Source organism: Cydia strobilella, chromosome 2 (genome assembly GCF_947568885.1).
Source record: "Cydia strobilella chromosome 2, ilCydStro3.1, whole genome shotgun sequence".
Taxonomy (NCBI): domain Eukaryota; kingdom Metazoa; phylum Arthropoda; class Insecta; order Lepidoptera; family Tortricidae; genus Cydia; species Cydia strobilella.
Genome location: NC_086042.1, coordinates 9,675,133 through 9,798,799, shown reverse-complemented (window position 1 = coordinate 9,798,799; position 123,667 = coordinate 9,675,133). Strand labels below are relative to the sequence as shown.

At 37.9% G+C, this 123,667-nt stretch overlaps 5 protein-coding genes across 6 annotated transcripts; 2 read left to right on the top strand and 3 right to left on the bottom strand.

The window, feature by feature from the left end:
• The first annotated feature begins 5,691 nt into the window (after nt 1–5,691).
• LOC134750544 (protein YIPF7) lies at nt 5,692–7,583 on the top strand. Its single transcript, XM_063685748.1, has 2 exons — nt 5,692–5,886; nt 5,959–7,583. Exons 1-2 carry the CDS (start codon nt 5,778–5,780, stop codon nt 6,645–6,647), a joined length of 798 nt encoding a protein of 265 aa, XP_063541818.1. The 5' UTR covers nt 5,692–5,777; the 3' UTR covers nt 6,648–7,583.
• Nucleotides 7,584–7,623: 40 nt separating this feature from the next.
• Nucleotides 7,624–10,146, bottom strand: LOC134750553 (transmembrane emp24 domain-containing protein 3). Its single transcript, XM_063685760.1, has 4 exons — nt 9,929–10,146; nt 9,590–9,707; nt 8,784–8,911; nt 7,624–7,901 (listed from the first exon to the last, which is right to left on the bottom strand). The coding sequence occupies exons 1-4, from the start codon at nt 10,082–10,084 to the stop codon at nt 7,671–7,673; spliced, it is 633 nt and encodes a 210-aa protein (XP_063541830.1). The 5' UTR covers nt 10,085–10,146; the 3' UTR covers nt 7,624–7,670.
• A 7,278-nt stretch (nt 10,147–17,424) lies between these two features.
• Nucleotides 17,425–63,869, bottom strand: LOC134750530 (glutamate dehydrogenase, mitochondrial). 2 transcript variants are annotated; one of them, XM_063685735.1, is made up of 10 exons: nt 63,304–63,869; nt 41,714–41,914; nt 31,005–31,056; nt 30,784–30,871; nt 26,112–26,205; nt 24,121–24,278; nt 22,303–22,464; nt 21,182–21,386; nt 18,723–18,877; nt 17,425–17,915 (listed from the first exon to the last, which is right to left on the bottom strand). In XM_063685735.1, exons 1-10 carry the CDS (start codon nt 63,722–63,724, stop codon nt 17,799–17,801), a joined length of 1,653 nt encoding a protein of 550 aa, XP_063541805.1. In that variant the 5' UTR covers nt 63,725–63,869; the 3' UTR covers nt 17,425–17,798. The 2 variants fall into 2 exon arrangements, with proteins under 2 accessions (XP_063541805.1, XP_063541799.1); XM_063685729.1 differs by lacking the exon at nt 30,784–30,871 and having other exon boundaries at nt 30,917–31,056.
• A 1,686-nt stretch (nt 63,870–65,555) lies between these two features.
• On the top strand, nt 65,556–66,930 carry LOC134750522 (F-box/LRR-repeat protein 7-like). The gene is made up of 2 exons (XM_063685717.1): nt 65,556–65,758; nt 65,836–66,930. The coding sequence occupies exon 2, from the start codon at nt 65,860–65,862 to the stop codon at nt 66,895–66,897; it is 1,038 nt and encodes a 345-aa protein (XP_063541787.1). The 5' UTR covers nt 65,556–65,758; nt 65,836–65,859; the 3' UTR covers nt 66,898–66,930.
• Nucleotides 66,931–71,211: 4,281 nt separating this feature from the next.
• On the bottom strand, nt 71,212–83,341 carry LOC134750514 (transcription elongation factor B polypeptide 3). Its single transcript, XM_063685705.1, has 10 exons — nt 83,160–83,341; nt 82,716–82,914; nt 82,367–82,527; nt 80,644–81,724; nt 80,168–80,271; nt 76,980–77,155; nt 76,174–76,262; nt 74,851–75,050; nt 73,953–74,102; nt 71,212–72,735 (listed from the first exon to the last, which is right to left on the bottom strand). The coding sequence occupies exons 1-10, from the start codon at nt 83,229–83,231 to the stop codon at nt 72,535–72,537; spliced, it is 2,433 nt and encodes an 810-aa protein (XP_063541775.1). The 5' UTR covers nt 83,232–83,341; the 3' UTR covers nt 71,212–72,534.
• Nucleotides 83,342–123,667: the final 40,326 nt, after the last annotated feature.

Sequence of the window (123,667 nt, the reverse complement as noted above, 5' to 3'; positions counted from 1 at the left end):
TTGTTTCAGTCAATATCTTTGAACTAAATATGTTTACCTAGGTAACTCATTTAAATTGGTTTGATAATTATTTGCCAGCCCAATAAGTAATCAAATAATATACATATATACGAAGCAAGGAGAAAAACGATAAAAAACTATTTTTTCTAGTTTTGTAATCAAAATGTTGCCTTTAAAATCTTGAAATGTAAAAAGTCTCATCTCTTTAAGGACTCTCTTCTTCCTGCCCTTATCCCACGTTATGTGGGGTCGGCACAACAAGTTTTTCTCTTCCATTCTCCTCTATCTTTGGTCACCTCAGCACTCACTCCTTTCTTTCTCATATCCTCTTTCACACAATCCATCCATCGTTTTTTGGGTCTACCATCCGCTCTCCGTCCATCAGCATTTATCCCTAACATTGTTTTGCCTATGTGACATTCATCTTTCCTCATTACATGCCCATATCACGGCGCGAACCTATATACTACTCCTCATCTTCTCCGTTACCGGTGCTACTTTCAAACTTCCCCTTATATACTTATTCAACAGTCAAATATCAGATGACAGTCTTATAATGGACTGTCATTGGTTTTCTCCTGCATTGCTTTATTAAGTAAGTAATCACAGTGAAGTTAGGTCGTTTTCATGATTCAAGTTGTCAAAAAATGGGTGATAATTAGAGGCTCTGGTACTCGCCGATGCGCACAGGGAGAGGGTCAGGTGCAGGGCCCTAAATGAATTCCCTGCACCCGATGAACTGCCGAGGACGCGTCAACAAGGGCACGAACGGATGCAGCAAAGCTAGAAGGACGACCTGGAGGACTTTCGCTATGGATCTCATACCATAGAGGCACACTGCAGTCAAGAATGCAATCGTTGGGCCGTAGAGTGTCGCACCATGACGGCGGTTCTTGGATTAGGGAACGTTTCGCTGCGCAACGTATTAATGACTATGTTGGGCAGCGAAAGGAAATGGAACGCAGTTGCCTTCTTCTGCTACACCGTCATTTCAAGGAAGGAGGCCGCGGAAACGGAGCGTAAGAGTAGGAGCTGAAGACGCGCACTCGAACCGGCGCAGACGGCGGTGAAGAAGATGGGCACAATTTTCTGTCCGCCTAAACCCCTAGCAGGGCCAGCGGGCTGTGGGGGTCCGCACTACACGGCGCTACACGATTGGCAGTGGGTCAAGCGTCAATGGCTCTCCTTTCCAGCGGTGTGGGTACTCCGGAGTAAGATAAGCCAGGGCCGTTGGAAGGAGTAGAATCTCAGGCACCCCGCACCTCCTTTAAAACGGCCAGAAGGGTGAGCGCCGGAGTGGCTTTTAGTGGGTATATCTCCTTTTCTCCTCTTACTAGGAGAGGATGGTTGCAGGAGGGAGTCCCACATATCCAAATTGCTCCCCAAGCCGGAGGGCCTTTGTCAACAAAAAAAAAGGTTATTAAGGAATTTCAAAAAGTTGAGTTTTAAATAATTTCCGAAATAAACCTGCAATCAATTAAAAGTCGGGCTTTTGAAAATATAGGCAAAAAATATTAAGGTCAACTCTTCTTCCTCGCGTTATCCAGGCATTTTGCCGCGGTTCATGGGACCCTGGGGTCTGCTTGACAACAGAACTAATCCCTAGTTTTAACGAAAGCGACTGCCATCTGACCTTCCAACCCAGAGGGGAAACTAGGCCTTATTGGGATTAGTCCGGTTTCCTCACTATGTTTTCCTTCACCGAAAAGCGACTGGTAAATATCAAATGATATTTCGTACATAAGTTCCGAAAAACTCATTGGTACGAGCGTGGGTTTGAACCCGCGACCTCCGGATTGAAAGTCGCACGCTCTTACAGCTAGGCCACTAATAGCGCTTCACATGAAATAATCATGTTTAGTAGGGACCTGTATACAACTTGAGGGTAGATAATAGTTTAATATACGGTAGACTCGATTGTTATAAGAAAACCCCGCTATGTATAGTAAAACGCACAGTCTAGAAACATAACATCGACTGCAACTAGTATAAAAATATCGCTATGTGCGAGAAACTACATATCGGGAGCAAGCGCATCTAATCATTTTTAAATAAACTTGTAGAAAATATCGCTATGTGTCAAGCATCACATAGCGAGCACACGTCTGTAATTGCTGTTTAAATAAGCTAATGTAGTTATGTGATTTATTCCAGTTAGCGATTATAGGAAGAGCATTCATTGTATGGGCGTCACATACCTACATTTGATAAATCCTTAAATATTGAAATAAGCGCCACGCTGTTTTTGGAGCATATGCGTATAGAAATAAGGTTCAAAATGGCATTAAAACCGAAAAATCGTTAAAAATCACATAGCAACTTTTGTACGCGCAGCGACGATGTGATACCTCTTTGAGGGGAGGATAATAGGCTTGAATACGTACGCAAGAACGATAGAGGTGACGAAACGAAATTTCTACCCTTGCATTGACCTAGTCTAGTTTGACTTCTCTTCGGTCCAGGCATAATTAGAGTAACAGATATAGGTCAAGCAAATCTTGTCAGTAGAAAAAGGCGGCAAATTTAAAAAATGTAGGCGCGAGGGGCCCATTGAAAATTTGAATTCTACTGACCTGACCAGATTTGCTTGACCCACTATATATATGGATAACAAGGGCCTGACACTCTTTGATAGAGAAAGATAGTCTTATTGCGATTCCTATAAGAGGAAAGAGAAAATAGTGCCATGCTTTGTCCTTATCACAGAGAAATAGGATTATGCTGCCATACATGAATATGCCTGTCAATAAATGAATATGTCTTTCTCTTACCCCTGGTCGCTCGGTTTCATGTCTACTCAGAATAATGACTAAAGCATAGAAGTCGGGCAAAAATGCTTCGCAAATATGTATACCCGTACTTTACTTCCTTACGAATTAGATAATGTGCCGAAAAGAGATGCATATATGCTTGTTATTTCTCATTTACGTACGGTGTCATAAGTTTGATAATTTGCTAGGGATGTAACTGTGTCGACTTTTTATATCGATAAATTATGCATAAGTTTATGTGCCGTGTAAAAGAATAATCACGAAATTGGCAAATTGATAATAGTCTGGCTAATGAAAGTTGAACCTGAAAAAACGCGGCAATTTCAAGAAATCTGTAGCAGGCGGCTCGTTGAAATGAAATGAAATGCGTTGAATACAAGGATTGCATAACTTTTATACTTTTTATAATTTTCATATTCTAAAAATCATTAAAAAGTATAAAAATTATGCAATCCTTGGAATCAAAGAGCCGCCTGATATGAGGATTAATGCATGTACCTAATATAGCTTTTATCTCATTTGCAGTCTACCACTCAGAACCGTCTAACTATACCTCTCGTTTTTTTATCATTAGAAAGAAGGCGAGCGATCTTAACGTGTCGTTTTATCGAAAAACACTGAAAATAAGTCACAACAAATAATTATACGATCATTTACATACTTTTGCTTTCGAAAGTAAAATATTGCTATATTTATAAAAAAACTTGTCAATAAAAAGACACGTGGATATGATTTACCGTTTTTTCTAATGCTAAAAGCACAGAATAACTAATAGTACTACCGTACAGAAAATTCACTTCTTCACAAAAGCCAGATTTAGGTACAAAATTATACCTACACTCGCCGCCTGCAAGCAAAATTGAAACTTATAACCGCGCACGAACCGTGAATCTTCTTTGCGCGCCGCAGTTTTATGACCGAGCTGCGAGTGTCGGCACGGGGTTGTCACTTGACAAGTTTTTGTACCTATACCTACTGATTTATTATTTTTAAGATAAATATGTAGGAATTACAAACGTAAACATAGAATTTTTAGCCGGAGATAGTATGTCTGATTCTGACGGAAGGAGGTATGCCACAGAAGTACTTATTCCTTTGAAAACATGTCGGACAATTTAGTCCGGAATTTAAAAAAAAAAAAATTCTGCTACCTTGTTCTTCCGTTTATTCAGACATCCGTAAACAGAACATTATCTTTTATACAGATTAGATCGCGATTTAGGTTTCGAAGCCATTGCGTATTTTCAATTTTGCGCGAGCGGCAGCCCACTGCCATACACCTGCCCGGGCGGTGCGCCGGCCAAATATACCTAAACTGCGCAGTGACACCCCCCTGGTATAGTTTCTAGTCATGTACAGTCAGCTGCAGAGAAAAGGCACCCCCCCTGCATACAAAGTTCTGTAAATTAGTATGGACGTGGGGTACCTTTTCTCTGCAGCTGACTGTACCAAATAGGAAATGAAAAAAAAAAGTTCGTGTAATATTTTTTTTTTATTTAATAATAGGGAATATTACGCGAAACTCGGCGTAGGTGGCGCCACTATCACAATCTGAGGGTCTATCGCGAAACAAGAAAATCGAACTTTCGTTATCTAACATCTCTGTCACTCTTGCGTATTCGAGCGATAAAGAGGCAGCTAGATAACGAAATTTCGGATTCGAGTTTTCCGGTCGGTCCCCTGAAAACTTGTCAAAAACCTGTTAAAGGTACAGTATGAATAAGTTACTCTACGGTGCACTAAAAAAGCTAGTGCTGCACTCTGGTGGCAGAACATTGCAGTAATATCCCCTATTCCTCGTCCTTTGGAAATCTGAAATAAAAAGTTGAGTTTTGTGACCAACAATATTAATAAAAGGAACATTCATCAATGATCATTAATGTCTTTTTTATTAGGGTTCCGTACCCAAAGGGTAAAAACGGGACCCTATTACTAATACTTCGCTGTCCGTCTGTCTGTCACCAGGCTGTATCTCATGAACCGTGATAGCTAGACAGTTGAAATTTTCACAGATGATGTATTTCTGTTGCCGCTATAACAACAAATACTAAAAAGTACGGTCCCCTTGGTGCGCGCGTCCGACCCGCACTTGACCGGTTTTTAGTATTAAACTATAGTCTGCCAAACTCAATCTGTCAGTAAGTAAGAACAAAGAAAACTATAGGTACAGTCGAAGGCAAAAATATCGATCCAGACAAATGGCTTAAAAATATGTGAACACGATTTTATTGTCTGAACGTACACATATTTTTGAGACTTTGGGAATGTATATATATTTATGCCCTTGACTGTACTCATCAATTAAAATGAGACAGTCCTGGGGCCAAACTATAAGAAAGCTGTAAATGTCGATAGGTTATTGATCTGCATCAGAATACCGAAATTAATAAGAGTTAAAGAAAGAAAGGATTATGCTGCTGTATATGAAACTGTAAATACATGAATATGTCTTTCTCTTACCCCTGGTCGCTCGGTTTCATGTCTATAACTACTTGTATAGTTGGTCAAGCAAATCTTGTCAGTAGAAAAAGGCGCGAAATTCAAATTTTCTATGGGCCGATAACTCTTCGCGCCTACATTTTTTAGATTTGCTGCCATTTGCTACTGACAAGATTTGCTTGACCAACTATATATAATGTCTATGTCGTGCGCGCATACCCTAATAAGCAATAAATAGGCTAACTAGTTTGTCAAAGGACTGTCTTATTTGAAACATAGACAGAGAGAATCATACTATCTTTATCTTACACTAGCACTCGAAAGAAAAGGATGAGTATAGTTTTTTTGTTCTTATTTGGTTTGACCAACTATATCAAGATGGCGCTCGAACTGGGAAATGCGTCTAATAGCTTTCTTTGTACACTAGTGGTATGTCATGTTGACACTGACAAGAAATTGACAACTCATATTTAATTTTGTGCAACATTTGTGCATTTTTTTGCTGTTCTTTCACACCGATTATAAACAGTTTTGTACGTTTCATTACTTAATTTAATTTTGTGAGGTATGGCTAACTACAACAATCCAAATGATTACTCCTGGCAGGGCCATAATAACAGCCAGAATTACTCTTTCAATACCTCCAATGCTTTTGGCGATCAAGCTCAAACATTGGGTAAGTATAGGGCTAGATAAATTAATATGAGTATTGAATTGTGTTTAACAGCTAAAAATATGATATGTTTAGACTTTCAGAGTTTTCCAACGGACCACCAAGATTTCTCATTTGACCAAGCAGGACAGAATGCATATCCTCCAAACAACAACCAATACTACAACCCAAATATGTTCCAACCTGCACCAATACCCGGCGAGCCAGCAGCAGAAACCAGTGACTTTGATGAGCCACCTCTGCTTGACGAGCTAGAAATATATCCTGATAGAATATTAGAGAAAACTCTGGCGGTCATGAATCCATTCCATGGACAATCAAAAGCTGATGATGCAAATTTCTTGTTAAGAGACACGGATATCGCTGGGCCAATAACATTTTGTTTAGCATTGGCCGTGTGTCTATTTTTATCAGGAAATAAAGCTCACTTTGGTTATGTTTACGGTCTCTCTGTAATGTCTGTTATATTGATGTATTCTTTGCTTTCACTGATGAGCCGTTCTGAAGGTGTGTTTACATTACTAAGTGTTGCCAGTGTGCTGGGTTACTGTATGTTACCTATGGTTGTGCTGGCAGGGTTGGGTATATTCATTTCCTTAGAGGGAACAATAGGACTTAGCCTGTCAGCTGTGGCTGTAATTTGGTCTGCCTTATCTGCAAGCAGGTTGTTTGTGACCATGTCTGGAGATGCTGAGCAGAGGCCACTAATAGCATATCCTTGTGCTTTAGTCAATGGAGTATTTGCTTTATTAGTATTGTTTTAATTTACACATAAGTTTACTAGATACTTCATGTTTTTACTGACTTAATAGGAATATGTTATCTAAAGTTAATCCTTCTAACCGGTATTCCCAGACAGAATTGTAGTTTTGTTTGTACTAACCTATTTTTTGACCACTCTGACAGTATAACATGTGTATTGTGATGTTTTTGGGCAAAATGTTGGGGACTTTGTTGGTTGCTTATAAGAATTATTTTTAATTTCATCTTTATGGCAGTTTAGTAACACGGATCCCTTTGTTTGACATTATTATTGAAAGTTATAATATGATTGTCATCAGTAGTCATAATTCGGAAACTGTTAACATTTTTGAAATTTCGTAAGGTTATCCCATCGATAGGTTAGGTTTGTTTTATAGCAATCCTGAAAAGTTATGCGTTTCTGAGAAAAACCAAATTATAAGTAACGAAAATGCGGACAAACAATACATTATGACTTAAAACTTTATGGGAAACAACAGAGACCCTTATTAATGACTTATCTTTTGCTAAAAAACAAGATTTTTTGTTTTGGCATAAACCACACCCATACCCATAAAGCTAACCAGTTAATAAGTGAAGCAACAATATAACTATCTCCATCTCTTTTGCTATTACAATAATCAAGTGCCACTGACACTGCCAAAATTCAGTAAAAATGGCTTCACTACTCCACTCCAGTATTCAAATTCTAGGCTTATTTTCTAAATGCCAGGTGGTTACAAAAATTGGCAGTATGTTATGGCATTTCATAATTGATTAATGCAATCATTTTATGTCATTAGTGGTAGTAAACACAGATCATATTTTCTTTGTAAAATAATCATGATGGCTACCAGCATCTTATTTACTCTAAAGAGGCTGATGATTGCTATTGTTATTCAATATATTTGTAACAATATAAATTTGTACTTTGTAATGTAAATAAATTTCCTATATTATTTTTTGTTTTTAAATGATCTGAGTTCAAATGAAACAAAATTAATCAAATCACAATATATTAATAAATAAACTAGGTTTTACTAAATTTACAATCGGTTGTATAGAGTAGGTCTATCATTGAAGAAATTCTTCAGAATCACAACTTGACCAAATGTGACAATGACAATGGCCACAGTTTCAATCATAGACCAGTTAAACACCCTTTCATTAAGGTCCTCTGCTCTCTTCCGGCTCTGAGCCTCTCTTAGTCTGTGGTGAGTTTGGTGGTCAATAATTTTGTTCAGTCCAGAGTGAATTTCTTCAGCAGATGCTTCGAGCTGTAAGAATGAGACATTGTCAATTTCTTATTCCTAAAATCAATTGTCATGGATGGGGAAGAAAACTGCCTATGGTAACCAGTTGAATCACAATGTGTAACATGTGCAAGTTACGGAAAGTTTCCACAAATTTGGAAACGATAACGAAAATTTCGGAAAATATTACAAGAAACAAGAAAAACTTAAATTTCGGAAATGGAAAATTTTGATTCCTATTCCTATACAAAATTATGACAGGTTCAACATTTTCTAAGGGGAAATTTTACGATTTAGGAAAGTTTCTGATGGCACATCAGTAACCACAATACCTCTGTAGGACCATCACGACCATGGGTTGTTATTTGCCCTAAATTCTATAAATTGGAGAGATGATAGCTGTTGTATGACAATGCTAAGATAAAAATATTATAAATAAATTGTCATCTACAAGGGTGACGGTGGGGGAGGGTGGCGGGAGGGTGATCACCCTTGTAGATGACATAATTTATTTATAATATTTTTATTTTAGCATTGTCCTACACCAATATTTAATTTAGCATATGAGGTTTATTAATGAGGGCTATCGTTTTTTTGCTCACCAGTTGGCGCCTCTGTTGACGGTGGTCCAAAAGACTAAAGAACAGCTGTCAGTCATTGAAGTGACAAGGGACATTTCAAACTATGGAAAAGATCACCATCTACACTAGCGCCCCTAGCGGCGAAGTCATACACGTTAGCCCTCATTATATACTTAATTATCTCATATGCTAAATGAAATATTGGTGATTTTTACATTATTATACATATCCATATTATTTTTTGTTACATAATTATTATATTCTGCTAGTTGTCACACTTGTGCAAATATAATGCTGAACTATCAGCAGGTAAAAGTAATATTACCTGAGTGAGGACAGTAGCATGTTCGCCAATACCAGGCAGGGGCTGCTCGGGGCCAACATTCAGTTCCATGTACACAAGCTTGTGAGAGAACGTACTGAACTCATTGCTAAAGCACACCTTATATACACCTGAAATAATATAGGATATTTATTTCACACAATAATTAACTACAGTACATAAACACACATATTATGCAACACCCTAGTGATGCAAGGCTATTTGTAAACATTGGAGATGCTCCGAATATTCGACATATTTTTCAATGTTTGTATCACTGAATAAACAATTTTTTTTTAAGAGGGTCCGCTATAAATGCTATAATATAGCTGGCGCGGCGGGTGCACTTCGTGATCTTTCTCTTTTAAGTACTCCAATTATGGCGTAATTAGGGTAATAGAGAAAGATGACCGCTATTTGCGAATTTTGGTGTTCACGGTATGGCCCTCAGGAATGAGACCGGTTCCGTTTCTTTTTATAAAATTTTTGAGTCGGTCGGAAGGGGAAGGATCAAAAATACGTGATGAGTGCAGACCGCGGACCTGTACGAACTTGTTTTCTGCTTTTAGGCAGTTTTAGTCCAACTGAATATTCGATTCGGTATGAGCTGAACCAAAGTCCATATTTGGCCCATCTCTAGTAAACATTATACACAATAATATTATTATCAACAGAACACAACACAAATCCAACCAAAATAGTGGTCGATTTGATATGATACTTTCCCTGCAATCTTCTGCTGATATGAAATATTTAAATTTCCATTTTCCTACTATTTTGACTATTAATCAGATTAACTAAAAATATACCAGTTTGTGTAGCTGTAAAAGGATGCGAGTCATACTGCATCTTTTGCTGCTGATAAATTATTTGCTTATTGGGTCCTTCCACCTTGACATCCACATCGTACTGGCCACCTGTGATAACCTGAAAGATTATACTAAAGTGAGAACCGAAAAAATTATAACAGAGACAGGTCTTCTAATTACTCCATTAGTATTTAAAAACGTCAAGAATATAGAATGCCAATAAGTGTGTGAATGGCATGCGATTAAAATGATATTGTTAATTAACTTGTAACAAGCCTTTACAAATATCAAATTTAAAGAAAAAAATTGTACTGTAAGGCACAATTTGTAGCTTATTACCTGATACTCCAAGGATGCAGACGTATTGTTTTCTATATGCTCATAAAAACATTCTATGGCATTATCGGGTAATTCGAAAGTAAGCTCAACACTCTTGGAGTCGATTCCATTATATAATGTAGCTAAGATGCTAAGGAATATAAATTTACTTAACATTTTATGAATAATCGGTAAATTTCCTAAAGAGAAAACACTCAACTCTCAAGACGTCTGTGATGTACTTGCGTGACTGACAGTTCGTCTTCGTCCCTACACGTAATTGGCTGCGTTCCAAACATGTTCCAAATGTTATTAAAATTTCTATACCTAAAAGTCATAACACACTACCGCACCGCATCAAGGTTGCGGTTAGTTAGGCACAGACAAGACGGAATTTCGATTTGACGGAACTGGGCGAACTTCGATGAACTAAATGAAAGGGCCCTCCACATGTACTCGAATCACGGCGCGAAGCCACGAACGCGAATGTGGCGTCGATTTCGCAGATTGTTCACGCCTTCGCGCCTTGTTCCCAGTTTTTTGTCGGTCTTTTGGCCCGCGTTAAAGGAGGCGCGAAGCGCGAACTTGCAAAGTGCAACCCTCGCGGCCTGAGGGCCTAGCGTGAAAAATGATTATGCAATTTTAGACCTGTACCGCTGGCTATATTTTGACCCCTAGGTTATAAAAATATTAAAGTCAATTCTGTTTTCGCTTATGAATACTTTGTTAAGATGTAAATCTTACATTTTGTTTTGTGTCATATATATAATTTGCTTTTCTAGTAATTTGTTATTTTGTGGTAATTATTTTTTATTTTGAATTATCTTGGAGAAAAAAATATTCGAGAGAAAACATGTAACTGTGTTGCATTTAGGATAGTGTTTTTAGTGTGAAAACATAGTTTGTGTCAATTACGTCCACTGCAATCTGATACTATGTCATAATATTCTAAATGACACAAAAAAAAATTAGAGTTAAAAAAAAATACTTAGGTCGAATTTAATCGTTTAAATAGGTCCATTAAATGATTTTGTGTCTTATTAAGGCATAGCTTCATAAGATATTTGATGATTTTGTTGTAACAGGCTGTCACCGTTACAAAAGAATATTAAAGATATTAGAGTTTACATATTATTAATTTGAAATGCGGGATAAATAAGATGTATGAATTTGTGTCACTTGCATCCACTGCATAAACAAATATTACAAAAATATTATTTGCGTTCAAACGAAGCTAGCGGGCGGTCTGAATGGGCAACGGAGGCCGTGCAGGGTGGGGCCGCGGCGTGACCTTGCCGTACGCAACGCATGTTTACTTCGCCTGTGCGCCAAATTAACGCAACTTATTCAAAGAAGTTACGCAAACAACACAACAACAAGCAACAAGCAAGCAAAGAATGCGTCGAATTATCTTTTACCTATTTAAATCTCATAGATATTGTACAATGTCACCATTATGCAAAAGAACTGTAAGTACATGTTTGATTTGCGAGCGAGCTGGCAACATTGCGCAGGGAAATCTTAAAAATATCGCGTTTACGTGAACGCTACATACATTTGTGACAGTGATAGGGAAAAGGTACCACTAAAGTAAAATTTGGTTATAAATACCGTGACTTTCTTTCATTCTTTGATAAAAAAAATTGCTATTTATGCAACAAGTGCGGAAATCATCTTTACGCACGTGTATCATACAATGTTTTACTATGCATTGTGCGAGTAAATAAAAAAACATGTCATGGCAAATAAGTTTAATTATTAAAAGGAGTGTTTTAAATCGACACGAGTTGCGAATTACCTATTCGCACGTGTATCGTACGTTTTACAGTACATATGGCCCTTTAAACTTTCGACATATGCACGGTAAGTGCTCTTTTCCGCACTAGTGCGAGAAAGTAGCACCATATGTACTGTAAAAAAAAATTGAAAACAAAAAGCACTAGTGCGGAAAAGCAGTACTTTCCGCACGACATGGCTCCGCGTAGGAAACGCACTTTTCGAGCACATGCATTGTAAAAAAATATATAGGACTGTATCTCCTAAACCATGCGTCGTAGCGCAAAAATAATAAAATTTTCGTTCCCCTTTATGTAACCCAAAAGTAATACATGAAAAATACAATGAAAAAAAAAAGAAACAAAATCTTTATAGGGCTGTATTAGCTGTATCTCCTATATCGTGCATCGTAGCGCAAAAAAAATCAAATTTTCGCTTCCCTTTAAGAAGCCCCTAATTAAGATTTAAAAACGCAAAAAAGAAAAAAAAAGAGGAAAAAATCTTTATAGGGCTGCATCTCCTAAACCGTGCATCGTAGCACAAAAATAATCAAATTTTCGTTCCCCTTAAGAAATCCTTAATTAAAACTTAAAAAAAAACCAGGAAAAAAACTTTATAGAGCTATTATTGCTATATATATAGATATAATATCTCCTAAACCGTGCTTGGTGGCGCAAAAATAATAAAAATTTCGTTCCCCTTTATGAAGCCCCAAAGTAATATACTAAAAACACAATGAAAAAAAAGAAAAAAAATAACAAAAAAACTTTATAGGGCTGTATCTCCTACACCGTGCATCGTAGCGCAAAAATAATTAAAAAAAATCCCTTTAAGAAACCCCTAATTAAGATTGAAAAACGCAAAAAAGAAAGTGGAAAAAAAATCATTTTAGGGCTGTATCTCCTAAACCGTGCGTCGTAGCGCAAAAATAATAAAATTTTCGTTCCCCTTTACGGAACCCCAAAGTAATATACAAAAAAACACAATGAAAAAAAAAAACAAAATAAAAATAAAAATAATTTAAAAAACCCCTTTAAGAAACCCGTAATTAATACTTTAAAAAAAAAACAAAAAAAAACCAGGAAAAAAAACTTTATAGAGCTGTATCTCCTAAACCGTGCGTGGTACCGCAAAAACAATAAAATTTTCGTTCCCCTTTATGCAACCCATAATTTATATTTAAAAATACGCAAAATTTAAAAAAAAAATCTTTATAGGGCTGTATCTCCTAAACCATGCGTCGTAGCGCAAAAATAATAAAATTTTCGTTCCCCTTTATGAAGCCCCTAAATAATATACAAAAACACAAGAAAAAGAAAGAAAAAAATAATAACAAAAAAACTTTATAGGGCTGTATCTCCTAAACCGTGCATCGTAGCGCAAAAATAATCAATATCCGTTCCCCTTTAAGAAGCCCCTAATTAAGATTTAAAAACGCAAAAAAGAAAACGAGAAAAAAATCATTTTAGGGCTGTATCTCCTAAACCGTGCGTCGTAACGCAAAAATAATAAAATTTTCGTTCCCTTTTATGAAACCCCAAAGTAATAACAAAAAACGCAATGACAAAAAAAAGAAAAAAAAACAACAAAAAAAACTTTAGGGATGTATCTCCTAAACCGTGCATGGTAGCGAAAAATAATCAAATTTTCGTTCCCCTTAAGAAGCCCTTAATTAAGATTTAGAAACGTAAAAAAGAAAAAGAAAAAAATCTATATAGGGCTGTATCTCCTAAACCGTGCGTCGTAGCGCAAAAATAATCAACTTTTCGGTCCCCTTTATGTAACCATTAATTTATACAAAAAAAAACGCAAAAAAAAAAGAGTTTTTTTATAGGGCTTGATCTCCTAAACCATGCGTCGTAGCGCAAAAATAATTAAATTTTCGTTCCCCTTTATGAAACCCCAAAGTAATATACAAAAAACACAATGTAAAAAAGAAAAAAACAATAAAAAAACTTTATAGGGCTGTATCTCCTAAACCGTGCGTCGTAGCGCAAAAATAATCAAATTTTCTTTCCTCTTTATTCAACCCTTAATTTATATTTAAAAAAAACGCTTTCACTAAACTGCTGTAACTCGGAAACTTAGAATCCACAAAGGGGACTTTACTAAATTATGACACATATTAAAGCCTGACCAGTAATATATGATCATTGTCAAGAGGGCGCTGTTCATTCTCATGTATAGGGTGACAGTTCAGTATAGTATAAAAAAATATTGTATTTAATGAACATCATCATCAATGTAATTAATGTTGCTTGCCACGCTTAAACATAACAAAAATCACAATAAATTGCGTCTTAAAATAAACTTAAAAAGTCTACTAAAAATCGAAACAAAAGTAATTTTTAAGTCGCTGTTGTGACATTCTCAATCAAAAGGTAGGTACCACTTTGTCGTTTACCATAAAGACGAAATTTGATTATATCTTTATACAAATAACCTGTCAGAGAAAGTGGTACCTTTTCATTAGGAACGTCACAAATGTTGGTCAGTATGAGGAGTGCAGCCTACAGTTTATTTTTAATTATATTTATATACCTACTACGGTAAGATTGATAAGACAATGTAATTATGCCTCCGAATGAAATAAATACACTGTATCGCAAAACTAAGTGGCGAGACAGCTCATAATGCCATCTCTTGGTTGGTCTTAACAAGGGTAAAGGAGATAGTATTAAGATCTCAGTCGCCAGCTGATATTGCGGCAAGTATAATAAGCACCCCACCCGCGTAGGTACCCTTCCCCGCGCACGCCCTTCTTGTTCAATTGAGTTTTATTTTGCCAGATAGTAAAAAAACCGTGGATCAAAATGACCCAAATTATGAATGATGTCTCAATGTGGTATTATAATATTGTAGACGTAAACTTAATAACATGAATTTTTTTTTGTGGCAGATACAGGGTGTTAATTAGAAAAAAATTTTTTTTAAATAAAAGCGGTGGATGAATTTGACACAGATTTGTTTGAATAACATATAACAATGTTCTGTAAAGTACAACACTTCACTTACCGACTCTAATATTTTTTTAGGCGTTTTAGGATCAATATTAGGTATTTATTAAATGCCATTATACCCGTGGATGAAAATGACACAAAATGCGTGTGTACGTCGGAAGCCACTTTGCCTTTACAGGGAAACAAAGAATTTCGTCTCGAATATTTTTTTTACAGAATGCTGATTGAAAAAAGAAATACCTAAATTTCTACCTAAGCAAATACCTAGGATGACACAAAATATTATTTTTAGGTTTAGTATATGGTCTGGAAACTATATATAAAAAATAAGCAACATTAATATTCTTATAACCTCAGAAGTTATTGGTACAGGTCTAATTTAGACCATATCAAAAAGACGCGTTGGATATAAATTACTCATTTAACGGACAAACAATAGAATGTGTAGATACATTCACCCTCCTTGGTTTAAATATTGATACGCACATTAATTGGAAATCACATATCCAAAAATTAGCCAGTAAACTTTCGACATTCTTATATGCTCTAAGAGAATTAAAACGATCAACGAAGTACGAATGCGCTCTAGCGGCTTACTACGCATACGCCTTTTCGTGGTTTAGTTACGGGATAATCCTTTGGGGAAACAGTACAGATATAGAAGAAATATTCATATTACAAAAAAAATGCATACGAACACTAGCTAATATTACGGTACCTGACAGTTGAGACCCTATTTTGTTCAATATAAAATCCTGACATTAACATCAATCTACATATTCGAGATTTGTAAGTTCGTTAGGAAATATCCTCATTTTTTTCCAAAATTTGCCGACCGTCCTCGACGATACGAAAGTAGATACAAGCACAACCTGGCACCACCCGAACGTTCAAAACTACACCTACACAAAACAAGCCCAAAAATGATGGCTATTAAAATATATAACAAACTCGGCGACAATATTAAACTTCAGACATCAGATAAACATTTTAACAAACTGTTGAACAATTTATTAGTTAACAAATGCTACTATAAATTGAATGATTTCTTGGAAGATAAAAATGATCACGAATGTTACTAGTTTTAATTGAATTTAATGTTAATTATTACTCACATTATTATTTTTATTCCATTTATTTTTTACCAATTCTTTTTAAACACTGCATGCCATACAAACTCTTAATCTTGACATTCTTGACATAACTATTAAATAAACAAATATTATACATATACCCTACATTTTCAATGTTAAATTTAATTGTTAATAATATCTCAAGACATTAATAAATTTGTTGCAATATAATTTTAAATTACAATGTCTTAACCATTGTCATAAGACCTAGTTCATATAATGATTACATTAATATCAATACCTAGCTTACTTTAGATTTAAGACTATTGCTGTGCCCTACCAGGGTCCATGTGAAACCCACTATGTATGTACCACCAAATGTAAACCATGGATGCAATAAATAAATTATGAATTATGAAAATCGTAGTACATATCTTTATCCACCTCTATATCACTCGAATATGCAAGAGACAAGGACGCAGCTGTAGGTTAGAACGAGAAAGAGATAAGCGGACCGCATCAAAGTCGTGGTCGCCTACTAGATTTTTTTTATTTTTTATTTTATTTAAAAGGCACACTAAACATACAACATAGTTACAAAGAGTACATGAGTGGTAGGTATTGCATAAGAATGCCATCCAAAGCCAGCATGCACAGCAAGAAAGAAATATAAGGAGCAAAAACTATCCTAAAATTATAAAAAAAGTATCCTAAAACTACTGAAAATTTTATATTCAAGAAATAATTTATACAGAGTGCAGCACGGGATCTGGTAGGTGCCCTCACTGACCCAAAAAGAAAATGCGCTGGTGGCCTAGCGGTAAGAGCGTGCGACGTTCAAATCCCGGCTCGTACCAGTTTTTCGGAACTTATGTACGAAATAGAATTTGATATTTACCAGTTGCTTTTCGGTGAAGGAAAACATCGTGAGGAAACCGGACTAATCTCAATAAGGCCTAGTTTCCCCTCTGGGCTGGAAGTCAGATGGCAGTTGCTTTCGTAAAAACTAGTGCTACGTCAATGAGGTTGGCAACTGTCAAAGGTTTATAGAACAGCTCATTCAACAAAGGGCTTATAGAACAGCTTAATTATAAGATCTTTAGGCCCTCTGATCTGATCAGATGATGGGATCCATAAATATAAAGGATTTATTTTAAATTACGAAAATTTACTTAGGAATGGTGTCAATGTTGATACCATAAATGAATTCAGCACCCCCGATTTATACGAAAACGATCCCAAACCCGGCCTAGCAGCTTCACCGATGTAGATAATCAAGATAAAAATGAGAGCCCTAAATAAACCTTGAAGAGCGGATATCTCAAAAACTATTCAAGATACCGAAAAACTTGACTGAATAAAACTTGTAACAAATTAAATCTCTTTTCATTTTGTATAAGTGGCCAAGTCGCTCAGACGCATAGTTTCCGAGATATAATCGAAAAACCGAAAAATGGAACCTTCAAACCCCCCTCTCTCCCCCCCCCCCCCCCCGCAGCACCAGGGTTATGGCCAGGTACGTTTGATATGTTCATCTCCTAACTAGTCCAAACAAAGCTACGAAGTTAAAAATTGTGTTCCTTGCATTTCCCTCTATACCTTTTTTTGGGCATTTATTTCCTGGCCTACAATGACAATGAACAGTTTGAATCATCATTATTATGAGGGTTAGTAAATGCCTAAATAAAAATAAATTAAACAATGAGAGTAAACATAAAACAATATTTTATTTCGAAAATTCATGACAATACAATAAGAAAATTAGATTTTCACTTAAATGTTTAACAAAGATTCACTTAGATTAACGTAAAAAAATCCATGATGACTTCATCAACTCCTTGAACGCCACGCCGCCGCCTATCGCGCGCGGCGCCACATAGTACATCTTTGCGGAATGCACGCAGATTGATATAATGATATTGGTCTGTTGCCGCGAGTGTCAGTTGACGTCTTTAGCGGCCAAAGGGTTAATGAGAAAAATACTGTGAATATAATGTCTTAATAGTTATAGGTACACTTAAGTGCATAGGAGCTAAAGGAGGATCTAAAAATGCAGAAAATACTTGGTAATTGAGAGCGCGTTTAGAAAGCGAGGCCGGCGTCAGCGTAGGTGGTGGAGATCTTCTCGATAGAGTTGGCGTACGCGGCCGTCCGCAGGTCCAGGCCCAGGTTGAACTTCAAGGCCGTCTTCATGATAGCCTGCGCGAACATTAATGGTTAATACACATGTTAGCGTTTATACTCGTTCTCTCGCTCAGACTTTTTTTATTTTAGTTGTTATGACAGTTGTATTATTTTTGTGATTATTTCTATCTAAATGTATACATTATGAATTGTCCTAGTATATAAGCGACTTGGTTTCTGTTGACTGTAATGCTTATATATTTTGAAATAAATAAATAGAAATAGACCCACAATCAGATTTAACTCGGTTAAAACTTGAAATGTTTTTAGGCAATATTCAGAGAAAGTTGTCAGTTACCACTAATTACGAGCACTAATTGCAATGGATTTTTGAGGTAGTTATTTAATTTTCTTTCTAAAACAATTATGATCAATTGGATTCTTGTATTTGAATTAACAGTGAAAAATATAGTTTTTTTTACAAAGATTACCTTTAGGGTGGTATTCCACTTGTCAAGATCTTTGTCCAACGTGCATTGCGTCTCACTCTCTCATTAAGCAAAATGCTTACAAACCATGTTAACTTTTCACAAACTAGGCATTAATAATGCATACATATACCTATTATAGTATTTTTCAAACTCGATAGGTACGCTGACAGGTGTAATTACAATAGAATTTTGAGAGATTTGGCGTTTTTAGGTTATAAATTATTTGGAGATGACACCTATCCTTCTTCAAACTTGACATAGCACTTGGCATGATAACTTAGCGTGGTCCGACTCTATTCAATGCTAGTGTGCGAGCGCTACATATGTACTCGTACATCTAGCAGGGAAGGGAGGGAGGGAGGGAGGGAGGGGGGTACTGCACGGTATTTACCCTCGCGGAGCGCTCCATGGTGTAGTCGAGGCCGGAGTGCACGATGTCCTTCTCGGAGGCGCCGGCGATCTTCTTCTGGAAGGACTCGGACGGCGTCACGGGGATGCGCCCGCCCACGCGCCCGAAGCGCCTCTCCAGAGACTCTTGGACGGACTCTGAAATCATTCAATATTACGTTTCTTAATATTGCTAGGTGACACCAGGGAGTTATTGAAAACCAGGAGAGCCTTTGCCCGGCAGCTCAAATAGGCTAAAGAGAGAGAGAGAGAGAGAGAGACATCGCGAAAGCTAATAACAAGAAGAACTTGTTAATGTGAATTACAACTATACACTATAAAAAGTTCAACACGCGTACAGATGTAGTGCGTAATTGTTTGCCATCGTATTTTCTAGGAAACGTTCGTATTTGTCACGCTACTTCTGTCAATCTTGTACTGCTTGTACTGAGACCATGAATCTAGTATAACTGGATCGGTCATGAGGGGTGGGGAAAAATGACCGAACGGGATAGTCTTATGTATCTTTCAGTAGGAGTAGCAGAGAAAGCGCTGTTATTGTTTGTCCTTGTCATAGTTTCACTTTTCCACCGCTGCCACAACCGAGGTTGTGGCAAACAAATAAGTACGTGACATGTCATGTTTGTTCGTTGCTTGTTTAATTATCGTTGTTTGGTATGAAATTGTGCTTTCTCTTATGAAATATAGTGATGGTTAGCGTTTTGAATGCTTGAACTTTGTTAAAATACTGGTGAATTGTTCTGTAATCGGCTGTAATAGCCGCTCTGAGCAAAAATATGAGATCATAACCTTTCACACGTAAGTACGGTATTTTACACCTTCCTCTTAACGCAATATGTGAGAATAACATCGTAAAATTACGTTACACTCAAAGCAATGTAGAATCAAACGATTTCAATAAAAATATCACAATTATTTACGCAAATTAACAAAACATTACTTGTAAAATTATCCGCCCAAATTACGTAGGTAGGTAGGAGTCTGAGGTCAGCCATTTTTAAACTTCTTAATTTAGCTGCATAACAATCATGTTAGGGATACCAGATGAAAATATCATAATTTTATGGGTAATTTTGACCTCGAAGTTTTTTCGTACTTCTAATTCCAAAAAATAAATAAATAAATGTTGTGAAGATTAAATGTGGTGTACATTAATTGGTGTGATTGCGATTTGTGATTTCTTTAAATTAAAACCCATAATACATTTTATTTTACGTTTTATTTACTAAACATGTTTAGTTTTGTACCAGCTGCGCGAATTATAGGAGGTATTTCATTGTTTATACGCCTAAAAAGAACGGCGCATTGACATTTTATTTAACAATTTTTTAATACCGTCAAACAAGCTAACTTTGCCTCCAGGGTAATCGCCCCAACGTGATATCAAATATTGGGGTAATTTTTACCAATATGGTATCCACAAGTTTATGACATCATCTATCCCTTACGGGCGCACGCGTATAGCTGGTCTATGTAATGCTAGGTCTATGACTGAGACTGACTGAAACAGCACGTTCGTGTGTTTCCGTGAAAATATGATGGCAAACAATTATGCACTACATCTGCAGTTGACAAAAGTAAAACTGACTATGTTATTCTTTTAGTTCCTTAACCTATCTCACTAACCCGACACAACATTGTTACTTACTGGGGTCAATTATAGAAAATGGATTAATTGTTTTACACACACGAGCTGTAAATGTTTAAAGTATCTCTCTCTCTCTCTCTCTTTGCCTAGCCAAATCCCATCCCATCCCATTTCATTTGGGATCTCCTCGTCAATCTTCGCCATGCTCTTCACTTCTGGGTCGTTGTGTCATTGACTTGAGCTTTCTTTAGTTTATTGTCATTTGACAATGTTTAAAGTAACATTGATATAGATTATAGCCATGCCATCATATATACCATTGTGATTGGAGCTTCATGTCAAGATTTGACGCGCACTTATTACAGTCACTATAAAACCGATACTGATGGGAAAACTTTGATAAGTGGACGCGGTTCAGTACTTTTTTTTATACCACGTCGGCGGCAAACAAGCATACGGCCCGCCCGATGTTAAGCAGTCTCCATAGCCTATGCACGCCTGCAACTCCAGAGGAGCCACATGCGCGTTGCCGACCCTAACACTCCTCTCCCTCGAGCTCTGGCAACCCCACTCACCGGCAGGAACACAACACCACTAGTAGGGTCCAGTGTTATTTGGCTGCGGTTTTCTGTAAGGTGGAGGTACCTCCCCAGTTGGGCTCTGCTCTAGATCTGGAATGACATCCGCTGTCCTGTGCCCTACCACACAAAGCGAGATGTCATTCACAGTGCCCATACCTCTCTCTCTCTCTCAGTACTTGTTTACATTGAAGAAATCAAAAGTTTACAGCCTGTTGTTTTGCTACCACTTTCAGTATAAGTATAAAATAATGGGTGTAAAAGATATGAACTTACCCAACAGGTGGTAGTTGGACTCGCGCTCATACTTGAAGGTGAGACGGCCGTACGAGACGTGGTTGAGGTTCTTGAGCCACTCGAAGAAGGAGACGGTGACACCGCCGGCGTTGATGTACAGGTCGGGGATCACCAGGATGTTGCGGTCGATCAGGATCTTGTCGGCGGCGGGCGTCGTGGGACCGTTGGCGGCCTCGGCGATTATCTGCACAAACACAAATAAGGACAATTACGTTTATGCAGAGGCACTTTCGTTTGCCATATTACGGAAAGAGATGCAACACTAATTGTTTGAGTTGTTGGCATTTCAATAGCTATATCGTCGCTATACTTGCCTCATATCTGCAACAATCATTTGATGGAAATGTCGCTTTTCTTTCATTCAGAATACGGGTGTTTTTGTCATCAAATAAGTGTTGCAGATACGAGGTTGAGTAAGTATAGCGGCGATATAGAGTTAAACCAAGGAAAGTCTGCAGCGATTTTGATAGCACACGCAGTGCAAGTGTTATTTATACGTCATAATTTCATAGAAGTTTGACGTTTAAAATAACACTTGCACTGCGTATGCTATCAAAATCGCTGCAGACTTTTCTTTGTCTAACTCTAGCAATGTTCTAAGGAGATAATATAGATAGACAGTCAGACAGAATTATACAAAGTAAACAAATTGAAGACTATGTATATGTACATTGCCATTACTAGGTAGGTATGTTCTATATGTATTACTAAGTGATTTTGGTGTCTAAGGATGGTATTCCATCTGTCCAATATCTTGGTCTAATGTGTATTTGCGCCTCACATTTTGCTTAATTAATGAATGAAAATGAATAAAAATCTTTATTATCAGGCACCTATTGGCTCATAAATAAAACTAGCATACATATTATTATATAATATATCTTATAACTAAAAACATACAATTATGGCTGGAATACAGTTCGCAACCCCGCAGTGTCAGAGAGTGTTAAAGAGAGAGTGAAACGCAATGCACATTGGACAGGAAACAATTGATTGCAAGACCTGCGTGTAAGGAGAGACTGTGTTATGGTATTGTTGAGTGAGTTGCATTACAACAAGACAAGGTGTACAAGAGTGAGTAGTGAGTGTAGTGTGCGTACCTTGGCCTGGATCTTGTGCGCGTTCTCCTTGTGGATGACCTGCTCGACGGCGGCGGGCACCAGGATGTCGCACTTCTCGTACAGCAGCCCCTCGCCCTCGTACGGCTTGGCGCCGGGGAAGCCCACCACCGTGCCGTTGTCGATCCTGTAGTCCTCCAGGGCCTGCAATTGCCATATGTTTACCTCTTTGTGTCATGTTCATGTACTATTGTTTCAATACCAACGCCTACCTGTGTAGTTGAATTGATAGATTAATATGATTTCCAAATCTACACTACGATTTTTTTTTCCGGTTATATAGGTATAGGTTCAACTCATAATTCCACTGAATCACAGATGATACCGATTATCCGATTAACGGCAGCATTATATGCGAATATATACATTTTATTTTTCTCCTTCTTAGCTTGAAGATTACATAAATAGAAAAAAATATTTCGGTTGGGTGACAGCTCTAAGTATATTGATTTGCATGGTAGGTTTTAATTAATTGCACTGTTTAACATTAGTATTTATAAAATAAGTAGATTATTTTAAAATAAGTACCTAAGTAATAGCAAGTGCTGCAAGCAAAAACTGGGAGTACAGTCGCCATCAGATATATCAGAGCGGCTAAGGTGTTCGCAAATATCTGAACAAAACCCCTGTTATCAAGGCGTGAAAGTTTATGTTTAGATATTTTTGAGCACCATGGCCACTTCGATATATTGGATGGCGACTATGCAATTAATTATTAGACTAAATAATTAAAAGTTAACCTGTACAATTTTCTATAATATTGTCTTTGGTTACCGCGATAGTTACTCATGAAATAAAATTATGAAAACGAATTATATCGCGTATATTGAATTTATAATACATCCCGACGTTTCGAACCCTTTACAGCGTTCGTGGTCAACGGGTGACTGCAAAATTTTGCATGTACAACCAGCCTTAAAGTTTGTAGTTTATGATTGTTCATTATTATAGTATGTGGGTATTTTTGCACTTTGTAATTTTTCCTCAGTCACCCGTTGACCACGAACGCTGTAAAGGGTTCGAAACGTAGGGATGTATTATAAATTCAATATACGCGATATAATCCGTTTTCATAGTTTTATTTCCTGTACAATTTTCATTTTAATGCCTTTTACTTTTTGTTCGGCAACGCAATCCGTGCTATCTATTCGACCGTGATTATTAAAAACTCTGATAAGAATATCATCTGATACTTGTATAGCATATTGCTGTGATAACAAGGTGCTTTATCATTTCACAAACAAGTGAAAATTAAACAATTACGTAACATATACGAAGAACAATATGCAGTACATTCCTATCATATACTTGTTAAGCCTATGTACGAGTATGTACATAGCATGTTTAGCTAACATGCGTAGCAGTATAATATTCCGCCTTTTTCGAACCATACTAGCGCTCTCAAGGGTATATCATACTTAAAATATTTTGTGTAACTTTATAGATTATGACAAAGTAGGTATGCCCAGACAAAGTGATGTCAGTGCACGCTTTCGGATGAAAGGAGCACCCGGCGTCCGTTAGCTCGTATGGTGGACGAAATTCGAAAGATCTTGATCTTGGGGAACTTCTGCATGAGACTAGCTCAGGACCGGGATAAGTGGTGTACAGCGAGCTGCAAAAGCGCATGGCCACTTATGAATGAATTCTATTCATAAAGTGGCCATGCACCTTTGCAGCTGGATGTACACGTAGAGGCCTATGCCAATTGCCCATCAGTGGGCGACAAGAGGCTAAAATGAGGATAATGATGAGCTATGGCAGTGGCAGTAGCGAGTGGCAGGCCGGTTCGTATCGTACCTTGGGGTCGATGCCGTCGGGGTTGTAGATGGAGCCGTCGTGCTCGATGATGCCGATGCAGATGGCGCCGGCGCGCACCAGGTAGCGGCAGGTGTGCAGCCCCACGTTACCGAAGCCCTGCACGATGAACGTCTTGCCGCCCCAGCCGGGGGTCGTGCCTGCGACAAACACACTTTTAGCTCATGCTTGCTTAGGCGGTCTTCATAATGGATACGGATCCGTGAGCCGCTCTTGTCGCATCGCTTTATCCTTTTAAGTCACATCGATCTATCTTCCAAGTCCCAGAAGCTGAAGCTTAGGTTTTGTTTTTGAATTTGGAACCTTGTTTTATTTAGTAAAAGTTAAAATGGGACTCCGGAGGATATACGTGCACAACGCTGTCTCACCGCAGCGGCGCGGCGGGGGGATCGCATCATTGTTATAACCGCTTTTCTGTTAATACATTGGTTCTGATCAGTTTTAAGGGTTCCGTACCTCAAAAAGAAAAAAATGGAACCCTTATGGGACCACTTTGTTGTCCGTCCGTCTGTCTGTCAATATCCTTTACCTCGGAAACGCGTGGAGTTGAAATTAAAACCATATATATACTCAGGTCTACAGTCCCTAGAAGATGTAAAAAAAAAAACAATTTCTAAGAATGTAAAAAAAGATACGGTCGTTTATGCCGCAAAAAACGGTGCTACTTTCTCGCACTAGTGCGTAAAGAGCACTTTTCGTGCATATGTCGAGTTTAAAGGGCCATATGTACTGTAAAACGTTGTACGATACAAGTGCGAATAGGTAATTCGCAACTCGTGTCGATTTAAAACACTCCCTGCGGTCGTGTTTTAATTTATCGCCACTCGTTTCGAATTTCCTCTTTTTCGCACTTGTATCGTAAATAACTATTTTGATAGTGATTATTTTCGGAAAAAATCGCTCCTAAAGAAAAAAATATGTGACCCCCTCTAACTTTTGAACCATGGGTCCAAAAACTATGAAAAAAAAACCTTAATAAATACTTTCAATGAAAACTATAGCGAATATAACCGGTCCAGCCGTTTTTGAGTTATTGCAAGAATTTAAGTCTTCTCTTCTTAGCAAAAAGACGCTTCTCTTCTTACAAAGCGCTGCGAAAGTACCTATACTCCCTTTTGCTTGTGATGTAATAGCCCCCCTTTTGCCTATTCTGACAGAATGGTAACTAATACGGAACCCTCTTAAAAAAGGGTTATTCGTATTCCAGACGGAATATCTACTGCACATCTAATTTTAAACTAAGTACCTATGTAGTCGAGTATTTTTCGTAGGTAGTTAATTTATGAGTAACACATGTGAGATCGTAAGCAATGACGAACGAACAAACGAACTACAATCGCCCCGATTTGATGACGCGATAACATTCTGCCAATAATTAAGACATACCTGCTCCTGATTGCTAACTTATCGCCTTATAAACCCATATCAGCTAGATTGAACGGATATACATATTACCTACCAAAATATAATATACATATTATAATAAATTAGTACCTACGTTACGTGGCCGAATGAAAGTGATGGATTATAGCAAAAACCTTAAAATGTTCCCCTGCTGTTTTTCCTGGTTCTCCTAGAGGAACCAGGATGCCAAAAATAAGAGGTGGGCATTCGATTTTACGAAAGCTTCTGCTTGCGTCTACAAGAGAAAATGGGTCATGTTAGGATAATTCTTGTGACTATCTCATCATGTTTTCCTCTAGCAAAATGCTTCAAATTTCATGATTGAAAACCTTCACATGGCCAATAGGCATGTAGTTGTTATACCTCAATTTAATTTACTGTCAATTTTAATGCATTCAAAGAGAAGTTAGTTTTTTGGAGCTCAGAGTATGTAAGTCATAAAGTACAGAAGGTAGGATACCTGGAGCCCGTCTCACGAATCCTCGTGCCCTTGTATCGGTGTAATAAGAGGATGATTTGATGACAAGAAATGTTCAAGACTAGTGGTATGATAAAACACAGTATTTTACCGATCATGCTCATGTAGTTGGCCTCGTTGATGAAGTTCTCGAGTCCGTGGAACACGCCCCTGCCGGTGGCCGACACTCTGCCGTGGATACCTCCCTGTGCGATCAAAAATGGATATTTTAAAATTGAAAAACATAGTCAATATTCTTTTTACGTACATTCCTTATTTCTAGATATAACAAAAGAAAATTGTATATTGCCGTGTCCGCTTAATTATTTTATTTTATTAAATTGTTTTATTTCATGTAAAGATTTTTTAACAACTGATTGACAAACAAAACGATTATGTACCCAAATGTATTTGGGAAAAAAATTACATATTCAATGAAACAAGTTTATTCTGCGATATGTCAGTCGGTGATTTTATATTGTATCTCCTTATGGGGCGGTTTAGCTTAAACCATAGATTAGTATATGTTATTGGCTAAAACTACTCTTCTTAACCTAGAAAGAGCCCAGAGTGCTGTACTAAAGGTACTTTCCTTCCGTTTCTCTTCTTTACAAGTCCTTCGGGGTAGTGACTGTTAGACAATTATTTATTTAAAGCATTGTATTACAGCACTGAATATACTAACAAGAGACGCAAAGATATTGTTTGCCCACAAAACATTCATAGGAGATATGTTTTTTTATGAGATTCTTTATTGTTCTCTGGGTCCGTTTCTATACAACAGACTTAATGCATGTTTAGATTTATACACACTAGTGGCTCTGTGAGCTGTAGACCTCGCGAGCATAGCTTAAGATAAGATGGATGTGTCTAGGGCTGTCCTGCCGACTAACCACCAAAAGATCAGTAGATTCGTAATGTAAATAACCTAGAGGGTGCAGCGGATGGAATGTTTATTGTTAAAAAAGATAGGAAATTAAGTTTAAATTCTCGTTTGAGACTTTTACAAGGCATTGATATTTTCAGACATTAATTTGTGGTATTTTCTATAAAAAGGGACCTTATTGTCGAAGGCGCTTACGCCATTATAAACGATGCTCCGATATAAATACAATGCCGCGCGACGCTGTGCGGCGTAAGCGCCATCGACAATAAGGTCCCTTTTCATAGAATATGCCCCATTTTATTGTCATTTGCTCGTGGCATCCGTAACCTCTTGTTTAAAAAAAATATCAGTTAATAACTGAGATACCTACATGGTTCAAACCCCGACGGTGGCATTTTTTTTCTTTTTTTAAAGTTTAGCGTATGATATTCTTATTATCAATTGAGTGTCGCGAATTCTTCTACCGATAACTACAAAAACGCTCTATTGATAGTTTAGTACTGTTGGCGTGCGAGTCACATTTTTGAGTAGGTAACAAAATTTTATTCACATTTTTCTATCTCGCCAATCAGTCCTGTTACGTTTAAGAGGGTAGAATAGCTACAGACAATAGGAACTTTTTTCATACAATTTCCATTTCGGGAGAAAACGGTTTCCACTAACTAAATCTTAACAAATCACTTTGATTTTGATGTTGATCGCTTCAGCATGATATATTCTAGGTTTGTAAATCTCGCTTTAAAAATAATTGTGGCTTTTTAGTAGGTACATTACCATTAGTTGAACCCTATGAAACTATTGATACTGGATAGGAATGCAATCGGTTGGCATAAAAAATAGCATGTGAAAAATAAGTTTTCATTTTCATAAAAACTGTATGGGAAAAGTTTTCCTCAGTAGGCTGTATCAGGGATACAGCCGCAGTGGTTGATGTGAAACGTGGCGTGGAAGTTATTGCGAAGACCGCATAAGGCCGCTTAGGGACCTCATAGCGTAAAGCTGGCGCCCTGTATGTAAGACTTAAATGTTGGGCTCCTACCCTACAGTAAAAAGGTTGTAGGTAAGGGAAAAAGGCCCCGCAGGCGCCCTGTACGTAATCTTTACAGTGTAAAAGGCGCCGCAGGCGCCCTTTACGTAAGGCGCGCTTTTGAATGTCGGGCTTCGCTTGACCCTACAGTGTAAAGCCTGTGTGTAAAAGCGCGCTTCGCGCGCTTGAATGTCGGGCATCGCCCGGCTCTACAGTGTGAAGCCTGTGTGAAAGAGCGCGCTTCGCACGCTTGAACTTACAGTGTAAAGGGCGCCACAGGCGCCCTGTATGTAATCTTTACAATATAAAAGGCGCCCAGGAACCATGTATAAAAAGCGCGCTCGAATATCTGGCTTTACCCGACCCTATATTGTAAAGCCTGTAGGTAAGAGCGCATTTGAGCTTTTTATGCCTTAATTTTCGCACACGGTGGCCTCAAACAAACGCAGTCGTGAAATTCCTGTAAAAATGCCACATTTTAACTCTTTTCCAGCTTTTTATAATAACGCGTATTTTATTTTTATAATATTTTAAAAAGATCTATCAATTGTAACGAAATCGGTTAATGGACTGATGAGTAATTAATGTAATTATTAAATAAACACTGCAAATAGGGGTCATTTTAGCTCCGAATGCGTCGTTTCTAGCGCAGAATCAGCGCCATATAATATGTCAGCAGCACATACAGTTCCGAGTAATGGCTACTTTCGTTGATACACTGATATCGAAACCATTCATAATATACCGCCAACACTACCACATACCTTACTAACACTTTTTAGGGTTCCGTACCCAAAGGGTAAAAACGGGACCCTATTACTAAGACTGAAAGACAGGTCACCTGTGTTAAAGTGACATCTTTGTTAGTTATTATTAAACAACTTCACCATCTTGTTTGACATGGATAGTGTAAAGGTCACTCACACAAACAGGCGTTGAGTAATATTTCTCAATAAATTTATTGAATTTTTCAATAATACTATTGAATAATTGGCTCCATAAACCCGCTCAGACAAACGAATCTATACTACATAAACCTCAAAGTTTACGGTGCAACAAAATCTACGTATTTTAAAAGAAAAACTGTAAATAAAATTGTATGAAATTCGGAATAAGGAGAACCACTTAAAGCTAACTAATTGTATGCCTCCGCTGTTCAGAAAACTTTAGAAAATTAAAATAACAAAAATAAAACATATTTTTAGGGCCAGTTAAATAAAAGCTTGTAAAAATGAAACGAATACGCTTAGCCCGCGCTTGATCAATCAATTTGAAAATAGAAAAATAAATAAAAAAAACAATATGAAATTTAAGTGTAAAAAACAAAATACAAAAAGTTTTGTAGCAGCATACAATTACTGGGGATCGAACCAGGGACCACCCGGTGCAAACGAAAAAAAACGAATGTTTGCAAAACACACCATGATAGTGCTTACCTAAGCTGACGAAATTCAGCTACTCATTCTCGAGTAAAAACTAAATATCTAAATACCGCCAAAACCAGCTATACAAAATTTCTGAATTTTTCGACATTTAATCTGTAAACATATCTTAAAAAGAAAATACTATTATGATATCGAGACGACTATTTGTTTAGGCGCGAAACCGGATTGACAAAAAAATTCTATTTAGTCATAGAATTCGGTCACAAAATTTCACGAGAATCGGTTGAGAATTGTGACCTGTAGAGGAGAACATCCGGACATACAAAAGCAAAATGCGCCAGTCAAACCGTAGACCTTCGCTACGCTTCGGTCAATGAACAATGTTTGCCATATTTCTCGCCTGAAACACAGGGAATCCTAGTTCAGGCACATGTAAACCATCACTGTTATTTATTTCGTTGATTTATATGAATGTAACCATGCAATACGTGTTTTTAAATAAAGGCCCATTTACATTATACAACTTTCTTAAATAGAGGCTGACAGTCGGTTGAATGCAAGAATTGCCGCTCTACTTATCATTCAAAAGATGGATTCCGTAGTGCGTATCCAGTATAAACAAATCACATGCTATTGTCAAATTGTTATTCTAAGAAGTAGTAGGCCTCAAGGGCTCTTTTGAAAGTGAATACAACATTTACAGTGATATGAAAAATACATAGCAACATTTATAAATGCAACAGCCAATACCTGGGTAAAAATTACATTATAATATTAATTTAAACATTAAGTCAACAGTAACACTTAGAAAAAGACTTAGTATACAATTATACATTAGAATAAGTATAAAATACTAATTAACAAGACACCTAATACTTAATATTAACAATACTCTCAATATTATTAATATTCCACACAACGTAACTAAGGTAAGTTTTGAAAATATACTCCTCATTTCTATAAATTTTATCGAATCGGAAGAACCAAATTTAATTACGTTTTTGCTCGTTTTTACCACTCAGTCCATTCACATCGAACGTTCAATTATTGAATGAGAATCTGCGACTGCAAATACATACTATTATTGAAACAAAATAATTGCATACAATTATGGCCGATTCTTCTACAAGAAACTTGCATGTTTATTCATAGTTCTAGCACGTTCTGGGTCCCTAATGTCCCTATTTATTATCCCAAGACGGTGACAGAAGGAGCGCAGCTCACTTTGTATTAAAAGGCGATGTCACACCCGAACTGTGAATATTCAAGAAAGGAAAAGCAAGGAAGGAAAGGGGTGCAGTGCCTTCGTTCACAAAGCTAGCTGACTCTAAAAGAGTCGGGATGCGACAGAGATGGTTTCAAAAACGTGGAGAGGAGAAAGAAGCCAGCTTGTCAGAATCAGTGCGGTACCGCACCGACTGGACCCAACCATTTGCTGCGTCCTGCAACACCGACGACGACGCTGCTGCCGTCGAATGGTACCGACCTGGTTGATTGGGCTACCGATGACGCAGGCGTGCGCGTTGATATCCTGGTAGCCGATGGTCTTGGCGTACGTGTCGCCGATCCACGACCTCTCGCGCTCGGTGTTCGTGCCGGGACTGTCTAGTGGTACCGACCTGGTTGATGGGTTTGCCGGTGACACAGGCGTGCGCGTTGATGTCCTGAAAGCCGATGGTCTTAGCGTACGTGTCGGCGATCCACGACATCTCGCGCTCGCCAGTGCCCATGTCGGGGGCGGGCACGTCCACACCGGGCCCTGCGGGAGTCGACAATAATTGGAACAAATAAATAAATAGGTTTCGTCAAATATATGACACTTCGTATTTGCTTACAAACGACGTTAAATTGTTACTTTTGAAGTGACCTTGGGCATTTTTCTACTACAACTCGACTCTTAATAATAATTAGTGCGCCGCGTGACCGTAATTGTAGTAGGTGTTAAGTGTAAATAGAAACATGGTGAAATTGGTGAAGTCCTATATTGCCACAAAAACGAGAAATCATTAGATTACGTACTTATACATATTAACTTTACTTTGATTTTGTCTTTACTTAAAATGTAGAAATCGAAGTAAAGTTAATAATAATAACAATGTTTCATTTCACTGCCTTTGCTGTCAGTGAAACATCGTTATGTATTTGATAGGTAGGTTTAGTTACATAATATGAAATTTATTCAATTATAAAATTAAACTACTGATTGTCTGAAAGTTATCATCTTGGATGTTTTTCTCGTGTGTCAAAATTTGTAACATTTGATTTAACACTCATAATGCGAAAGGTTAATACATTTGCAGAAAAACAGAATCATTAAATATTAGTAATACGATACGGTACAGTAGGTACAACGTTCATTTCATCATGATCTATTTTCCAACTACATTTGGAACTGCATTCCATGTAGGGCCACTATAGAACCATGTCATAATGAATCAATTACGCAAACTTGGGAGACGCATTTAATAGAAGTTCTAGAACTCTCCCCTTCCCGAAGACCTACGAATACGGGCCCTCTCCAGCACGTACAACGCAGCCCGCGTCGGTTGATGTAGTGTCGACCAGTGAAATCCAAGGTTGGCTATCTACGACGATAGAACAATGTTTAAACGAAATATGCACCATTACAAATTAAGGAAAACTAAATTCGGACCAGAAGCTACGATTAAATAAAATAAGCAGGAATGTGGCAGGTGGAGGCCCAGCTGGCGGCGCAGTACCAGGCAGTCAAGCAGCAAATTTTAGTCAACAATGCTCATCTTAAAGCCTTATCCGAGCAGAAGAACATCCGAGAACAAATCAAAGAGCTCCAGCATAGTCTACAAGTTGCCCCTAAGATAAAGTCAAAAGTATCCTTTTTTTTTTTGACGCAGGGGTAAATGCATTTACGCATCTCACCCCCGGGCTGGGGAAGCCCATTGGGGGGTGATATGTGGGACTCGCTCCTCCCATAACTTCCTCTGCTAGCCAGAGGAAGAGGAGGAGAATACCCACTAACATCCCCTGCGGCGTTTCCGTCTATGCCGTTGAGGGGGGTGCAATGGGGTCGTGAGCATGTCGACCACGGCACCCTCCCGGCAGTCCTGGCCCGGTTGAACCGGGATTTCACACCAGGTTCGGGGAGAGTCAGCAAACGCATAACTAACCCTCACCCCTCCCGTGTAGGGCAATATTATGCGGGTCCCCTACCCGCTGCCCTACTGGGGTATGGCGCGGTTTACAGCGGCAAACCGCCTGCGCCTCCTTCCCATGCGCCTTCTTCGGATCGGAAGAGCGTTCGGGTCTTCCTCACGTTCTATCTCCTCGGTCTCCTTTTGCAAAATGACTGTGTCGCAAAAGGAGACCACCGCGTCCCAACATCTCTCGCCGCTCAACATGGCCGCCACTACGTTGTGCAGCGAGAGATCATTCGTCCCAATAACTATCTCCATCGCCCTACGCTCCACGGCCCAGCGATTGCACACCTCCAAAGTGTGCTGGGCCGTGTCGTCCGTCTCACCACACTGGTGGCAGGCTGTGGTAGGCTCACGACCTATCAGGTGCAGGTAGTGACCGAAGCACCCGTGTCCGGTCAACACCTGCACCAGTCTATACCCCAGCCTGCCGTGCGTTCGGTCAAGCCATCCGTCTAGGTACGGGAGAACCGCCCCTATGGTGCGGGTTCCATAGGGGGAGTTCTCCAGGTCCTCCTTCCATCTTTCACGGAGCCTTCTCACCGCAATTGTTCGGTCATTTCTGACTTCGTCAGGAGCAGGGAAATTACCCGTTTCCTTGCTCCTGATTCTCCGCCTATGCGCATCGGCGAGCACCCCAGCCTCCAACTCCCAAGGTGGGGTGCCCGCCAACACGCACGCTGCCGCCCATCCCGTGGTGATATAAGCCCTACATACGCGTATGGCTATCACACGTTGGGGCCTCCGCAGTAGGGCTTTGTTTTCCCCGTTCAATTTATCGGCCCAGATCGGGGCCCCGTAAAGGGCCATTGATCGTGCCACTCCCGCATAGAGCCGCCGGCAAGGGTGAGAGGGTCCTCCCACGTTTGGCAGCAGCCGACCCAGCTCTGAGGCTGCCGTCACTATTCGGGGGGCGATTTGGCGGAAATGCTCCCCGAAATTTAACCTCGCGTCGATCGTGAGGGCGAGGTATTTTATGTGGGGCCTCACCCTAACCTCATCCTCTCCTATTCTTAGGGAGGCACCCTCAGGCATCTTCCAACCTCTCCCCTGGAAGACTATCGCCTTAGTCTTCGGGAGGGAGACATTCAGCCCTAAGAGGCGAATTCTAAGTATGACGAGCTCTGCCGCCACTTCCGCCCTCCGCCATGCCTACCTAAGCTCCTCGCCCCGAACGGCAACCATTGTGTCATCAGCATAACACATGAGGGCCATCCGGGGGAGAAGCTCTGCACGGATGGCCCAGTCGAATCCGATATTCCATAACAGGGGTCCGAGCACCGACCCCTGAGGAACGCCGCAGGCCATCCGTCTCACCACCCATCCATTTGGAGTGTCGCAGACCACCACCCTGTCCGACAGATAGTGGTCAACGATCCGCCTCAGATATAGGGGCACTTCGTGGTACTTTAGGGATAGAGATCCACGCCGCAGCCAAAAAACCCGGCGGCGGCGCGCTGGGTTTTGAACCCGGCGCGGCGCGGCGTCGCCGGCGTGAGGACATTTTTTAGAAGGAATAATTTAAAAGAACATAACTATGCTAGGAATAAACATTTATTTCTTATCTCCAATCACTGACTAAAAATTGTTTACAGTACAGCTACAGTGGTTGTAATTATCGTGAATAAAAAATATTTTGTTCACCTTTGCCGGATTTAAGCGCGATCGCTTAGCAGTCAAAACCATCCCAGCTACAGAAAACACCCTTTCACTGGGTGTACTTGTAGCTGGAATGCTTAAAAGTGACCGCGCCAACCCTGCAAGCTAAGGAAACATTTTTTTTTGTTCCCAATACAATATCGCCTGCCCTGTTCCTTCTGCATATCAATGATATGTTATTTACTAACAATATTCATTGCTATGCGGATGACAGCACTGGTGATAGCTGTTATACAGGTCGCGCAAACGCCCCCCTGAGCAGGTGTCGAAGTGCAGGATGCGACTTGTGTCTGAGATCGAGACGTCCCTTGAATAGGTCTCCGAATGGGGTAGACGTAACCTCGTCCAGTTCAACCCTAGTAAGACACAAGTCTGCGCGTTTTCCGCCAAAAAAAAACCCATTTGTCACGGCGCCAAAGTTTCAGGGCATTCCCTTTACCACCGCTAAAAGTCGCGATACTTGGTACATTATACATTACGAACGAAGTCCAGTTTCGTAGTCATCTGAAACAAAAAGCCAAACTGGCCTCCAAAAAGCTTGGGGTGCTTAACAGAGCCAAACAGTACTTCACACCGGGTCACCGACTTTTGTTATATAAAGTGCAGGTTCGACCTCATATGGAGTACTGTTCTCATCTCTGGTCTGGCGCTCCACAATACCAGCTCCTTCCCCTTGACTCCATCCAACGGCGGGCAGTTCGTATTGTCGGCGATCCCGAACTTACTGACGGCTTAGAGCCTCTTTAGTCTTCGGAGAGACGTTGGCTCTCTTTGCATGTTCGTCTGTACAATGGGGAATGTTCTGAAGAACTTTTTGATCTGGTGCCATCGTCTCGTTTCTATCACCGCACCTCCCGCCAAAGGAGCAAAACTCATCCTCACTTCTTAGATACATGGCACACCAAGAATAAGCGGGCATCTCGCTCGTTTCTTCCCAGAACGTGCAGAATGTGGAATGAGTTGCCTCCTGAGGTATTTCCTTTGCGCTTCGACATGGGATTCTTCAAGAAGCGGGTATTTAGGGTTCTCAAGGGTCGGCAATGCTTAATGGCTCCTATGATGTTGCTTATGTCCATGGGCGATGATGACTGCTTCCCATCAGCCGGCTCGTCTGCTCGTTTGCTGACTATCACATAAAAAAACTAGTCAAGCCAAGCACTGCAATGAAGTGAGTGAGCCAGCGTTCGTTCGTTCACTTCACTCACGCGGCGTGATGGATAGATGATGCGGTGGGGATGGGAGTCAGTGGAGCGGGCGGGAGTGAATCGGAGTGATGCATGCAGCGACCAGTCGCTAGCGCACGGAATGGCGAAAGTGCATTGTTTGTTTTGGTCGGTTTGGTCATCATATCTATTCGAATTTCGAGGTCGGCGCGAAATTTTGAACGACCCGGCGGCGGCGGCGGCGCGCTGAGGTTGGTCGGCGGCGGCACGCCGGCGCGGCGTGGACCTCTAACGGGAGGGTACCAAATGCATTGGCGATGTCCAAGGACACCGCAATGGCTCCCTCCCCCTTCTTTTTGGCATCCTCGCAAAAGGCCCGAAGTGCCCCCAATGCGTCCATTGTCGAACTGCCATTTCGGAATCCGAATTGGCGATCGGAAAGGTTTGGACCCATCTGGTTTAGGTGCCGGTTGGTCCGGGAAGCAACTATGCGTTCGAGCATCTTCCCAGATTCATCCAGCAACACTAATGGTCTCCACCCAGATGGGGAGTCCGCCGGCCTAGCCTCCTTCCGGAGAAGGCACACAATTCCCTCCTTCCAGCACTTTAGGAACTGCCCAACCTTTAAGCACTGGTCAAAGATGGACTTGAGGCCGTCTCCGAGGTACTCCATTGCTATGAGTATTACTCTCCCGTGAACCCCGTCCGGACCAGGGGCTTTTCTGCAGGCCCTTATCCTGTGGGCCACATAGGCCATTTCGACCTCCGTCACTAGGGGCACCTCCTCCGGTTCCACTGGCTCCTCTTCCCTGGGGACCACCATTGCAGGGGGGTTGAATTGCGGAGCTGGAGGAAACAGTCCCTCTAGTATATTTTGCAGGGTCCCCATTTCTATTGCATCCATGGGAGCGGTCCGGCGAAGCTTTTTCCTCACAAGTTTGTAGGGCCGCCCCCATGGGTCCTCGTCTAGCGAGGCCAAGAAGGCCGTGTGCGCCACGTCCTTTGCCTTGGCAATGGCGAGATTCAAGGCCTTTTTGGCCTCATTCAGCTCTGCATGGCATGCGTCCAGCTCCAAGTCATCCGAGCAGAAGAACATCCGAGAACAAATTAAAGAGCTCCAGCATAGTCTACAAGTTGCCCCTAAGATAAAGTCAAAAGTATCCTTCGCCGACAAAGTGAGAACAGGTAACAAGTGTAACAACTCATGTATTAGTACCTATCAAGACAAACTCTATTGTAATATTTGTAATTTACCCTATGGAGAAGGATCAGTCAAACGAGGACACAAAAAACTTGTATAGGACCTGATAAAACCCGACGCCCTTAAACTACATGTTCGCGGAATGAGAAGGACGAAGAACAGAGGCGTTATTATAAATACCGACCGCAAGGACGATATAGAAAAGTTAAAAGCATCTCAGCAGCTTCAAAACTTAGGATTGCAATTGGAAGAAACCACCAAAAGGAGATCCAAAATTATCTTGTTAGGCGTTCTCTCGAATATCACAGAAAGTGAGGTATTTGAATGCATTTATGCACAAAATATTGTAGATCAGCATAGAAATATTTCCAGGGAAACTTTTATGAGCTCGATCAAACTAAGCCATAAATCTGGCAAAAAGGACCTAGCCACATGCCACATGTAATTATATATTAGAGTGCTCAGCCGAAGTAAGACAGATAACCATTCAGCAACAGCGCGTATTTATCAATCGGACTTCCTGCCCAACACGAGATTACACTCTCTCGAGTAGATGTTACAAATGCCAGCTCTACGGCCATTCTGCCAAGTACTGGGATGTGCAGGGAAGATACCACATGCAGTCACTGCGGATTATCAGGACACACCATGAAAGAATACCTACACTAAATTGTCTGAACCACAAAACAAAACCGACCACAAAACCGGATATCCTAGCAGTGCCCAGCGAAAAAAAAAACTACTTACATGGCATATAGTCGAGAAATTGGGACGGGTATAGGGACCGTGCGAGTTGGAGGTTCTGCCATCTTGTGGCCTGAATCAGAAACATAAACTATACATTGACAACTTCACGCCAAAGCAAGTGTTGCACTCTACTGTTCATATACGTTTTTCTCGTGTATTGTAGATTCTGCCACCTTGTGGGCTACATTGAAAGCATAAACTTGACATTTACACTTTGCGGCTATAAACTGGGGGCACCTGTGCTGCCCCCTACAGTTTATGCACGTTCCCTATCGCCGTGGCGAGGTGGCCTAGGGATTCATGGCGTTAGCCGCGATAGCTAAAGACGCCGGTTCGAATCCGACCTTCACCACTGGAGGGCTTCGTCACTTTTTCTTTAATATATGACATCTCTTACAGTTTATAAAAATAAACTAATTAACTAACTAAATAATTAGTTATTAATAGATAGGTAGGATTAATAGGTAGGTAGGTATAGATAGGTATAGTAATAAATGTCATATATCCCACATTTAAATAACATGTATGAGGGCGCCTAAAACGCCTCAATTACTTATCTCTAATAATCTTTATTGATTTTGCTCAATAAGCACCTAACTTACACTACATTGACCTACTAACACGTCACCTAAGATACAAGTAAGGTCAAGTTGGGTAAGCGAAACATACTTTATTTTCCTTGGGGCAAGAGAAACAGTATGAAGATTACATACAAGTGTTTACCTTGTCCCGGTGTTTTTCTTACCCCACCTGACCTTATTAAGTTACTTAATTTAGGTATCGATGTAAAATATTGTTTGAGCCTGTTTCAATTATTTTAACTTACAAGATTTTATGTCGATTTTTTAAACCATGTTTGTATATTTACAGTATTTAAGTACTATTTAAGCGTATTATGATTGACTTAATTTTTGGATATTCTTCAATGAAATAAATTGTATCTTATCTTAATTTGTTTATCTTCTACGACAATGTTTATCTACGATATATCTACGATATCTACGATAAGGTTGCATGGGAATCAAATTGGTTGACTGTACCTTGCATAGTTACGCAGTTATCATGCGCTCGCCAGAACGTTTATCAATTTATCATGGTCGTGGTGGTCTACGTGACAGCGCGTTAAAAAGTGACATCTGCTTTGTCACGCCGATAACAGTACCCGTACCATGAGTCACTGACAGTGTCAAAACTATACGCTAACGTCTACGTAATTTACTGTCTCTGTCTATACATCTCGCTCGCACTAATATGCGAGTACGAGCAAGATGCATAGAAAGTAAGTTACGTTCTCGATAGCGTTTATGTCAGTGCCAAACTGGTGGTAGTCACATAATAGGTTCCATCATACGGTAGAACAAATTGATAGCGCATATGTAAATTAACGGCTTTATCGTATTCTCGTTGGCATATATATTTCGCTTATTTTTATTTTTTATTATCTGATAGCAACCAAGCAAACACGTTAAGGTCGCGCGCTCGGTCAAGATAAATTTGTCAGTTTATCAAAGCTATTTAAATGATTATTTAGGCATTTTAACTGATAACTCATTTCCTTCAGTGGGAAGGAGTCAAGCAAGGTGCTAGTTATTCGTTATCATTTTTAAATACATATGAGCGCTTTATCACTGGTATAACAAATAAAAAACAATAAATCTGAAAAACATAAATCAGTGTTAAATAATTTAGTTATTTATTGTGTTGAACAGTTGACAGCATAGCACTAGGATACTGACTACATATTTTGCAAATATTTTGCCACTGAATGACATACTTGACTTGAGGCTAGTTATATTGGTACACCTAATAATAGGTACCTTATGAATGTATTATTCACGTCTCGCACATATTTACTTAACACTTAACATTGAAATAACCACATCTTAGCGAAGACGACTTCACAAAGCATTTAAGGTTTAATAAATCTATTTTTTTTTCAAGACATTTTCTGATGAGAACGACAGAGAAAGGTATATGTGACGTTCCACGGGTAAAGGTACCGTATGGGGGTTGACACTCACGTTGCGTAGCACCGCATTGGTATCGCTCGGAGCGTCATTAATAATAGCGTAAGCGCAAACCGCCTTATAAGGTACCTTTAGTCGAGGAACGTCACATATTATTATGTGGTTTCCCAGTCCCTCTTAGCAGCAAGACAGCAAAAGAGTCCGACGAGGATGTATGTATGTAATATGTAATAACGATTAACTAAATTACTATAACCATTATTAAGAACCATCACATTGCAGACCACACTTATGCTGGTTCTCCTCAATCATAATTATTAATTGTCTATGGATTTGTTTGTTTGTTTCTTGAATGTTTTTCTTTTTTTTTCTTGTATACTTGTTTTTTTATTTTTGTTTGTGCTCTTCATGTATTTATTTTTGGTTTGGTTAATATGTTTGTAATTAGGTATTCTTTGTGTGTATCTTTGTAATGTTTTAATATGTATATTTGTGTGTTATCTGTCGTGGCATCACCGAATGGGCCCTACGGAAGACCAGCGCTGGCTTTATAGCTAGCATTATGTTGAGTTGGGTCCATTTCGTGATGCACACTTGATGATCTCTTCTTTTCTTGCTGTTGTTGTCTGTACATGTTCGTACTTGTGTTGTGATCGTCACGAATAAATGTCTTTTATCGTATCTTATCTTATCTTATCAATGCTTGTAACAGCCCGGTAATAATAGGAACATCAGTCTGGATCTATTATGCAATTTGCTAGACTATTGACTCTCAACCTACGTAATCTAGGTCACTGCCTTAATCAAAAACCAGCTTAGCATTTGTTATGTCATCCAGCAATTACTTACATGAGTCGCGTGCAAAACAGTCTGTTCAAAATAAACCATGTAATATCTGATCTGCTATATGTATTAAATATTAATAAAACACTAGAATACGTCAGAAATTACGTAGTTCTATTCCCGCCCGCTTAATTATCTCTAAATACAATTTAGCAAATCACCGTATCTCATGTATTGCCAGATTTCCCCTAACGACCCCGTATGAATTGTTCACCCTGTATAATATTTGAATAAGATTTTTCTAAAAATAAATATCTAATTCAGAATACTAATCATTCAGAGTTCAGAAGAATCTGCAAAACGTGAGCTCGAGAGAAAAGTAGTTGTTTAAAAGTGTCTAAAGTTATAATCGATCATGGGTGGGAGCACACTTGGCTTGTTCCCAACAGTAGGTGTGCTGGTTATGCCGGCTTGACCTATTCCAATACATTGTTAAAATCTTGTCTGTTGGTATCTTCAGGGACCGGCCCGCTATCCCTTATCGGGGTTTTATAAGGGTATTGCATAAGGCTTAACTCACCATACCCTTTGCCAGACGAAACCCTTTGTTTTGCTTTTAAAAACCCTTATATAAAGCTACCACATTTGAGTAATCGGTAGCCCAAATACCCTTACAAAACCCTTATCATCCGCTCACCAACCTTGCATATTGCTTATATGGGTTAGCCTTATAAAGGGCTTCCCTTTTAGCATATAAGCGTGCTAATTTAAGTCGTCTACCTTGTTCATAAAGCACACATTACTTCGAATCCGAGCGATCGTCGGCGGCGACGGCGGCGTTCTTTGACTAGGCACGTATTTTTTTTCCTTTTCATACACTACCGTAGATATATACTAATCCTGTATCTTTCACGCAAAGGGAAACCTTTATAAAAAGCGCTTAAAGATAAGGGTAACCCTTATTAAGAGCTAGCCTTATTTTTGGTTAGCTTTTCGGTAAGGGTTAGTCAAAGGTAAGGGTATGAAACTATGAATGGGCTTGCAGTTCAAAAGGGAAAGTCTTTCAATGTGTTAGCCGTGTTTAAGTGTCGCCCATTGAAAGGGTTTTATCGCGGAAAGGCTTGTCCGGTCCCTGGTATCTATACAATTTATTGAATGTAATAGTAATCTGACAAAACCATAAATGAAGTTTGTTAAGAACAAATAAAAAAATATTATTTGTAACACAATTGTTAATTTTTAATATAACATTGTAGAGGCAAGCGCCGTAAGGGATGACCACCGTAAAGATATGCTGTACAGTGTTAAATTGAAGAAAAAAAAACAGACTTCAAAAAGGATAAAATAAAATATTATCCCTTTTATGTACGCTAGCAAAGCAACTGATAGGTTTGAAGTCGGTGCTAATCGAAACACTGTCGAACCGAATGCCGACCCCGGTGAGGCTCGAAAAGAAGGAAATAAAGCTGGCAATTAGTTGTTTGGGGGTGTTATTGACCAGTATTCTACAATGACTATTCAAACCCAGTGTCGTAAAAATGCGACTAACCTATAGGTCATTGCACTCCGTCCCGAACCTCATTATCAAATTTAATTGAAACTATCGTGCGTCATTCTGTCATACAACCAGTTCGCCTAATGCACCTAATGCGCGGCCGTGAAACATACGAAGGTCACGACGGACTCCAGAGAAGTCCGAAGTATGACGCTGAAGTGAACTCACCAATGAATCCCTTCTTGGCCAGCTCCAGCGTGAAGCGGCGGGTGATCTTCTCGAGCTCATGCTCGGAGTACTCCTTGGGGTTAATCTTGATGCCGGCCTTGGCGCCCCCGAAGGGCACGTCGACGCAGGCGCACTTGAAGGTCATGAGCGCGGACAGCGCCTTCACTTCGTCCCTGCTCACGTCCGTTGAGAATCGAATACCTGCGGGTGACAATATGTTTATACATAAGTAACGTTGTTTACTCGTTCTACACGTACCGGTGGAATACGCCAGAGCGACGCAACATCATTACGGTAAATATTCCTGTTTTTTTATGGATTGAAGTTAATTTTACTCCAGGGTTCTATATGTATAGAGTCTGTGCAGAAACAGAAGAGTCGTAGTCGTGGAATATTAGGGAACCTACATTTTACGACTCTTCTCTTTCCGCACAGTCTCTACTCCCTTTCATTTAATGAGCTCATATTGATGAAGTGTTTTCACTCCGCCAGCCTAAGCCGAAAAGTTCACTTGATTAGCTGTACTTTACTAATCCCAACAAAAACATAAATGTGAAATGGAAGCCAAGTTCAATATATAGAATATGTGTTGTTTGCCGACTTGTCGCTCGACTCGCCGATAAAAGAATTGATATCTATATGGGTGCCAAGTTCTGTGCTGTGTAGAAAATCCTGAAATTATAAAGGATTTGACTTGTCTAGTTTTTACCAACAAACCAAATTTTAGAAATGTAACAAACAAATTTAATAGCCTATTTATACGTAAAAACTAGCCAAGATAAATTCTTTATAATTTCAGGATTTTCTACACAGCACAGAACTTGGCACCTATATAGATCTCAATTCTTTTATCGCCGGAGTCAACAACGACACAACTTGGCTCCCATTTCACATTTATGTTTTTGTTGGGATATCATTACTTTTTGTACAGAATTTATTAGCATTTATCATGGATAAATGCTAAGGCCGAAGGCCGAGCTCCGCGTAGGGCCAAAGGCCCGAAGCATCCAGGTTGCTAGTGCTTAAAAACAGAATAATAGTACAAGTGTCTAAATGCGAAGGCCAAAGGCCGAGCTCCGCGTAGGGCCGAAGGCCCGAAGCGTCCAGGTTGATAGTGCTTAAACACAGAATAATAGTACAAGTGTCTAAACGTGAAGGCCGAAGGCCGAGCTCCGCGTAGGGCCGAAAGTCCAAAGCGTCCAGGAGATTAGTGCTTAAATACAGAACAATAACGCAAGTGTCTAAATGCGAAGGCCGAAGGCCTAGCTCCGCGTAAGGCCGAAGCGTCCAGGTTGTTAGTGCTTAAACACAGAACAATAAAATTGTACAAGTGTCTAAATTCGAAGGCTGAAGGCCGAGCTCCGCTTAGGGCCGAAGGCCCGAAGCATCCAGGATGTTAGTGCTCTAACACAGAATAATAGTACAAGTGTCCAAACGTGAAGGCCGAAGGCCGAGCTCCGCGTAGGGCCGAAAGTCCGAAGCGTCCAGGAGATTAGTGCTTAAATACAGAACAATAACGCAAGTGTCTAAATGCGAAGGCCGAAGGCCTAGCTCCGCGTAAGGCCGAAGGCCCGAAGCGTCCAGGATGTTAGTGCTCTAACACACAATAATACCGGGGTGTCCCAGAGGTGAAGAGATAAATTTATTTTCAAAATTTATTCGCAAAATTTCCAGTGTGGCTTCCCAGCCTTTTTGGCGTCCACTCATAGCACGTCTGGTCTCATAGGAAATATTTTAAGGGCTTTGCCCACAAACTGTGAGATTGCGGGCTTTGAGGACGCCAAAAATGCTTTTAAAATTGCTTGCCCGGGAAAACAATTTCCAGACAACCCAAATTCACAAAGGAGTTGGGATAATGTTTACTGTGATTTAACTTACAATATTCTCCTAAACAACTGTACAGGTCCAGACCGCGCGAGGCTTTTGGCGGTCGGAGCCCGGGAAGCGGGTTACTGGCTACATGCCCATCCTTCGCCTAATACTGGTACTTTCTTGGATCCGGCCTCCCTTAGACTGGCGACTGGTTTGCGACTCGGGGTTTCGGTGTGTACGCCACACATATGCTCTTGTGGCACGGACGTGGACCGACTGGGACACCATGGATTATCTTGTCAAAAAAGTGCCGGCCGTTTTTCAAGACATGCGTCGCTTAATGACATAATCCGTCGGTCTCTTGCCACCATCAATGTACCCGCTCTTCTTGAGCCGACTGGCATTATCAGAGATGATGGCAAGAGGCCCGATGGGATGTCCTTGGTTCCTTGGAGCTTGGGACGGATGTTGGTGTGGGATGCTACCTGCGTAGACACACTGGCACCGTCCCACCTCCAACGGACTAATGTAAAAGCGGGCGGAGCGGCGGAAAGCGCCGAAATTTTAAAACGTAATAAATATAAGAGCCTCGGTAGAGAGTATCATTTCGTTCCATTTGGAGTTGAAACTCTAGGTCCATGGGGTCCCAGCGCGCATAAGTTGTTTGCAGAAATCCCGAAGCGTCTGGTTGACGTAACTGGTGACCGAAGAGCTGGCGGCTTTCTCGCACAACGTATCAGCATTGCGATACAGCGGGGAAATGCCGCCAGCATCCTTGGTACAATGCCTCAAGGGCCTATTTTAGATTTAAGCTAGTTATTAATTTCGTTTACGTAGTACCACTGTATATATCTTGTATGTAAATAAATGTATTGAATATATTAGCTATTAAACTTTTCAAAATATATAATATAATTAAAAGTAAAAATGTTGGTGTGAAGTAGTCACAAAGTTAAGTCTGGGACACACTTAGAACATGTGTCTAAACGCGAAGGCCGAAGGCCCAGCTCCGCATAGGACCGAAGGCCCGAAGCATCCAGGATGATAGTGCTCTAACACAGAACAATAGTACAAGTGTCTAAATGCGACCTCCAGATGAGAACATCCGGAAAACAGTTTTGTTTTTAGATTTTTTTCTTAGTATACGCCTAATAGTCTACCTTTATGCCAAATATCAAGTTTCTGGGTCATCTAGAAGTGGGTTAGGTTTTTGGTCTGTAAGTATTTATCAATCTAATAAGTATTCATATATGTTTTTTTTTATCGAATTATCAATAATATTCAGGTTTCAGATTTTTTCCTGTATATTTATTTTATAGTCTACCTTGATGCCAAATATCAAGTTTCTAGGTTATCTGAAAGTGGGTTAGATTTTTGACCTATAATATTAGTCTTAATTTAATCTAATATTATCAATATATGATTTTCCCAATAGAATTATTGATCAATTTTTAATTTTCAGATTATTCCCTGTATACACACCTAATGGTCTAGCTTGTTGCCAAATGTCAAGTTTCTAGGTCATCTGAAAGTGGGTTAGGTTTTTGACCGATTAAGTCCTAAATGATCAATATATGGTTTTTTCCATCGAATTATCAATCAATTTTTAATTTTGAGATTTTTCCCTGTATGCACACCTAATAGTCTACCTTGTTGCCAAATATCAAGTTTCTAGGTCATCTGGGGTTAGGTTTTTGACCGATTAAATTTTAAATTATCAATATATGGTCTTTTCCATCGAATTATCGATCAATTTACAATTTTCTGATTTTTCCCTGTATAATTTACCTTGATGCCAAATTTGAAGTTTCTAGATCATCTGGAAGTGGGTTAGGTTTTTTTAGGTTTTTGATCTATAAGTCAGTCAGGCAGTCACAAAAATGCCGGTTTTTTAACGTGAATTTTTCAATAACTGTTTGAGCAACGTTGATGAAATTTTGTATTCTGGATAAGCTAAGGGGCTTGAATAAATATGCCAAATTTCATATGTGCAGGTTAAACAGGTTTCAAGTTGTGAAGGGGTCAAAAGTAGCTCGAAATCGTTCGTGGAATATTACACACGGTTGCTGCGTCGCCAGTTCTTTCTTTTTTTAACTTAGCTGGACACGCTGCCGCGTGTCTAGATTTTTTACGAAAACCTGCCTTAATCAGCAATAATTCAGTTAGTTATTATTTAAAGTCAGTTTACTCTACCTAATTCTGGGCATGAGTATAGTTTTAACAATCAAAGTTTATTGAACCTAGATCCTGCTAGGTTCTAGTGCGAAGGTTCTAGTAGGTAGAAGTGCTAATCCGTAATAAGCTAGATGACAAGATTTTTTTTAATGTCCATCCATCAATTTGAGGATCAAATGTCTACCTATATGGGACTCATTACATTAAGACTAAAGTGGAGGAGGACCCGCGCGCGAAATCGCCTTTTCATACAAACGTAGTCCTCATTATCCTCTCTGGATATTAACATTATTGAAAATATTTTGACACAATTTGTTGTATATCAAGCACAGCTATGCCTCTACCTTTGTTTTTTTTTTTTCAAATTTTTAATTATTATAAAATTTATAGGAGCATTTAAAAATTTGTATGAAATCAGTTTTTCGCTCCTAATTTTTAATAATCAATAAATCGAAATACATCAACTTATGTAAAAATATATTCTATAATGTCAATATCCAGAGAGGAAAATGGGGACTACGTTTGTATGGAGAAGCGGCCGTCCCCTTTCCTCTTAAAGCAATACAAAATTCATAAACGATAGTTAAAATCTGACAATCTTACACAACGTATAAAACGCTCCTTACTAAATCGAACGTGATCGTGACGTCACAATCACGGTCACGAACTCGCAAAGTATGGAAAACAAGATTAGATATATTTATTTCACAAGAAAATTGCTATTTATTTTCTTGTATTGAGATGTTATGTGCAATAGAGTATTGTATTGTATCAACAATTCTAAAGGCAGCGACACACATCCCACGTATACGCAAAGTATGCAATGCATTATGACAATCTGGACCTTGAAATTTGTATAAGTATGTTTCTAAGCATAAGGATAGGAATATCATTTGATATTTATACCAGTCGCTTTTCGGTGAAGGAAAACATCGTGAGGAAACCGGACTAATCCTAACAAGGCCTAGTTTCCCCCTATGGGTTGGAAGGTCAGATGGCAATCGCTTTCGTAAAAACTAGTGCCTACGCCAATTCTTAGGATTAGTTGTCAAGCGGACCCGAGGCTCCCATGAGCCGTGGCAAAATGCCGGGATAACGCGAGGAAGATGATGATGTTTCTAAGCATATAAATTTCAGGGTTCAGTCATAATGCATCGCATATGTTGCGTACGTGGGCTAAGTGTGTCCCTAGCTTAAAACAAACACTGTTAGACTAACTAAACCGCAGGTCATTGCTATTTAGATTGCTACTATTGTCACCGTGGCCTACTGCTACAACGTTTGGGTAATTACTCCAAATTACCAGCCAGCGTGAATAACAACAGGAAGAGCTTTGTTAAATAATTGTATTAAATACTGCATGTGAATTATATATGTAGTTTTGTGGAACTTGTTTTAAAATATATAACAACGCAGGACGTACCTGCGTAGGACTTGATACGTTACTAAATGTATTGGAATACAAATGGAAAAGAAATCTGGAATGTCGCTACGTTCAAATGGAATCATAAGCGTTTGCAATACAATATAACATTGCGTTGGCGAATACTATGCGTCCTAAATTTTACGAAAAACGTATGAAATATTAGTTTCACTAATTTCGTAGAAGATAAAAATATCTACTGCGTGGGTGGATGGATACCCACGTGCGTCGTGCAAACCTAGCGAGCGACAATAGGTACCTATCTACTTATTTACTCCCCGTCAGCACAACTAAGAAGTAGAGTGAAATATGTGGCTTTCCATACAAAAGGGTCCTTATGCTTCCAGTGCAATAATGCAGTTTCCATCTGAAATTTTTATTTATTTATTTATAAGGAGTTAAAGACCCTTAATCTAATGGAATTTAGCCACATATTTGCAATCCTTCCATGTATAGGTAGGTACCAACATTTGATTGATTGGTATGTACTAGGGATGTTGCGAATGCAGATTTTTTGACATCCGCGGACGCGGATGCGGATATTTAAAGGCTCACATCCGCTGACGCGGATGTCAAGATTAGGTACATAAAAACGTCAAATATTACGTTTAATAATTTTTGTCAAAAAACGCAACTTTTAGTATTTGAACAAGAATATATTAAGGTGCGCGCGTTATATTTAATAAACAGTAACTTGGCCGACTTTTCTGGATCTAGTCGATTTTCACCGCTGAACAAGTTGAACCAGGGATCGTTACCGGTATAACTTAAAATCAAAATATCACGTAGCATTTGAAATATTTCTTTGATATTGTAGAAAGGTATTTAGGTAAGGACAATGAGTTATCAGATCACCTAAAATCCTAAATGAAATGGAAAAATATACATAAACAACATACCGAAATTCAATATCTAAATTAATTTGTATGAAAAATATACCGGTATTCGATCCCTGAGTTGAACTGATCCGAGTGCATAGATTAATAGTGTTTTGTCCGTCATATTCTAAATTGCTCGATCAACGAATCACAAAAACGCAAAGAGATTCCTATTGGGCAAAGATAGATATAACTCCGTAATAGATGGATACAGTATAGTCTAAGGAAAAAACGTGCCTCGAAAATCACGAAAATTTGATTCTCGATCAGATGGCGCCACTACCTTTGGCCCACTCTCGTATAGAGGGCGTTGATGGTTTCGTTTGTTATTTAACAATTTTAACGCATATCAGTGAAACAGCTAGTTTTCCCTTAATAGGCGTCAATCCGTGGGATTTACAGGAGAAATTGCATTTCATTAACGTTTCAGCGTAACTAATGCAGCAAAAATTACGAAATAAATCAGTATAGCTTTATCTTATACATACTATTGTAATATTAAACAAGTAATTAATAATCGTGAATTTGTTTCTAGCCATTTCGATAAATACAGTGGTAGGGGCTAACAATAGTTATTTACGATACAAGTGCGGAAAAGAGGAAATTCGAAACGAGTGGCGATAAATTAAAACACGACCGCAGGGAGTTAAAACACGGGAGTTAAGACACGAGTTGCGAATTACCTATCCGCACGTGTATCGTACAACGTTTTACAGTACATATGGCCCTTTAAACTTTCGACATATGCACGAAAAGTGCTCTTTTACGCACTAGTGCGAGAAAGTAGCACCATATGTACTGTAAAAAATTAAACCATGTGTATTATGGATGCCTTTTTATCCACGTGATAAAATAAGTGTCACAATTTAGTAACAACACGTGATTGCTCTAAGAACAAATTAAATTACTTTCTTATGAAAATATTTTAAATTGTGTTTTTACAAGTAGTCACATTACTATTTAAACTATTAACGAAATAAATATCATATACAAAGGAAAAAATGACCAATTTTTTCCTTTGTATATGATATTGTGATTGACAACAGAACAGACAGACACGTCATTATCACGCTGTCACGTAGACAAATACGACCATATTATCCGTACTGCTATTAGTGCTATTAGGTTTTTTCTTGGTAAAAAAGGTTTTTCAATATTTCGCCGCTAAAAACTAAAATGCCTACCAATACGCTATTTTGGCAAAATTTGGGGGCCGTAATTTAAACGGATTTTAAATAAACTGGCGTTAATTGAAGATTCATGTTATTTCACACTGGCGTAACGGAGCTAAGGGAAAACTAGTTGCAAAATCATATAAAAATAATTAATGCAAATAAAAAAATCATTTATCCATATTTAAATACATTTTATCGTACTTTTAAAATCTTCATTTTTAGTTTTAAAGTGTGTCGATAGATGGCAGTGAATTCACTGTGGTTATAAAATTTACTATGACAGTACCGCTCTATCCTATTATATCCTCTTTGCTATTGGGTAATGACGAAATTACCTAACACTTACACCGCCGCTAAGACGTTCCTGTACCGACCTGTTCCGCATCGATTTATGCGGATGCGGATTTTGAAAATAATGCGGAAGTTCCGCGGTTGTGGATACATACATTGACGTATGAACTATTACATACATTGACATAGCTAACTAAGCTCATTGAGCACTTATACTAGTACCCAAGAGTTTCGGTAGATGTCACCTTTGCATATCATAGGACTGTGGTGCCACCTACAGACGATTGAGAGACTTAATCTATCTTGATTAGGTAAGTCGGTATTCAGGTATGCTAATACCTACTTATATGTTACTTGTTAAGATAGGTCTTAACATTTTGCCACCCCTTGAAATATTTAATGTTTTATGAGTAACATTAGGTATTTCAAAGGATAGGCTTTATACATTTTTACCTATTAGTAAGGATGGGCAGAGTTCTTTGTTACGAGTTATAGTTAGGTAGTATAGCATGGCGGTCTTTGGTGTCGGAGGCCAAGATCCACTTCGGGTCGTCGCGCCACAGCAGTAAGTAAGTAATTACTTATATTTTAATTAGAGCTGTGCCCATTCTCCACCACCACCAACCAACCTGGTGGACAGAGCGGTTTGTCGGTTGGTAATACACCGACTAATGGGCGGGAGTTTTCTTAAAGAAAGACCGTTGTCTGATTATTCAATCAGTCTGTTATATGGTTCATTTCTCACAGATTCCACGAGGTGCAGGGGAAGACGAGTGCTATGTCCCAGCCTAAAATTAGGTACCCAGTTTTACATAATAAAACAAATAGGTTTTGAAATCGGTAAATGGCAATAGATTCGTTGTAGTTTGCTTTTATTTAGTAAACAAGAAAACGCGAAAACAAATACTAAACCACAATAAAAATGTATCCAACTATCCAGCGAAAGGCGCAGATATTTCAGATATCCATCGTACGTAGGTATACCTATTACTTAATATGTTTATTATTTATCAATCAAATTATGATCTGAAAAAAATCTTCAAAATGTTGCCAACATTTCATGACTCCGATAATAGTGAAACGTGACCGCCCGGAGTAGTTAGGCGCCAACAGTACCTACTACATTACACAATTTCATAAACATGGGATCATGTTCAGTTTGCTCGAGTGATTATCTAGGCTAGGTCGCAACCTCCAAATTATATAAGTGTAATGACGTGAAATTGTATTTATTTTCTTGTTACATAAGGAGCACACGGCGTCGTAACGTAAGATAAGCGTATCGTAATGTAATACGCGCGTAGAACGAGAGCGCTACGAGCACCAACAAGCTCAAAGAAGTCCGCACACGAAGCGTCGTCGTAGTGATAGCGTATCAAGCGTATGAGATTTCTGTCGTCATTACGACTTTTGATGCAAACAGAACGATTACGCTTACGCGACGCTTTTACCATACACTTACGCGTCTCTTACGCTAACGCTCCGTGTGCTGAGGGCCAAAGTGTTTTCGGTTGACGCGTCAGAGCCAAGCCCCCATATGTCGCGGGCTTGGTAACGCGCACGCTGTCGAATTACTTATCATTATCACATATTATTATTAGCCTGCTGGAAACTACGTGTAGATACGTTCATACGTTATCCAGGTGATATGGTGATGTTCTGATTTTAGGTGGTGTCAATGTCAAGTAGATGTCGTCATTAATGGGGTTGGCAACTGTCAAAGGTTTGCATAGATGGCGCCATCATAGTTTTTCCCTGTCTCTAGTTTTGTTCTATGAGATTTGGCTTAAGAGCGTTCTTACAAGAAAAGTCGAAATAATGTAAAATTGATGATATTCCCGACAAGATTTAAGATTTTACGCTCATTATTAGAAATAAAGAGTACTTGTTCCAGTAAGAGCGTCTTCTTATCTTTAGGAATATCGTTGTACATTTTAGAAAAAGGACTTATTAAATTAGTAATGATTTTTTTTCTGATGGTCGTTTACGAAAAACCGCGTGAAGCACTGAATTGTGAGCTCTTATTTGTAAATTTTGAGAAGTTTACTCTGCTAAAGTTGGATATTTTGTATTACTAATATCCTGTACTTTAGGAATATCGAACGATATTCTTCCTACATGCTTTTAAGAAAGAGAAAATCAATGTTAAACGAATTGAATTTTCTCTTCGAAACAAGTGTAAATTCCTACGAAAATCTACTTAGTATCGAAGTCATTTTTATACACGAGCAATCAGCAACGTATGCTTATACTGTTGGTATACATTTCTGTTTATCAAATTCTACTTTAATTTTTTGGCAATTTTTTGAAAACTACTCTATATTGCCGATGACGCGCGCTGGCGATTTCAGTACCGCGGCAGAGCTTGAAGAGGTCGGACCTGTGTCGGTCGGCTCCGCACGTTTTCGACGGCGACAACGAGGTTTTTTATCGTTGTGTGCGGCAGGCGCCGTGTAAAACGCAATACTGTGTGCGTGTAAACTGCGACTGAGAAACTTTGATCCGAGTACTGTATTTGTTGTTATAGTATTATAATATAGTATAGTAACATAACAAACTTCCGAACAACAATAAAAATATTTGAAATTACCTGACATTTTATAGGTAGTAAATAAAATAAAAAACAGCCAAGTGCGAGTCGGACTCGCGCACAAAGGGTTCCGTACTACGCACAAAACGGTAAATAAATCACGTTCGTTGTATGGGAGCACCACTTAAATATCTATTTTATTCTGTTTTTAGGGTTCCGTACCCAAAGGGTAAAAACGGGACCCTATTACTAGGACTCCGCTGTCTGTCTGTCTGTCTGTCCGTCTGTCACCAGGCTGTATCTCATGAACCGTGATAGCTAGACAGTTGAAAGTTTCACAGATGTATTTCTGTTGCCGCTATAACAACAAATACTAAAAACAGAATAAAATGTGGTATTTCCTATAAAAGGGGACCTTATTGTCGATGGCGTTTACGCCATTATAAACGATGCTCCGATATAACTAAGACTGAACTTGTATAAGTTTTGAGTATGTATTACTCATCCTCCTTATGAACCCTGGCAGTACCTACTGGAACTTAGGTTTGGTGCAACATAGGCGCACACTGTTTTGATCATTCGACTCGTCTTGATGAGCAACTTGGGAGAGCAGTACTCATGATAGAGCTGATGCTGAACCGTGGCAGTACCTAGTGGAACTTAGGATTGGTGCAACATAGGCACACGCTGTTTTAGTCATCCGACTCGTCTTGATGAGCACTTAGGAGAGCAGTACCCATGATAGAGCTGATGCTGAACCCTGGCAGTACCTAATGGAACTAAGGTTTGGTTGACATATCAGTCAAATTTGACAGATTGACAGTTTTTGTCATTTTCAGGGAAAATTGTCTTTTTGGGATAGAATTTAGCACCAAGTAACATTGTTAAGTGTAGATTTATACTATCTGTCAAAATTGTCATTTTTGAGAGTTTTGGATCCCAGATCGAAACGGCTTGTCCAATTTTGATAGGACCTTCAACGTTAGTCATGGGATGGAAAATGTAGTTTGACACATCTGTCAAAACTGTCAAAATTGACAGTTTGACAGTTTTTGTCATTTTTAGTGAAAATTAACATGTTTTGTTAAAGTTTTGTACTAAGTGACATAGTTTAGTGTTGTTTGACATATCAGTCTGACAGATTGACAGTTTTTGTCATTTTCAGTGAAAATTATGTTTTTGGGATATAATTTAGCACCAAGTGACATTGTTAAGTGTAAATTTATACAATCTGTCAAAATTGTCATTTTGCGACATTTTGACATTTTTGGATCCCAAATCGAAACGGTTTGTCCGATTTTGATAGGACCTTCAACATTAGTCATGGGATGGAAAATGTAGTTTGACACATCTGTCAAAACTGTCGAAATTGACAGTTTGACAGTTTTTTGTCATTTTTAGTGAAAATTAATGTTTTGTTAAAGTTTGGTACTAAGTGACATAGTTTAGTGTTGTTTGACATATCAGTCAAATTTGACAGATTGACAGTTTTTGTCATTTTCAGTGAAAATTATCTATTTGGGATATAATTTAGCACCAAGTCACATTGTCAAGTGTAGAACTATACAATCTGTCAAAATTGACATTTTGTGACAGTTTGACATTTTTGGATCCCAAATCGAAACGGTTTGTCCGATTTTGATAGGACCTTCAACATTAGTTATGGGATGGAAAATGTAGTTTGACACATCTGTCAAAACTGTCAAAATTGACAGGTTGTCATTTTTAGTGAAAATTAACATGTTTTGTTAAAGTTTGGTACTAAGTGACATAGTTTAGTGTTGTTTGACATATCAGTCAAATTTGACAGATTGACAGTTTTTGTCATTTTCAGTGAAAATTATCTTTCTGGGATAGAATTTAGCACCCAGTGACATTGTTAAGTGTAGATTTATACTATCTGTCAAAATTGACATTTTGTGACATTTTGACAGTTTTGGATCCCTAAACGAAACGGCTTGTCCGACTTTGATAGGACCTTCATCATTAGTCATGGGATGGAAAATGTAGTTTGACATATCTGTCAAAACTGTCAAAATTGACAGTTTGGCAGTTTTTGTAATTTTTTGTGAAAATTAACGTTTTGTTAAAGTTTGGTACTAAGTGACATAGTTTAGTGTTGTTTGACATATCAGTCAAGTTTGACAGATTGACAGTTTTTGTCATTTTCAGTGAAAATTATCTTTTTGGGATATAATTTAGCAAACAAACCATGTTCATTTTCACTAAAAAAGACAAAAACTAATATTGTCTTCGGTTACCGCGATAGTTACTCATGAAATAAAACTATGAAAACGGATTATATCGCGTATATTGAATTTATAATACATCCCGACGTTTCGAACTCTTTACAGCGTTCGTGGTCAACGGGTGACTGAGGAAAAATTACAAAGTGCAAAAATACCCACATACTAAAATAATGAACAATCATAGACTACAAACTTTAAGGCTGGTTGTACATGCAAAATCGGTTCATAAGGCTAGTTATACACTATAATTATTTTTCAAGTAAAGATATATATATATATACGCGATAAAAACTATGCCGGCTCCAACCCTACACCACGGACCCGAGAAGATTTAATTCCCTCCTAAATTGTAGGAGGGTATCCTAATATGGGACCGGCAACAAACTCGGCGGGACACATCTTTTCAAAACATCAGAATGTCCAGCATCATCCAACACTAAGACAAAAACTGTCAATCTGTCAAATTTGACTGATATGTCAAACAACACTAAACAAAACTTTAACTTCAATGGCCATTAACGTCTCAAAAATTTAATTCGAATTAACTTTAATGCAATTGGTTAATGGCGGAACTAATGGTTAATGCAAGTGATCAATGGTTAATTAAAATTAACAATTACGGCCAACACTGCTACATATAGCTAAAATAGTTTCGCTACCCATGCGGTACGGTTACCCTGTACCTGTACCAAATGTAATGACGAAACATGTAAACAAGCGAGTATAATTTCTTTCTAGTATAAAATAATACTTTTATAATACAAAAGTAAGTACATTTGCACTGGATTTAGTATTTTCGTACCAAATAACAATAATTAGGATTTTAAAATTTAAGTACAGTTAGTGTCGTTATAATTGTTTTCAGTATGCTTCACGAAGGATCAAGATTATTTAATCCATCATTGTAGTGCGAGCGAGAGGGAAAACGTGGTAGAAGGGATCGGCATACTGAGCTCGCACAGCCCGCCGCAGCGCGTAAAATACCTAAACTCGCTCAACGCCGAAATGTAATAGCGCTCTTAAAGGGCATAAAATAGAAGAAAAAAAAAGCCAAGAATTTGACACAATTCCAGGGATTGACAGGGCAAGCCAAGCTGACGCCATCTGTAAAATACTTCGACCCACCAATCCCATTGATTGACTAATTTAGGTACCTATTTGCTAGTAATTAGTAAGGCATAGGTATTAGGTACCTCAATCTCTTTACAATAGAAGGGGGTCGCGACCCACATATTGAAAAACACTGCCTTAAAAGATCACTCGTGTCTTTGTGTCCGTTACAACCAATTTGCTCCGAAACTACTGGACTGATTTGAGTTTAAAGGTGCACAGTACACATAATAATAAGTATGTAGGTCAGTGACCCAAAGACGATCGTGTAACGAAAATGTAACGAAAATTAATACATTTTGAACATTGGGGGCACTTTAGTTTAGGGGGGTGTTGCGAGAATCTCGATGTATTCTTTTGTAGTTTCCTACTTTTTTTGCAGTGCGATTCGCATTGTATTTCATGTTTAATTTCATGTTAGAGTTAGACCAAGCTAAGTTGGCAGCGATTTTGATAGCCCAGACGGTGCAAGTGGTATTTTAAAACGTCAAAATTCTATGAGATTATATGACTTAACTAACTTAGCGGTTTCACTCACTAATTTTTTAGGCGAGTGACTAAAAATCGTTTATATCGAGTGCTATGGAATGGAATGCAGGGTAACGATATACAAAATTGACAATAAAAGTAAATTAGTCATGTTTTCGTGATTTTTTTCTATCGAGTCAACTTTAACCTTTTAAAGTTTTTCTTGGAGTCTGCCCTCGTAAAAATAGTGTCGTATAAAATCAAAATAAAAACTACAACAGCGGGAGCCCCCTCTTAACTTTTTCATCTGAGATCTCTTCCGCATTAGTTCTCCCACTGGCCCCGCTGCTTTTTCGCGAGCTAAGAGTAAGGAAAGAACTCTTGGAGTTTTTTGGGAGTTGTGTATAATGCTAGAATCTAAAGAGAGAAACGTAAGAGTGCTGGTAGCTTAGCGGTAAGAGCGTGCGACTTTCAATCCTGAGGTTGCGGGTCGTACAAATTAGTTTTTCGGAAGTTGTGTACTTTTCAGTGAAAGAAAACATTGAGAGAAAATGGACTAGGTTCTCCTCTGGGTCGGAAGAGGTCAGATGGCAGTCGCTTTCGTAAAAACTAGCCCCCACGCCAATTCTTGGATTCCCATGAGCCATAGAAAAAAGCCGAGACAACGATACCTAATAATGATTTTAGAAGGTGTTCTGCCTTTTCGCCAACCTTTTATTGTCCGAATTTCACTTGCCAACCAATTTTTCGCAGATGGATTTATACTTTGGCAACCAACATTCAGAAAACTTTCATCATGACAACGTAGAATTATTAAGTAGATTATTATTATGACATACAACATTTGGAATAGATACATTTCTTTCGCCAAATCATTCATTTGATTAAATATTTTTAATACAATAAAGTCTAGTCATTTGACAGATTCAAGATAGGTGCGACGACGGGCGAAGCGAGGAGGAGCGTGTTAATTGCGACCAAACAGCTAACGGAAGCCGCTCGACCCCAATTACAAAGAAAAACCGCAAATCGATGTACAGGTTAGCCGTTTGGCACACGCATACTAGAGGTCAAAATAAATTTTTTGACCTGCAGTTCCTAAAAAAATCCCGGGGGGGGGGAGTAAAACATTATTTTTTTGTATGGAAAACCTATCGTAACCTATCGTATTCATACGAAAGGGCTTTTTGAGGCGATTCTAAAAATATATCACATCATTATATTTCGGCCATATTTTTTTTAATAAAACAATAGTATTTTATACAATCGTGATATAATAGAGAGCTTTTCAGTCGAGTACCGTGTTTAAGCAACGAAGCTTACTGAGTTGCTTAAGTTAAGGTACGAGATTGAAAAGCTTGATTATATCACTATTGTATACAATACTTTTTCTACGAGACAAAAAAATAATACTTTCAACTAGTAGAATCATATAGGTAAACAAACCAAAAGTATACAGCTATACGCGAGCTGCCGCAGCCCGCGATACCTTCATACTCGTACGCGCCCCGGCCGCCGGGCCTAGCGCCCCCGGCGGGTTGGTCAACGACACCTCCTCGTAACTCATGAGGCCCTGGTACCTGCTCCTTGCTAAATTCAATTTTAAGACAGTTTTTTTCTCGATTTTGGCCACCGTAGCCTATGGAGACTAACAAGCAACGCTAAACGGTTTTCGTAGGGTATGAATGTTGCTATATGAAGGGTGTCACATGCGCGTTTCTGACTTATGAAGCAATTGTTTCTACTCCAACATAAAATAAAATGTTTCTGTTGGCCAACCAATCACAAAGCAGATGCGACGCAGCGTGTTTAAGTAGGCTAATTTGCATTGAATCAAGTCTCCTTAAACAAGAAATATTTTATCGAAATGTATAGTTCTATTTTCAAAATTTTTATACTTGACTAAACCGTATCGATAAAATTCTTATGCTTGAGTCGGAAGTGCCATAGACTATCCAACGTTGAAAAGAGTAAGGTTGTAGTGTTGCATATGAAGTTGTAATACACAGATTATACTCGACGAGTAGAAAAAAAGAATTTTCGAAACATATCAAGTCTGGGCTCCTTCAGACATATGGCTGATTTTTTTAATACAATATACCACAAATGGTACGTGATATCCTCATATCCAACCCCAAGAAAGCAATTTTGAAAATAATATCATTAACATTTTTTATTTATTTTACAAACTGACACAGTTCTACTTCAATACCTATTTTACGAGACTTATGGAACTGTACTGCAGATACGGTACATATTAATCATAAAATGATACGTAATATCCGTATATCGAACGGGAAATACCTCTTTAACCCTTTAACTGAGCCTTTTCATCAGTTGGTATAGTTTGTTTAGTTTTTGACACAAAATATCAAGGTTATAATATAATATATAATAAAGGATATAATAATAATAATAAACCATTTATTTCAGGCAAAGCCCATAAAAGTGTTAGTAATTAGGTACATGTACAAAACTTACAAGACTATTGTTAATAATTATTAAGTAATACAGAACAGAACTAAGTTACAAACACAGACACAACCGGATGAGCACAAAGATACTTAAATGTAAGGTTTTCTTTGGTTTGTTTTGATTTGATTAACACTGTCAATAAAATAATAAAACTACAATGGTAACAATAAAATTATAAAATTCAAAATTAAAATTATCATTGCAAAATTAGGTACGTCAGACGTAGGTAAAAATAAAATTAATTAGTTAGATCATGGATTAAAACATTAAAATAATAAAAATAAAAGTAAAAAACGATAATAATAAAACATGTCAATGCCAATTAAAATTTAAAGTTTATCAATTTAAATTTAAATTTACCAATTTAAATTTACAAACGTCGAGTGAAGGCCGATCCATCTTTTTTGCATGGGTGAATCCCACCTATCGGCATATACCTTATCGATTTTTCTTTGTACAATATACCACAAATGATACGTAATATCTTATTATCTAACCCCAAGAAAGCAATTTTGAAAATAATTTCTCCTTGGCAATTCAACGGGGCAACGCTGCCAGTGTCATGGGGACTTTTGGACCGGCTACGGTCCGAAGTGGGGACTTGGCCTAGTTTAATTTAGTGTTTAAGATTGACAAAGCCTGTTGCGGATTATATCATTTGTTAGTAGGTGACGAAGCCTGTAGCTGATTTATTGTTGTAAGCACTTGACGAAGCTTGCGTTGCTGATCATGAACTATGTGTTGTATATATAATATTTAAAGGGTCGGCAACGCGCGTGTAATATCTCCGGTGTTGCAGGCGTCCATAGGCTACGGTAACGCTTACCATCAGGCGGCCCGTATGCTTCATTGCCACCAACGTGGTATAAAAAAAAAACCTCTAAAATTTGCCATATAAATCAATGACTTCGTTTTGACAGAAAGTTGAAATTCTATTGACAGTTTTTTGTGGATTGGATCCTTTTCCCTAAATGGCGTCCTGTTTTCAATGGATACCTTAGTTATGATCCTAACTATTTCGGTTAACTATTAATAAGCTTTTCAAATCTTGTACCTGTTTTAAGCCACTATGTATATACATATATACAAGCTTCGTGGTACAATTACGAAATTGCTACGATTGTATAAAATTAATTAGTATACATTTAATAGTAATACCATTGGAGGTTTTAAGTGAGTTGTATTAGGTAAGCTTATAAATAAGTAAATATCCGTAATGCTAATTTAAATAATGTTTTGTGGCCCACTAATTTCTTGGTTTGTCAACACCACCATTATTGACAATTATTACTATTTATAACGCTTGTGTACAGAGAACAATAAGCTTCTCATATTTCGGGAGATTAGTCATTATGTCACTACCATTACGTTAGGTATGATAGTCTGAAAACCCAAAAACTTTCTTCTTAATTACAACTCTGATTACAACTTACGCTCTCTCTTTCGAGTGTGTAATTCAGTAGGTAATTACTTACACTTGCGGCGCAAATGTGGTTAGTGCGGTTTGTGTCATCTCATTCACAATACCTTCGTGGTCACGGTCACAGTGTCACAAAACCATGTAGGTAGTGGGAGTTTCATGAGTTATATGCGAGCGTGCCGTGGTAGCGGCCGGCGAGCGCCAGAACCGACTTCTTTTGCATCGAACGATGTTAAATTACAAAAATAAACTTTTTATGGTTCGTATTAGACTTGCTCGCTGAACTGATGGCCGGTGGGGCCGCAAGGTTCTGGAGTGGCGTCCGCGTACCGGAAGACGAACTGCCGGTAGGCCTCCAACGAGATGGAGCGACGACCTGGTGAAGGTCGCGGGAATTCGGTGGTTGCGAGCGGCACAGTATCGGTCGGAGTGGCGAGCCTTGGGGGAGGCCTATGTCCAGCAGTGGACGTCTATCGGCTGACATGATGATGATGATGATGATGATGTATTAGACTTACGAAGTCATTCTGCTACCTAAAACATTGAGTTTTGAAAAGCTTGTCTTTTTAATTTTTAAGTTTTTTTTTCAAACATAAGGTTGCCAACTGTTAGGTTGGGAAATAACACAAATTATTATGTTGTTGCTACTTGATCATTTGGCGAAATGAAATTATGCGAAAAATTGGTTGGGAAATATCATTCTGCAATGATTTAGAGAACCTTCTAAAATAGAATCTAGATTCTAGAGCAAGCAAACTGGTCCGCAACTAATGCCTTCTTAGGGCGTCGTCGCGAATTTCGCCGATTCCGGCCCGTTAGAAATATAATTAGTTTTCTAACTCTTAACCAAAGGGAACTTAGGTACCTAGGTACTTAAGAAATACACTCAACGGAAAATACCTATTTTGGGGACGTCCATGAATTACGTGAGGGAGTTTTGAGGATTTTATTGAAAGTGAGATTTGTATCGACTTCATTTTGAACATGTGAGTGCCTCAGATATAATAAAGGCGTTTAAATCAATTAATGTCAAAAAAACTAGTGACCTCTGGGGAGTATCTGTCCATGCTGTCAAATCCTTAATAGAAGTTGTAGCGCCTGACTTGGCAGTTATATTTAATAACAGTGTTGATTGCGGTGAGTTTCCTCATCTAATGAAACATAGTAAAGTCACTCCTTTATTTAAATCAGGTAGCACATCCGACCCCACTAACTTTAGACCGATATCAGTGTTACCGACATTCAGTAAAATTTTTGAAAAATTTGTATTGTCTCAGTTATTGAAGCATTTTAACATCAATAATTTAATGCATAACAAACAATTTGATTTTACACGGGGTCGCTCAACAACCGACGCTGGTGTTGAGCTAATTAAACAGATCTTCGATGCCTGGGAGGAGTCGCACGATGCTTTGGGTATCTTCTGTGATTTATCTAAGGCCTTCGATTGCGTCTGTCATGAAACATTGATCAGGAAACTGCACTTTTATGGAGTAAGAGGATCGGCACTGAATTTAATTAAGTCCTACTTACACGGTAGAATAAAATATATAAGACAAATGCTTTCGATCTCATGAACCGCCCAAGGGCAAATTCGTATCAGTCCACGAGCGAACGAAGCGAAGCGAGCGAAGAATAGCAACGAACGACAGACCCCCGGAAACACACCACAGTAGATCTAGCAACCAACATAAACTATCATTCCCCAAGACGAATAGCGGTCATCGTGGGGAATTATGACCGCAACACTCCAACGAAAGAACACTCTAACCAGTAATCCCAGCGAAACTAAACAACAAAAAACTACACAACAGAAACTTAAACAAAAAAACAATTTCAAAACAAATGAAGAACGCAGAAAAACACTACAAAATTTAAATTAAACTGCAGGGAAAGAAAAATGTCATTATGTCAATTTCCTTAAATTTATCTCTAAGTGAGTCTCTCTGGTTCATTTTATATATTGCTCGAATAGCCCTCTTCTGCAGAACAAAAATGGTATTTATCTCTGAAGCACCACCCCACAGTAAAATACCATATGACATAACGCTATAGAAGTAACTAAAATATACTAATCGAGCTGTTTTCACATCAGTTAACTGACGGATTTTGCCTAAAGCAAAGGGGGTGCAAAAAAAAGACTTAGATTTTTTTTTAGTAGGTACAATAACATGTCTGTTCTGGCGCTCGCCGGCCGCTACCGCGGCAGGGAATCTTTAAATGGCATATCAATAAGTACTAAATAATTTTACATCTATTCATGTATTTTAATATTTTTAGGGTTCCGTACCTCAAAAGGAAAAAACGGAACCCTTATAGGATCACCGCAAATTAAGTTTGGTATACATATGTAAGTTTGTGACCCAAAGACGGACATGTAACGTAAGTAAATGAATTTTAAACATGGGGGCCTCTTTCGGGGTAAATGAGAAAAAAAAAAAAAAGTTTTTCAAACTATTGTGCTACATAATATCAAATTAAAGAGCTCATTGTGAGAATCTCAAATATATTTTTTTATAATTTTAGGATAATCAGTTTAGAAGTTATTCAAGAAAATAGGCAAAAAATTACCATTCCACGAAACTACTGGGTCTAAAATTTGGAAAAAAATAATACACAAAATAGTTATTTACCTATAGATTACAGAAAACCTATTAGAAATGTGCAGTCAAGCGTGAGTTGGACTTAATTACTTAGTTTTTGATCCGAGCTCTACGGGTTTATTAAAGACATTTCACTCCCGTTTCACATAAAAAATACATTGTTTAAATTGTGTAATGTACGCGGAACATGGTCAGACTCGCACTTGGCGTCAGATTTTGGCATATTTAAGTTAAGAAAACATGTTTTACTTTAAATTAATCTGATTCTCTCATTTTTTACACTACATTTTGTCCGAAAAAAATTACGTGGTGTTAAACCCCTCCTCTGCCCCACGTGAGATTCGGCTAAACTCCCTGAAAATTGTTAGCGGAATAATAGGCTATTATATATTATTCCTTTCATTCTAGTTAAATTACCTATTGTTTGACACATGGCTAGGCTAGCTAGCAATAGAAACTAACCTATAATTTTTGGACGCAAAATTTAATATGTACTTAAGATGACTCTTTTGTTTTTTTATTTTTCAGTCTTATGTTGCAAACTGCATAATAGTAAATAAGAAAATTACGTTTAATAGTTGGATTAAACAACTGGCACATTGTGTTGCTGTTAAGTTGATATGATATACATATAGCATCTACCTACATACTTGTTTGTCAATCAATTTTCTAAAGCACCTATCTCTAATTTAGATGGATTTCTAACTTATTTAGATACATTTTACCAAATACATATAGTACAAATTATTGAAAAAAGTTTAGGTACTTAAGTAGGTAGGTAATAAGAATTTAATTCACTCCCAGTAAAATTTCGCTAGAAACCTACGTAACATTACGGCAGTCGGCAACATCACGTGTGTCTTGAGCTATAAATACAATTTCCCTATTATCGGATTTAACTAACTGCGGCACAATATAATTACTCTTATGATGTACATAAGCGATTTTAATAAAAAAGATATGTATGTTAGGGGCACTTACCTCCTTTAGTGGGTGTTCTGTGGGAGGAATGCTGAGCGCGGTAACCGAGGATCATTTCATAGTCTCCGGAGTCACGCCTCAGGGGGAACTGGACTTCCAAAATGTGGTCACAGGGTTGCATCAGTTTCAGGATACCAGACACTTTCTTCTTCTTCTCTTCAACGGGAACTCTTGATTTCATATCATCTACTAATTTGTCTTCTACCACCTGACAGGCCTTATGGAAGAAATACTCCACCATGTCAAAGAACTTCGGATTTGCACTTGTAGGAATATCCTTAAGCCTCTCAGGTATTTCATGGCTGGCGTAAGTTCGGCAGCAGAGAACGTTCGCAGCGGCAGGCGCGATTCTGACCATGTTGGCTGCTTCATTTTTTAAAGGCGGAGCTACGGATTTAGCAATATTTTTAAGGTGTAACATTTTGACTGATTTTATTAAGTACTAAAGTCGGGTTAGGTCGCCTTTTAAAATGTTATAACACACAAAAATATGATATGATGTTACTTGTTATAGTGACGACCCGCCCCGACGGATTCGACCACTGAAACTGAAATTCACCACAAATTCACCGAATAGAATTGAATGAACTTAGTCGCAGAAGATAAAAAAAACAAGGACCTGCCGGCTGCCGCAGGTAGTGAAGAGCTTTGATGCCATAGATGGTAGGATCCTATAGATGAGCTATACCGCTATACGCGTGCGCCCGTGAGGGACAGAACATACGCAATGCGACAAAATTAAAAACATTATAACATTCCTGTCAACATATAAAAACCAACCTACGTAATTTGGCCGGGTTATTTGTTACCAACATAGACATATACAAGTAGTTATAGACATGAATACGAGCGACCAGGGTAAGGGAAAGACATAGACATAGTATGGTATACAAGAAGTATAGACGCGCCACCGAGCGACCGGGGGTAAGAGAAATATTCATATAAAATTTGGGTAGCATAGGATTTTTTCTCTATCACTTATAAATTTCGATATTTCGCCATCGTCTCCTACCTATGATGTGATAAGGACAAAGCATGGCACTATTTTCTCTTTCCGAGCGACCGGGGGTAAGAGAAAGAATATTCATATAAAATTTGGGCAGCATAGGATTTTTTCTTTATCACTTATAAATTTCGATATTTCGCCATCGCCTCCTACCTATGATGTGATAAGGACAAAGCATGGCACTATTTTCTCTTTCCTTTTATAGGAATCGCAATAAGACTATCTTTCTATATCAAAGAGTGTCAGGTTTGGTGTCAGGCCCTTGGAGAAAGACATATTCATGTATTGACAGTTTCATGTATGGCAGCATAATCCTTTTTCTCTTTCACTCTTATAAATTTCGGTATTTCGCTATCGCCTCCTTGCTATGATGCCAAAACCCGACCATGAAAAAATGCCCAGTCGGTGATAAAGGCAAAGCATGGCACTATTTTCTCTTTCCTCTTATAGGAATCGCAATAAGACTATCTTACTCTATCAAAGAGTGTCAGGCCCTTGGTTACCAATCATAAACCATACTAAACGTACGGTAAGGAATTTTAAAAAATGTGACACCGTGATAAGGACAAACAATAATAGCGCTTTCTCTGCTACTCCTACTGAAGGTTCCATAAGTCCATCTTGTGCGGTCATCTGGCCCCTCCCCCATTTCATCGCTATATTATTAAACCTCCACGTTAGATGCGGATCTTTTGTCTTGCTTCAAATAACGATCGAAAAAGCGACAAAATGCGTTGGTCGTTGCGTAAGCATACGTCGTAGTGCAAAATATACATGTTTGAAAAAAAAAACGCTATAGCTTAAAGTCCCTCCACACTCATGCGCGAATCACGGCGCGAACGTAAGTGTGGAGTCGATTTCGCTGAATAGCGAACTAGACTCCACACTCCCGTTCGCGGCTTCGCGCCGTGATTCGCATGAGTGTGGAGGGCCCGTTAGATAAACTTACTGAATATATGAAACATGGCCTCATTGATCTCATTATCATTAATAAGTTATAATTAATTTAACGTAATAATTGAATGTGAATTAATTTAATCAATCATTTTAATAATAATAAAAAATTATGATGCGCTAACGTTCCATAAAGTACATTTCGGACCACTTCGTCAAGCGCCGCGTAATTTGCTACTTGTATTTGCATCCCTTGTTAATTAACGATAACCGTATAAGTTCATCTCTTTTACATACACTGACGTTTGAATGATAAAAAAAGTTATACATATTTATACTTGCTATTTTTTTGTTGACGTTTGATTTGAGTGAATCGTATTATTGAAGAATTTCTCAAAATAACTTAGAAATTAAAGTTCATACATGTATTCTACGCGTTTGGCAAAAATTAGACGAACAAATGACTTGTCTGTTTAAACAAAGAGATCGCACAACGCGCAAAAGATTTAAGATTTATTGTCTTGTGCTGTCTGTATCTACTTGAAATGATTTAATGTGAGAAAAAAGTTAATTTTTATTATTGTATTAGTCTTAAATATTGTGTTATCTTACTTACCTTTTACTTGTTTTAGTTAACATCGTTGGAACACATCAGGATGGTGTCTGGCGACGAAAACAACTATGACTTAATTAAGCATCTACCAGATGAAATTATAATATTAATCTTTAAAACCCTTCCACTGGAATCGATTTTGACCTGTGAGAATGTATGCAAGCGTTGGAGAAAATTATCTCGAGATGCATCATTGTGGAGACATGTTGTCATTGTTTATTCAGGGAAGCCCGGCCAAAGTGAAGTAAGTGAGCGCAATCTGGAAATCATATCAACGCACGGCAAGTATATATATTGCTTAAAATTACAGTATGTATACAGTTATGCTACTATAAAATCCATTACAGCAAACTGTGACTATATTACTTCACTGGAATTAGTGATGTGCCGAGTTACAAAAGAATTTGAAGAGGATATTTTGAGATGGCCAAATCTTAAAAAACTAAATTTAAGGAATTCTTTACTCATGACCAGCAAGGATGACTTAATAGTGAAATATGATTACTTTAAGGAGTTAAATTATTTAGCCCTATCAGATTTTGGATTAAACCCATTTAATTGTGATACTTTATTGAATTGTAATCATTTAAGTCATATATTGATAGAGAAAATTAAAGATCTGGATGTAGATTATATAAAAAAGTTAATAATATCTAAACAAAATATGTTGGTCACATTTCACATATATGGAGGTGACGCAGTGGACGATAAATGCCTCTCCCTACTGGCACAGTGTCCAGCTCTCAAGGACATGGCAATAATAAGGTGTGAGAACCTTACTGATGTTGGTTTGTTAGCACTTTCCAACCTGAGGACAATACAACATTTACAGATATGGAATAACACTAACTTTACTGAATTAGCACTACTGAAAACATTGGGCAGCAACATTTTTATAAAGCTGGAAAGTCTTAGTCTTTCTAGGATAAGAAATATTACACCAGTAATAGTGGATATCATTTCGGAATATTATAAAAATCTTAAATTTCTGGCTTTGTACCAATGTCCATATATTGTAATGACTGATTATGAAAAGCAGCTGAAATCCAAATTTAGGAATATAGATGTGGTTCTGTACTGACAAAAGCATACTATTGTAAGATATACTGTTTTTATGTAGGTTTTTCTTAATAATATTTTGTATGTTTTGCAATTATGGATCATTTGTATGTATGCTGTGGTGATAAAAATAATCCACATCTCATACCAGTTATGAGTCATGTTATGTTTTTTTATCGAATTTTAAAGCTTTGTCACACTGCAGCGGGGCGGTAGCATGACGCGTTGCGCGCGCATCGAGCTCTCGTTCTGCTTGCACTGTACAGGACAAAGGTGTGCGGCTGACTATAGGGCCAAGCGCCTTGCTAACGTGGCATCCGTGTGCCGAGCTATTATCGCGCTGCGCTACTGCCCTGCTGCACTGTGACGTAGCCTTTAGTGTCACTGTATTGTTGGCTACAGGAACCTTACATTCAAACTGGATGTTCCATCTAGGTAACTCTGTTGTTAAGAGAATAAGAGTGTGTCAAGGTAATTTTGAACACCTCACCTGCTTAGCAAGTTTAGCTGCTGACTGTACCTATGTGTCATATTGATACATACAAACAACCATGAAATAGCAGCTGCCGACCTAAAATAGTTGAGTTTTGTTTGTTATTGTGGCCATCGTTTTCATAAGAATGTAAGTTAGCCATAATTGTAGCCTTTTTCCCATCTGACATAATCACAATAGTTGAATAAGAACAGGTTTTGTTAAAAAAATATGTAGCTAAATTCTAGCTAAATGATGTGCAGAATAACAAGCGTAAAAAAATCCATAAATCGTTTTCCAGTACAAAATCGTTTTATCTTGTATGAACTAGTACATAAGGGTTTTTTAAATTGTTGCATAATTAAGTCAGAGGATATATAATCCATTGAAATGGTACCTTTTGCCTTGCATGAAATCGGGCAGTTCGTTTTTTTTTATGTTCTATGTGATGAAGTGGTTATGGCAAATCCGAGTTTTCGACCTCGGAAACCCAGCGGATCATTGTCAAATTTTTGAAAAACCTCTAAAGTTTCTGACTTTTTAGTTTCTGCCAATTTTTACCAACAAGGACTTATTTTACGGCAAATGTCACTATGAACACTTTAAAGAAGACTAAATTTTAAAGACCTGATAGTTCTTTAGATACAGCTGTTCCAAGTTGCTGAGGTGAGTAAACAAAATAATAGAAGGGTTGTACATTTTGCCTTGCATCAATCGGGTAGTTCTGATTTTTTTGTATGTTCTATGTGATAAAGTGGTTATGGCAAATCCAAGTTCATCACCTGGGAAACCCTCCGGTTATTGTCAAATTTTTGAAATTTTTGAAAAACTGCCCGATTTCATGCAAGGCAACCCCCCTTTTTGAGTACGATTTCAATGGGCTAATAATAGGATAGAGCGGTACTGTCATAGTAAATTTTGTAACCACAGTAAATTCACTGCCATCTATTGACACACTTTAAAACTAATAAATGAAGATTTAAAAAAATACGATAAAATGTATTTAAGTGGATAAATGATTTTTTTTATTTGCATTAATTATTTTATATGATTTTTGACACAAAAGAAATCGACAACGCCATCATCTTTGAATTTAATACAATTACTTTTTTTGCTGAAATGGATTAGTAAAAAAAAAGCATGGCATTCAAATTCATTTAGTATAATTAATTACCTTAATTTATAATGGCATTTTCATAAATCAATGGGATATGGTACATACAGTGCAGACAGTTTGTAATACGGAATATTATCAACAATTTTGCAACCAGCCTTGGTTCCAAAGTAGTTTTCGTATATGTCACTAAAAATATGAATCAGAATAATGGTATTTATTCATTCATAATTAAAAGTAAATAGATATGTTGAAGTATCTTTAACTGTTCGTAATTCAATTTAAGTTAAAAAGTATAAATGCAATAACCGCACGGTTCATGTAAGTACGTGTGCAATGAGCATTAGAAAAAAAGCCTGTTCTATAAAATTGAAAATGGTTTTCTTAAATATGTATAAAAGTAAGCAATTATTTTCAAAATATCATGTTAATTTTACTCAACATATTTTCCTAAAAAAGAACAAACGCAATGGGTCATATATAAAATATCAAGAGCTATTTTTTTAAACATTACTTTGCCCAACAGGTTTAGGTAACTGTGCTATTCCTAATTGTCACTATACACAAGTTCGCAATGAGATAAAATTATTTACAGAAATATTGAAATATTTACAGTAGACAGTTTTATGCTAGGCACATGCTTGATACAAATATGCAACATTCACAATGTTTAACATGACATTTATTGTCGTAACTGCTGTTGTAACTAGGTTAATAGATCACTAAGGCCCACTTGCACCATCCCACTAAGCCCGGGTTAAACGGTTAAACCGTTAACACAGTGTCAAATTGTACTGGTAACCATGGTAACTCCAGGTTTAACCGGTTAACCCCGGGTTAGAGGGACGGTGCAAGTGGGCCTAAGTAGTATTTAAATCAATTAGGATTTATAATAATTCAACAAATTAGAATTGTGATGACTTATGGTTGGGCTGACAGAAATTGTCTACGAGTTTTATTTTACTAATACCTTAAATACCTAGGTACTTACCTGCAACAAATGTTATGGGGTCTACAGATAAAACGACCTACCACTCATTATCACTACTGAGATTTTTTGCCGTATGATCCAACATAACGGTGATTAGATAGTTAGTTCTATATACCCCATGTGCAGCGTTGTTTATAAATCAAATATATGAACCTACATCACAACATTTTATGTTTTCTTGAAAACAAATCACAGCAACCCTATTTATTTGGTACCTATGTTTTAGATATTCCATTTGATTTTTATACAAAATACAGTAAAACCGTCCTAATAAAATAACACAATGTTATAATCTACTTAAAATCCTTAGAACTTATAGGTAATAAAGATGCTGGTTAAGTTTTCCATAAAGGGGCCCACTGATTATCAGTCCGCCGAACGATATCAGCCTGTCAGTTAGAACAAAAAGTTGACAGGCTGATATCGTCCGGCGAACTGATAATCAGTGGGCCCCTTTAGGCTTGCTTGTCATGACCTGAGACTACGAAATATTCAAAAGGGACACCCTCCATACCTCCCCGCGTGCTTTATCATTGTCATAGCTTTATCATTACAATATTTCCATTTTAGCATTATAATATAATATTTAGCCCCATCTACAACAATTATTTGAGGCTCATGGCAAACTGCATCCGATTCGCATGCGCCTAAGATTTTTGATGGGGTTGTCAGTTTGCCATAACCTTACGAACCTGTAGCTAAGATACACAAGATCTAGAACTAAAATGCATTATTTAATGAAATATTTTTATGCCAGATCTACTTAAGAGCCCGGTATCGATTTTAGTCTCAAAAAAATTTAAAATTGATAGATTTAGTCGGTGAAATTGTACAATTTTTGTTAAGTACTTAATAGAAATAACAGGTACTGATTTCTATTAGCACGTCTTCTCATCTTGCAGTTTTTTTTTTTTTAAACAAACTATATAAATTAGTTATGATTTTTTTCTGATGGATGTGTAGGTAAACGCGCGCGCACTGATTTTGTCGGTCTTATTTGTAAATTTCGTAAAGTTTGGACTGCTAAAAATGGTAGTAATTTTGTATTACACATATCCTGTACTCCACCTTTAATAGACTATATTTTTGTTATCATGACCTTGAAGTAGTGTAAATGAAAGTTAGATGAAATCAATTTTCTCCAGAAACTACTCCAAAACAAGTGAGAATTTATCTGAAAATCGACTTAATTTTAACGTAATTTTGATACTTAAACAATCTACAACATTTGCTTGCTGTTCTTATACATTTTGTATAATTTACCACCATAATTTTTTGATGAATTTTTAAAAATTGCCCTTCTCGTCATATATTACCGGTGATGTACGCTCGCGACCTCATTATTAAAAGGCATGATGAGAAGACGTGCTAATAGAAACCAATACTTGTTATTTAGATATTACGTAACAAAAGGTGTACAATTTCAATGACTAAATCTATCAATTTTACATTTTTGCTCTAAACCTAATCGTTACCGGGCTCTTAATTAATGGCGCTCATGGATGGAGAAACGCAAATCTTAAAATGAAGCTTACATTACATAATCGTTCGAAAGAAAATAAAACTAATAACAATTATCTAAATTTAAGGTAGGTACTTACTTGTTCAATTAAAAAAAACTTGTACGTACACTTGCTTATTTTTGGTTTCACTAAGGAACAATAATTCGACGCGTACAAGAAGACTCGAAACAGACTGACGGGGGCCAACGATTTCCTTTTTAATTTATATTATTTTAAACTCAAAAACTCGCGTTCTGTTCAGCAGTATATTCTGCAAAGGTGATGTCAGGGTAAGAGTTGCCAATAACAAAAAAATATATATTTTATGTTGCATTGGGTGTACAACAATCTGGCGGTGGCTCATCCAAAATGCAAGTATACTTAACCGTTTCGCCGCCAAGGAAATAAAAGCGATGTGGCACCCTCACGCCACGCAAGTTTTATGTCGTAAGCTTTCAACTGCGTATGCAGTTGCTGGCAGGTGGGTTGCAACATCGATGAACGAGAGTTCGAGTTGTTGGCGGCGAAAGGGTTAAAATGGGCAAAACTTGTATATACTAGCTATCATACATCTTTTATTTATTTTTTTGAATCGGGATGGTCGCCGTGGGCTAGTTTAAGAGTAGTTTTAGATTCGTAGGAAAATAGCATTCTACTATATTTGAGGTCATTTTTATTCACAGCAAAGAGAAAATCGATTGCAAAGTTTCATTGCTTGCATAAGTTGTGTAAAGTCTAAGAACAAATCATGCCCCAAATTTGACGGCTGAATAAGAGGCCATTGTACGGCGCCATATGTTTTGTGGTGCCTAATTGAATCGTTTACTATTGAAAATCATAGTTACTATACTTACCACACAGTGGCTAAAAAAAAGGTGCATTCCCGTTGCTAGGGAAGTTTTGGGATTATACTGAGCAACTTTTACTATTGGACCAACCACGAAATAGCCAAAAAAAAATTTACTCTCCCATAGAAAATGGACCAGCCAAAATGTATGAACCAGCCAAATTTTTTTTCGCGATTTCGGGGTTGGCCCCATAGTAAAAGGTGCTCAGTATAATCTCAAAACCTCCCTGGCAACGGGAATGCACTTATTATTTTAGTCACCGTGTAAAATGTACGGGGATGTATGTGCCATCTACATAAGTAGTAACATTCGAAGCGCGAAATGGTCTTAGACTTAGACCTTTATACATGCTATACAATAAATGACTCTTTGGTTCACAGCGATGCAAATGATTTTCACAAATGAATGCCGAAAGAAAAAATCCGAAACGTCGGAGAAAGTCCATAAATAATATGCTTGAAAAAATAACATCAATTCACACATAGTACAACCCGCTTAAAATGTGCGTTTTAAGCGGGAAAGAGTAAACATGTAATAAAACAAGTCACAGGGACCGGTCGAATTCGCTTATCACGAGGGTCAGTTTAAGCGGATTTTACTATATTTTGCCGAAGACGAACCCTACAAAATTACAGTTTTAAGAACGAACCGCGGCGAAGCGCCAAAAGAAAAGTCGATCGGCCCCCGGCCGGTAGCACAATCGAGCACGGAGTCCCCCGGGTCGGGGCGCGCTCATCGCTTGCGGCCGCGCATGAACTGCAGCGCCTTGGCCATGAGCGGCGCCTTCTTGGGCTTGAGCGCCGCGCCGCCGGCCGGCAGCACGGGCGCCGGCCCGGCGCGCGCGCCGCCGCGCAGCACGTTGGGCGCCGCCGCCAGCGCCGCCACGCGCGCCGCCGGGCTCGCCGACGCCAGCAGCGCCGTGCCGTGCTGCGCCTGCATCATGCACGATCTCATCTATACTACCAATACCCAATACCGAGCCAAGCCACATACATTGTGATACAAGTTGGTCATTACACACGAGGGGAGATGTGTAATAAAAGAAAGCCGATGTGCGTAATGACCAATGTACACGAGTTTCATACGATGTTTTTCAACACACTTGCGAGGAAAAAAATAAATTTCCATATTAATCAAATTTTAATTGTTAAAACAGTAAAAGTCTAAAATCTGTCATACTGCCCGCCGCGCCTATCGCCTGCCGCTGGCGCTGGCGGGCCGGCCGGGCCCCGGCACGCGTTGTTGTAAAATCTACTAGACTAATTTAAGAAAGCTCCTTTTCCATACATATTCATAAGTCAGTCGGATTATATCATTCATTACGTAACAAGTGCTATTAGGGTTCCGAAGTCAACAAGGAACCCTAACGTCCTGGCCACGACATTGGTCTTAGCGACGGGCGACGCGACGAAGTACCTAGAACGAAGCGACGAGCATGCCACGCAGGTGTAGGTACATCGCTGTAGCGTTGGCGGCATCGAGCGTATGTGACGTATTCAAGTGTTTAAAAATAATGTCTTTATCGAAAGTGGCTTTTCAGCTAGTGCCTCGAAAGCAGCTCATATTTAGAAAAAAAAAACCCGAAAAATTTTATGAGTAAGAATGAGTGTAGAAACATTAATATATTATTTTCATTACATTTGGACGTGTATTTACACAAACCTGTACGGTGTAATCGGATCAAAAAGAGTTTTGAGCAATCAATTAAGGCGAGCTGGCAGGATGACAGATGCAAGACTGCATACTAACTGTTTTAACAATTAAAATTTGATTAATATGAAAGTTTACTTGCAAGTGTGTTAAAAAACGTCGTATGTAACGCGTGTGCATTGGTTGCTTACAGCTCGCGCGCACAATACCGCCTCGTGTGTGATGACCAACATAGCGCACTTGTATCAGAATGTACTATTTCAATTCGACTTAACAATCTTTTATTGTTTACCTCCTCGACCTCGTTCTGTTAAAATCGGAATTATCTCTTAATTAAAGAAAGAACTAGCAGCAAACGAATTACAATTTTTATAAAGCTTAATCTGTAAAAGCATCATTTATTTCAGTAGGCTTAGCACAGGAGCGCCGCGACAGCATCTCGCCCGCGAGTCGAGAAGTTTATCTATTACTCTAAGCAACACATTAGATTTCAAATATACCTGTTTCCTGGCAATGTTGCGTGGCGGTTTCACTACAGAATCCACATACGCCATCTTGGTTTGCTTGATGGGCGCCTTCTTGGCTTCTTGAGTCATTCTGATATTGGCCGTTAGAGACTTGAGTTTATCTTCCTGCTCCTCTTGGCATCTCTGTAAACCAAATTGGACGTCAGTCAAAATAAGCGCAAGATGCAATTCATCATACTGTCTTTTTCTTATGCAATTATCCCAAAAAGAGAGATGAGTATAATTTTTTGTATTCTACTCTTATTGACCAAACTTATTTGCCAGGCTATATTACGATCAAATTCAAGTCACGATTTTTTTAGGCCATATACCTTTTCTGGCGAGTGTGCCTTGGACCAAATGGCGGAAAAGAGTGGGACACTTAAGCTAATATTAATAAAAAAAACCCGGCCAAGTGCGAGTCGCACTCGCGCACGAAGGGTTTCGTACCATTACGGAAAATAACAGCAAAAAAATCACGTTTGTTGTATGGGAGCCCCATTTAAATATTTATATTATTCTGTTTTTAGTATTTGTTGTTATAGCGGCAACAGAAATACATCATCTGTGAAAATTTTAACTGTCTAGCTATCACGGTTCATGAGATACAACCTGGTGACAGACAGACAGACGGACAACCTATTCTACTATTAGATAATAACTCTTTGCTAACATCGACAAAAGAATTGCGCAATTGGAGTGGGAATAGGCCGGCCATATCTGTCGCAGGGTTGACGACCAATAGGGCTGTAGTACATGTTCTGGAGATCTCGAATGAGAAGCCGAAATGTCGGTAAGCCAAGCCAGTACCGACCTGCCATGGAACCGCCGCAGTCGGAACAACATGGAAATGCATGAAAGCAAGAACAATTTCATGTTGTATCATACATACCATGTACATCTCTCTCCACGCTTCCATCTCTTGTCTTTTCTTGTTACGGAAGTGTTTCTCACAGAAAGCCTTCCACAAATGGTCGGTGTCCTCGGTGAGGTAGGGGTTGTGGTACTCCAGCATGAACAGCTGCTGCGGTGTGGCTTTGTCGACGATGGGCTTCAGTATCTCGTATGGCACGCCTCCGGTGAACTCGAGTGCTGGGAATAAACAGATAATAAATTGTCAAGTTACAACCAAAGCCCACTAATTACTAACATCAGTTAAGTTAAGAGCCACAAACTGTGGCCCACAGTCAACGGTACTAGTGCGAAAACAAGGTTGATTTAAATTATTTTTTCCTAAATAAAGTTCACCAGCTTATATATTTCCCACTGCTAGCAGACACAGGCCTCCTTTAGAGAGTTCGGGCCTAGTGATGGGAAATTGCCGAGAATATTTCCGATTGGGAGAATATTCTCGGTAATGTTACGGAAATATTCCCAAAACTGGCAATTTATCAAAAAGCGCGTGTTTTTTGTATAGAAACTAGATTTTTTCTAAAGATGAAATATTTTAGAAATACAAGGTTCCTTATCCTTACGTTAAAACCAGGATCATTCCACTTGAAATTTCATGAATTTTTCGTAAATTTCCATAATGTACCGTAAAATTCTCATAAATTGCAGGGAAATTTCCTTGCAATATATTTTAATATGAAAATATGGTCTATAAATAACATTTCTGTATGTTGTTTCTCGCAAAACTATGCTTAAAAAATGTTATTTGTATATAATGTTATTATATGTATTTAAGGTTAGTCTGCGGCAACTTTTTGTGGACGAGTGGATCTTTTTAGGGTTTAGCCATCACCAAAGATTGGTCAGTGTCGCAATCTGCACTGTGGTATGTTCGGACATTAAGAAAGTCTTTGAGACTTGACCTCTTAGCTATTATAAAGTCAATTTGGTGCCAGTCCCCTTAGCGTGGATGTCTCCATGAGACTTTGTGCACTAGTTTATGAAGGAAGTAGGTATTAGTGACACAAAGAGAGTATGGAGCACAAAAGTCCATGAGACGTTGACCGTTATAGTTCATGTATCCAATTCCATGTGCCCCCATTGATTCGGGCCAGTTCCGAGAGACATTACCAATTCTCGCGTTAAAGTCACCCAGGAGTAAAAGTTCGTCAGATCCTTTTTTTTCGTGTGTTCTTAAAAATAAACTATTGATTGGTCAGTTATTTTCGCATCTTCACGAGGACGTCTTTGTCGATCAGGTGATGCAACTAATTAAATAACTATTATCAAGTTTGTATGAATCATTCAACTGTGAATTACTCACCATCTATGTGCTCTTGGAGGACATGGACGCACAGCTCGTAAAGTGTGGGAATTTTTCCTATAACCTTGTTTCCGGAGTACACTTTCGTTCTGTAAATAAACATTAAGGTTAATACCCAAACGTACAGTGACTAATGACTACATGGTTTTGAAGAAATCTTGCTTTCCTCCGTCGCGATATCGGGTCGGCATGTCGGCAAAGAGAATCAAATTTTAATTCTATATTTAAAACTTCAGTTGGGTTTGGGCGGCAAATTTTAACCCCTGGGTGTTGATGGGCTAAGAATGCTCTTGTATCTGGTGGAATAAAAGACCTGTGTCATGATAAAGCACAGACGGGCTGTCTAGGGAGACGAGAAACTAAAAACTCAAAGCAGATAGCGCTCCTGAGGCGTTGTTGCACTAAAATGCCCAATAAACGAAAACGAACTTTAATTGGTCTCTATTGTTTCCCATAAAGTTTTAAGTCGTAATGTATTGTTTGTCCACATTTTCGTTAGTCATAATTTGGTTTTTCTCAGAAACGCGTAACTTTTCAGGATTGCCATAAAACCAACGAAAATCCTGAAAAGTTAACGGTTTCAGAATTATGACTAATGATAATCTGACAATCATTATGTAATGATTGTCAGATTATCATTAGTCATAATGACTCATCAATGATGGTCATGACTTTCAATAATTATGTCAAACAAAGGGATCCCGAACTTTAATGTATATCTAGGCAGCAATAGTTTTCAGACAACCTGAAAAAAGCACATTTTGGGTCAGTAATTTAAATATCTGTGCACCAAATTTAATAATTACCTTTGGTTCTTTAAAGATATGACTTGGCTCATAGCGTCTTCGTCGGTGAAGTGCGGCATGAGGCGGGGGGGCGGGCGCGGCCGGTAGTTGGGCGAGATCTCGGGCAGCGCGGAGATCTCCAGCGACGGCAGCGGCGCCAGCTTCGCGCTCGGCGCGAGCAACGTCGCTGGGCTTAGCTGTCGAAACACGGATTTAACGTGAAACTTATTTAATTTAAATACAGATTTAGCTGGTCCGCTTGCTAGTTTGTATGCGGGTGGGCCAACTAAACCTCTTAGCGTTGTTAGGGCTCACGGCTCGCACAGGCCGCCTGAGGTTTGCTCGTCGAGCTAACCTCAAGAATTAGTGTAGGCATGTGTTTTTAACCTTTTCGCCGCCATTGACTTGATATGTCAGTAGGTATATTTCGTGCCCCACACACCACGACTTGATATTTTATAGGGATTGTTTACGTGCAATGAGGTTGGCAACTGTCAAAGGTTTGTAGAGATGGCGCCATCATAGCTTGCCCCTTTTTCTACGAGATTTAGCTTAAAGGTCTGGCATCCAGGGCATTAAAAAAACAAACATTGACACAATGAGGGCTATCGTTTTTTTGCTCACCAGTTGGCGCCTCTGTTGATGGTGGTCCAAAAGACTAAAGAACAGCTGTCAGTCATTGAAGTGACAAGGGACATTTCGAACTATGGAAAAGACCACCATCTACACTAGCGCTCCTAGCGGCGAATTCATACGCGTTAGCCCTCATTCTAGGGATTGACAGGGCAAGCTATGCTGGCGCCAGTGGCGCCATCTGCTAATTATTTCGACCGGCCAACCCCATTCTTGACATGGCGTTGATGACACTTTATTACTTCATTGACGTGGCGGCGAAAAGGTTAACAAAGCGACTGTAATCTAATCTTCCAGTCAGGGTGGAAGTGGAGGAAGTAGGTAGGGTTATTTCCACTAGTTACCACCAAGTTGTTACCAGTAGTAACTACTGGAAAAAAAACACAGAATGAGTTGTGGGGCAAAATCGCTACAGAGTGAGAGCCCCAAAACTCAAATCGGGGATTTGGCAGATCCCGCCGGCGATGGCGGGATGAACTGGACTCCTTTTTGAAGGAGTGGCCAAACACAGCATTGGAAAGAGATCTGTGGAGACCGAATTTGAACTTTTGTGAGACATACTAACATTAATAGTAGATTGTTAACCAAGGGATGAAAGGATTTCTGCCGAGGTAATAGTTAGAGGAAAATATTTTTAGGATCACCATTAGGGGTCATCCATTAATTACGTCACACGTTTAGGGGGAGGAAGGGGGTCAAGAAAATGTGAAAGAAAAGAAAAGAAAATATGACAAGGGGGAGGGGGGAGTCACAAACTTTGTGACGTCACTTTAACTTCATCAATAACCGATTTTTTTAAATATTTTTTTTGAATGATAATCGTTTTTATTCGTGTAGTTTTCTTTCCTAATTGATTTTGTGTTATTGTCTTGTATTAAATGTCGATTTCGTTGAAAACTAGATTACCATAAATGTGACGTCATACCAGGGGGGAGGGGTTTGCCGTATGTAACCTAATAAAAAACCTAGAAATACGTGTGACGTAATAAATGGACGACCCCTTAGTAGTGAGTCCATACGCCTTAGCAAAGATAGATATAACTCCGTAATAGATGGATACAGTCTAAGGAAAAAACGTGCCTCGAAAATCACGAAAATTTGATTCTCGATCAGAGGGCGCCACTAGTTTTGGTCTACTCTCGTATAGAGGGCGTTGACGGTTTCGTTTGTTATTTATAATTTTAACGCATATCAGTGAAAGAACATGGGTCAAAATCATAGAAAAATAATTAATGCAAATAAAAAAATCATTTATCCATATATAAATACATTTTAACGTATTTTTATAATCTTCATTTTTAGTTTTAAAGTATGTCGATAGATGGCAGTGAATTTACAGCGGTTACAAAATTTACTATGACAGTACCGCTCTATCTTATTATATCCTCTTTGGCCTTAGGGACAGTAATATTTTGTATGGGAGACAAATTTCGTCACGTGAGTCACCATGATTTTTCTTAAAATTTACCGTTATAAGCTAAAGCAAACATAAGAAAATATATCTAAGTTAGGATTGTGATCTTAAAACATATTAAATTAATATATAGGTAGTAGTAGTAAATATTTTCCAAATGAACAGGACAGTTTTATACAGAAAATAGTTGATCGGCCCAGGTACTTCATTTATTTTAGGTTTTTGAGCTAAAATACTACTTTAAATGTTAATATATTTTTCCATTTTTATTGTGGGACGTACCACATTATTACAATCTATAAATCTACGAGTCCCACGTTGACCAGAGTTGATCATCGTTGATTTTTTCATTGTGATTGACATCTGTATATACAATTTAACAATTAAAATATTAGTTTGTTTATAGTTAGTAGTGTCCATTCAGTTTTCGGCTAATACTAGTGTTGGCGATGACCATTAACCACATGATAATCGCGACGAAACATATGAATATGACGTTTCGGTGCTAAACTTTTTGTAAATAGTCAGGTATAGGTATTATCTTTTGTCGTATTATTGTTGTAACTAAGCTTTAGTATGCTTAGGGTTAATATTATGTATAAGTGTATAGATATCTGGCCAGATAGATTAAGATTTGTAAAGAAAAACTTAACTCAAAAAAGACTTGACAAGATACGAGTAAAGGCATGTAAATCACTCTACTCCCACTCCCAAAATTTCATCTAAAAACACAAACTTCCATCCAAATCAGTATATCAAATTTGACGATATACCGATAGCAGCGCCACCTACCGGTTCCTGTTGTTTTTTTAAACCATCCATGTATTCTAAAACCGTCCCCAGAATGTAACACACTTTTCTGAAAACCGCATCAAAATCGGTTCAACCAAACGCGAGATAATCGCGAACAAACATACATACATACGGGTCAAACCGAGAACCTCCTTTTTTATGAAGGTGGTTAATAAAACGATTGTCTGCCATCTTTCTGTCCAAATGATTATGTATTAAGTAAAATATGTGTAATTGTTTACCCATTATTATCATTGTATCGCATGACAGACATTTTATTTATTCTCGAGTTCATCCTTGACCGATTTTTCTAATAAAATACTTAAACTAGATTAATGGTATGAGTTGGTAAGTTGAAGCGCGTACTTACATCATTATTAAATGTGTTGGGTGAAGAAATTTCTTTTAAAGAAACTGTTTTCTTTTTTGGCTTCACAGGACTAGCCATGCCCAAGGCTTCAGCAAAACTGGCACCTTTAAATTTGATAATAGTTTTTAAGAAAGAGTTATGTACCTATAAATTATATTAACAAATTTTCGGAAATAAATTCTTATAATGGTTGTTAAAACTGTCCATAACCAATATCAAACAGTAAAATGAAGAAAAGGAAAGGTGTAATGTCTAAGAAAAATCTGTTCCTCAAGTTTGACATCTGAAGTAGATATTGCTTTATGGCCCCACACATTATGTGATAACTCTGGTATTAAGGTAAAAGTTGACATTTGACTTTACACCTCTTCCACAAACAATAAATCTTTGCCAATATTAAAACAATGTGGGAAATGTTCCAATCTGTAGGCCAAGGTTAAGCTCTGAATATTATAACCTTAAAAAAAAATGTTTACCTGATCCACAATCAATACCATCATCACTATCCACAATATTGTTTATTTGTGGTTTTGTCTTTGGTACAGCCACTTTACTGCTTGACTTCTCACTTTTGTGAGACGAAGAGGAACTTGAATTATGTTTAGACTTTTTTTCACTACTCCTGTCATCAACCTTGTTTTTATCTTTGCTGTCATTCTTGGATTTACTCTCATGTGATGACTTTTTCTCACTCTTATGGCTATGACTTGATTTTTCTTTAGAAGAACTACTCTTATCTTTACTTTTTTCAATGCTAGACAAACTATGCTTTTCCTTAGAACTACTACTATTTTCTCTTGACTTATGTTTTTGCATTTCTTTATCAGAAGAACTCTTGCTTGAGTTATGTTTCTCTTTGTCTGACTTATGAGACTGGCTGGAGTGTTTTTCAGATTTACTTTCACGCTTCTCATTCTTGTCATGTTTTTCTTTACTTCTATCAGACTTATCTTTTTGTGAGCTGGACTTGTAGCTTTCAGAGGAACTTCTTTGTTTTTCAGAAGAATGACTATGCTTTTCAGAAGAACTCCTAGGTTTCTCAGAGGAAGTCTTATGTTTACTAGATGAATTGATGTCTTCCCTTTTCTTATCTTTTTCAACACTATGATCAGATTTGTGTTTCTTCTCTGAACTACTTTCCTTGTCCATGGATTTAGTATTTTTATGTGAGCTCTGTGACTTCTCACTAGACGAGGTTTTACTAGATGAATGTCTTGAGTCAGAACTATGACTTTTAGAATGTCTGTCATTATCAGAAGACTTTTTTGATGTTTCTTTTTTAGGTTCCACATTATGGCTGTGCAAAGAATGTTTTGTTGATGCAGATTTGTGATTTTCTGAAGATTCTATTTTTATCTTTCGGTTAGTATTCCTATGATTTCTATCATCGCTTGATGAATCTGACAACTCACTCTCACTGTCTGAGCTCTGTGAATCTTCAGAGTCATGATGATCATCACTCTCGGATGGTTCCTGCTTGACTTTAACTGATCTTTTCTGGTTATTACTCTCACTCAAGCTTGAGTGTTTGGACTTTTTAGTGTTACTGTCTTCTTCCTACAAGATAACAAAAAAATGAACTAAAATTAAAAACCTGTTTAGGATTGGTATCACATAAATAATTAAAAAAGAAACTGTTGACACATTGAAAAATGATGCAGTTTTTTAGTAAATAATTTACAAAGATTCTTATTACCCTCACTGTTGTCTGCAGAAACATTATAGTCTGTTGTTATAAAGCACAACAGCATTATAGTCATGTCAGTATAAAGCACAACAGCTATAAATATATTTAATTTTTATAAGTGAAAAACTGTAATTGGCTCTGTAATTCTATTGTAGCTTGTAGAAATGTTTATAGCTGTTGGTTTTCCACATATGAAATAAAAATAAAATAAACCACAACAGCAACAGGAATTGGAGCCTTATTTATGGTAGACAAATGCAATATTATGTTCAACTTATGCTGTATAGTGTGCTTATGCAAATATACTTGTTTTCTTGCACTCTGTCTTGTTCATATGTACCTTTTTTGTTTACTTAACAAGTCTGTGATGGACATTCTGCAAAATGTTTATCAGGATAGTAATCTATAACAATTCACAAAAAGGCTTTAAATATGAGAGCCTTCATACATCATTAACACAAGTTAATTAGGCTATAGGGCTCTGGGAAATTGTAATAAGAAAGAATACTAACCTCACTGCTGTGATATTTCCTTTTGGTTCCACTTGTATTTCCATTTATACGCGATCCATCAGATTTATATGATCTTTCCGAGTCATCATTGTGCCTACTATTAGACCGATTAGCAGTGTCATCACTATCTTTTCCATTTCCATGCCCATTGTAGTTAGTGGCTGATACAGGATAATTAAGCTCATTATTAAAATAAACTTCACACACACACACACACAAAGTGTTTTAACATCAAGCTGCACACAACAATATTGACCAGTAAACTTAAATAATTCTTATCTATTAAAATATATAGTATCTAAAATAGAAAAATAAACACAAGCATGCAGCTAGGATCTTAAGAGCTCACTGTCATTGTTTTGATCGGCTTCCTGGTCGCTTTCCTCGGATGCGACCATACATTTCCATTTGTTGACGAGAGCTCGCGCGGCCTGTCCCACGGTGCCCGGATCCTTGCGTAATGCGTTCACGGTGCGGCCCACACCCGTCTCCTGCAGGTGCTGCACCGTCACTCCCAGCCCGAACAGTTTGTCGATCGACTTCAGAACCTGAACAATCAAAAACTCACCCTAAGCTACGTGTCCAACTGCCATATTACGTACTAAACGTCTCGCGATACAGGAATAGTCGTCCAATGGTTCAATCCTTGCCCTTTTCACGTCGGTATAGGTCATATTACTTAAAACCGACGTAAGTGAAAATATAACTACGCAGTATAAAGACTGGGATTTATCTTATTTTTCAAAAAAATAGGAAAGGACCGCCTGTAAACGCATACTCAGTTGACACTCACTTTCTGCTCATCGTTTGGATATTTTTCTATGGCATGTTGATAATGTTTTACTAAATCGAGTACAGACGCCATAGCGTACAATAAGAAAGAATTAGTCAACAATAGTGTTGATTTTTATCAATACAAAATGAACGACAGCTGGTAAAAGGACACCATTTTCGTCACACACACATAAACGTTAAATAAATAAATTGTCAAGCCGAGTTGACGTCGCTGACGTCGGTGGACAATAGACAAGATCTTTTATTTTTTTACAGTAGTGAATGTACTTCGGATTCTAGTATTAAGGCCGGGATACACGAGGTTAGTTTTTCAAGGCAGGATAGTAAACTAGTGCTATAGTTGGTCAAACCAAATTGTCAGTAAATAAGAACAAAAAAACTATATTCATCCTTTTTTCTTGGGTGCTAGTACTAGTATAAGACAAAGATAGTATGATTTTCTCTGTCTATGTTTGAAATGAGACAGTCCTTTGACTATAGTGTATACAAAACTAGCTTATTTCTAGGCTAGTAAGCTAGTACTGATGCCAGGATAGTTTTTAATAGCTTGCCGTTCTATTGTTTAGCTAGTAGCGCCCTCCAGCTGCCCCCAGCACTGATTTAGCTGTCCTAGCGTGTGTACTAGCTTCGTGTGGCCGGCGAAGCTAGCATCCGTTCGGGTAGTGCTATTTCATTTTACTTCACGAACGTGTTGTTATCAAGAATACAATACTCACTAAAGGGTTCTCCACACTCGTGCGCGAATTGTGGCGCGAAGCTGTGATCGTGAGTGTGGAGTCTAGTTCGCTAATCAGCGAAATCGACTACACACTCGCGTTCGCGTCTTCGCGCCGCGTAGTCTGAACGGCCTTAAAAGTAAAGGGCTTATTACACTTAGGCCCCATTAGCACGAGCGCTTTTTCAACGCGCGTTAAGAAAGCGTTTGAATGACAAGTGGAAACATGTGTATTTATTCAAACGATGGTGATAGCGCTTTTTATCAAGCGTTGTTGGATTTTCAACTTTACGCCTTGGTCCTTAAATCGAATTTAGCGTGCGAGCAGATTCAAGCGCTTTTTTAACGCGCGTTGAAAAAGCGCTCGCGCCAATGAGGCCTAATATCGGTCATAATCGGAGAGCCAAAATGGCGTTTGCGTCTGAACGGCCCATAGACCTAGCATTACATCTAGATCAGCTATACGCATGCGCCCGTGAGGGACAGAACATACGCAATGTGACAGTATGATTGGTCGAGTAGATTTGTAGCCCACCATAAGCCTTAAGGTCCCTCCACACTCGTGCGCGAATCGCGGCGCGATGCCGCGAACGCGAGTGTGGAGTCTATTTCGCTAAACAGCGAAACCGACTCCACACTCGCGTTCGCGGCTTCGCGCCGCGTAGTCTGGAGCGCGCTATACAAATTTACGGTGGGAGTTAAAAAAAAAGTGAGACTGTGACAAGGACAAACAATAACAGCGCTTTCTCTGCTAATCCTACTGAAAGATACATAAGACTATCCCGTTCGGTATTTTCCCCCCACCCCTCATGACCGATCCAGTTATACTAGATCATACTAGATTCATGGAACGGCCTGATTTGATAGGACAATTTAATCAGATTGGCGAAACATTTTCCCTGTCTGGACGCCTTTATCCTGCCTTTGAACGGCGATCGGCCGCGATATCGGGGTCGTAACACACTACCGCACCGCACCGCGATCTTGGTGCGCCGATCTCTTTCTCGCTCTCACTTATGGGTGCGGCGCACCTGGTATAGTATATCTGAAGAGGAGTAATGTAATGCTGATAATAATGCCATCTCTGGGTTATGCTGGACATCTATTCCTCAGCCGTTGTGCCCTGCTGAGCTAAAATGCGGTATCTCAATTACAGATACTTACTTACTTGCAGCTTACTTACTTACTCACTTACTTACTTGAATTTAAGGTACTTATTTGCATGCAATCTCAATTGAAGATTGCATGCAAATAAGTACCTTAAATTTGAAACATAACGTTCCATTTCCAGTTCATTCGTTTTTGAGATACCACCTTTTAGCATAAGGAGGGCTGAGTGTGGCTAGATATTATTCTTGTGTGTAGATAGTAGAAAACAAAATATACCAAAACAAATATTTAAGCAGGTAACTTAATCGTATTTAATTAAATCTAGAAGAATATTATTTTAATAAAAAATGTTTTGTTAATGTTACTAACCTTACGTTGCAAATGAACTAGGAAACAAATTAATTTGAAACGTAAAAGTAGTTTTTTTAATATGTAGCTCAAAACCGTATAATGACAGACTGACGTATTATGATGAATAAAAAAAGCAAATGACGTTTGGTTTGACGGGAAATTTTGAAATGATTTCTAAGTTGTTTTTTAATATAAATTCCGTTTAAACATATTTTTGATCAGATCGTTTCTTTATGTCACAACCAACCTTGTGAGTTGTGTTGAGTTGTTTTCTTACTCATCCAACCAAACCAACGCCGGCAAGATGAAAAGCAATGGCGGCCGGGCCGCGCCGTCTGTGTACCTTCTTGTATTAGGCCGGTCCGCACAGTTCAAAATGTATGAGAAATCTACATTAATTCTCACATTAGAGATTTTTTGAGATGTGATTACCTATGTTACAAATAATATATTTTGAAAAAAATCTCCACAAAATATGTCAATTTGTTTTTATAAATCCAAATTATTACTAAAATAGAGAAATAAACCAAAACATCAATCCCCACACTAGAGATTTTCTAATATGCTGTTCTCAGGCATATACTCATTAAGTATTTATATTTTCTTCCAGCTTGGCACAGAAACCAACCCAATAACTTTCTTTATTAAAAAATTTTTTTACATAAAAATAACAACTAATGTGTACATAAAAATTACATGTTAATTAAGCTCTTTATATTTACTATATTCTACAAAAAAATCTCTAACGTAAATGAATCCGTTTAATTACTATTAACCATTTTTGTTTCGAATTTTTTTTTGTTGCTTATAGAAAATGGACACTCGACTTTTGTTTCACCTTCATAAATTTCTTACTCATGTTAGTGTAATAACAAAAAAAATCTCACGTATATGTAATATTGTATGGAATACAACCATAATTATTACGACGTCCAAGCTATTTAAATTACCCACGCAGGCACTAACTGACGGGTACTGATTCACTGTAGAGAACGTTTGATCGACTTCCATATCTCCGTCTCACTTCAATGTTCGCGGTAGACGATCGGTCCGCTTGAACTGCCGAGAGTTCGCGATGCGGTCGACCGTTAATTCTCCCATGACTAACTTACCCAGTTTCATCGGTACGCGTAACGATTGTTTACGCATGTTTAATTTTGATTGCGCGCTTACTTAACACACCTCAGGCAAAGCTCCGATAAAACGCGCAATGCATACATTGCGGCATATATCTCACGTATGTCAGCTATGAGGATATGACATAGCAATGACAGACAGTGGCAGTTAGTGCCAAATTAGAATACAGACATTTTTACCAACCATAAAGTTTAGTGCAAAGAGAATTTTAAACTCCTTAGTGAAAACCTCACGGTTTGTGCGAAATTGAACGTTAAGCTATGCTATGCTAATAAAGATGATGGTGTGATTTACGGAAATTAATAATAGATATAATTTATTTTATTGTATAATACATTCCCGTTTCATTTACACCCAATATTATATCTTTTTCCGTAATCAAATGCGTTTATAATTACTGTAACCGTCTGTGTAGTGTACCATAATATACGCGATGGTTTGTCCTCCGGGCCCAAAATCGATGATCCCCTTTGATTATTTATTTTAAATGAACGTCAAAATCCAGACAGGAAATTTGATTTTGACATTTACGGCTACTGCCGTAGCAGTCGACAGCAATGTCGCGCTTCAATATTGCTGCAGTCGACTGCATTGCTGCAGAAAACGTGAAAAAGGTCATTCAATTCAATGGGTAGTAGGGTTATGAGATGAAATGACGCAATAATGAAACTTTAGTTAATTAACAATATTAAGTTCAAGTTCAAGTTCTTTATTTGCATTCATGTTGTACGTACATATGGGTATCAAATAACAATGAGTGGTTTCAAACATGAGCCCTGCAAGGGCATAGCAATATTACTTAACCTAACTTATACCTAATACAAATAAAAATGTTAAATTGTAATCTTATTACATCTTAAAACTTATCATTTAAATATTCGTCGACAGTGTAATAGCTCTTGTTAATAAGGGTTTCTTTTAATTTTCTTACAAATAGATGTTCTGTCTTTTCTTCCTTTATATTGTGTGGTAGTTTATTATATATCTTTATGGACATTGATAATGGGCCAGACGAATGGAGTTTTAATCGGGAGGTTGGTGGCATTAACTTTGATTTGTTTCTTAGTGTATAGGTTAGCTGTACATCTTCACGTTTGATATATAATTCTGAATGTTTGCGGACAAATTTGCATACTTCTAAAATATATAGGCTAGGTACGGTAAGAATTTTGTGTTCTTTAAAATGAGGTTTACAACTATCAGTTTGTTTAATGTTTACGAGTATGCGGATAAGTTTTTTTTGTAAAGTGAAAAGGGAGGGAGCGTCTGTACTGTTGCCCCATAAGAATATTCCATAAGAAAGCCAGGAATAACCGTATGCATAATATGTTGTAAGTGCTGTTTGGAAGTCGGTGGTTTTCTTTATTTCGCTAAGTGCATAAGTAAATGTTGAGAGCTTACTTCGGATGTGTTTAATGTGCGATTTCCATGTTATGTGACTATCTATGACTATTCCGAGTAGTGAAAATTTATCAACAACATCTAACGGTAAAGAATTGTGGCTGTAGTTAATAGTTAATGCATTTTTCTGGTAGGGGTAAAAGGTCATTAATTTTGTTTTTTGGTAGTTTATTTCAAGGTGGTGATCATGCATCCAATCTGAGACATTGTTTAGAATATTATTAATTTTGTCGTATCGTATTGTAATATAAATGTGTGCTGTATCTTGACATGAGGTAAGTATTGAAAATGTCATCGGCAAATAATATAGACTGTTCTTGTAGGGTGTTTGGGAGATCATTTATGTAGCATAAAAATAATAGGCATCCAATTACGCTACCCTGAGGAATTGATGAGGTGATAGGAGTTATTTCAGATTGGATATTTTTTATTATTCCTGTTTTGGAGTCAATGTGTTCTATTTCTACGTATTGGTTTCTGTTAGTTAAGTACGATGTAATCCATTTATGGGCTATTCCTCGAATTCCAATGCCGTTTAATTTATTTAGTAAGATTGGATAATGAACTTTATCATAAGCTTTAGTCATGTCTAGTAATATTCCTATTGCGTATTCTTTCGAGTCTATGATATTGAGGATTGCTTGTATGTATTTAAAGAATGCTAAAGTAGTTGAGCGATTTTTACGAAAGCCGTTTTGTGAATTATTAATTATTTTATATTTTTCGCAGAAGGCGTATATTCGAGTACACATTGCTTTTTCAAATATTTTAGATGCTGTAGATAGTAGGGCGATTGGACGATAGTTATTCGGATATTATATTAAATCATTATTACATACTATTTTACTCGCAAAAAGGTTTACTACCAACATACTTCTTGGTGCCCAAATGAAATAAATAGTACATTTCGATGCTAGTGCGGAAAGTATGTCATTACTTCACGAGTACCGAGATAGGTATCTTGGCAAGACTCGGGACGAGTGAAGAATGACATTTCCGCACGTGTATCGAACGACGTGTTTTAACACAGTTGCGAAAAAATAATAAAAACAACAAGTGAGAAATAAAAACAACAAGTAAGGAATAAAAACTTGGAAACTTAAAACGCCGCTTAGTAAGAAAAAACGCCTCTTTTTTGACAGGCGTTTCGGCAGCTATTCCTTTAAAGTGATATTTTCCAGAATGAACAATAAATGGGCTACATTGTCCATTTTTTTATTTAGTGCAAATCGCCACACTGTAATTGTAACAGGGAAAATTGTCACAAAAAATTACATAACATTTAAATTTTTTGTAAACAACTCATTTTTTTTTTGTATGTAAAGGTCTAATAATTTTTTCAAAAATGAATTCCTCGTTCCTAAATTATACGAAAATGATATATAAGTTGCCCTAGTTGCTAAGAACAGGAAGAAATATAGCATAGATTGGACTTGGGGAGCCGACCCTTTCACCCCCCTTTTGGGGGGCGTTACGATCTCGTGGCTACCGGGCTGAATCAGTTTTATTTGCCCTAAGGAACAATCAATCGTGCCAAGCGGCATCGCCTGAGACAAAAGTGCATACTCAATGCGCTTACTTACCACTATAATTTAATAATCAAATTAATGGGCCCTGGAGGGAAATTCTCTGAAAACCTTAAGTTAGCTCATTTTACTTAAAGGAGACATTCTTTTATTTTTAAAAAGAAACTAAATTGCATTCAAAGGTTTTTAATTTTTTTTTTTCAATTTTGCTTGTCTAAAAATATTCTTGAGTACTAAATATTCGATTTTATGGAAATTTTGTACGACAGACGAGTGTAAGACCTAATGTTTCTTGAAGAAATGTTATCATTAACATTAACTGTATCGACGTGGTATCGACTAGTAGAATAAAATAGGGAGTGTTTATTGTTTGGAATTTTTAGTCGGTTCGATTCCCAGGCGAGACAAGCGAATATCAAAAAACCTTTGAATGCAGTTTTGTTTCTTTTTAAAAATAAAATGAGCTAACTTAAGGTTTTAGGCACTTTCCCTTCAGGGCCCATAAAAAAATTCCACACTGTATATTCAGAGCACGTCTTATTCTCAACTGTTAGACCTTAGACTAATATAACTTGATCCCAAGTTTCCTTACAATTATACGTAATCGAGGGCCAGGTTCATACTGGTTTCATGTCGCGATGCGCTCGCTGACAAATACCAAGCGGTAAGAATTGCTGACATTTGCGTCTTTTCACTCTCACAGCTCCCGCTACTAAAAGCATCGGATGACAGGATCGTTGAAAAGGGACAAACATATCGTTTGACGTTACGTTACTCTTCTCGTGAATTGTCAAAATTTAAAATTCGAAATTAGCTTTATAATTTGTCCGGGCGGCTATTCGAAGTATAACTAAGTGGACGGTCCTTACTAACCAGTAAGATTCAGATCAAGCATAATAGATAGTTGTAAGACTTCAAGGGTCTATTTATATCTGACACAGCATCCAGTATTCTAAACGTTTTGTGAATAGATATAAAAATTTGACAGCTATCGTTTTTCATATAAAGACAGACACTTAACGCATTGAACTATTGAACCTTAACGCAATGCCATAAGCCATAAGGTATACTTTCCTAATATACCTTGAGGCTAATTCGAACTTTGTTATTAAAGATATCATTTTTTTAATTTGCGTGTGCGTTTCGCTCGTACTAGTTAAAATATGTTTTGGAGCGAGCGAGACGGTCGGGCGAATGATAACAAAATTATATATAATTGACATCTTAAATAAAGTTCGAATTGGCCTCTGTGAATGCCTGGAAATACCGCATACTTTTTAATTTTTTTATGCTGGAAAATGATTTAATTATCGAGAGAAAAATTTAATTTTATTTAATTTAATAAATTTATACGTTATTCTTCCATAACTTGTGCAGTTACTGGCAAAAAACTAGATTAATTGATTGATTGTGCAGAACATTATTTGCTGTTTGTTTCCAAAATCTTGCTGCTATTCTAAAAATATAGTAGTGACTCGGGAGATTTTTAAACATGATCGATACAACTACTTCATAACCACCATAGTAAACTTTTCTCTCGGTGTGGGAGTTCCTCGGTCATGAAAAACTTACAAAATAATAATTTGTTTCAATAAATCTATAATTTACATTATTGTCGAGAGATATTCTGACCGTGTAGTCGTATAAGCTTCATAACCCATTCTACGAAAAATATCTTATGTGGGAATTATTGTTTAAGTAGTATAAAAGATTTAAAAAAAAGTTTTATTTCTCAAAAACGGGAACTGATATCAAGTTGTTACTTTACAGACGGGTATTCAATATGATATAGAATTCACCCATGTAGAAAAATTTGAGTGTGCATTTAATGTAACTTAAACTTTATATTGACTCCACTATATGTACTTACATCGGTACAAGGACAAGGTAAGTAAATTTTCGAGTATATTAAATATATAAACCTGAACATTTATTTATTATTTCATCTTTATCAAAAGCTTTGATAGAGGCTTCGGGCAAAGCATATTTATGAAATGTTGGCGATGGAACATTGTAACATTTCAAATAACAACCGTTGAACTAGCACCATTCTTAGTGCCCGTAAGCCGTCTTTAGATATACGTTGCTCTGATTATCATAACTAAGATACTATTTTCCGTGCCTAGGACTTAATCTGATAAATCAACTACAACCTGCCAAAATTAAAAAGACCTACATCGAATGACAAAATCTAACCACAATACGTTACCTTTGTCGACATTTTACATGAATTGTATCCTGATTTACTGATTTCTTGTTACCTAACATTAAATGTGACAATAGCACACCCTTAAAATGCATGCTCAACACTTGTCCTGTTTCGCTATAAAATAACCTTTTTATAATTTTGATAACATCTTAACTGTAAATATATATTTTCAGGTATTAAAAAGCTTCCAGAATAAAGTTGCGACACGGCAGGTATCGTGCTTTTCTTCGATAAGTTTTCGATTTTGTCAATGGCAATTTCAGTGAACCTAAAAAAGGAAAAATCTACAGCTAGTTCACCGACGTGGGCGTCTACAATCGGATCCCATAACGGTCTTGTAGAACCGCCCGTGTAGCTGCTTATCCTTCCATACCGCCTTGCGGTCGTCGGTGCTTAGTACTACAGGTTTGTGCCACTGCCAGTTCTCGTTTGCCAAGGAGAGCGGCGTGAGGCTCCCCTGTCTGCTGCCACCACATCACGGCGATGCATCCCACACTCGTTGTTGAAGAAATAATTCCTGAGATTACGACGGTTGTAGAGATTTTTGGCGTTTAGAAAGCCGCGACCTCCACATTACCGTGGGATATACAATCTCATAACAGATGAGCACGAGCGTGGGTGCAGCATACGGTGTGTGGTGAGCAGCTGTCGTACCCTCCGATCAAGGGCTCGGTCTGAGTCCACCTTAGTATGCCAAAGAAGTATGTGAGTAGAGGCGTTGAAGGCGCGCACTTTGTTGCCTCCTGACAATTAAGAATATCCCTTCCAAATTATATGCCCATACTTTTCACTGCTTTCATCTAAACAAATATAACTGTAACTGTGAACCTATACAACAAGTAGAATGTATTACTTACCTTGGAATCAAAGTAGACGAGCACCTCTCCTGGTCATATCATGTTAATTTTATTTATGAAAAACTTAAGTTTTATTAGGTAAATTCTTTCACTTAAAATTTAAAGTTCCTATTAGCACACTTAGATGTTTATACATGTCACTTGTAGATTCAATACTGAGCTATGCTCTTGACAGCTATGGACTCACAACTAAGACCAATATCGATAAATTAGAAAATATGCAGATCAGATTTTTAAAATTACTTGTTAACCATAAAACTAAACTCAAATGTAAAGGTAACTACAGACTTCTATTCAAAATTTGCAACATCTTACCTGTCAGTTTAAAACATAAATACCTACTTGCGATCAATAACCATGGCCGGCGGAAGCTTAGCTCAGAGGATGCATTAACACCAGTTAATCACACTTACATCACAAAGGCTGTGACTTCAGGCAAACTATGCGTTCCTAGAATTAATAACTACTACGGGGATAGAACCCTTAGGAAAAGAATACCATATTTGCTTAATAGTTTGCCCGAAGCCATAAGATGTGAAAATAAGAAGTCTAAATTTAAATCTATGTTAAAAATACACTACCTCAATATTTTGCAGTAATTGCACTACTATAAAATTAAGTTAAGTACATATGTAACTAGAGACTGATGACCCCACAGTCAAACTCATTATTGAGTTTTGCGGGGCTATGATTATTGTATGAATACTCTGTATTTTATTAAATAAATAAATAATGATAAAATACTTTTGTAAGCCGACTGAAAAAACGCTCCTTCACCGACCGTCTAATACCCTCGTCCTTAATACCCAACGACTGTGATATACCAAGGTATTTATAGGTTTCTGATTTAGAGATAGATTGTCTCAGAAAGTTGTAAATTTGTTGAATTTATAACCTTTCCCCGCTGTACATGTATATAACCGCACATTTTTCGAAACCAAACTCCATGTTGATGGCACTACTGAAGACTTCGGTGGTTTTCAGTAGCTCCAACAAGTCTTTGCTATTTGGTGAAAGTAATTTGAGGTTATCCATGTACAGAGGGTGAGAATTGACTTCACCCTCTCTCCGAAGCCGGCAACCTAGTCCCAAATCCTTCAGAAGGGTGCTGAAGGGATTCAGAGCTAGGCAGAACCACAGGGGACTCAAACTGTCGCCCTGAGAGATTCCTCGCTCAATCCTTATAAAATCCTGCGGGCCAGGGTGGTCATGATTCATTTATTTATTATTTATTGGTACCTATGTAAAACAAATGTATTTTTCTCTTTTTGCCTATATCTTGCTTTTTTTAATATACTAGCTCCGCTCCGCGGGGTTACCCGCGGTTAAGAAGAAGCCTATGTGTTAATCCAAGGTGTCAGCTACCTCCTTACCAAATTTTATCAAAATTGGTCCAGCCACTTGAGCGTGAAGAAGTAACAAACAAACACACACTCACAAACTTTCGCCTTTATAATATTAGTGTGATTTTTAATCATCTTCAATTTATAAACGCAGTCAGGTAACATTGTTAAAAATAAAGAAAAATAATAATAGAAGATAAGATAAGATGTATTGTATAACTGTGTACAAAGGTGTTCAGTTGACAATAAATATGTACAGTTAAGAACCAACAGTTTATCCATCACGGACGTACAATATACGTTTGTGAATTAAATAATTTTATTTCATTTCATTTCATTTATTTCATTCACAAGCAATATTTACATCGCATTGGAATTTATACATTAAAATACTTAGGCTAACACAAAAAAAAATACACAATAACATACAACATACATTTATTTACACAACCACCTCCAAAATTACATACCTAACTCAGTACATTTGAGCTGACGTTTGAAACAATTGCACTTGGAACTGCAATATTTCACGCACTGACAATACTGACATCTTATTAATTGTAGAGCCATAAGATTTTGGGTCCACAGTGGCACCCAAGACTCTAGACGCCCGCGCGCCGCGCGCAAAAATCAAGCTGGTGCATGCAATAATTATTTTATTTTACATTGAAAATAGTTAAATGTACATATAATGTTAATGTTTTTATAAATAGGCTTTTGGACAGTATTTTTATAAACCAAGTTTAGTACAAAAATATAAAACCATACGGCTTTGTTTGCATTGTGTCACTATTAAAAGTTTTTTTTATTTTAAAAATTGCGCCACATTTTGCTACGGAACCCTAAAAAACTGGTATGGGGAATGAATTGGACATCATCTAGTTACCTGATAACCACACCAAACTTGATTGAAAAGTCCAAACTAATTCGGCAGATTTCGTACTTTGACCCCCCCTCCCCCCACCTGACGCGGAGTTCAAGTTGGCTACCGGGCGTTTTGGGCTTAGGTGGACGTGTATATTGATTATCATAATCACTATACAGGACAATTACAAACATACAAATCCGAACTGATAACTGTCAACAATTCAATTCCACAAGGCAGCGTCCTTGGTTGCATTCTATTCTTAATAGTTAATATATATCAACAATCTTCCCAAAATTACAAACCATAAATGTATCTTGTTTGCAGATGATATATCTATAATATTCGACTGTCCAAAGAATAATGACAACAATTCTATAATAAAAAAAACTTTTAACCAAATCTCAGAATGGCTACTGTTTCACAATCTTCAAGTTAATAAAAACAAAACAAAACTAATTCAGTTTAGACCCTACCAAAAACAACCAATAGACCTAACTTTACTCAAACAAGAACTAAATATTGAAGAACAAACAGACTTAACATTATTAGGAATCACAATTGACACAAATCTAAACTGGAAAAAACACATAGCCAAAATCAAATCCAAATTGTTATCATTTATCTATGGTCTGAGAATCTTAAAATCCAAAACCCAGGATGTAGAATGTACATTATCTGCTTATCCCGCATATGGACAAGCATGGTTGCGATACAGTGTCATGCTGTGGGGCAATAGCACAAATGCAAGTGACCTCTTTATACTGCAAAAAAAGTGCATCCGCATAATAGCCAACATACCCCAATCTGAAAGTTGTAGGCCTCACTTCATTAAGCTAAAAGTTTTAACACTTCCCTGTTTGTACATTTTAGAGGTAGTAACGTTTGTAAAAAAAAATCCACATTTATTCAAATATAATAAGAGCGAACGACGTAAATACAATCTAATTCTTCCGGAATCTGTCCTCGACATCTATCAGAAAGGTCCCTATTACAGCGTAATCAAAATTTATAATAAAATACCCATCTCTTTAAAAACAATTGAGAAACCAAATCTTTTTATACACTCTTTAAAATCATTCTTACTGGAGAAATGTTATTATGCAGTATCAGAGTTTATGAACGATGATATTTGAAATGTAGCCACAACAATTTAAATTAACAACTTGTAGATTTATATTTAAGATTTAGTTAATATTGTAAAATACAGTTGCTAAATATGTAATTTGCTATGTCCTGATCAGGGTACATGAGATACTGTAACTTTATTTATAACAATTGTATATTGATGAATACCATGGTTGCAATAAAGTATAAAATAAAATATAACATTCGTACCAAATGGCATTGCTGTACCCCAAAATACCTCTCCATACAAGCATGCCCCAAAGCAAACGGACTATAACTGTTTTGACAATTTGATTAAGAGGCCGTAGTCGATTTTGGAGCAAAAATGTAAAATTGATAGATTTAGTCGTTGAAGTTATACACGTTTTGTTACGTAATATCTAAATAACAAGTATTGATTTCTATTAGCACGTCTTCTCATCTTGCCTTTTAATAATGAGGTCGCGAGCTTGCGTCACCGGTAATGCATGAAGAGAAGGGGCAGTTTTTAAAAATTCATCAAAAAATCATGGTGGTAAATTATACAAATTGATGTATAAGTATAGTTTCAGCAAATGTTGTAGATTGTTTAAGTATCAAAATTACGTTGAAATTAAGTCGATTTTCAGAGAAATTGTCACTTGTTTTGAAGTAATTTCTGGAGAAAATTGATTTCGTCTAACTTTCATTTACACTACTTCAAAGTCATAATAATAAAAATGTAGTCTGATAAACGTCAAGTACAGGATATGTGTAATACAAAATTACCATGTTTAGCAGTCCAAACTTTGCGAAATTTACAAATAAGAGCGACAAAATCAGTGCTTTACGCGCGTTTACCTAAACGTCCATCAGAAAAGCAAACATTACTAATTTAGTGAGTCTGTTTTCAAAAAACTGATCTGATAAAAGGTAAGATAAGAAGACGTGCTAATAGAAACCACTACTTGTTATTTCAATTAGGTAACAAAAGGTGTAAAATTTCACGGACTAAATCTATCAATTTTACATTTTTGCGACTAAAATCGACACCGGCCTCTTAATAGGAAACTTTCTTTTTTTTCCTCGCAAGTGTGTTGAAAAACGTCGTATGAAACGCGTGTGCATTGGTCGTTACACACATCGGCTTTCTTATTGCGCGCTCGCTTACAGCTCGCGCGCACAATATCGCCTCGTGTGTAATGACCAACTTAGCACACTTGTATCACAATGTACTATTACTATTTATAGTAGTCATTTAGTCATTTATTCAATATTGCATTGTCATGTACATAATAAGGTGTTACATTTTATATAGCCAGTTCATGACACCCTGTAAGGGCACACGATAGTACAGTCACCAGCATAAATATATGACTGTGGGCAGCCGTGCAAAAATATCTGATCCTCCATTGGAGCCATAAGTATATGACGACATTAACTCCGTAAAAATATGTGATGCTTTTTGGCCAGCAAAAACATCGTTACTCTGTATCCGCATAAATATCGGATCCGGTCGTTTAAAAATATTTGATTACTTATAAAAATCAAAATTATGTGAACACCGGCACCAATAACAGGCACAAATATATGACTGTGAGCAGCCGTGCAATAATATCTGATCCTCCATTGGAGCCATAAATATATGACGACACTACCTTGGTAAAAATATGTGATGCTTTGTGGCCAGCAAAAACATCGTTACTCTGTATCCGTATAAATATCGGATTGGGTCGCTTAAAAATATTTGATTACTCATAAAAATCAAAATTATGTGATTACTCTCACGGTATAAATATCTATCAACTGTGAAAGGAAATACATCGGATGGCAGATGGACCGCCTATATATCTGACACGAAAATCAAAAATATGTTATGAACCTGCAAAAACGAGCCATACCTGTTTGGTATAGAGCCGTAAATTGTATAGTGATTTGACAATTCACGAAAACAGTGCAGACTTGTCATTGTATATGTCTGTCTCATATTTTATTCTATCATCAATTTGACGGAATAAAATAGCTAAATTTTTTGGAAAGCATTGAAATATGTAAAAGCTTTGTTACATACAAAATTATGATCGTATAATGATGACGCGCGAATTTGTCAAATCTAACCTTACTTACCTTAATCTGACAATACGAACCAAGGCACGCGTCCTCGTGAATGATACGATCTATACTATACCTATGTATGTGAGCAATGTTGCTTTGATAGGGGTCGTGAACTTTAAATATTCTACCTCTACGTTTCGAGCTAGAGAAAATAATCATTCGTTAATTGCTTTATTACCGCTATGGTAGGACAGCTGCCAAACAACTGCATTCAATAAAACATGGCAAATATTCTATAATTTTATTTTCACTTTCTTACTAATAAAAAACTTTAAATAAATTCTCTTGAACTTAAACTTCTATCCTCTATCTAATAGAATACGTGGAATGGACCCTAATATCTAGTATAGCCACCCTCGGCATTTATTACATCATTCAGCCTGTCTCGCATGGACATTACCATGTTGTAACAGTGATCCAAACCCCGCAGGGATTCCCAAATGTCAAAACAGTGCCGAGTTAATGTTGCCTTCGTTCTGGCTTGTGTGGAGTCCCAGTGCTGTGCCATTATGCCCCACAAGTTTTCAATGACATTTAGATCTGGACTTTTAGGTGGGAAGTCTAATAACGCAATTTTTTCTTGTTCGTTAATCCAGTGGCGAACAATACGGCTGTTGTGAAAAGGACAGTTGTCCTGGATCACGTATACAGGATTGACGTCTGGACAAGTAATATGTAAAGAGGGCAATAGCACATCGTTGAGGATTTCAATATAATCTCTGCTGTTTAGTCGACCAGTCACTTGGCACAGTTCTCCCGGCCCTGCAGACGACATCCATCCCCAAACTCGCATGAAATACGACCTGATCTTCTATTTTCTATCACGTTTAATTCATTATAACGGGTATTATTCAATCTCCACAATGACACTCGACCATCCATGCTTGACTGAAACACTTTTTCATCTAGAAACGCGACGTTCCTAAAATCAAAATTTAAATATTGATACGCAAAATCGAGTCTGAGGTCCTTATGTCTTCTTTGAAGCACTGGTTTTCGAGCAGGGACTCGATTTCTTAAGCCAGCCGCTTTCAATCTTCGAAGGACACTATCGCGGGAAATCCCATAATCATTTGCGACTCCGAGCGTTGAAGTCTTGAATGGCTGTAGTTTTACGGGGACGACCTAAACTTTTATGGTGGTCGACATTGCCTTCTGCTTCCCATCGTGTAATCCACAATTTCACGGTATTTCTCTAAAATAGAATTATAGCAATGTATTATTAAGAAAAGTCACTATAACAGTTCTTTGAGTAGGTTTTGCGTAATTAACTAAAAAATAACTTACAGAAACTCCCAACACTTCCATGATTTCATGAACGGGTTTATTTTACTCGTGCATGGAAACAATTCTATCTTTCAAATGGTCGTCGACTCGATAAGTCGCCATTATATTGAGTTTTGTACCTAACTATTATGTTTATCCCTGCAAGATAATAATGAAGTCGATTTTTTGTAATGTGACATATTGAAGTTGACTTATTAATCTTTCTTTTAACGCTATGTAAGAAGGAGGTTTATTACAAATCTATTAAAAATAGTGAGTATTGTATTCTTTGCTTCGGATCATCTTCGGATACCTGATTTTTAAATAAACCACTCATAAAACCACAATTTAATTTTGCAAACGAAAACATGTGAGACAGACATATATAGGTACAATGACAAGTCGGCACTGTTTTCGTGAATTGTCAAATAACTTCATACAATTTACGGCTCTATACTAAACAGGTATGGTTCGATTTTGCACGTTGATTACATATTTTTGATTTTCGTGTCAGATATATAGGCGGTCCATCTGCAATCCGATGTATTTCCTTTCACAGTTGATAGATATTTATACCGTGAGTGTAATCACATAATTTTGATTTTTATGAGTAATCAAATATTTTTAAGCGACCCAATCCGATATTTATACGGATACAGAGTAACGATGTTTTTGCTGGCCACAAAGCATCACATATTTTTACCAAGGTAGTGTCGTCATATACTTATGGCTCCAATGGAGGATCAGATATTTTTGCACGGCTGCCCACAGTCATATATTTGTGCCGGTTATTGGTGCCGGTGTTCACATAATTTTGATTTTTATAAGTAATCAAATATTTTTAAACGACCGGATCCGATATTTATGCGGATACAGAGTAACGATGTTTTTGCTGGCCAAAAAGCATCACATATTTTTACGGAGTTAATGTCGTCATATACTTATGGCTCCCATGGAGGATCAGATATTTTTGCACGGCTGCCCACAGTCATATATTTATGCTGGTGACTGTACAGTTTTTCTATTCTATTAATTCTAATCTACATATTGTAATTAAGGTGGTTCGACTTTCATACAAAATTCAATCTGCTTTAATTAAGGCACTACACACTATTACTACACAAATATTTGCTCATTTATCTACTTTCGAATATTCGTTTGCGCTAAATTAATAGAAAAACTTTGTTTCATACAGAAATCATACATAAATCAACGTAATTTTTTCATCAATTTTACGTATGTGTGTGTCACAAATGTCGTGTACAAATACGTTGCGTGCGGCGTTGCCACTCTATGACGTTGGCGACGTTGCCTGGCCGACCTGGCAGGATTTGCAGTGCCGTCATGTTTAGTGCATTTTTATTTGACAGTGTTGACACTGACACATAGGGTCATGTTCTTCTTCTTCTTTTAAAATTATGGCTTCAGCCCAGTGGGACTATTTCGCCAGTATCAAGGTATTGAGAGGTTTACAAACGACAAAAATTGTACGGTTGTACAAGACAGTGTACGGTGATTTGTTAGCTCTTGTAAATCGATAGCTAGACTTTACAAGAAGCACGTGGACTACCGGCCGTTGACTCCAAGATGGTGGTTAAACGCGCTTCAAAATTAATTCTCCATTCACTGCACACTACCACATTAGTTTACTGTATAATAAGCTATCGATATTACACTTTAAACAATATTAATAAGCAAAAAACAAAGTAATTAATCACGATGCTAACTATCAAGATGGCGCTCGAACCGGAAGTCCATAGGGTCATGTTTATTGTGACATCAATTTGTTTGTATAAATTGAAAATGACGTCTAAATCAAGTTACAAAAATCATCGGTGTTCTGGTCCGCGAAAATCCAGAAAAATTCAGACTCAATTGAAGCGGAATTCATGATGGTGAAGTTTCGTAAGGTAGGTACAGTTTCATTCCTTCATTGTACATTGTAATTTTCTCGTGCCGATCTTTTTAGAAAATAATTCTCACTTCTTCCGTAATGGTAGATATAAGCAGTGAACAATACCTATATAATGTAATTATTACTGTTTTGGTTGCCGAATAGTCAATGTGTCACTAACTCTAGGTTTTTTTAGGTATTGTGCAAAATGAAGAGGCATTCTTGGAAATAAAATGTTTTCCTTCATTAGCCAGAAAAAATCAGAACATCCTCACTGCAATAAAGTAAAATAAAACATTTCCTGGGGATGAAAATTATGGAAATTTGTCTATGAATGAAAAACACAATTATTACTAGGTAAGTAAATGATAACTTTATTAGAATCCATATTGTTGCATCATCTTTCTTCCTATAACTTTAGAGATTTTGTGCTATCATGATATTATTTTTCTTTCAGGTACAGGGACAACTACGGATAACAAATATGAAAAAATGTTATTTCATTTGTTGTGTGAATCCATCTACACCAACAAGACATCCACTGCTGGACATAGGTCTCCCCAGGGATCTCCACAACGACTGGTCTTGCAAGACCGGCCAAAATATCGAGAAATAAATAATATAAGTAAACATGATAAATATCCCGTTTTCTATAATAGTTATAATTAGAAGGCCATGCAATGTTGTTACTCACTGTACCTACTTCAATCCAAAAAAAATATATAAAAAAAGTTTTAATTTTATTTTACAATTACTAGTTTATTATTAGTACATTACGATACAAGTGCGAAAAGTAGGAAATTGGCAACGAGTGGCGATAAATTGAAACACGACCGAAGGAAGTGTTTTAATCGACACGAGTTGCGAATTACCTTTTCGCACGTGTATTGTACAACGTTTTACAGTACATCATTATGGCCATATGCACGACATTTTCGACATATGCACGTATTGTACTAATTACCGCTCTAGGGCGGTAACGTATATGTAGCACCATATGTACTAAAAAGTATTTTACAGTACATATGGTGCAACTTTCTCGCCCTAGTGCGTAAAGAGCACTTTTCATGCATATGTCGAAAGTTTAAAGGGCCATATGTACTGTAAAACGTTGTACGATACACATGCGAATAGGTAATTCGCAACTCGTGTCGATTTAAAACACTCTCTGCGGTCGTGTTTTAATCTGTCGCCACTTGTTTCGAATTTTCTCTTTTCCGCACTTGTATCGTAAATAACTTTTTCAAACTGCAATGGTACGATGATAGATCTCAATTCAATATAATTTTGCAACATTTGGCATTATTAGATTATAAATTGTATGGAGATGAAATCTATCATCGTACCCTTCCAGTTTGAAAAATACTATAGAGGCTGGGCAGTAAGGGATTGCTTTACTTATAGAACTATATTTAGCGCTTAAAAAAAAAACTGACCTGACACTTACAAACCTGGACTTCCTTGGGCTAGTGCTACTAAGAATCGTCAGTATTCTCCATCCTTTCTGAGTTGGAAGAACCCAAAAAGGTTAGATTTGTGAAAGTCAGGTTTTCAATATATGTGGCGTTTTCAACCAAACGGGTACCTACTTATTGTTGTCATATTTCCATAAAGCTTCAAAATGAAATCAACCTAATCGACAACCGACAATGTGGTACCTTTTAGTTCAAAACGTCACATATTTTTATAAAACGTTATAAACTAATTTATTAATAATACTGAATATCTGGGAGAAAAAGAAAACATAAGTAAAAACTCAAAAATGCTCGTTTTCCCAGAGATAAGACCTAGCTAGATTACCCCCTAGCACCCCTTACAGCAAATTTCATCGAAATCGGTAGAGCCGTTTCCGATATCACTGAAATATATTTCGGTTATATCGGAATCGGACAAGAATTCGAAGAATAAAAGGTATGAAAGAAACATAAGATAACACAAAAAGGACAAAAAAAAGTACCCCTGACGTACCAGTCTCGAACCCGAATCCTCTTGCACGTATTTCCACGAACATACCGCAACGCCATTGCAGCATACTTACACTGCATGAAATTGTCTACTACAAGCATCACGGAAACACTGTTTGCATGTGTGAGTAATAGTAGGAAATAGCATGACAGAAACACTCTGTCGACTTTAAAAGTGTTTTTTGCACTAATGAAGTATTCAATGTTTATTATAATAGTTCAATATTTATGTAAAGAGTGCGCTAAACATACTTTTAAGTATACAGATACCAACACTATTCCACAAAAAAATAAAACCTGAAAATTTGCGAAAGTGACGCCATCTAGCGGGGTTTAAGCTTTGGGTAACCTAGTCGAACCACCTTAAGGTAACATAATAAAATTAACATATTAGCGTATCAGTGGTTTAGTAACCTATTAGTTAGTCTCATAAATTAATTTAGTAACTTCAACAATAGCAACGTCAACAATGCACCGATATAATAATGTCTGATTGAGTTAACTTGTCAAATTATTATAATTATTATTTATTTAATGAATGTCAATTAATATTAAAGTGGTGGCAGCAATATGTCAAGTTAACAGTCTTACACTAATTCGGTGTCATATTTATCTAACGTATTATCTTCCAGGAATGATTCGACTGTGTAATAACAATTTTCTATTAATAGGCTTTTCAGTTTAGAGTTAAAAGTTTTCTCATTTAGTTCGTATTTGATAGCATTAGGGATTTTATTAAAAATTTGGATATTTTTAATAATTTATACTGTGGTCCATTCTTATACATTGCTAAGTTAGGTCTAGGTAGTAGCAGCTTATTTCTATATTGACTTCCAGTTTTACACGTATCGACTTTTAAAGGAAATAATTCTATTGTCTGACAAATTGTACAGCCTCCATTATGTATATTGATGGCAACGTTAACAGTTTAAACCGTATAAAGTGAGGGCGGCAGCTGTTAGGGATGTGTACGTTCGCTAAGATTCGTATACACTTTTTCTGTAGGATGAATATATCTTTGGCGTCTGTGCTATCTCCCCAGAGAAGTACGCCATATCGGAGGCCAGAATAGATATAAGCAAAATATACTGATAAAGCTGACTCAAAATCCGTGTTCGCTTTTAATATACCAAGAGCGTAGATAAGTTTGATTATTCTTGTTTTGAGACTTTGGATATGCTCTTTCCAGTTTAGCCCTGAATCTATAGTTATACCCAACAGTTTAAAATCATTTACCTCTTCTATTGTATTGTTATTTATTTGTAGTTGCAATTGTAATGGTTTCTTCTGTGTCGGTTTAAATGAGGGCTATCGTTTTTTTGCTCACCAGTTGGCGTCTCTGTTGATGGTGGTCCAAAAGACTAAAGAACAGCTGTCAGTCATTGAAGTGACATTTGACATTTCGAACTATGGAAAAGACCACCATCTACACTAGCGCCCCTAACGGCGAATTCATACGCGTTAGCCCTCATTGAATAGTACCTACCATAAGGGCCCTCCACACTCATGCGCGAATCACGGCGCGAAGCCGCGAACGTAAGTGGCGTCGATTCGCAGATTGTTCACGTCTTCGCGCCTAGTTCCCCGTTTTTTGTCGGTTTATTAGCCCGCGTCAAAGGAGGCGCGAAGCGCGAACTGGCAAGACTCCACATTACACACTATTTTGACTCATATGCGGCAAGATAAATAATAATTATATTATACAAAGTGGCTATATTTTACGGTTTTACAACAAAACAAAATGGAAAAATAGCTAAATCACGTATGATGCCATAGATAACTAGCACTTAAGCTCGATCAGCTGATGCTTTTCCGCCATCTTGGCGAGAACCAAACTGCGAATCGCCGTGAAGTTTGCGAGTGTGGAGTCATACGTCAACGTTGCGACATGTTCTCTCCGCGAAGTCGCGCCGTGATTCACGCACATAGTCTGGAGTGGAGGGGCCTATACAAATAAAATATTTATCCATGCAAATAGTTACCTTTGTCCCTAGATATATAATTATTTTTGGCAGATTTTATCTCTCAGAAAAGCATTGTATTGAACTTCTGTTTATTTCTAAATACAGAGTCAAATCTTAAAAGCTAAACTTGACCTACTTCCCGATTTCCGAAATACAGTATACAATATTTCATAATGATTGAAGGAATTTATTAAAATAAATCTAAGGTAATTTTAGTTTCCCGCCATACAATCTTCATACTACTTCGTATAATTAAACTTGACGTCATCTAACGCATGAGTGGCGTCGTCTGGTGAGCAAAAATACCTCAAAAATACGGTACCCCCCAATTGGGGGCTTCGAAAGCCAACATTTAAGGGCCTCCCATCCCCAACCTCACACCGACCGAATGAACACCAACAAAGGATGGCAAACGGTCGTTTCCAATCGTTCCGGCTCAAATTCGTATGATAATGGACAGTGATGATGATGAAATAATTATTATTGCCGGTTTTATTTACATAAAGTCCCCTCCACATTCGTGCGCGAATCGCGGCGCGAAGCTGCGAACGCGAGTGTGGAGTCGATTTAGCAGATCTGCGAAATCAACTTGAAATTGTATTGTTTTCTTATCAATCCATCTCCTCGACTTAGTTCCGAACGATCTATCAATAAAAATAAAAATTTATGTATATATACTTCCGAACGATAACCCTTTACTTACATTCACACTGGAAGTCTGCAAGCCACCCACGTAAAGTATAACCGAATGTGACCGTACAATGGTATGGTACACAACACAGCTGTTCCTGGATCTGCAATGTTCAGTGTTCGTCGCAAGATTGTTATCACCGGGATCACTACGCTAACAAGTAAACGCGAACTGGCAATGGGAGTGGGACCGTTGGTACCGAATTCAATACAGTGCGGAAGCGTCGGCGGTAATCTGCTCGCGGTCGCGCTGCGCCGCCAGATCGAGATATTTACTTGTATGCAAATGGCAGACCTTACCGTGCGACCGCCCGAACAAGCTGATGTGATAATACCCTGCGGACTCCATATAGAGTGATACTAACACGAGATACACGTGTAGATAAGGGCGATTGTCGGAGCCAACAGTAATAGAGACAAAGGGACAAGGCCCCATTGCGTTGCCGCGCCAACAACGGTATTGCTATATGATGCTCCAAGTCGTTATGGGTCCCATTTCTGCAATCAGAAAGCAATACAAACGATTCCAATGAACGTATAGGTATAGACGACAAAAGCGTATAGATGGATAAAGTTACCATGGAGCATTCTATTGACAAGACGTAGTAAAATACACCTGGTTCTAACATGATTACTTAAATATCTTCAACACTCAACAGACCTAAACTATACCGTTTATCGCCGATGTAAAGCATTTCTCTCTAACTCGTTCTTATGTCCTAGTAAGATGAACCCTTTTTATTTGTCGTAAAACTGGCTGGCATGTTCAGATTAATGACTCTGCTTGGCACTTCATGAAATGTCCAAAAAGTACCTACTGGACTGGAGCCACCTTGTACTGGAGCCACGAGTAGTTCAATTAAAAAAAAAACAATTTCCTAATTAAACGTTTGACGGTGAAGGTCAGAGTGGCAGGCCAGCAGTTTTGTAAAATATAGTTTGTCAAAGCACTGTCTCATTTCAAACATAGACAGAGAGAATCATACATCTTTGTCATACATTAGTACTAGCACCCAAAAGGACGAGTATAGTTTGTTTTGTTCTTATGTACTGATAATTTGGTTTGACCAACTATAAATAGGAGAGGCGCAATTTATACAGCTCCAGGCTTTTAAGTGGAAGGGTTATATTTTTTTTATGCAATAACATTTTTAAGTGGGCATTCTAAGAACTTTTAGCCTATGTATGCTAGAATAGAAAGAAGATAACGGTTGGCATAATTTTTTTATTCATAGTTTAAGTAATTTAAAGCTATGCGATGTTTACTCCTCGGCAAGTTAGTATGCACCAATATTAGCCAGAATAACATGGGTACGATCCGGTTATACAGCCTCACTTCCCGCGCGGACCTCATATCCTGATTGGCAGGGTAGCGCGTGTGCGCTGGACTGACCGCGTACGCCTGTAATTTAGAACTGTGTTCAAATAGGCACTTCAGAATCGAACAAGTGTGACTGTGAAGGCCACTAATGAGAGGAGTGTGTCACGCTCACGGAGGTATCGGTTACCTCCGGTTTGGATTTTGAAATATGTATATGTATATGTCTTTAAACATAAGTATAAGTACATAACCTATACTGTCTACACTATTAGATGTAGGTACCTGTATCGTCAAAAAATCAAAAAAGGTAAAAAAGTCATGCAAGCAAAAGGTCTTAATAATTATCCTTACGGCCCTTAGGTACCTACGTCTTTAACGTCTTTTTAATTATAACGTATGCGGAGTGAAATCTAGACAAAGTTTTGAACATGAAAAAATAAACAAAAAAACAAACTGATATTATAGTACAATCGGATTAGCTCTAACCTCGAAATCCTTCCAAAGATATGAAATTTGGTATGTATGTCAATTAAAGGTCTCTTTTGCATGTCCACACTATTTGACATTTGGGGACCTCGAGGAGTCGCAGTCATCTTGGAAAATGTGTACCATCCTGGAGAAATTTGCGTTTTACTCTAAATATACGTTCTAGTGAAAATATGGTGCAATTGATTGGTGCTTATTAAATTCTACACAAAAAAGTCCTAGATATCTTTGCGGAAGAAATACATCTTTTTTTTTAATATTATTTTACAGGACCTTTATACTGTTGTACATATCGGCCCTATTAAGTCCGCTTCTTATAATTTCAGAACAACTATAATCTTGTTATAGAAAATAATAGCTGAATCCAGATTTAGCGCTTATACCCTTTCAGGGGATATTCTCTTAATAGGAAACTTGTAGGAATATGAATTCTACTTTTGTCTATACATTTTTACACGTTATACCCCAATATCAACATTTTACTCGACTGCGGCTTAAACAGAAAGTAAAGTAAAGGTTTAAATACTGATAATCAGTACACCCTGTAGCTCAGGATACTGGACGGATTTTTTAAAATGACGTATCGGTAGATTCCTCTCCTTAGAAAAAAAGAAAAACCAAAAAAGACTTATACTTTTCAAGATGGCGTTTGATCCCCGCAGTCAACGAAGCTCCAATTTTATGACACGCAAACAGGGATCCCTGAAATTGTAGGTGTCAAATTTCGTTGCTGTCACTATTGTTTAAACCCCATTTTAGACCTAAAATCTGTTTTTGCAGTTACATTTTTAAGTCCTAAATATTTTTCCTACATTTATTTTAGTAAATTTGTATTGCATAGCACTCGTGTACCAATCATGGATCTACTGATGTCTATTTCATTGAAATCCACTCAATAGTTTAGGCGCTAGAAGTAAAAATATGATTTATTATTCGGCATCCTCTCAAGGCGGCTGTACTGAGTTTTCCTTAATAAAACAAGTCTAAACAGGTTGTGAAGGGCAAGAGGAATCTACCGATACGTCATTTAAAAAAATCCGTCCAGTATCCTGAGCTACAAGGTGTACTAATTATCAGTATTTAAACCCATAACCCTACTTTCTGTTTAAGTCGCAGTCGAGTAAAATGTTGATATTGGGGTATAACGTGTACAAATGTATAGACAAAAGTGGAATTCATATTCCTACAAGTTTCCTATTAGGAGAATATCCCTTGAAAGGGTATAAGCGCTAAATCTGGATTCAGCTATTATTTTCTATAACAAGATGTATTTTTTCCGCAAAGATTTCTAGGACTTTTTGGTGTAGAATTTAATAAGCTTTAATGTTGCCTTACACCATATTTTCACAGAGAACGTAAAATTAGAGAAAAACGCAAATTTCTCCAGGATAGTCCACATTTTCCAAGATGGCTGCGATTCCTCGAGGTCCCCAAATGTGAAATAGTGTGGACATGAAAAAGAGACCTTTAATTAATATACATACCAAATTTCATAACTGGAAGGATTTCGAGGTTAGACTTAGAAGTAATAATTGTAATAAACTATAGGATTTAATGAGTTAAGGGAAGAATCATTTAAAATTATCTTTTAATACCGCGGAATGAAGAAAGACGAGCTGCCGGTAGGCCTCCAACAAGATGGAGCGACGACCTGGTGAAGGTCGCGGGAATTCGGTGGATGCGAGCGGCACAGGATCGGTTGGAGTGGCGAGCCCACGCGAGCCTTGGGGGAGGCCTGTGTCCAGCAGTGGACGTCTATCGGCTGACATGATGATGATGATGACCGGGAATGGATTTCAGTCTTAAAAGGTTAAATTAAAAGCAACCTTAATAGGTAAGTACGAGTTCCTAGATATTTAGAGGTTTTCTAAGTAACTATCGAAACAAATTGCCTTTATTCCACTATGAGGCGTTTGCTGTCTCATGTCGGAATTTAGGTGCTTCCGTGATTTAATATCACCTAAGCTGTGATTGCTGTGAACGGGCCCAGGGGCCCCCAGCAATTTTGAATTTTACATGTCATCATTTTTTTTTCACGTCTTCACTGCTCTCATATTACGATAAGTTTCCATGACAAAGAATTATTGTGTACCCAAGAAAATTAAATAAATCTGCGGAAATAATTAGTTTAGTTTTGAAAATTGGTATAGTTGTACCTTGTGGTGTCCAAATGAACATATTAGAAGGGCTTGAGGGGGGGGGGGGGGGGGGGGGGTTGAAGGTATATTTGTCAGATTTTTGCTCGTATCTCGAATATCTGTACAGATAGCATTATAATTACTTCAGACAAAAGATTCTACATAAAATATTCTACAAATTAGGTCATATTAATTTTTACTCTACGGTCAATATTATAATACTTTTTTTCTGTTTATTCTGTGTAATTCGAAAAACATTTTAACCTTTAATATGTTCTCACTACTGAGGTGAAAAATTATGTGTGCAAGACGAGAGTAAAGTTATTTTACATCTCGTGTTTTTGGTCCCTCGCTACGCTCAAGATACTACTTTAGAATCACTCGCTTCGCTCGTGATTCAATTATAGAATCTTTCGCTTTCTCGGGACTCAAAATAAACACTCGCAAGAAAAACCAACTTTCCTCTCTTGTTGCACAAATAACTAATGTATTTCTGTTGCCGCTATAACAACAAATACTAAAAAGTACGGAAGTTGGAGTTACTCAGAAGCAGTTTATTGTTTTAACGCTTTTACGAAATACATACTTTGTAAATCTCATGAATGTAAATTTCACCACAAAATGTATGCAACACCGAGTATTAAATTTCATACATATTTTCTGGGACCCTTATTAGGTACTTTACGTTTAGAATCTTATATCATTAATATGCTACGTAATTTTTTTAGATACGTTTATAAAGTACCTGTTGAACATTGCTGGGTCCAGAGGAAGAGGAAGACCGAAGATGAGATGGGCAGATACCATAGCAAAAGACATGAGGGCCTGCGACGTTTCAGTACACGACACGTCCGATCGTGCGAAGTGAAGAGAAAAGACAAGAAAAGCAGACCCCACAATCAGATGGGAATAATTATGCTAAGGAGAGAGAGAGAGAGAGAGAGAGAGAGAGAGACGTTTATAAAGTACCAACTTAATGAATTATTATATTGTTTTACCACGGCCTGTAATGAACATGTCCCATCCCTACGCTTACACGTGTCGTTTGGAACGACCAATCACAACGCCGTGAGCACCCGTCCCCCGCTTCACTATTTGGTGATTTCCGTCGCGAACAAAATCGCCAATATTAGGCTTCTAAAAAGTTTATCTCTTAGAAAAATCAACTTCTATCCATAATTTCGATCTGGGGCCCATTTCTCGAACGATATTAGTCTAATATTATTAGTGTGTTGCCATGGTAACCCACACGACGACAGTTTGTGGACTAATAATATTAATATTAGTCTAATACCGTTCGAGAAATTCTGCCGTGTCAGACGTATCTCTGCTATCTCAAAAAACACAGTTTTGAGTAAATCGACTTTAAAGTTTTTGGTGAGCGTGAAAACTAATAAACTCGTATATTTCGTGAGTTTATTAAGTCATTTTTAATATGTGTTTTGTGTTTCAATAGACGTGAAGAATAATATTTCTTTACTTTTTTTTTGTAAGAGTACATAGTTTTTGAAATAAACGCATAAACATAGTTTGGCGTAACCACTGTTTTATACATTTGGTGGTTGCGCGTAACTATGTTAACTTAAAGTTAGACGAGTTCGTTGTATGAGCGCTCATACTATTTCGCGTGGCCACGGCTCGCGGGCTTATTGAGGTTTTCGTTTATCTAAAGTTAGAAGACTACATTGTATCAACTTCTAGTAAAACGTGTAACCAGGCCATGGGGAATATTGAGGTGGTCACGCGTAGTTCTTTTATCTTAAGTTGTAAGAGTTCGTTGTATTAGTGCTCCTAGTAAAAAGCGTAACCAGACTACATACCTAAGATAATCCAATTTATAATGTGCTAACTCACATTACATACAAGGAGCCCGAGATCCATCAGTCCTTACATCATTGGTTATAAAGTAGATCAATCGATTGGTGGAAAGAGCCTTATGTTTAATAGCGTATGCATGTTTTGCGTGTATGTATGTATGTATGTATGTGTGTATGTATATATGTATGTATGTATGTATGTATGTATGTATGTATGTATGTATGTATGTATGTATGTATGTATGTATGTATGTATGTATGTATGTGTGTGTTTTTTTGTATGTACTTTATTTAATATTGAATTCCAGTAAGTGTAAAAGGCGGAATTAACGGCAGAAGGTCAGTTACTCCAAAAAATTTAACCGCCTTAAAAAAAAAGGTTCTCAGTTTGACCCGTATGTTTGTCCGCGATTATCTCGCGTTTGGCTGAACCGATTTTGATGCGGTTTTCAGAAAAGTGTTTGTTACATTCTGGAGAAGGTTTTAGTATACATAGAGCTGAGTTGATGCTGAACCCTGGCTGTACCTAGTGGAACTCGGGTTTGGTGAAACATAGGCACACGCTGTTTTGGTCATCCAACACGTCTTAATGAGCACTTGGGTGAGCAGTACCCAAGATAAAGCTGATGCTGAACCCTGGCTGTACCTAGTGGAACTCAAGTTTGGTGCAACGTAGGCAAACGCTGTTTTGGTCATCCGACACACCTTGATGAGCACTTGGGAGAGTAGTACCCAAGATAGAGCTGATGCTGAACCCCGGCTGTACCTATTGGAACTCAGGTTTGGTGTAACATAGGCAAACGCTGTTTTGGTCATCCGACACGCCTTGATGAGCACTTGGGAGAGCTGTACCTAATAGTGGAACTCAGGTTTGGTGCAACGTAGGCAAACGCTGTTTTGGTCATCCGACACGCCTTGATGACCACTTGGGAGAGCAGTACCCAAGATAGAGCTGATGCTGAACCCCGGCTGTACCTAGTGAAACTCAGGTTTGGTGTAACATAGGCACACGCTGTTTTGGTCATCCAACACGTCTTAATGAGCACTTGGGAGAGCAGTACCCAAGATAACGCTGATGCTGAACCCTGGCTGTACCTAGTGGAACTCAGGTTTGGTGCAACGTAGGCAAACGCTGTTTTGGTCATCCGAAACGCCTTAAATGAAACACAAACCTTCCTCTTGAATCACTCTCTTTTTAAAAAAACCGCATCAAAATCCGTTGCGTAATTTTAAAGATCTAAGCATACATAGGGACAGACAGATAGCAGGAAGCGACTTTGTTTCACTATGTAGTGAAGTTTGATCAGAGCAGTGACGATTATAATCAAGTCGTAATGTTAAGTAATAATATGTAGGTAGTTAAGTCACTTTCGTCTGGCATTTTTTGAGATATCTTCTAAAAATCACATGGAAATTATGTCGCATGTCGCAACCTTATCTAGGATATAAGAGCCACATTACCTGGTCGTGTCGCCGGTGTCGGAAGAGCGACGCGGGCGCTGCGTGGGAAGGCGCCTGCCCCGACATTGACTGCGTTCGATGAAGACATTACCGACAGCCTGAACGCTCTTTATGTAGTCATAAAATTGAATCTCTTTACGTATTTCCTTATTTTGTCTGTTTCGTTACTAATTTTAAAATATGTTGTACCTATTTAGCGCAATTCATGTTTCGTCGTAATACTCATTCTGTATTATTATTAATCGGAATACTAAGTCGGAATACTAATTAGGTAGGTACCTATTTTAAAACTGATATTTAGTTTCTAAGATAGGTAATACCACTGTAACTATCTACGGTGTTGGTATTTGCGAAAAGCGTTAGACAGAGTTCAGAGAGCAAGGTTAGACTTAGGTTAGTTTAGCGAAATTACAGAGGGTGATAGGCGCGGCGGCTGTGCGCAAACAAAGTGTGGAGGGAAGCTAGGTAGTCGTTTCGTTTGTGAGGGTCAAAGGCGCGGCCTCCGGCTATGGGTTCCTTACCATGAGTTTCTAAACCCCATTCATCCAAGTGCGATCGAGTTAATTATAGGTATGCAGTGAACAGAAGTCATTTAACGTTGAATAGACCTACTCAATGTTTGTCTTACTGTTTTTTCTACGTTAGAAACTTTTACATATGCCGCGAAATAGAAATTAAACGTGTTTACCGAAAGTGAGAGTAAACAAAATGACAGTAATGGTGAGCTTTAAATCGTATTATATGTACATAATAATAAAGCAATACTATTAGACATGACCGCATCGCACCGCAGCTCACACCGCATGTGAGCTGCGCGCGCGCTTGTCAGACCCGGGCCTACTGGGCCTTAGGGCAAATCCGCCACTGGATTGTGAGATTTTTTTATTGTTATGTTCTTATATTTCATTAAGTGATATATAGGTACATATGTTTAAGTAAATATAAAAATGAGACGCTTTGTGGGAGTAAGTAGAATATGTTAATAAATAAATGTTAAAAAATAACCGAGATGTCACGTCTCAATCTCTACACAAAGTAGTTAACACAAGGTAGGTGATAATAAAAATCTATAAAAAGTTTCTAGTTGACTATGGAACCCTAAAAACAACGTATGAAATGTATGAATAATATATTTTATCCCTGACTTACATACTGGTTTAAATTGTAATTTTAATTTATTGGACATAACGATTTTATTGTAATTTTAATATTAAACATATTTTACAGGCACCTGCCGCGATAGAAGAGGATGCTGGTTCGATTCCAGCCTGGGGCACTGGAGGCCTTGGTCATTTTTTCTTAGTATATGACATTTATTTCAGTTTAAACATATTTTGTTAACTATTACTTCATTATATAAATGTATTTTCTGATATTAACATGTAATATTTTAAGAATATTGTCAATAAATGAGTATGAGTATGTATTGCAAGTCCTCTCTTGAAAAGGTCCGTGGTACGCCGTCGGCCGCACCCCTCGCCCTGCTGACCCACAGCGCAGCCTCCAAGAGCGTAAATCTCCGATGACAACGCGTCCGTGAATAGCCTCCTATCAACATTACATTTACACTTTGTGTAAGCGCACTCGGCAAACAATACTATTTCAATTTCAATTTATTTATTTCCTTAAAACACTGGTACTACGTAAACGAAATTCTGTGCCTCCAGTGTAAAAGGGTTAAACTCAAAAAGTGTCATTTTTCAGTATGGCCGAAAAACGTTTCTAACCGTGTTTTCTCTGGATTCTTTCTAAAAAAATTTGGTTTTTGTTAGACCCGGTAGCTGAAATAGATCTAAGTGAATTTTGATTTCTTTACACCGAGTGTTCCTTGAAATTTAGTTTATTCACTAAGATTAAACTTTACTTTAACCATCGTTCGTAACACGATTCTTAAGTACCAATTTTTTAAACGAGATAATATGCAAATAAATCGTTTTGAACATAATAGTTAAGATTTTTGGCAAACTTTAACCCTTCTACACAATCAATATCTCAGCCATTAGAAGTCGTAGGGTCGTAGGGCTGTTGAGTGTCAACACAAAAGATGTAGTTTTATGAAATAAACCTGTTACTGACAAAATTTGTAATTTGGACAAACTCGACTTACACTGAAGGCACAGAATTAATAAGTAGCTTAAATCTAAATAGGCCCTTGAGGTATTGTGTGGCATTGTACCAAGGATGCTGGCGGCATTTTCTCGCTGTATCGCAATGCTGATACGTTGTGCGAGGAAGCCGCCAGCTCTTCGGTTCCTTTAAATACAATTTTAAATTTACATCATGTTGTTCGTAAGAGTAGGAAACGATTCCTCCGTACTAGTAAAAACTGTATGACGGCAGGAAGCATCACCTCTCCCGCATCAAATTTACTCTTATCTAGCAGTAGGTACCTGTATACCTACTGCTAGATAAGAGTAAATTTACGCAGTAGCAGTACGCAGGGTAGTATGTTATCTACTATATATATTATCTATAAGTGAAAACCTATAATTGGCTTTCTAATTCTATTATAGTTTTTTTGGATACGTATAGCGCTGTTGGTTTTCCATGTACCAAAATAAAATAAAATAAAATATGTAACAGTGTACAAAGATGACAAGAAATGAAAAAATAATAATAATACAGGTTGCAAGTATGCGTGTGTGTGTGTGTGTGCGTGCGTGCGTGCGTGCGTGCGTGCGTGCGTGTGCGTGCGTGCGTGTGTGTGTGTGTGTGTGTGTGTTGTTTTGTCGGCGAGTCAACAACGACACCTTAATATTGAACTTGGCTATCATATCACATTTAGGTTTTTGTTGGGATATTATTACTTTACTACAGAAATTACTAGTATTCATCATGAAAACAAGCCCAAGCTGAAGCTGGCCAACGCGCGGTCAATTGTCAAAATTTTTTATTTTTCAGATTTTTTTCATTATACACCTAATAGTCTACCTTCATGTCATGCCAAATATCAAGTTACTTACTAGGTGATTTAGAAGTGGGTTAGGTTTTTGTTTTTTCCATCTACATCAATAATTTTCAGTTTTCACATTTTTCCTTCTATATACACCTAATAGTCGACCTTGGTGCATAATTTCAAGTTTATAGGTCTTCTGGAAGTGGGTTAGGTTTTTGATCTATAAGTCAGTCACAAAAATGGCCGCTTTTAAACGTTAATATCAATTAATGGTTGAGCTATGTTTATGAAATTTTGTATTCTAGACAAGCCAAGGAGTTTGAATAATTGTGCCAAATTTTACGTATGTAGGTTAAATAGGTTCCAAGTTGTGAAGGGGTCAAAATTAGCTCGAAATGGGTCGTGTAATACACACGGTTGCTGCGTTGCCAGTTCCTGTTTCTCTGAACTTGGCTGGATACGCTACCGCGTGTCTGGATTACTGTGCAGTGTCCACTCGCTTAAATGCGTATAATAACTATATAATTTGCTGGCAACATACCAGAAGCTTTGACCGAGCAATGTTCATGTGAAGGCGAGGGTAGATACTAATATTTCACACAGCTTAGTTTTACGGTCCGGAGCAGTAGTGGAGCGCATTCGTGCTGGCTCGCGGCTCGCACCGTGAGGTTCGCGAACAGGTGAACCAATTTAAACAGAAACCACGCGCCTTAGACGCGTGATTTCAAGAGCGAGCATTACAACAACATAATTCGCCACAGCCGACAGTTTTATTGAATAATAAGTATCGTAAACAGCTCCTCTGGGAAATGAATATAGCGAGCGATCTTTCTGACCTTCTGTGATTTAACAATATTGTCTTTATATGAAAGTAATTATAGCGCATGCTATAAATTGTTGGTGCGCTATTCCTCGATTTCGCCGCAGCCGCGCCGGAGCCGGAAGTTACGGCCGCGGATGGATCCTTACTACGACGCCGTCAATTAAATTGATGTCCCGACGATGATTGAAATGTCTAGTGTACTGTGTACTTGCGTGCTAACAAGCGGAGGCGGCAGGAAAGAAATAAAACATTACACGAGTCGCCGTCTAGTCGTTAGAAGTTATGAACTCGAACAGTTTAGAGACAGAACTGAGAGGGCAGGCTGTCTCTGTAAAAAGGCTGATAATGCTGAGGAATTCCAAGTGCAATTTTCCTCGCAACTAGGTTCTGTTGTGATTTTCATTACCGGTCCCAGGGGTTCGCGACCTAGGTACTCTAATTAGCTTTGATGGTTATGATTAAACGGCGCGGTCACGACTTGTCGATTTACTTCAAATCCGTCGCGCTTTTGTCTTGTAATGTTGTGCATTCGTCAAGTCTGATATCTGCTGCTCGCCAGAAGATGCATTCCGTTTACTTTACGTTATGTGGAAAAGTACCTGTCTTGCAATTGAGAAAATAATATCTGCTTATTAAAGTGGAGAAAGTTATGATCTACATTAGATCTCTGGTAAGAAGTTTGTAAACAGTTTTAAGAGAAGGTAAATAGGTCTAAGGTATAATACTAAATACTAATTATACTTAGCCTTTCAACGAATGCTCCTTTCCAGAGAAATTAAAAATAGCAGCAGTTAAACCTATCCTCAAAAAAGGCAGGAAAAAATCCGATCTCACCAATTACAGACCTATCGCCCTCTTACCGTCATATAATTCAAATGTCGGTTTCTTTTCACAATCGGTTGAATCGATTCCTCACCTTCTCTTGTGAATTTTGACCACAAAATATATGGCGTGATAGGAGAGGCCATGCTTTGCTGTGTCCTCTTGGAAATCCCACCAGGTTTTGCACAACGGAAAGGTTCGATGCGAACTACTAGTTAGTTGAGTATCACGACACGATGTAGCCGGTGTTCTCCTGATTCTAACAAAAAATATGTTACAGTCGCGGAGATTTTTTACCCTTGGTACACGATAAATCGGACGTCCGATTTAAAGTTGAGTGTACCAAACAACTAGACCGTTACACGGAGCCCACGCGTCGCGTACGCAAACATTCTAATTAGACAAGCCACCACGGGTTAAACCAGAAAATGCACAAACTACTTTCAGTGATAAAAAAACCTAATAAGATGGCTCGCATACCTAACGGGCTCCATTGAAGCAGCGAATGGCCGGGAGCAGTTAAATCCGGATTCGAAATGCCAGCCTATTTAAACGTATTGATTATGAAATATATATTATTGTTATGATGCATGGAAAATAAATTATATTAAACCTAATCAATAATTATTTTTTATTTGAAGGTTTAGTACTATGAGGTTTTATGAGTAATGTTGCAAAGCTCCCGTGTTCGCGGTCCATCCATAGGTATCTTTCTTTGCCTTAAGCAATTTACTCTAATTCAAAGCTATCGTGATAACCTTCGCGCTGGAAGTCTTGCGTGTGTACCTGTGGATGGTTTTATAAGGTATCGAGACAAAATAATTTCCGTTCCATAAACTGTGATTTGTGGGATATATACATCTTAATAAATTTGGTTTACTACGGCATATATTGCGTTTCGCGTCCGCATTGAATATTTGCAATCGTTCAATTCTAAGATATCTGGTGCAACGGTTTTCATGAGTAACGGATTTACATTTACCATCGATTTCGCACGTCTATTGTTTGCATTCTTTTTGGTTGTGAGGTGCGAAGTAATGCATTGGCTCGCGGTCGGGTCGCCGATTGATGTCTGTAGGTTGTGGTTTGCTTGCAAGGGCATGAAGTATAGCAAGTGAAGTGGGTAAGACACGTCATCTATAGGTATAGATTCTATTCAGTTCAGTGTCGGCTCTCTCACTGGGTCACGTCTGCGCCACTCTTTACCTACACCTGTCAATTACGCGCTCCTCGACCTCCGAAATTACTACCTAAATAATGCACCGTAATTACAAAGCCATCTCTAATTTGCTCACCATAATAGGTTCGCACCGTTCGCGGTTTTTGCTTATCTAAAAAGTAACACAAACGATGTGCGAATACTGTTATTTATGTTTTGCTGTCGGATTCGTACGCCTCAAATAGGTGTCGGATCCGTCAAGTCGTTTCAACAGAATCTGATATTGGCTATGCTATGCCATTACAACAAGAGGAACATCCCAGCCATTGTAATAGTGTCCGGTACGTAGCACGTCCGCGTCCGTCAAGATGGTATCTTGATAAAATAAAGTAATGAATAATAAAACACACCTGTGGCCAGTAAGTACTTCGTTTGAGCGGACCCACATATGCCGATGGTAACACTTGGTCATTTATTGTGTGCATTAACTGTAATGAACCGACGAGCTAAAAAGAAGAGGGTCATATAATTACTTACTTCTTCGAATTCACCTTCACCTTAATAAACCCAAATCAGTGTTTGACTCAAGTTTCATGTTCCTGGAACGGCAAAATTTGACTGTAAACAGAACTGGAAAAAATATATAAGTAGCGGTCATACTTATAACATAACTCGCAACGGTGAATCGCGAATTATTAAAAACCGGCCAAGTGCGAGTTTGACTCGCGCACGAAGGGTTCCGTACCATTACGCTAAAAACGGCAAAAAAATCACGTTTGTTGTATGGGAGCCCACTTAAATACATATATTTGTTTTATTCTGTTTTTAGTATATTTTGTTGTTATAGCGGCAACAGAAATACATCATCTGTGAAAATTTCAGCTGTCTAGCTATACGGTTCATAAGATCAGCCTGTTGACAAACGGACAGACAGACAGACAGACAGCGGAGGCTTAGTAATAGGGTCCCGTTTTTACCCTTTGGGTACGGAACCCTAAAAAGCGCTGGTGGCCTAGCGAGGGCGTGCGACTTGCAATCCGGAGGTCGCGGGTTCAAACCCCGGCTCTTTCTTACCAATGTACGAAACTTATGTAAGTATAAGAAATCATTTACGCTCTTTTTTACAATAGATAACTAATTAGCTTATCTTTATGTTTTTATGGCTCTTTACTATTAAATCGCCGGACGAGCTACAACAAAAAAACGTGACAACAAACAACAACAAACGACAACAAACACACAACGAAAAACGTGATTTTTTTTGCCGTTTTTTGCACAACCGGATTACCGGACCGGAACCCTTCGTGCGCGAGTCCGACTCGCACTTGTTTTAATCAAAGATAGATATAACTCCGTAATAGATGGATAGTCTAAGGAAAAAACGTGACTCGAAAATCAGGAAAATTTGATTCTCGATCAGATGGCGCCACTAGTTTTGGCCTACTCTCGTATAGAGGGCGTTGACGGTTTCGTTCGTTATTTATAATTTTATCGCATATCAGTGAAAGAACATGGGTCAAAATCATATAAAAATAATTAATGCAAATTAAAAAATTATTTATCCATATTTAAATACATTTTTCCCCTCACTAGCTCGGAAAGTTGTCTTTTATCCTTTAAAACAAGCGGGGAAAAACGCATTTTATCCACTAGTGGGGAAAGTAATTTGACCTTGGATGGAGCGTGTTTAAGTAGCTTGACAGATAACAAAACGTAAAACGCTCATAATAATGATTCGTTTGATATTAATTATCATTAAACAAATGGTTTGAGAATCTAATAAAAAATATCAAATTTAGCTTTATTTAATGATTGTATGTCATAAACCTTAAAGCACAGAATAACTAATAGTACTACCGCTTAAAGTTCCATAAGAAACGTTTGTTTTTTAATAATGATGTTAAATATAATTCTGAACGCACAAGTTGAGTCGATGCAATTTCAAAACGCATCATTGACATTTCATACGTCAGAAATGTCAACATTGTCAACAAAATTTTTACTTAAAAACTTCTCACGTAAAAATACAGAATTTCCAGTTTTTTTTGTTATAATATCGTAAAAAAATTAGTGATTTCAGTGATGAAGATGATCTAACGCCTGTGGATGTTGCACTTTCCTCGCTATAGTGAGGTGAAAAGTTTTGTGTTACACACGGGTGCAAATGTATTTTACTTCTCGTGTGTTGAAACACTTGCTACGCTCAGGATTCTATTTTAGAACCACTCGCTTCGCTCGTGGTTCAACTATAGAATCCTTTCGCTTGCTCGTGTTTCAATTCCACACTCGCGGGTAAAATACAACTTTGCACCCTTGTATAACAAATAACTATTATCGTATTTTTATAAATCTTCATTTTTAGTTGGATGATGGCAGTGAATTTACTGGGGTTACAAAATTTACTTTTCACCTCAGCAGCTCGAACAAGCCTACTTTCGTCACTCCCTGGAGTGAGGAAAGTGCGACTTTCCTCACTCCAGGGAGTGAAACAATGTAGCTTTTTAATTTAGTGAAGGCCATGAACTTCATACTACGGTTCGGTACGGTACGGTACGGTACGGTACGGTCCGGTCCGGTCCGGTCCGGTCCCGTCTCGTCTCGTATCGTATCGTATCGTATCGTATCGTATCCTCTCGTATCGTACATATTATAATACATTTTTTTTCTGTTTATTCTGTGTAATTCGAAATACATTTTAACCTTTAATATGTTCTCACTACTGAGGTGAAAAATTATGTGTGCAACACGAGAGCAAAGTTATTTTACATCTCGTGTTTATGAGTCCCTCGCTACGCTCAAGATTCTACGAGCGAAGCGAGTGGTTCTAAAATAGAATCCTGAGCGTAGCGAGTGTTTCAACACACGAGAAGTAAAATACATTTGCGCCCGTGTGTAACACAAAACTTTTCATCTCACTATAGCGAGGAAAGTGCAACATCCACAGGCGTTAGATCACCGTCGTCACTGGAATCACTCATTTCTTTACGATATTATAACAGAAAACTCTTGGTTGAAGAGCCGGCAGTAAAGTTTCGAACCAACGTGATACCGCGATGAGATGCACAATGGTTTCCCATAAAACTGATGCTAAGTCCGAATTTGATAGTCTGCCACGGCGGAACTAGCCGAAAGTACAAAAAAAATAGCCACTTCCGGTGCGAAAAAGGGGGGGTCATTTAACCCATCTGATACTGCAATAAAAGCTATGGCATCAGTTAGAAATTTACTGGTAGATACAGAAAAGCGAAATCTGCCAGTATGATTCCTGCTGGAAGTGCTTGGCATACGCTCTCAAAGGTGACCATCAGGACCCCTAAATTAACCCATCTGATACCAGCATGAAACCAATTCCAGTCGGTAGATATGAACCTTCTCTTCAGGAATATATAAGTCTGCCAGGGGGCTTTCAGCCGAAACACCTTGACATACGAGATTATGTGAGCAACATCCGTGGAACCCGTATAACCCGTATTTTGGAATTGTACATATTACGGACATTTCAAATACTGCAGGCTTATTAATTTATTACTCTATGCTTATATTTGTATATTATTACGTTATTAATAACACATATTTATAATAAATTAAGTTAAAATAAATTAAATAATGTGATTAATATGAATTAGCTATATGAATCGTTTGTCTTTGTCTGTCATTTTGACTTATGTATTTGTAAGAAAAGGATAAAACATAATTTAACTAATTCAGGCTCGTAAAGTTTTACGAATAAGGGGGTATTAGTATTCATAGCTAAATCAGGCTTGTAATGCGACATAAAATGATTTCTGGTGGTTTCTTTTACGCTTGGGGCGTTTTTTCACCTATTTGGTGTATCTAATCACTATCTTATGTAGGGGAGAGAGGGGCAAGACGAGACGGGGTAGCGGCTTTATATGGCGACACGACTGACCAACCATCAGAATCCCCGCCATCATAGCAATCAGTTCGCACAGTGACCGGCTAGACAAATGGTGTCGTTAATTATTTATTTGCAAAAAAACTGTTTTTGCCATATTCCTTGTTATTTTTAGGGTTCCGTACCCAAAGGGTAAAAACGGGACCCTATAACTAAGACTCCTCTTTCTGTCTGTCTGTCTGTCTGTCTGTCCGTCTGTCACCAGGCTGTATCACATCAACCGTGATAGCTAGACAGATGAAATTTTCACAGATGATGTATTTCTGTTGCCGTTATAACAAACTATAACTAATTGTTTATAACACCTGTATTCATTACCTGTAATGCACAATTGATGAATAAATGATTCTAAATAATTCTAAAAACATAATAAAATAAATATTTAAGTGGGGTTCCCATACAACAAACGTGACTTTTTTGCCGTTTTTTGCGTAATGGTATTATGGTACGGAACCTTACGTGCGCGAGTCCGACTGGTACTTGGCCGGTTTTTGTATTTATTTGGTTTGCGTTTGTTTCCTTATTATCACCAGCACATATATACTATTAATTTATTCCTGTGGCCCAGAAATCACTCCAACAGCTAAGGACTTGTTTGGTTTCAAGTACGGTTTTTTTTTTAACAAAAAACTTTCGCATTTCATTAGGCACATGGGGCAAGATGAGGTACATCTTGACGGTCGTAGTTTTAAAGTGATAAACTGATGAAGAATTGCGGATTTGAATTTATTTATTCTTCTCTTGTAGAACGGTGAAAAAGTATAAAAGAAAGTCAAATAGAGGAGTAAGAAAAAAACGGTGGATGCTGTTATAAAGGGAAGATGGGGTACATGTTAGCTGTAAACACATTTTCTGTCCCTCAGACGACTTAAGAAATAAAAGTAAAACAGTTCGTGAGAAGTTATCAGACGATGGACCCAATAGCCAAAAATTGAAGTTTTGTTTAGGCCCTAAATATAATATTTCTATGAATCATTCTTATCTTGTCCCGTAGGGGTTCCCCATCTTACCATACCTAGGGGCAAGATGGAGAGAAGGCACTTTCGGCCATTTTAATTTATTTTTAATTTAATTATCTAACAAGAGAGTTCCTAGTAAGTGTTGATTATGAAAGACTGATTACCAAAGATAAAATTAAAAATAACATAAACTTAAAAAGAATAGCATTTTCAGT

Excerpts from the sequence above, each read along its gene's own strand:
- LOC134750544 (XM_063685748.1), top strand. The coding sequence starts at position 5,778 with ATGGCTAACTACAACAATCCAAATGATTACTCCTGGCAGGGCCATAAT. Across the intron at positions 5,887-5,958 it reads CGATCAAGCTCAAACATTGG|ACTTTCAGAGTTTTCCAACG; the intron begins GTAAGTATAGGG and ends TGATATGTTTAG.
- LOC134750553 (XM_063685760.1), bottom strand. The coding sequence starts at position 10,084 with ATGTTAAGTAAATTTATATTCCTTAGCATCTTAGCTACATTATATAAT. Across the intron at positions 9,708-9,928 it reads CTGCATCCTTGGAGTATCAG|GTTATCACAGGTGGCCAGTA; the intron begins GTAATAAGCTAC and ends ATAATCTTTCAG. Across the intron at positions 8,912-9,589 it reads TTTTACAGCTACACAAACTG|GTGTATATAAGGTGTGCTTT; the intron begins GTATATTTTTAG and ends ATATTATTTCAG.
- LOC134750530 (XM_063685729.1), bottom strand. The coding sequence starts at position 63,724 with ATGTTACACCTTAAAAATATTGCTAAATCCGTAGCTCCGCCTTTAAAA. Across the intron at positions 21,387-22,302 it reads CGCACAAGATCCAGGCCAAG|ATAATCGCCGAGGCCGCCAA; the intron begins GTACGCACACTA and ends GTGTTTGTGCAG. Across the intron at positions 17,916-18,722 it reads CCATGGAGCGCTCCGCGAGG|GCTATCATGAAGACGGCCTT; the intron begins GTAAATACCGTG and ends ATGTTCGCGCAG.
- LOC134750522 (XM_063685717.1), top strand. The coding sequence starts at position 65,860 with ATGGTGTCTGGCGACGAAAACAACTATGACTTAATTAAGCATCTACCA.
- LOC134750514 (XM_063685705.1), bottom strand. The coding sequence starts at position 83,231 with ATGGCGTCTGTACTCGATTTAGTAAAACATTATCAACATGCCATAGAA. Across the intron at positions 76,263-76,979 it reads ATATCTTTAAAGAACCAAAG|AACGAAAGTGTACTCCGGAA; the intron begins GTAATTATTAAA and ends GTTTATTTACAG. Across the intron at positions 75,051-76,173 it reads CCTCCAAGAGCACATAGATG|CACTCGAGTTCACCGGAGGC; the intron begins GTGAGTAATTCA and ends GTTTATTCCCAG.